Below are 129,584 nucleotides of genomic sequence, written 5' to 3' on the forward strand. Positions count from 1 at the left end.
ATTCAAGCATGTTGGAAGCATGTGTTCAAAAATATATTGATGGAGAGTTAGCTCCCCCAGTTTTTGAGATACTATGTGGTGCTTAAATTCACAAACTTCAGCATCAGAGAGTTGTGGTTTCAAATTAGAGCTTTTGTTATATGATCTTAGGATGGCATCACCGACTCAATGGACATGGGTTTGGGTGGACTCCGGGAGTTGGTGATGGACAGGGAGGCCTGGCATGCTGTGGTTCACGGGGTCACAAAGAGTCGGACACGACTGAGCAACTGAACTGAACTGAACTTAGGTAAGTCATTTACCCTCTCAAAGCCTCTGTTTCTTTATTTATAAAATGACGTTAATAAAACCTACCTGGTAGGGCTGGCATGTGAATAATGTGAGATTATTTGTATAAAGATCTTAAAACTGTTCCTAGCCACGATAAATGTTACCTATAACAATTGCTATCTCTGCTGCTTAATTTTCAGGGCACTGGTGTGTGAAGAGGGTGCTTGGGAAACAGCTGTGGCTGTTGCCACTGTGTCCACGACAGATCTTAGCTTGGTGGGAAAGACCTCTCTGTAATTAGCTCTGTGTGTATTGGAGTGGATCCAGTTTTTAAAATTTTTATTTATTTTTTAATTTATGTTTTTGGCCATTTGGCATGTGTATGTTAGTTCCCTCTCTGACCAGGGATCAAACCCTCATCCCCTGCATTGTAAGCATGGAGTCTTAACCACTGGACCACCAGGGAAGTTCTGGTATGGATCCACTTTAATAATCCCAGTAACCCAGGCCCTATCTACTTAGATCAAACACTCACAGCCTTCAATTCCAAATTGGTTCAATCATGTACTTTATCCCAAAGTACCCTTCAAGCCCCCAAGGGAGACAAAAGGCAAAGCAAAAATACACAGACTCACTAGGAACCAGATAAAGCAAAGGAAGACCAAAACCAAGTGCCATTTGATACCCAACATCTGACGATGTCTACAGCCTGCCGGGAGATGGATGAGGGAACTCTCATGTACTATGAGGGTATAAACTGGCCCAAACTTTTTGTAAAGCAGTTTGGCGATATCTAGTCAAACTGAAGATGTGCATATACCCTTGACTCAGCAATTCCACTCCCAGGTTTGTATCTACAAAAGCTCTCCCACACATGCACAAGAAAATGTTTATAAGAACATTCATGTTGTTTATAATAGCAAAGAGCTAGAAAAAAAAGACTGAAATGTCTAACAACAGGAAAATGGATAAATAAATTGTGATATGTTCATAATCATGACATGTCATAAAGCAGTGGAAATGAATAGACCAACACATGGCAGCATGAATGAACCTTATTAATGTGTCAGGTGAAAAAGAGCAAATTGCAGAGGAATGCAAGCACTTCAATACCATTTACATAAAGCCCAACTTTTGCAGAATACCACCATATATTACTTAAGAGTAAATGCATATGCCATATAGGAATACAGAAATGTAAGGCTGTAAAAAATAACAAAATCTGATTAGTGGTTACTTTGGTGGTGGGCCATGGGGGAGAGAGATGCATTAGGGAGGAGTATAGAAGGGGCTTCAATTATATTGGTAATATTTTACTTCTTACGCTGAGTGCTGGGGGCTTGTGTGTGTATGTGATAAAATTCTTCAAGCGTGAATGACTTCTTCAAGTATGAATTATTTCATACTAATTTTGTATAAATTTATATGCAGAGTATTTATAGGCAGAGTACAACATGAGAAACGCTGGGATGGATGAAGCATAAGCTGAAATCAAGATTGCCGGGAGAAATATCATAACTTCAGATATGCAGATGATACCACCCTTATGGCAGAAAGCAAAGAATTAAAGAGCCTCTTGATGAAAATGAAAGAGCAGAGTGAAAAAGTTGGCTTAAAACCCAACATTCAGAACACTAAGATCATGGCATCTGGTCCCATCACTGCACGGCAAGTAGAAGGGGAAACAGTGGAAACTGACAGACTTTATTTTTTGGGCGCCAAAATCACTGCAAGTGGTGATTGCAGCCATGAAATTGAAAGACGCTTGCTCCTTGGAAGAAAAGTTATGACCAACCTAGACAGCATATTAAAAAGCAGAGACATTACTTTGTCAACAAAGGTCCATCTAGTCAAAGCTTTGGTTTTTCCAATAGTCATGTATGGATGTGAGAGTTGGACTATGAAGAAAGCTGAGTGCTGAAGAATTGATGCTTTTGAACTGTGGTGTTGGAGAAGACTCTTGAGAGTCCCTTGGACTGCAAGGAGATCCAACCAGTCAATCCTAAAGGAAATCAGTCCTGAATATTCATTGGAAGGACTGATGCTGAAACTCCAATACTTTGGCCACCTGATGTGAAGAACTGACTTACTAGAAAGGACCCTGATGCTGGGAAGGATTGAAGGCGGGAGGAGAAGGGGACAACAGAGGATGAGATGGTTGGATGGCATCACTGACTTGATGGACATGAGTTTGAGTAAGCTCTGGGAGTTGGTGATGGACAGGGAAGCCTGGCGTGCTGCAGTCCGTGGGGTTGCAAAGAGTCGGACACGACTGAGCAACTGAACTGAACTGATCTGAATTTTGCATAAAAGATGAGACAATATAATTGGCAGTGACTTAAATTCTTCTGCTTTTTCTGAGCCCTAGTTCAGGAAAACAAAGCCCATCTTCTCCTTCAGACTAGATTGTTTTGATGAGCTGGAAAAAACTGTTTTTTCTATGTTGTTTTATAACAACTGAGAGGTGAGTATGGATACTCCTGTATATTTTCAGCTCAGAAATTGGGAGCCTGGTATGTACCCAAGGTTTGCCCCAATTCTATGACATCAATTCTCCCTCTGAGAAACAGTATGTAAAATAAAAAGTTAAAATTCCCCCATCAGCCCTTTACCTAATCCCATTTCCCAGAGGTACTCTCTACTGATAGTCCCCTTGCAGGCATTTTTTTCTATGCATATACAAATACATAGGTACACACATAAAGTTTCTTTTAATATAATAATCAAATTATATATGGATTACATGGACAGAAGTAAAAATTTTAAACTAAAAATAAACGGAATTTTATTGGGTTGGCCAAAAAGTTTGTTTGGGTTTTTCTGTAGTATCTTACAGAAAAATTTGAATGAACTTTTTTGGCCAGCCCAATACTATATGTAGGAGACGTGGGTTCCATCTTTGGGTTGGTAGGATCCCCTGGAGGAGGGCACGGCAACCCACTCCAGTATTCTTGCCTGGAGAATCCCCATGGACAGAGGAGCCTGGTGGGCTACAGTCCATGGGATCGCAAAGAGTCAGACACGACTGAGTGACTAAATACAGCACAGCAATACTATATGTATTGTTCCACACTTCCTTTTTTCATTTATCAGTGTCTCAAGTCAACACATCAGCTCATAGTGATTTGCCACCTTCTTCTACCACAATTTGTTACTGAAACTTCTATTTTTAATTCAACAAGAGATACATGATCACATTCTAGATGCAAAATTTTCAAACAGTACAGATAGAATGATAAAATCCTTCACAAAATAGAGAAAACCTTTCACAAAATTGCCATCACTAACACACACACCACAGACACACACATTCTCTTAATCTCAGGCCCCTCCCTGAAGATAAACCATTGCTATATTTGATGTATATCCTTCCAGATTCATTTACTCCCACAAAGAAATAGGTTGTTTAGTTGCTGTGTATATGGTTGACACGTAAGTGGTTCTAAACTGTACATAATGTTCCATAACTTACTCCTGATGATTTCTACATATTATAACTATCTCATTCTGTCATCCACTAGCTGATATTTATTATTTATTATGCTATTATTTGCACTGTTCTAGGTATAGAAGCAAATAAGATGGACAGCCTCTATCTTCATGGAGCTTACATTCTGATGGGACATTCAGACAATAAACATGTAAATGAGTAAGTAATATAATTTCAGGTAGTGCTAAGTAATATGATGAAAATAGAGCGGGCACTGGTAGGAAGTTCCCTACATATGAACTTTCAAGTTGCAAACGTTCAAAGATGCAAATATGCATGCCAGTCCCTGTATGCCAACTGTTGTATTATACTACTGTACTTTTCAAGGAACTGTACCAGAAGATTAAAATTTTTTATTTTTTGTGCTTGCTTTATTTCTCTGAAAAGCATTATAAACCTATTACAGTACAGTACTATATAGCCAATTGTGTTAGTTGGGTACCCAGGCTAACTTCATTGGACTTACAAACGCAATCTCGAAACAGAACTCATTTGTGTATAGGGGACTTACTGTATTTGCTTCCTCGAGTAAGAAATACACTTTATACTGCTACTTAATATCCATCATAGAAACCTACATGCACAAAACCAATACACACACACATACAGTTGAACAAATATTTCATGAAATAATATTTACCCTGATTAAGGGTGATGCACTGAAAATTTTTATACTATTTCATTCTAAGGAAAGAAGTCTATTCATTCAAGTCTATTTTATTCAAAGGAAAAACCCTGCTAATCATAATCTGCCTAATTGTCTTCATTGCCCACTAATAGTTTGTGACTTCATTTTGAAAAATATTACTATAAGGAACCAGTTCTCTGCTGAGAATTAGATTGTTTGTAATTCTCTCCTGTTTCAAACAATGCTGCATGAAGCTGCTTTACTTCATTTTGTGACTATTTCTGAGAACAAGATCCCTGACTGTATAATTACTATTTACTAAAAATTCTGATAAAATGTAGTCAACATATTGGAAAACTGAATTCTAACCCCGGATCTGTCATCACCATGATGTACACACTTTGGGTACTCTCTGGGCCTCAGTTTCCTCATCAGAAGCATGCTGATCTCAACATCCTAAAATCTGCTCTAAGTGGATGCCCCACCCCCTGACTCAGCGAGGGCAGGACTTCTCTCTGGCCCTTCTCCCCCTTTTCCGCTCACTGTTCCTTGGAAGTGGCCCAGGGAAAAGGGAAAAGGCAGGTCTGGGCAGGAGGGTGTGATGCGGGCGGGGCAGAGGGAGGGGAAGAGGGAGGCCAGCCCCCTAGTAGGAAATGAGACAGGGTAAGAATAACGCTTTATAAGCCTGCCGCCCTCTTTCTCCTCCCAAGCCCTGGCCACCTTCCAGCCTCCTCCGTCCAGCCTTCTCCCCTCCCAGACAGTCCTCATTTCTTCTTCTCCTAGGCAGCAGCCGGCCGGAGCCCCCAGTCTGCCAGAGCCAAGAGCCCAGGTGGGGTTGAGAACCTCAGCAAAGAATGTTGACAACACTGCTGCCCCTGCTGCCACTGCTCCTGCCCGGCTGGGCCCTCTGCAGCCAGGAAGCCTCAGATGGTGAGTCGATGGCATATGTCCTGTCCTGGGATGGTTCCAGGGACTCTCAGCCTGTCTGGGTACCCAGGCAAGACCAGAGGAGAGTTTATCCCCCAGGTTCTGGGCCTGCAGCCAGCTGGATCTCTCCAGTGGGCAGGCGATCCTAGGGACTGGTTTGTGTCCCCAAGCCAAGCTGAGGAAGTTACAGTTCAGCTCCTGGGAAGGGGGAGATGGAGGAGGCTAGGGGGAAACAAAACTAGACAAATGGGAAAGGGGCTGGTAGAAAGGGTGAGAGAATTAGCCATGGGTAGAGGGGAGAGGTGGGTGGGTAAAGTCTGGAGAGGGAGAGGTCTGAGGGTGATGGTGGATGGAGGTGAGTTTAGGGAAGATGGGAAAAGAGATAAGATGAGAGATGGAAGGAATGAGAGACACTGGGAGAAGTGATGGGAGTTTTTGGGAAAGACTCGGACTGAGAACTGTGAGGCAGAAGAGGAGACTAGAGACAGTGGAGGAAGACTGGTGAGAGGAAACTCAGGGGAAAGACAAGCTGTAGTTAGTAGGAAAACTTAATGGGGATCAGGCTGTCACAGTGGCTCCATTTAAGCAGAGAAGGGGAGTTTCTACCCTGTATTATAATTGCACAAGGGCCTCCTCTCTCCTCTCCTGCAGTCCCTGTAGCTTCAGTCTCCCCTACCCCCTGCCCCAGAGAGACAGCAAATAACCAGTATTCAATGAGTGCTCACTACAGTTAAGATGTGTATTGACTCATCTAACCTCCACAAAATCTTTGCAAGGTGGGTAATACTATTATCTCCATTTTACAAAGGAGACTGGTCACCTAGCAGGTAAGAACCTTGTCTGGGGGTGACCCACACAGATATACTTATTCACATCTACAGATACAGAGCACAACTTCTCAGATGCAGACATGGACAGAGACATCCCCACACACACAGATTTACAACCTGGGACTCATTCCCTCCTCAGACATTCTCTGGGCACCAATTCCATGCCAGGCCCTTGGCAGGTGTAGGAGGCAGAGATAACCAGACATGATTCCAGCACCAAGAGGGATGGAAGTCTGTGTGTTTGAAGATAGTTATGCAGAATCTGGGATTACTGAAATTGACCCACTGTGTATGGGAGGGCAAAGAGGAGAAGCATTAGGAGAACTTCTCTAAGGACAGGGCAATAGAGCTGGGCCTTAAAGCATGAATAGAAGTTTGCCAAGAGGCAGAGCAACCCTGCCATGCTATTCACATGTCAGCCGAAAGGCAGCATGACAGACTCCAAGTACTGATGTACTATCTAAGCATAGGGAAGAGACCAAAAGGGCTGGGAGGAGGGGGAGACGGCGAGGGGGTGGTGGGGGAACCAGCCTTCGGGAAGCTTTGAATGTCGGGCTAAAGACTTTAGATTGATTCTATAGACAGATAGCTTATAGGGAGACAGTGTAGTTGAGTGGATTCAGACGGCCTGCATGCTAATCTTAACTCTCCTATGCCACTTGTCTGTTTTCCATATGGATGGGGTTAATAATAGTAGCTAGTACATCAACTTAATGGGAGGAAGGCACAAATAAGATAATAGTGCATGTAAAGTATAGTGCCCAGGTCATAATAAGCATTCAATAGCTATTATTCAGAGAAGGCAATGGCAACCCACTCCAGTACTCTTGCCTGGAAAATCCCATGGGCAGAGGAGCCTGGTAGGCTGCAGTCCATGGGGTCTCAAAGCGTCAGACACGACTGAGTGACTTTCACTTTCATGCATTGGAGAAGGAAATGGCAACCCACTCCAGTGTTCTTGCCTGGAGAATCCCAGGGACGGTGGAGCCTGATGGGCTGCCGTCTATGGGGTCGCACAGAGTCGGACACGACTGAAGCGACTTAGCAGCAGCAGCTATTATTGTTGTTGCTGTTGATAGAGGAGTGTGTCCCTGGAAGATTTTAAGCAGAAGGATGTAGTGTTATTTCTGGGCCGGGTGGAGGTCAGATAAAAAGCGGAGAGACTAAAAGATGAGTGGAGGGGATAAGGAAATCACTACTCCAGTCCAGATGAGAACGACTAAGGCCTGAAGTAGGGCAGCGGCAGAAGAGGCAGAGAATAGGAGATGAAATTGGGTCTTCATGTGAAAATGTGTTAGTCCCTCAGTCATGTCCGATTCTTTGCGACCCCATGGACTGTAGCCCGCCAGGCTCCTCTGTCCATGGGAATTCCCAGGCAAGAAAACTGGAGTGGGTTGCCATTTCCTTCTCCAGGGGATCTTCTGGACCCAGGGATTGAACCCAGGTCTCCCTCATTGCAGGTGTCTGAGCCACCAGGATTTAATAACTAACTGGAAATGGCGGGGGGATGGGGAGGGGGTGGGGGGGAGGAAGGGGTGAGAGCTTGAAAGGATGTCAGAGTGGCTCTTCCACTCGTCTGGATTTTCCTGGGGCAAGTGGCTTCTGCACGTCTAGCCTCAGTTTCCTCATCTGTAAAACAAAGATAATAACCCCTGTCCTGCCCTCCTGACAGGGTTACTTGACAGCGTCAAATGGGTGGAAGGGTAGGAGGGCAGTTTATGTTTATAAAGGGCCAGGGTGGGCGGCTGACCTCTGGGTAGGGGGTTATTATCTCGAGTTACACGCTGACCCCTCCCACGCCGGCCCAGAACCAGACGCTCTGATTTCCGCCCCCAGGCCCGTGGGACCTCCACATGACCCAGGTCTCCTACTTCCGCAACCCCTCTCAAGTGTGGCACCGGGGCAACGCGACGCTGGGGGGGGTCCTGACGCACGTGCTGGAAGGCCCAGGCCGCAATGTCTCGATCCAACAGCTGCAGCCCTTGCAGGAGCCCGACAGCTGGGCACTCACGAAGATATACCTGAATCGCTACCTGGAGGAGTTCGTGGGCTTGGTGCAGGTGGTGCACCAGGAGCGGGGCGTGACCTGTGAGTGAAGCACACGGGGGGCGGGGCTGGCGAGGGCGGGCCCTCTTGAGATGGGAGGCGTGGCCTGTGGGCGGGCCATAACGAGGGGGCGGGCTTATGGAAGAACGAGTCGGGGCCGAGTACTGGGCTGGGTGCTTGAGGCTGGAGAAGAGTCGGTATCCTAGCTGACGTTCTGTCAGCTTTTTCCTGCTTGGCAAGGCTTCGGGGTAGTCCCTGTTGGGAGTCCCTGTCCCTGGTCCACCTTGCACCCTGATCTCCGTTTCCTCCTCACACCTGACACCTTTTCCACACTGTCCCCTGATCCTGAATCCCCTACCTACAGTTCCTCTGATCATTCGCTGCTTCCTGGGCTGCGAGTTGCCTCCTGAGGGCTCGGAAGCCCGTGTCTTCTTCGAAGTGGCTGTGAATGGGAGCTCCTTTGTAAATTTCCAGCCAAAAACAGCCTCATGGGTGGCGGAACCTCATGCACCATCCAGAGTGGTCACCTACACGGTTGACCAGCTAAACAAGTACAATCGAACTCGGTACGAACTGAGGGAATTTCTACAGGACACCTGTGTGCAATACATACAGAAACACATCACCACGAACAACTTGAAAGGTATGATGGGCTCAGGGAGGGACCTATGTGTTGGGTGGGTTCCAGGCAAATGGGTGGAACTGAAAGATGGATACCTCTTGAGCAACAGGAGGCCCAGGGCTGGCGATTTGGGACTGAGTACACACATCTTATGTGAATTGGTAAACTAGCCCCTCCTCTACTTCCTTTGGGGAAGAAATCCTTTGGGGTTTGACTCAAACCATGGACTCACTTGTTTGGGGGTATGTTCTTCAAGCTAACTCTTCCCACGTTCAGCAGGAAGCCAAACAGGCCGTTCCTACACTTCACTGGTCCTGGGCGTCCTGGTGGGCTGTTTCATCGTCACTGGAGTGGCTGTAGGCATCTTCCTGTGCACAGGTGGACGGCGGCGGTGTTGATTCTCTCCAGCCCTCGCTGGAAAAAGGCTAGACTGATTCAGCTCACTGCAGAACTGTGCACACTCTCCATCTGGGACATTATATTCCAGAAGATTTAGAGTGGCAGCTCATTTCTTCTCTGAGATCTGCCCACCAAGAGTTTGGGGGAAGGAAGGGGAGGAGCCTAGGTAGACATGGTACTCGGCTTGCTAAGAACCAAAGAACTCCTATATTTTGCTGAATTGGTCTGGGAAGTGAATGCTTATTTGTATTTGTAGAAAACAGATGATGGAGTTGGGGCAACGGAGGTGGTCTATGGCCCTTCTTTCAAAGACAGAATCTGAGGCATTCAAAACACACAACCAAGTAAAACAAGTCATCCGCAACCCAAATAACCAACATTCTGTGCTTTCAGGGATGTTAGATTTGGGAAGAGACACTGGTGCAATAGAGGTAGTGGTAACCAGAGAAATGATGAAAGTGTGAAATTCAAGTAATATGGGAGCAAGGAGTTATTAAGTAATCAATAATAATAACTAATAAAATTCCTTACTTATGTATACAGCATTATTATTTCCTCTACTTTGCAAAACTTTGGGGAAAGTAACTTATACACCCACCCCCCACCTTTTTTTAAGAAAGAGAAAACTTCTTTTTTAAAAAAAATACTTATTTGGCTGTGCCAGGTCTTAATTACAACATGTGGGATCTTTAGTTGCAGCACGTGGGATCTAGTTCCCTAACCAGGGAATTCCTTAACCTGTACCCTTTGCTTCTGCTTCCTCATCTCCCACTCACTATCCAACCCACTGCAGTCTGACTTGTCTATAAACTGCTCTAAGATCATCAGTGACCTCTACATGTGAAACCTTCATCTTCCATGACATTTGCAACAATTCACTTTGTGGACTAGGAATTTCTTTTTACCCTAACTTCTGAGATAGCATACTTCTCACTTTTAAAAACTGTTCTGGCCTCTTAGTCAGTCCATTTGCATGTGTCAGCTTCCTCAATTCACCTTTGAAATGGTGACTTCCTTAGAATTCCTTTTTTGGCTCCTTTTGTGCCCCCTTAAACTGTACCATTTCCGGTGACCTGTTAACTTCCATGACTTCAAATACTGTCTACATATGGTGGTTTCCGTGGGGAAACATCATGGTGTCTTTGAGAGCATGTGCTTTGTCATAAGACAGACTCAAGTTTTACCTCCTTGAGCCAGGCACTTAACTTCCTCACTTCATAAACAAAAGGTATAATAAAATATACAAAAAGGATATAATAAATAACCCTTAAGGGTATAACAATACCTACCTAATAGAGGCATTATGAGTATTAAATTATATATATATATATATATATATATATATATAAAAGATAAATGGGCTTTCTGGTGGCTCAGCAGTAAAGAAACTGCCTGCAGTGCAGAAGTGGGTTCGATTCCTGGGTCGGGAAGATCCCCTGGAGGAGGAAATGACAACCCACTCCAGTTTTCTTGCCTGGGAAATCCCATGGACAAAGGAGCCTCGCAGGTTACAGTCAATGGGGGTCACAAGAGTCAGACACAACTTAGTGACTAAACCACCACCATACCACCATATAAGACAATATATGTATACTTAATAAATTTGGCACTTGCTGCTGAGCTCCTGATCCTCCCCCATTTGCCTTGATTTTTGAAATCATCTCTACCTCAATATTTGCAGACATTTCAGAGTCAACATGTTCAAAATGATATTCCTTATCTTTCTCTTCAATCCTGTTCTCTCTCATCTGTTGTTTACTCCAGGTTAAACAGAATTACCATCAAATCATATCAATGTAGAGACCTCAGTGTTAACCTTCGTTTACTCCCCCTTCATCCCCACCTACAAAATACAGTATCTGTAGAATCCTCTCCCTCCATTCCACTCTATTGCTTTGTTCACAATGTCATAATTCATCTCTTTCTCTGGTAGGCACAACAGGTATCCCACCCAGTTCTGCCTTCAAGGAAAGATAATCAGCAGATAACCTCTAAAGACTCCCGTTCCCTTAGTGTCTGTCTCACTTCAGAGCACAGTCCTGCACAAGGTCATGCTCATCCTGGGAGTGTTCTCACCCAGTGACTGAGCAAAACCAGGGTATAAAGTATAAAGATTCAGCCATTCTGACCCACTGTATTTCTTTTTAAGTTTTATTTATTTGTTTATGGCTGTGCTGGGTCTTTGTTGCTGTGCTTGGGTTCTCTCTAATTGTGGCAGGTGGGGGCTACCCTTCATTGCAGTGTATAGACTTCTCATTGCGATGGCTTCTCTTGTTGTGAAGCACAGGCTCTAGGCACACAGGCTTCAGTAATTGCAGCACTCGGGCTCAGTAGTTGCGATTCACAGGCTCCAGAGTGCTGGCTCAGTGGTTGTGACACATGGGCTTACTTGCTCCAGGGCATGCGGAATCTTATCAGACCAGAGATCAAACCTGTTTCCTGCTTGGCAGGCAGATTCTTAACCAGTGGAACACCAGGGAAGTCACTGAAATACAGCGAAACAGCACTGTATTTCTGATGAGCTGTATTCACTCCTGAGCTCCCCACCAGGTTGGCTGGGTCTTTGTCAGACCTACATTATAGTTTGATTTCTTCTCTTTTCAATCTTATTTCCTGACCCTAGTTAATGTTTTGCACCTCAAATCCTGTCTTGGCATCTGCTTCCCTAAGTTCCAACCTATGACTGACTCTCTCTGTGTCTGTTTCCAAACTGAGAAAATTTCTCAGTCTTTTGACTAGACCATGATGATAGACTCTTACTCATTTTTGTAATGATCTAGTTAAGGATACCACAGCTGGAGTCACTGCTTTCATCACCACTGCATGGTGCCATCTTAAAGAAATTCTACCCTGTGTCTTACACTATTTGTTCAAGATTCAAAGTCCTGGTGGAAGCATTCAAATGGCCATGCCTGGATCGTGTTGCCTTTGCCATAGTTACAAGGGGGTGATGGAGAGGGAAACTTTAAGCATCTTTGGTTTCTCTTGTGGGAGATGGGACCCTATCTCTCGTTAAGATTTGCACAGAGGACAGGCTTTAGATGTTGGAAAACCAAAACAAAGCCCTAAATGTTCCTATATCTCTTATTGTATTTACTCATTTATTTATCAGTGCATTTACTCATCCAGTAAATGTTTGTCAGTAACTTCCACATACAAGGGTTTATGCTATGTACTTCAGATGATGCTAAATGATTAAGACATGATCCTTCTTGAGAAGCTCATTGTTTACTTGGCAAGATAAAACATACACAAATAAAAATAATACAACACAAGGGACTTCCATGGTGGTCCAGTGCTTAAGAATCTGCCTTGCAATGCAGGGGACTCGGGTTCGATCCCTGGTTGGGGAACTAATATCCCACATGCCATGGGGCAACTAAGCCCACAAACTGCAGCTACTGAGCCCACATGCTCCGGAGCCCATGCGCCTCGACTAGAGAAAGCCCAAGCACCACGGCAAAGACCCAGGGCCAAAAAAAAAAAAAAAAAAGTTGAGATATCCTAATATCTGGAAGAAACATATAAAGATGCTATGGTGTGATTTACATAGTGCTTTATAGTTTTTAAATTCTTTAACTTTCATTTATCATTTAATACTGCATAAGATCTCTTAAGAAAGGCAGTCTCCTCATTTTAAATTAGGAAACAGGCTTAGTTAGAAGAGTATAAAAAGTAAAGTAAGTAAACAAAGTAAGTGGCAGAGTCAGAATTCAAACCCATGCCTTCATGTTCTGGAATTTATGCTTTTTCAACTCATCCAAAATAGAGCATCAGAGGAATGTGTAGGGGGAAGGGGTGGGTTTTATGGAGGGTAAGATCTGACTGTGCACAGATAGAAAACATAGAGCAGCTTAAATAATGGCTTAGAGTTAGAAGAAAAAGAAAAAAAAAGAGTAGATGTTAGGAAGGATAACCAGCCCAGTGGGACTAGAGAATAGAAGAGTGGAAAATGAGACTCGAGAGTATGCTGGGGTTTTATTGTACTGAACCTCTAATACCTGGTGAAGGAGTATTCTCTAGGTGGTAAAAAAAAACCTGGAAAATTATCACATGTTGTTGGCTAGAAAACTGCTGAAGTTTTCTTTCCCTTTTCAGCTGCATTGTATTTATTTATTTATTTTGGACACACCCTGCAGCATGTGGGATCTTAGTTCCCTGACCAGAGACAGAACCCCTGTCCCCTTGCAGTGGGAGCATGGAGTCTTAACCACTGGACCACCAGGGAAGTCCTCGGCTGCAGATGGACTAAGGCCCATCGACCCTAAGCTTAAGGACCTGGCACGGACACTGTCCAGATCAAGACTATGCCAACCCTTCTCCCAAGTTAGGAGGCAAAAGGGAAAGGAGAAGGTGGGAAGAAACCAGCTGGAAGAGTGAAGTCTTGGAGTGTGAGTCAGATGTACTAATTCTCTGAGATGTTACATCACCCCTTTCATCAATGCTGGAGCTGCAGTAGTTCAGGCTTTCACCACCTCTAACTTGAGTTGTTAGAATTAGATCTGACTCTCTTTTAGTCCCCTCAAAAAGTTGCCATCAGAATGCTTTTTATAACATGCCAGTCTTCAGTTCAGAATTCTTTAGTTCTTCCATTGTGTATAGGATAGAATTTAAATTCCTTAGTTTGGAGTTCAGGACTCTCCATGAACCAGCACCAACCTACCTTTTCTCTAGCTTCATCGTCAGCCCCCATGTCTCAGTCTGTTCAGACTGGGTGGCTTAAACAAAAAACATTTATTTCTCACAGTTCTCAAAGCTAGGAAGTTCAAGACTGAGCTGCTGGCATATTCAGTGTCTGATGAGGGCCTACTTCTTGGTCCACAGGTGCCCATCTTCTTAGTGTTCTCATAAGGTAGAATTGGGGCGGGAGCTCTCTGGAGTCTCTTTTCTAAGGGTGCTTATCCCATTCATGAATGTTCTACCCTCATGACCTAATCACCTCCCAAATGTCCCATCTCCACATACCACCACAATGAGGATGAGGTTTCAACATCTGAATTTGGGAGGGGGAGACACAAACATTTAGTCTACAGTATCCTCCCCCTCTCTCAACCTACCTTCTATCCCCTTCAAGCCACCCTTGTTTTCCCACCATACCTTGTCCTTTCTGGTCATGCCATTCCATGCCATGTTCTTTTCTCTCCCTGGCAAACTCCTATCCAGCAATAGTAGTTGCAGGCTTCAGTACTCCATTTTTAATAATTACAGAAAATCAATAATGACACAGAAGACTTGGACAGCAATATAAAGCAACTAGACCTAATACACATCTATAGGATTCTCCATCCTACAACAGCAGAATATATATTCTTCTCAAGTTTACATGGACCATTTTCAAGGACAGATCATGTGTTAGGCCATGAAACAAGTCTCAATAATTTAAAAAGAAAATCATTAAAAGTATGTTCTTTAGGATTAAGTGGAATTAAATTAGAAATCAATAAAAAGAAAATTTGGAAAATTCACAGATTTGTATGTAAACAACACATTCCTAAATTTTAAAATGGGTCAAAAAAATTTCGTGAGGTAAACTAGAAAATAGTTTGAGGTGAGTGAAACATCTCAAAACTTATGAGATGTAGCTAGATTAGGTAGAGATGGGGGAAATGTATAGGTTTAAGTGCCTATATTAAAAAAGAAGGAATAGCTCAAATCAGTAACCTAAGCTTCCATCTAAGACGCTAGAAAAAGAGGAGCAACCTAAACCTAAATCAAGTAGAAGAATGGAATTAATAAGCTTTAGAGTAGATAAGTGAAATAGAGACTATAAAAAGTAAAACAGAAGTTGATCTTTGAAAAAATAAACAAATTTGACAAAACTTTTAGCTAGACTTATCAAGAAAAAAGAGAAGATCAAATTACAAATGTTATCACAGAAATGAAAATGATTAGTACAAACAACTGTATGGCAACAAATTAGGTAACATTGAGGAAACTGACAAATTCCTAAAAAATACGAACTGACCCAGACTAAGAAGAAATCGAAAATGTAAATAGACTTATAACAAGCAAAGATGTTGAATTAGTAATTTTTAAACTTCCCACAAAAAAATGCCAGCCCAGGCCCAAATTAGTTCACTGGTGAATTCTACCACATTTAAAGAAGAGCTAACATTAATCCTTGATAAACTCTTTCAAAAAATAGGAGAGGGAACACTTCCCAGGTCATCCTATGAAGCCAGTATTACTTTGAGACCAAAACCAGATACAGAATTATAAGACAACTACAGCTATCTAATTAATATAGACACAAAAATTCTTAACAAAGTACTAACAAATTGAATCCAACAAAATATAAAAAGGATGACATACTATGATCAAGTAAGATTTATCCCAGGGATAAATATATGGCTCAATTTATGAAAATCAGTCTGTGTAATACACCATATCAATAAAATAAAAGACAAAATCAACCCAGTCAGTAGATGAAGAAAGAGCATTTGATAAAATCCAATACCTTGCATGAAAAACACACTTAACAAATTAGAAACAGAAGGGAACTTGTTCAACCTTATAAACATTATCTACAGACAAGCCCACAGCTAACATCATACTTAACTTTTTCCCTAAAATCAGAAACAAGAATTTCTGCTCTACCTACTTTTTAAAAATACTGTATCAATACTTCAGTTTCTACAGGTAAGAATAAAATCAGGCAAGATAAAAGGCACTTAGATTGGAAGGGAAGAAATAAAAGTATATCTATTCAGAAATGACATGATTTTATATGTGGAAAATCTTAAAGAATCTACCAAAAACAACTATTTAGAGCTAATAAACAAATTTGGCAACATCTCAGAATACAAGATCAATATATAAAAACAAATTATAATTCTATGCACTAGCAATAAACCATCCAATAATTAATTTAAGAAGAAAAATCCCTTTATAATAGCATGAAAAAGAATAAAATACTTAAAAATAAATTTAACAAAAAGAACATAAGATCTTTACAACAAAAAGTAAAAATCTTTATCGAAAAAAATTAAAGAAGTTCTAGATAAATGAAAAACAGCCTGTATTCCTTGATCAGAGACTTAATATATTAAGACAGCAATAGTCTACAAACTAATCTACAGATTCAATGCAGTCTCTATTAAAATCTCAGCTGCCTTTTTTTTTTGTAGAAATTGGTAAAATTCATATGGAAGTGCAAGAGACCAAAAATAGCTCACAAAAATGTATTGAAAAAAAAGTTGAGGACTCACACTTCTTGATTTAAAAACTTACTACAAAGCTACAATGATCAACACAGTGTTTTACTGGCATAACAACAGACATATAGATCAATGGAAAAGGACTAAGACTCCAGAAATAAACCCTATATCATGGTCAATTGATTTTCTACAATTTGCTAAAGTAATTCAATGGAGAAAGAATAATTTTTTCAACAAATGGTGCTGGGACTGCTGGATATCAGCATGCAAAAGAATGAAGTCAGAATTCCAACCTTATGCTAAAAACACAAATTAACTCAAAATGGATCAAAGTACTAAATATAAGCCATGAAACCCTTAGAAGAAAATGTAAGTATAAATATCGGCCTAAGATTGGGTGCTGATTTCTTAGATATAATACAAAACGTACAAGCAACAAAGGAAGAAAATAGATAAATTGCACCTCATCAAAATAAAATACTTTGGTGCTTCACAACACACTATCAATAAAATGAAAACGTATCCCACAGAATAGAGGAACATATTTGTAAATTGTATATCTAACAAGGATCTAGTATTGAGAATATATAAAGAGCTCTTACAACACAAAAATAAAAAGATAATCCAATATAAAAACAGGCAAAAAACTTGAATAGGCATTTCTTAAAGAATATATGCCAGTGGTCAAAAGTACATGAAAAGATGTTCAACATCATTAGTCATTCAGTTCAGTTCAGTCACTCAGTCGTGTCGGACTCTTTGTGACCCCATGAACCACAGCACACCAGGCCTCCCTGTCCATCACCAACTCCCGGAGTTCACCCAAACCCATGTTGGAAATGCAAATTGAGACTATACTGAGATACCATTTCACACCATCAAGAATGGCTAAAATTTAATGACAGACAATAAACCAGTATTGGTGAGAATGTGGAGAAAGTGGAACCCTCAGACACTGCTGTTGGGAATATAAAATGGTACACCTACTTTGGAAGACATTTGGCAGTTCCCAAAGAGTTAAACATACTTTTCAGTTGACTCAGCAATTCCATTCCTGGAATGTACTCAAGAGAATTGAAAATGTCTACACAAATGCTTCTACATAAATGTTCATAGCAGTATTGTTCATAACAGTCAAAGGGTGTGGAAACAATCCAAGTATCTATCAGTTGATGAATGGATAAACAAACTGTGGTGTGTTTCTACAACGGAATATTGCATAGCCATAAACATGAATGAAGTACTGATACGTGCTACAACATGGATAAGCCTTGAAAACATTATGATAAATGAAAGAAGCAGCCAGTCACAAAGAAACACACCTTGCATGATTCCATTTACCTGAAATGTCCAGAATGGGAAATCCATAGATAGAGAAAATATATTGGTGGTGCTTAGTGTTGGGAGGAGGAGGTGTTGAGAGAAAGTGACTGCTAAAGGATACAGGGTTACTTTCTGGGGTAATGAAAATACTCTAAACTTGGACTGTGATGATAGTTGCCCAAGATAGAGAAAACACTGAATTGCATTCTTTAAATGGATGAATTTCATGGTGTGTGAGTTATATCTCAATGCAGGTGTACCTTGTTTTATTGTGTTTTCTTTATTACACCTCGCAGATGTTGCAGAGTTGTGGGTTTGTGTTTATTTATTTATTTTTTGGTATTCTTTTTTTTTTAATGGGAGTATAATTGCTTTACAATATTGTGTTGGTTTCTGCCGTACAACAACGTGTATCAGCCATAAGGATACATATATCCCTTCCCTCTTGAGCATCTCTCCCATCCCCCACCCCACCCCTCTAGGTCTTCACAGAGCACCAGACTGGGAGTTGTTTTATACAGCAACTTCCCACTACCTATCTCTTTTACATATTGCAGTTTTTTACAAACTGAAGGTTTGTGGCAACCCTGCATTGAGTAAGTCTACCAGAGGCATTTTTCCAACAGCATTTGCTTACCTCCTGTCTTTGTGTCACATTTTTGTTAATTCTCACAATATTTCAACTTTTTCATCATTATTACATCTGTTATGGTGATCTGTGATCACTGATCTTTGATGTTATTGTTGTAATTGTTTGGGGGCTCCATGAACTCTGCTTATGTAGGATGGCAAACTTATTAAATGTGTGTGTGTGTTCTGAATGCTCCACCAACTGACCGTTCCTCTGTCTCACTCCCTTTCCTTGGGCCTCTCTATTCCCTGAGACACAACAGTATTGAAATTAGGCCAATAATAATCCTACAATGGCTTCTAAGTGTTACATGAAAGGAAAAGTTGTACATCTCTCACATTAAATCAAAAGTTAGAAATTATTAAGGTTAGTGAGAAAGGCATATTGAAAGCCAAAATAGGCTGAAAGCTAGACCTCTTGTACCAAAAAGTTAACTAAGTTGTGATTACAAAGGAAAAGTTCTTAATGGAAATTAAAAACTCTACTTCAGTAGCTCATGAATGATAAGGAAGTGAAACAGCCTTATTGCTGATATGGAGAAAGGTTGGTCTGGAGAGAGGATCAAACAAGCCACAACATTCCCTATGTCAAAGTTTCATCCAGAATAAGGCCCTAACTTGCTTCCCTGGTGGCTCAGCTGGTAAAGAATCTGCCTGCAATAGGAAGACCTGGGTTCAATCCCTGGGTTGGAAAGATCCCCTGGAGAAGGGAAAGACTACCCACTCCAGTATTGTGGCCTGGAGAATTCCATGGACTGTATAGTCAATGGGGTCACAAAGAGTCGGACACCACTGAGCAAATTTCATTTTCACTTTGACTCTTCAATTCTATGACGCCTGAGAGAGGTGAGGAAGCTACAGAAGAAAAGTTTGAAGCTAGCAAATGTAGTTCCTGAGGTTGAGGAGAGAAGCCATCTCTGCAACATAAAGTGCAAGGTAAAGCAAAAACGCTGATGTAGCTGTTGTTCAGTTGCTCTTTGTGACTCCATGGACCACAGCATGCCAGGCTTCCCTGTCCTTCACCATCTCCCGGAGCTCTGTCATCCCCTTCTCCTCCTGCCTTCAATCTTTCCCAGCATCAGGGTCTTTTCCGAGTTGGCTCTTCACATCAGATGGCCAAAGTAGTGGAGCTTCAGCTTCAGCATCAGTCCTTCCAGTGAATATTCAGGGCTGATGTAGAAGTTGCAGCAAATTACCAAGTAATGAAGGTGGTCACACTAAACAAGTGGGCTTCCCCAGTGGCACTAGTGGTAAAGAATCTGCCTGTCACTGCAGAAGACACAAGAGACACTAGTTCTATCCCTGGGTCAGGAAGATCCCCTGGAGTAGGAAATGGCAACCCACTCCAATATTCCTGCCTGGAGAATTCCATAGACATAGACAAAGCAGTACACACTGAACAACAGATTTTCCATGTAAAAGAAACACCCTTTTATTGGAAGATGCCATCTAGGATTTTCATAGCTAGAGAAGAGAAGTCAATACCTGGCTTTAAAGATTCAGAAGGCAGGCTGACTCTTTTGTTAGGGGTTAATGCACCTGGTACTTTAAGTTGAAGCCAATGGTCATTTACTATCCTGAAAATCTTAGGGCCCTTAAGACTATGCTAAATCTACTTTGCCTATGCTCTATAAATGGAACAACAAAGCTTGGATGACAGCACATCTGTTTACAACAGAGCTTGATGAATATTTTAAGCCCACTGTTGAGACCCACTTCTTTGGAATAAAAATTTTAAAAAGATTCCTTTCAGAATATTACTGCTCATTAATGCAACTGGTCACCCAAGAGCTCAGCTGAAGATAGACAATGAGGTTAATGTTATTTTCATACCTGCTGACACAACATCCATTCTGTAGCCCATAGATCAAGGAGTCATTTCAACCTCAACTTTCTTTATTTAAGAAATATTTTCCATAAGCCTATAGTTGCCATAGTGGTGATTTCTCTGATGGATCTGGGCTAAGTCAATTAATAACCTTCTAGAAAGGAGTCACCATTCTAGATGCCATTAAAGACATTTAAGACAACGCTAGACTTTTCTGGCAGTCCGGTGGTTAGGAATCTGTACTTCCGGTGCAGGGGGTGGGGTTCAACCCCTGGTCTGGAAACTAAGATTCCACATGCCATTTGGCACAGTCAAAAAAAAAAAACAAAACATGTATATTAAGGGGTCAAATAGCAACATTAACAGAAATTTGGAAGAAGTTGATTCCAACCCTCACAGGTGACTTTGAAAAGTTCAAGACTTCAGCAAAGAAAGCAACTGCAGATGGTGTGGAAATAGCAAGAGAACTAGACGTAGAAATGCAGCCTGAATATGGGACTGAGTTTCTGCAGTCAAGATAGCATGGTACTGGCACAAAAACAGAAATATAGGCCTCTTTCTATCTGTAAGTCTTCTTTGGAGAAATGTCTGTTTAGGTCTTCAGCCCATTTTTTTAAAAAAATATATTTATTTATTTATTTGACTGCTCCAGGTCTTAGTTGTTAGATCTTTAGTTGTGGCATGTGGGATGTAGTTTCCTGATCATGGATTGAACCTGAGCCCCCTGCACTGGGAGCTCAAAGTCTTAGCCACTGGACCACCGAGGAAGTCCCTTCAGCCTGTTTTTTGACTGAGTTGCTTGTTATTTTTGGCATTGAGCTGCATGAGCTAATTTGTGTATTTTGGAGATTAATCCCTTGTCAGTTGCTTTGTTTGCAAATATGTTCTCCTGTTCTGAGGGTTGTCTTTTCATCTTGTTTATGGTTTCTTTTGCTATGCAAAAGCTTTTAAGTTTAATTACGTCCCATTTATTTATTTTTATTTTCATTGTTCTAGGTGGTGGGTCAAAAAAGATCTTGCTGCAATTTATGTCAGAGTGTTCTGCCTATGTTTTCCTCTGGAAGTTTTTGTAGTGTCCAGCCTTACATTTAAATCTTTAACCCATTTTGAGTTTTTGTTATGATGTTAGGAAGTATTCTAATTTCTTTCTTTACATATAGTTGTCCAGTTTTCCAGAAGTGCTTATTGAAGAGACTGTCTTTTCTCCATTATATATTATTGTCTGCTTTGTCATAGATTAAGTGATCATAGGTGTGTGGGTTTATCGCTGAGCTTTCTGTCCTGTTCCATTGAACTATATTTTTGTTTTTGTGCCAGTACTGTAGCTGTTTAGTATTGTCTGAAATTAGGGAGCCTGATTCCTCCAGCTCTGTTTTTCTTCCTCAAGATTGCTTTGGCTATTCAGGGTCTTTTGTGTTTCCATACAAATCATAAGTTTTTTTTGTTCTAATTTTCTGAAAAATGTCATTGGCAATTTGATAGGGATGGCATTGAATCTCTAGGTTGTTTTGGGTAGTATAGCCATTTTCACAATATTGATTCTTCCAATCCACCAACATAGTACTTCTCTTAATCTGTGTCATTTTTGATTTCTTTCATCAGTATCTTACAGTTTAATTTCTTTTTCTGGTCTTTTATTGCTAGTGTATCCAAATGAAATTAGTAGAAGGAAATAAATCATAAAAATCAGAGCAGAAATAAATGAAATAGAAACAAAGAAAAGTAGCAAAGATCAGTGAAACCAAAACTGGTTCTATGAGAAGATAAACAAAATAGATAAACTTTTAGCCAGATTCATCAAGAAAAAAAAAAAAGAGAGAGGACCCAAATCAATAAAATTAGAAATGAAAAAGGAGAAATTACAACTGACACCACAGAAACACAAAGGGTCATAAGAGGCTACTACAAGCAACTATATGTCAATAGAATGGATCACCTGGAAGAAATTGACAAGTTCTTAGAAAGGCATAAGCTTCTAGGACTGAACCACGAAGAAATGGAAAATATGGACAGACCAATCACAAATAATGAAATTGAGACTGTGATTAAAAACCTTCCAACAAATAAAAGTCCAGGACCAAATGGCTTCACAGGCAAATTCTATCAAACATTTAGAGAAGAACTAACACCCATCCTTCTCAAAATCTTCCAAGAAACTACAGAAGAAAACTCCCAAGCTCATTTTACAAGGTCACCATCACCCTGATACCAAAACCAGACAATGATATCACACACACACAAAAAGAGAAAATTACACACCAGTATCATTGATGAACATAGAAGCAAAAATCCTCAACAAAATAATAGCAACCAGAATCTAACAATACATTAAAAAGATCATACACCATGAGCAAGTGGGATTTATCCCAAGGATGCAAGGATTCTTCAGTATACGCGAATCAATCAATATGATACACCATGTTAACAAATTGAAGAATAAAAACCATATAGTCATCTCAATAGATGCAGAAAAAGCTTTTGACAAAATTCAACACCATTTATGATAAAAGGTCTCCAGAAAGTGGGCATAGAGGGAAACTACCTCAACATAATAAAGGCCATATATTGAAAATACACAGAAAATATAATTTTCAATGGTGAAAAACTGAAAGTATTTCCTCTAAGATCAGGAGCAAGACAAGAATGTCCACTCTTGCCACAATTATTCAACATAGTTTTGGAAGTCCTAGCACAGAAATCAGAGAAGATAAAGAAATAAAAGAAATCCAAACTGGAAAAGAAGTAAAGCAATCACTATTTGCAAGTGACATGATACTATATGTAGAAAATCCTAAAGATGCCACCAGAAATGGCAGTGCTAATCAGTGAATTTGGTAAGGTTCCAAGACACAAAATTAATGCACTGAAATCTCTTGCATTCCTACACCATATACTCTCATCAAGTCATATACTCTTGACCTGATGGGAAAACTGAAGCTGGGACAGACTAAGCAGCTTGTCTGAGGTTCCACAGTTATCTGGTATGAAAACTGACACCAGAACTTAGGACTTCTGACTTTTGATCCTGAGTTAATACTCCTTTACCATGCTGTGAGAGGTGACAGGAGTCATAAGTTGTAGAGGTAGTAGGATTACTTGCAGGGTTTTTCTGAAAGTTCTTGCTCACATTCTGAAGAAGGAGAGGTAAAGCATCAGAAAAACAGTGGGACGAGTAACTCTGACCTTCTAGGGAGATGATATGATTCTCATTTCTAGAAAGTTCTACACAGTAAAGAGTTAATAGAAGGTTTGACTTCCCTGGTGGCTCAGATGGTAAAGCATCTGTCTATAATGTGGGAGATCTGGGTTCGATCCCTGGGTCAGGAAGTTCCCTGGAGAAGGAAATGGCAACCCACTCCAGTACTCTTGCCCAGAAAATCCCATGGATGGAGGAGCCTAGTGTCCATGGGGTCGCAAAGAGTCAGACACGACTGAGTGACTTCACTTCACTTTGTTGCCTATGCTTTACATGTGAATATTTGTTCATAGCTATGTGTCCTTAGCTAAGTCATACTCTGCCAAAAGGGAACTTAAATTTCTGAGTTACTTTCCAAGTCTGATAACTAGAATTTTAAGTTCCTAAGTCCAGACAGCTGGTATTTGGGAACTGTAAGAGTTCTAGAAATCCCATTCTTCTTCCTGGAACAACCACAGAATGTTTGGCTTAGGCCTACCCATCAGTAGACAGCCTACTGAAGGCCCAATTTGAGTTTACACAGTAAGTAAACAAATCTGGAATAAATTTAAACAAGTAATGCCCTCATATATTCTCAAAGCCTCCTTCTGGGTAGTTTGGCTTACAGTCTTCTCCCTCCTTTTAATTTAATTCAATATGTATGGTTTTATGGATAAATCGAACAGAATAGAGAACCCAGAAATAAAGCCACTCACCTGTGGTCAATAACCTTTGACAAAGGAGGCAAGACTATCCAATGGGGAAAAGGCAATTTCTTCAGTAAGTGGTGTTGGCAAAGCTGGTCTGCTGCATGTAAATAAATGAAATTAGAGTATTTCCTCATGCCATACACAAAAATAAACTTAAATGGTTTGAAGACTCAAATATAAGAAAAGACACCATAAAACTTCTGTAAGGAGACATAGGCAAAACATTCTCTGACATAAATTGTAGCAATGTTTTCTTAGGTCAGTCTCCCAAGGCAACAGAAATAAAAGTAAAAATAAACAAATGGGGGCTAATCAAGCTAGCAGGCAGGTCTGGTTCAGTCTCCTGTGGGATCAGTGCTCCTTTCCCCTGAGTCTTGGTACACGCAAGATTTTATTTGTGCCCTCCAAGACTGGAGTCTCTGTTTCCCCCAGTCCTGTGGAAGTCCTGTAATCAAATCCTGCTGGCCTTCAAAGTCAGATTCCCTGGGGATTCCCAGTCTCTTTGCTGGATCCCAAGGATGGAAAGGCTGACATGGGGCTCAGAACCTTCTCAACAGTGGAAAAATGTCTTTGATATTATTGTTCTCCTGGAGGGTATGGGATTTTATTTTATTATGATTGTGCCCCTCCTACCATCCCATTGCAGCTTCTTCTTTGTCTTTGGACATGCGGTATCTTTTTTTGGTGGGTTCCAGTGTCCTCCTATCAATGGTTGTTCAGCAGCTAGTTGCAATTTTGGTGCTCTCCCAGGAGGAGATGAGCACACATCCTTCTAGTGCACCATCTTGAACAAGTGGAGATATGCAACCTTCCAGAAAAAGAATTCAGAATAATGTTAGGAAAGATGATCCAGGATCTCGGGAAAAGAATGGAGAAGATGCAAAAAACATTTACCAAAGACCTAAAAGAACTAAAGAACAAACAAACAGAGATGAACAACACACTAGAAGGAATCAATGGCAGGATAACTGAGGCATAAGAACAGATTCGGGCTTCCCTTGTGGCTCAGCTGGTAAAGAATCCACCTGCAATGTGGGAGACCTGGGTTTGATCTCTGGGTTGGGAAGATCCCCTGCAGAAGGGAACAGCTACCCACTCCAATACTCTGGCCTGGAGAATTCCGTAGACTTGGACAGTCCATGGGGTCACAAAGAGTCGGACATGACTAAGAAACTTTCACTTTCACTTCCAAGAACAGATAAGTAACCCGGAAGATAGAATGGTGGAAATCTGTGCCACAGAACAAAACATTGAAAAAAGAATGAAAAAACAAAATGAAAAAAGCATAAGAGGCCTCTGAGACAACAGAGTCCAATATATGATTGTTTGATGAATGAATAATGAGTGGATTTTGGATGGATATGATAGCATAAAGGCAAACAGGGTGAAGGAGCACCATATCTTTAGGAAATAATAACTGGTCTGATCTGGCTGCTCTGAATATAGTCTATATAAATGTCTTGGGACATAAAATGGGTCATTTAAGTACCAGATTAAGAGCTCCATGCTGGGGACATTCGATGGTGGCCCATTGGTTAAAAATCTGTGTTTCCACTGCAGGGGACTCAGGTTCGATCCCTTGTCGAATGCTGGGCAGCAAAGCCAATTTAAAAAAGAAAGAAGGAAAGAATGCCATGCTAAGAAGTTACACTTAATTCTACAGGCAGTAGTTAATTAGTTCCTCCTCTAGGGAAATCAAACAGGGTTGTTCATCCTTGTAGTCTTAGTAACTTAGTAACAGTGCCAGGAATTTAGAAGAAATACAAGAAATGGCTAGATGAATGAATAAATTGAAATTTTTTGAGAAATGAGGTTATGTCATCCAGTCTTCTACTTGCTGCTGCTGCTAAGACACTTCAGTCGTGTCCGACTCTGTGCGACCCCATAGACGGCAGCCTACCAGGCTTCCCCATCCCTGGGATTCTCCAGGCAAGAATACTGGAGTGGGTTGCCATTTCCTTCTCCAAGTCTTCTGCTTAGTTAATAGTAATACTAATCCCTTTTGTATACAGTTTTATCATTACAGAAACATTTTTATTCTGTTATCTCTTTAAAATTTTTGTTGATCTGCCAAACAAGTTTATTAGGAAAGAAGGGCAGGTATTATCCTCATTTCCTGGTAGATGTTATTATTCTCATTTCCTGATGGATGTTACTATTCCCATTTCCTGGCAGATGTTATTATTCTCACTTGCAGTGTTCATAATCCAAAACTCTACTTCCTCTGATATCCCCTCCTACAGCTGAAGGACTGGTGTATGTAAACCTACATGTGATAGCCCTCTTCTGAGCAGCTTCAGCCTCGATCCACACTCACCAGACTCAAGATTTCTGTATATTCCCTCCTCAAATAGATTCAATTCTACAGTGCAGGGATATTTTACTGATTACTTAATGGAGAGCCTGGTAAAAACGATCATCATGCCATCAGCAGACACTTAATCAAATTCTCCTGCAGATATTTCTGTCCTTTTCCCCTAGATTCCACTCCCGAGCCATCAACTCATCTCCCTTCCTTCTCTTTCCTCTCAGAAGCCCTTTCCACCAAAATAAACCAGCAACAATTCTGTGTGTGTATGTATTTCCCAGGCAGTGCTAGTAGTAAAGAACCCGCCTGCCAGTGCAAGAGACATAAGAGATGTGGGTTCTATCCCTGGGTTTGGGAAGATCCCCTGGAGGAGTGCATGGCAATTCACTCGATTATTCTTGCCTGGAGAACCCCATGGACAGAGGAGCCTGGTGGGTTACAGTCCATGGGTTTGCAAAGAGTCAGGCACAATTGAAACGACTTAGCATAGATTCCTTTCTACGAAACAGAAATCCTGTCACTTTTTTTCTTTTGTTTTTTAATTTCCTCAGGCATATCCGTTGGTCTCTCTCTCTTTCTTTCTTATTCTTTTGTGTGTGTGTGTGTGTGTGTGTGTGTGTGTGTGTGTGTGTGTGTGTGTTTTGCTGAACCTTGAAGCATGTGGATTCTTAGTTCCCCAATCAGGGATTGAACCAGGGCTCTTGGCAGTGAGACCTTGGAGTCCTAACCACTGGACTTCCAGGAATTCCCTCCCTTGGTATCTCATTCCATCCAGTAACAGGTGAAGAGGGAAGGATATTTCATCTGTGGAGCTCTAGAGAACAGATTTTAGAACTTCCCTGGTAGCTCAGAAGGTAAAGAATCTGCCTACAAAGCAGGAGACTGAGATTCAATCCCTGGGTCAGGACAATCCCCTGGAAAAGGAAATAACAATTCACTCCAGTATTCTTGACTGGAGAATTCCATGGACAGAGGAGCCTGGCAGGCTATAGTCCATAGGGTCGCCAAGAGTTGAACATGACTGAGCAACTAACACAGAGAACAGATTAATGAATAAGAGGAATAAATGTTACTTCAGTATAACTTTCTAGCAGAGCACTCCAATGACAGAACTGGCAGCCTCACAAAGTAGGGAGCTCCCTGTCACTAAAAGTATTCAAACAGGTCAGGTCTAAATTCTGATCTCCAAAATCACATGTGGCAGCCCTGCATAGTGATCCTATTCCCCCAAATCTTCTCTAAGTTAAACATCTCTGGTTCCCTCAAGGGTTTCTTACATGACGTGGCTTTTTAGTATACTGGTGTTATTTTTCTGAATTTACCACAACTTGTCAATTTATGTGAATTTATTCCAAAAAGACATAGCGTGCCTACTATGTTTTAGACACTATTTGAAGAGCTGGGACTATAATAGAGAACAAAACCAAGTCCCTGTCCTGTAGAACTTACTGTCGACTGCTAGGTAGAAAAGTAAAAGAACATAGATGTAGAGAACAAATATATGGATACTAAGTGGGGAAGGGGGGCTGGTAGGAGGAATTGGGAGATTGGGATTGACATATATACATTATTGATATTGTATACAAAATAGATAACTAATGAGAACATATTGTGTAGCACAGGGAACTCTACTAAATGCACTGTGGTGACCTAAATGAGAAGGAAGTCCGAAAGGGAAGGGATTTTTATACACGTATGGCTAATTCACTTTGCTGTACAGTAGAAACTAATACCAGAGAAGGCAATGGCACCCCACTCCAGTATTTTTGCCTGGAAAATCCCATGGACATAGGAGCCTGGCGGGCTGCAGTCCATGGGGTCGTGAAGAGTCGGGCATGACTAAGCGACTTCACTTTGACTTTTCACTTTCCTGCATTGGAGAAGGAAATGGCAACCCATTCCAGTGTTCTTTCCTGGAGAATCCCAGGGACGGGGGAGCCTGGTGGGCTGCCGTCTATGGGGTCGCAGAGTCGGACATGACTGAAGCGACTTAGCAGCAGCAGCAGAAACTAACACACCATTGTAAAGCAACTATACTCCAATAAAAATTAATTTACAAAAGAAACAGTAGAGGAGGTAAGGGGCAGTAATAAAGGGATAAGGAGTGCCGCAGTGACGAGCTGCTGTTTTGTATAGCACAGTCAGGACAGACCTCTAAAATCTGACTGTTGAGCTGAGATCTGAAGGAAGAGAACGAACCATCACATGGCTGTGGGAGCAACAATCTAATCTGAGTAGACAGAGCAACTGCCAAAGTCCTGAGGGCTAAGTTTCATTTATTTGAGCAATAAGGAAGTGTGTTTATCTGGGGAGCGGGGGATATTGCCAAGGAGAAAAGAAGAAGCAGGATCACGAAGGGCCTTGGAGGCCAATTATAACTACTTTGATTTTTTTTTTTTTAATTCTGAGTGAGATGGGATGCCATTGGAGGCTTTTGAGAAGAGGAGTAATGTGATCTGACTTTGTTTGAAGAGTGTCACTGTGGCTACCATGGTGAAGATAGAGCTCAGGGAGCAGAGACACACTCAGGGAGCCCCACGGACACATACACTCTTTGTTACGAAGCTATGCTAATAATATGGGTGAATAACGATGGTGTCGTGGACCAGGGTGTGAAGAGAGATGGTGAAAGTACTTGGATGTTGGACATACTATGAAGATAGAGGTGACAGAACTTACTGACAGATTGGATGCGACATGAGAGAAATAGAGGAATAAAAAAGTGACTCTAAGAAATGCAAGTTAAAGGCACAATATGGGGCTTCCCTGGTGGTCCAGTGGTTAAGAATCCACCTGCCAATGCAGGGGACACCAGTTCAGTCCCTGGTCCGGGAAGATCTCACAGGCAGCGGGGAAACTAACCCCGGGCACCACGACTACTGAAGCCCTCATGCCCTAGAGCCCGTGTTCCACAGCAAGAAATGCCACTGCAACGAGAAGCCTGTGCACCGCAACTAGAGAAAACCCACGCGCAGCAACGAAGACCCAGCACAGCCAAAAATTAATTAATTAATTAATTTTAATTTTTTTTATAAAAAACATCACAGAGGAGAAAACAGTTTGGGGAACTGTGGGACAATATTTAAGAAAATTGAATTCACAGACAAAGAAAATACCAGATCCAGATGGTTTCACTGGCAAATTCTACCAAACACTTGAGGAAGTGTTTAGTAGACAAAGTGGTAGAGTTCTACACAAAATACCCTCCCAGAAAATAGAAAAGAAGGGACACTGTGCAACTCATTTTATGAGGCCGGCATTATCCTGACCCCAAAATGATAAAAACAAACAAAAAAAGACATTACAGGGAAACTACAGACCAACATTCCACAAGAACATAGACCAAAAGCTCTCAACAGACTATTAGCAAATCATATCCAGAAACATATAAAAAGGATAATAATTCACTAAAAATCGGAGTTTACTCAAGGTAATTCAATGCTGATACACCATCCAAAAATAAATTAATGTAATTCACCATGGTGACTTAGTTGCTAAGTCATGTCCAACTCTTGCGACCCCATGGACTGTAGCCCACCAGGCTCCTCTGTCCATGGGATTCCCCAGGCAAGAATACTGGAGTGGTTTGTCATTTCCTTCTCCAGGGGATCTGCCTGACCCAGGGATCGAACTCAGGTCTCCCGCACTGCAGGCGGATTCTTTACCCACTATCATGCTGTTAAGTCGCTTCAGTCGTGTCCGACTCGGTGCAATCCCATAGACGGCAGCCCACCAGGCTCCCCTGTCCCTGGGATTCTCCAGGCAACATACTGGAGTGGGTTGCCATTTCCTTCTCCAATGCATGAAAGTGAAAAGTGAAAGTGAAGTCGCTCAGTCGTCTCCAACTCTTCGCGACCCCATGGACTGCAGCCTACCAGGCTCCTCCACCCATGGGATTTTCCAGGCAAGAGTACTGGATTGGGTTGCCATTGCCTTCTCCACCCACTACCATAGTGACGGACTAAAACAGAAAAAAACACATGTTAATCTCAACTGATGGGAAGCAGTAACATAATTCAACGTCTATTTATCATAAAATCTCACAACAAACTAGGAATAGAAGGTGCCGGGAGCCGGTGAGGCATTCCACTCGTGACAAAGGTCACGAGGAAGGAGGCTCGGCATACGCAAAGGCAGGATCGAGCCCCAGGAGTCCCCCTGGATATTCTTGAGCATCTTCCCCCAAAAAACCAGAGTCTGCCTACTTTATTGCTTTGTGCTGTCACCTCTGACTTTACTGGGGGCTGTCCCCCACCACCATCTCGCTCTGTCTGTCAAAGACTTAACTTACAGCTCCAATTAATAAAGTTCCTGGGCAATTAGGAGTGTTTAAATCCAAACCCCTCAGATGGCTCTCTAACTCGCCTGACAAGTTTACCCGGACTCCTACAGCTATGCATACGATTGTTTACAGTCTCCCAGCCTCGAGAGGCACGGGAAGCTTAAGATATTCAAATAGCTTAGAGCCTCTCAGAGAGTTAGAAACTGTCAGAATAAACTAGTAAAGGATTTCATTGATGAGCCAATGCTTGTTGCCAAGTTTTCACATCCCCTGAATTGTATCCTTGAATGTGTATTAATTAATAGTTGGTATGTAGAAAAAATAAGTAGTGGCCTTGGTGTTAGTAACTTTAGACCCTTAAGGTAATAAATTCTTTTCTTTGTTGTAAACCCATTACACATCCACCCTATAGGAATGCAATTTTATCTTCGGAAGATGGCGCCAAACCTTAAAATAATTACTCTTAGAGAAAATAAGTCTTTGTTGATAAGTCCTTGTCAAGAGTCATAAAATGTTAATAGGCCTTCTGGCCAGAAGATGATGTAAATCACCTAAACCATTTGTATACGATAAATTTGCAGGAAAGAAACCCTGGTTTTTGATAAGGGTCAAAAACTGCTGACTTTGCATCCCCTATTATCCTCTATGTGTAACTTAGGGTATATAAGCCCCTGTTAAAAATAAAGCTACAGGCCTTGCTCACCAACGCTTGGTCTCCCCATGTCATTCTTCCCTTTAACTTCCGGCTGAAGTCTCCATCTGGAGCGCGGATATCCTCTGCGACCATTTATTTGCCTGGGCTTCTAAGACCCACTCGAGAAGGTGTCTAAGGTGGGGCACCTTCCGCTATTCGAGAGAGCGCCTGCGGCCTCCGTGGTCAGAGCTAACCTGGTGTCACGGGTATATATTGATTTTCTGCGTAAACCAAGCTTCTCAGCCTCTTTTCTCCACTGAATTTTCCTACTGAGCTATCCTCATTCTATTACTCTTTATATCTCTAATTACCATTTGAATAGGTCGCCGACGCTGTCTCCCCTTCGAATACCCTGGATCAGCCGGCCCTGGAAAGAAGGAAACTTCCCTAACCTAAAAGAAGGACATTCAGCAAAAGTGCATCATCCTTAAAGACTGAATGACTTCTCCCTAAGACTGAGAACGCAATATTCACTCTTGCCTATTCAATATTATCCAGGAAATTCTAATGCAACAAGGCAAGGAGGAAAAAAGACATATGGATTGGGAAGGAAGAAATGAAATTGTCTCTATTAATAGCCAACATAATTGTCTATATGGAAAATTCTATTAAATCTACCAAAAAAAAAAGTTCCTAAAACTAATTAATGAATTTGGCAAAGTCACAGGATACAAAGTCATAGTATAAAAATCAGTTATATGTTGGACTTCCCTGGTGGTCCAGTGGCTGATGCTCTGAGCTCCAGATGCAGGGGCCCTAGGTTCGATCCCTGGTCAGGGAACTAGATCCCACATGCTACAACTAAGAGTGTATATGCCAAAACTGAAGATCCTGAATGCCACAACTATTAATAAGACATGGCATAGCCTAAATAAATAAAATTTAAAAAAATTAATTATATGTCTATATACTGGCAATTGGAAAACTAATTTATTTTATTTTTAAAAATATTTATTTGGCTGCACCTTGTCTTAGTTGCGGCACTCCGGATCTTCAGTCTTCGCTGGGGCATGTAGGATCTTCTTAGTTATGCTGTGTGGGATCTAGTTCCCTGACCAGGGATTGAACTCAGTCCCCCTGCATTGGAAGTGTGGGGTCTTAGCCACCGGACCGCCAGGAAAGTCCCAACAAGTTTAAGTAAATAATAATTTTCAGTTGCACCAAAATAATGAAAGTCTTAAGGATAAATACAACAAAATATATGGTGGCTCTTTGTGCTGGAAAACACATCAGTGAAGGAAATCAAAGCAATACAACACGTTCATTGATCGGAAGCCTCAATTTTGTTAAGGCGTCAATAGTTCCCCAATTGACATACAGACTCAACACAATCCCAGTCAAAATCCCAGCAGGAGTTTTTGTAAATATCAATAAGCTGATTTTAAAATTTATACGGAAAAGCAAATAAACTAGAAAGCTAAAACAATTTTGGGAAAGTAGAACAGTGGTGGAGAAATACCACTACGTTGATAAACGTAGCATAGTCTGGCAAAAGGATAGATGCATAGATCGATAGAACAGAATAGGGAGTCCAGAGACAGACACAAATCCAGTCAATTGATGTTTTTACAAAAGTGTGATGGGAAAGATTACCTTTTCAGCAAATGATGCTAGAGTAACTGGACATTCTTATGTAAACATGTGAACCTGACCTGTATTTTACACTTTCTATTTTTTAAATTTAGTTGCAATGAATCTTGGACCTAAATGAAAACCTGTGAGACTTTTAGAAGAAAGCAAGGGAGAAAAACCTTTGTCACCTGAGACAGAATTCTTAAATGCAAAATTAAAACAAAATTCATTAAAGGAAAACTTGATAAATTGGACTATAGGGCTAGAGACACCATCAGTGTGATCAGGGCTTAAGGGTGGGAGACAGTTTGGACTACAAAGGGTTAATACATGGACCCTTTTTTTAAAAAAGATATTTTTATTTTATGTATTTATTAATTGGATGCATCACAAGCTGGAATCAGGATTGCTGGGAGAAATCTCAATGACCTCAGATATTTCAGAAATCTCAACAATCTTCAGTGAAGGACAGGGAAGCCTGGTGTGCTGCCATCCATGGGATCAAAAAGAGTTGGACACGACTGAGCGACTGAACAACAAATGTGGAATTCAGGTTTTAGTTCCCCAATCAGGGATCTAACCCGGGCCCCGCTGCAGTGGAAGCTTGGCGTCTTAACCACTGGACCACCAGGGTAGTCGCAATACATGGACATTTTTAGGGAATGATGAGCCATTTTGTATTTTTACTGTAGTGGTTGGTTGCATGATGGTGCATTTGTCAAAACTCACATAACTATACACCAAAAGTCAACTGTACTGATAATAACTACAATTAAGTTGTATATATGGATACATATACATTTGTTATAAGAATGGATGGATGTATATCTTTATGAATTTTTAAAGGAGATTTTCTCTTCATGTTGCTATCAAGGCACATCTAGCAGATTCTGTATTTGTATAATTATTTTTCTTGAGACCAAGATTTGTTGTTCAGTCGCTCAGTTGTGTCCGACTCTTTGCAACCCCATGGACTGCAGAATGCCAGGCTTCCTTGTCCTTCACCACCTCCCAGAGCTTGCTCACTCATGTTCATTGAGTCAATGATGTTATCCAACCACCTCATACTCTGTAGGACTGCCTTAATCCTTGTTAACTTTCCATTTTTTCTTATTCCACAGAACCTAAAGCTTCATCATTGGAATTTATTCTTTTTTTTTTAATTTTTGTCTGAGAAGCATGTAGGATCTTAACTCCTTGACCAGTGATCATACCTATGCCCCCTGCATTGGAAGCATGGAATCTTAACCACTGGACTGCCAGGGAAGTCCCTAGAATGTATTCTTTTTGAGTTGTTGTTTAATCGCTCAGTTGTGTTCAACTCTTTGCAACCCCATGGACTGCAGCACTCCAGGCTTCCCTGTCTACTATCTCCTGGAGTTTTCGCAAATTCATGTCCATTGAGTCGATGATGACAGCCTACCATCTCATCCTCTGTCACCTGCTTCTCCTCCTGCCCTCAATCTTTCCCAGCATTGGGGTCTTTTCCAATAACTCAGATCTTCACATCAGGTGGCCAAAGTATTGGCCATCCATCCCTCCAATGAGTATTCAGCGTTGATTTCTTTTAGGATTGACTGGTTTGATCTCCTTGCTGTCCGAGAGACTCTCAAGAGTCTTCTCCAGCACCACAGTTCGAAAGCATCAATTCTTCGGTGCTTAGCCTTCTTTATGGCCCAACTCTCACATCCATACATGACTGCTGGAAAAACCATAGCTTTGACTATATGACCTTTGTCAGCAAAGTGATGTCTCTGCTTTTTGATACACTGTCTAGGTTTGTCATAGTTTTTCTTCCAAGAAGCAAGTGTCTTTGTCAAATTCCTAAAAAAAATTAGTTAATTAATTTATTTTTTTAAAACAAGAAAGTCCAAATCCTATTACTGGGGGCAATAAAATAACGCACTACTTGCCATACTGTGTTAGCCAGGGCCCCTTATCGGGTTGACTGGCTGTCGTTGTGGATGGCAATGCGCAGTCCTCTGAAGGGCTGGGACACAGGCCAGACGTGCTTTGATGAGAGGAAAGGGGAAGAATGGGCTGCAACATCATGGTGAGTGATAGGGCGCTAGAGGGCAGAGGTGGGAGGGGGCACAGGCAGTGAGCAGAGAGCAGAGATAGGAGCCTGCCAAGAGCACACTGTGTTAACTTCACAGCTTTGCCTCCGGTTGGCTCTGGACTCAGGCCAGCCTCTTCCCTGAACTTTCATTCCATCTCTTCTGACTGTCCAGTTTCCGCTCACATCTGTTCCAGAGTGTAACCAGATCCTCTTCCTCTGTCTCTGGTTATTCAACAAATATTTATCCTAACTGACTCCAATAACACTCTCTTTTTTTGCACTAAAGCCCTTTTATATCTACTTATCTCTTTTGACCTGTGGGGAGAAGAATTAGCCCTAATTTCCAAGGAAGAAAATAGAGTCTCAGAAAACTTAAATCATTTCCTCAGTCACCCTTTTCAACAACTGATGAGATGCGTTCCATTAGCTGTACTCTGCTTCCCCCTACTGGGCACATAGCATTAGGCACTAAGTTGCCAAGACAGGCATAGTTACTACAATCTGTGTTCATATTTGTTAAATTAACAATATTAAATTTGGGCTTTCCCTGTGGCTCAGATGGTAAAGAATCCACCTGCAATGCAGTAGACCTGGGTTCTATCCCTGGGTTGGGAAGACCCCCTGGAGAAGGGAAAGGCTACCCACTTCAGTATTCTGGCCTAGAGAATTCCACGGACTGTATAATCCATTGCAAAATGTCGGACACTACTGGGCGACTTTCACTTTCACTGTCTTTCTTTCAACAAGTATTTATTGAGATCCTACCATGTGTCAGAAAAAAGGCAGGCATGGTCCTTGTGCTTTCCGAGATTATGACGTAAGAGGGGAGAGACTTCCATAAATAATTATGTAGTTACAATTTGAATAAGTATTATAAAGTAAAAGGTGCTATCTGAGGGTATAGAATGGAGGTATGTAGCCTAGTCTGGAGGCTTAGGGAAATCATGCATGAAGTGTAATCCATAGGAATAGGATGTTTATTGGCTATGGAGGAGGTTGCTGCTGCTGCTAAGTCACTTCAGTCGTGTCCGACTCTGTGCGACCCCATAGACGGCAGCCCACCAGGCTCCCCATCCCTGGGATTCTCCAGGCAAGAACACTGGAGTGGGTTGCCGTTTCCTTCTCCAATGCATGAAAGTGAAAAGTGAAAGCAAAGTCGCTTAGTTGTGTCTGACTCTTAGCGACCCCATGGACTGCAGCCTACCAGGCTCCTCCGTCCATGAGATTTTCCAGGCAAGAGTACTGGAGTGGGGGTGGAGGAGGTTAAGGAGGTATCAAGGATGCCTCCCAGGCCTCTGGCATGAACTAGGCAGATGGAATACTGTGACTCAGTTGAGGAAGCTTAGCAGAAGATGATATTCTTAATGGGACAAACATGAGTTTGGCTTTCGGGGTTTTTTAGCATGAATTCTGTGGGACCTTCAGGTATAGATGTGTAATAAGCAACAGGATTTAGGAATTTGGGAACAAGATCTTAGGCTAGAATAAGAAATCTTGGATTTGTTGGGATGTGGATGGTATTGAAAATTGTGGTTAATAGAGGAACTCTCTTAGAAAAGAGCAGAAAGAGGAGGGGAAGTGGGTCTAGGGGCTGGATTATGGGTATGCAGAATATCACTCAGTGCCCACTGGAATTCCCTTAAAGTATTGCTTTCAAGGAAAAGCAACAGAGAAAGACTTGTCAGCATGAATTGCTAGGAATACAAATAAGCAAAGGCAGCAAGAAACAGAAACAAAACAGAAAGAGAAGAGGGAGTATAACTGAAGTGCAAAACTCCTGAATTGAAAAAGTAGTGGAAGAGATGGTACTAGAAAAGGAAACTTAAGATGAAGGGTAGACGTAGAAAGATAAATCAGAGTATGGCAGTGCAAAAGCCCCGGAAAGAATGCGTTTGAAGAGGGAGACTGCCAGCTGCACTGGAAGTTATGAGGAAATCAAGTGAAGATTACATAAATAAGCTTTTAAAAAAGGAAATCTGTAAGGACTTCCCTAGTGGTCTAGTGGTTAAGAATCCATCTTCCAAAGCAGGGGACACAGGTTCAATCCCTGGTCCAGGAAGATTTCACATGCCACAGGGCAGCTAAGTCTGTGTACCACAACTACTGAAGCTCAAGCACCATAGAGCTCATGCTCTGCAACAAGAGAAGCCCCTGCAGTGAGAAGCCTGCGCACCTCAAGGCAACTAGAGAGTAGTCCTCACTTCCTGCAACTAGAAAAAGCCTGCATGCAGCAACAAAGACCCAGTGCAGCCCAAAATAAATATATTAGTTAAGTATTTTTAAAAGAAATCAAGTAAAAGTTATTTACCTGACCCTTCTGGTAAAATTGAGGTCCAGTTGCAGAGGCCCAGAGACTGAGAAGACCAGGCCAGGACTTCCTAGGAAACCCTCCAGAGGCTACCATAATGTGTTGTTTTGAACCGGTGGTCTTCATACAATTTCTTTTCCACATACCACTCAAAATGATTTTGATAAATGATGTCCCCGATAATGAAAAGATATTTCCCTGATAACTGTCAACAAAATGAAAAGGCAGCCTACTGAGTGGTAGAAGATAGTTGCAAATGATATATCTGATAAGGGGTTAATAACCAAATTGTACCAAGAACTCATACAACTCAACATCAAAAAAATAAACAACCCAAGTGAAAAATGAACAGAGGACCTGAACAGATGTTTTTCTGAAGAAGACACATGGATGACCAACAGACACATGAAAAGATGTTCAACATCACTGATTATTGGGAAATACGAATCAAAACCACAACGAGATATTACCTCCCACCTATCAGAATGGCTATCATCAATGAGACAACAAATAAATGTTGATGAGAAAGTGGAGAAAAGGGAATCTTCATGAACTATCGGTGGGAATGAGATTGATCCAGCCACTACAGAAAACAGGATGGAGGTTCTTAAAAAAATTAAAGCTAGAACTACCATGTGACCTGGCAATTTCATTTCTAGGTATTTTTCTGGGAAAAACCCATAAATTAAAAAAGATATACATCCCAATGTTCATAGCAGCATTATTTACGATAGCCAAGATATGGAAGCAACCTAAATATCCATTGACAAATGAACGTTTGAAGAAGATGTGCTGTATATATACAATGGAATATTACTCAGCCGTCAAAAGAATGAAATCTTGCCATTTGTGACAACATGGATAAATAGACCTGCAGGGTATTATTCTAAGTGAGATGTCCGACAGAGAAAGACAAATACCATATGGTTTATTTACATATGGAATCTAAAAAACAAAACAAATGAAGAAACATAACAAAACAAACAGACTCATAGATACAAACAGGTGGTTGCTAGAGGGGAGGGAATATGGAGCTGAGTGAAATAGGTGAGGAAGATTAAGTACAAACTTCCAGTTACCAAATAAATGAGTCACAGGGATGAAATGCACAGCATAAGGAACATAGCAACACTGTTATAACTTTGTATGGTGACAGATAGTACTAGACTTATTGTGGTGACTGCTTTGTAATATATAGAAATATCAAATCACTACATTGTGTACTGAAACTCAGAGTGTTGTAGGTCATTACATTAATACTTAAAAGATCTTCCCAGAAACTGATACTCAGGGAAATGCTGCCCCTTTGTCACTTCCAGGATTTTGTGTTGCTCCAGGCAAAAAATGTATTTTTAATTGCCCCAGGCAATAGATGTACTACAGTAAGATTCACATTGGCCCAGGATACGCCTTTCTTATGAAGGCTAGCAGAACTACAATTCTGAAGCAAAAGCCAGCTTGAAGCCTCTAGCCCAGAACTTTCTCTGGTAGAATATATACAGAAGTGGAGGATCTGGAAATAAATTCCCTTAAAAATGATGAGTACTTGAGAACCCTATACTGCTACTGCTAAGTCACTTCAGTCGTGTCTGACTCTGTGCAACCCCATAGATGGAAGCCCACCAGGCTCCCCTGTCCCTGGGATTCTCCAGGCAATAACACTGGAGTGGGTTGCCATTTCCTTCTCCAAAGGATGAAAGTGAAAAGTGAAAGTGAAGTTGCTCAGTCTCAGTCGTGTCTGACTCATAGTGACCCCATGGACTGCAGCCTACCAGGCTCCTCTGCCCATGGGACTTTCCAGGCAAGAGTACTGGAGTGGGGTGCCATTGCCTTCTCTGTAAGAACCCCATCAGATCAGATCAGTCACTCAGTCGTGTCCGACTCTTTGCGACCCCATGAATCGCAGCATGCCAGGCCTCCCTGTCCATCACCAACTCCTGGAGTTCACTGAGACTCACGTCCATTGAGTCAGTGATGCCATCCAGCCATCTCATCCTCCATAGCCCCCTTCTCCTCCTGCCCCCAATCCCTCCCAGCATCAGAGTCTTTTCCAATGAGTCAACTCTTTGCATGAGGTAGCCAAAGTACTGGAGTTTCAGCTCTAGAATCATTCCTTCTAAAGAAATCCCAGGGCTGATCTCCTTCACAATGGACTGGTTGGATCTCCTTGCAGTCCAAGGGACTCTCAAGAGTCTTCTCCAACACCACAGTTCAAAAGCATCAATTCTTTGGTGCTCAGCCTTCTTCACAGTCCAACTCTCACATCCATACATGACCACAGGAAAAACCATAACCTTGACTAGACGGACCTTTGTTGGCAAAGTAATGTCTCTGCTTTTGAATATGCTATCTAGGTTGGTCATAACTTTCCTTCCAAGGAGTAAGTGTCTTTTAATTTCATGGCTGCAGTCACCATCTGCAGTGATTTTGGAGCCCAGAAAAATAAAGTCTGACACTGTTTCCACTGTTTTCCCATCTATTTCTCATGAAGTGGTGGGACCGGATGCCATGATCTTTGTTTTCTGAATGTTGAGCTTTAAGCCAACTTTTTCACTCTCCACTTTCACTTTCATCAAGAGGCTTAAGCCCCTATAGCATAGGGTACCGCATACCCCCATTTGAAAGCCAGTGTTCCAAAGGATTAGAGGCAATCTGAAACTACTGCTGGTTCCTGGAACTGACTGATGGGGTCAGTTGGACCTGATGAAATCAAACCCCTATTTTTAAATGCCTGAAGGGTATAAAAGGAGATGCAGAGATAGGGGTGGGTGACTTGGGGGGTCCTCCAAAGGCTTTCAGTTCCTCCAAAGGCTTCAAGCTCCTTCTTCCCCTTCAGGGGACCATCTGAAACTATCATGGCTCTTAGAATCAAAAGCCAGTCATCAGGGCCTGCTGACCTCAGTGAAATTAGAATCTAATCTGATTTAGCAACATAAAGGCAAAATATAACCGTGAAACCATATGACTGATCATTTAACACACACGCCCAACTTTTTATCCACTCCTATTCATTTATTCCTCACCTCCCATGTCCAGGCAATGTATGAAGTTCTAGGGTTACACAAACAAGCATAAGCCAAACCTTTGAGAAGCTTAGAGGGGAGATTTTTAAACAAATAATCATAATACACTGTGCTAAAAAGTTAATAAAACAGGGACTCCCATGGCTGTCCAGTAGTTAAGACTCAGCGCTTCCAATTCAGGGGGCGCAGGTTCAATCACTGGCCTGGGAGCTAAGATCCCACCTGTGGCCAAAAAGGAAAAAAAAAAAAAAAAGTTAATAAAACAATCTGGAAGGTTTGGAGGAGCAGTGAAGAAAGAGTGTCTTGGGTGAGAGAGTTCAAGGGAAAATTTCCCCTGTAATTTGAGTTACTTCTTGATAGACATGAGAGGCATCAGACGGTGGCAGAAAGATGGTAGGGGCAGAGGAAACGGCATGCCATTTTGGCAGCCAGTGTCTAAGCTGTCCCTGCGGAAGCAAAGCCAGCTTCCCGGATGTGCAATCTCTGCGGTCACACAGGGCCTCACACTTGTTTTAATGCTCTGCTGCCGTCATCTTGGAATTCATAATGTTTTTTAAATAAGGGGCCCTGAAATTTCCTCTTGCCCTGGGCCTGCACATTATGTAGCAGGTCCTGCAAGATAAAGGCAGGGAAACCTGGCGGCACACTGTAGTCCAAACAGGAGATAACGAGAGGGGATAAATTAATCTTGTTGTAACAGTCATATGGGAGCACACTGTTCCTTTCAACACCTACCTAGTGCTCCTCTGTTTAGATGTAGCAGTTTCCCCAATTGGAAAATATTTAGGTTGAGTTTGATCATGTGAGTTTTTGGTCCTGCCCAAGGATCTTTTTTTTTTTTTTTCTGCCCAGGGATCAAATCCTCGCTCTCTGCCTTGGAAGGGTGGAATCTTAACCACTGGATCTCCAGGGAAGTCCCCATATCATAATATAAATGCCCTCCTTTCAGGTAACAAAGAATGCTGCAATGAATAATTTTATACATTTGTCTGAAAACATATGCTAGGATTATCCGTCTAGGATAAATTCTCCAAATGAGAATTGATGAGTCAAAGACACATTCTCATTTTCCAGGTTGAAAAGCATCACTAATTTCTGCTCCAAAGAGAACCTACCAATTTATATTCTTTCTCAAAGTACTTTCACCATGCCCTCTTTAACACTCTGTAACATCCAGCTTTTTGGTATTTGCAGTCTCATAGGTGAGAAAGCAACAGTTCCTTGTTCCAATTGCCTTTCTCTAGTTACAAATGAAGTTGGACTTTAAAAAGAAGAGCATACGTCCATGTTTCTGCTTACGTGAAGCCCATTTCATCCTTTGCCATTTCTGAACTATGTAATGGACCCTTTTTTATTGGTTTCTAAAGAGCTGTCTTATGTTAAGAATATTAATAATAAATATTTAACCTTGTATTTATTGGTTTTTTTCTTTTTACTTTATTTCTGATGTTTCTTTGGGCCATGAAAATCAAGGACTGAAATTTCGAAACTGATCACCTAAGTGAACTGCTTTTGCTTCTACCATATCATAATATATTTATTTATTATTATTATTTTGGCTATACCACTGGTGGCATGTGAGTTTTTGGTCCTGCCCAGGGATCTAATCCTCGCCCTCTGCCTTGGAAGGGCGGAGTCTTAACCACTGGATCTCCAGGGAAGTCCCCATATCATAATATAAATGCCCTCCTTTCAGGTAATGTCCTTTAGAGACTAATACACTTAGTTTTTCAGAAGTTCAACTTAAATTTATTTATTTATCTAGATAGAAGTTAGATAGAACAGTGAGCAGGTCTGAACATTCCTAGCTTTTTTTTTTCTTTTTTTTTTTACTTTCAGTTCAGTTCAGTCGCTCAGTCGTTTCCGACTCTTTGAGACTCCATGAATTGCAGCACGCCAGGCCTCCCTGTCCATCATCAACTCCCGGAGTTCACTCAAACTCATGTCCATCGAGTCGGTGATGCCATCCAGCCATCTCATCCTCCATAGCCCCCTTCTCCTCCTGCCCCCAGGCCCTCCCAGCATCAGAGTCTTTTCCAATGAGTCAACTCTTCGCATGAGGTGGCCAAAGTATTGGAGTTTCAGCTTTAGCATCATTCCTTCCAAAGATATCCCTGGGCTGATCTCCTTCAGAATGGACTGGTTGGATCTCCTTGCAGTCCAAGGGACTCTCAAGTCTTCTCCAACACCACAGTTCAAAAGCATCAGTTCTTTGGTGCTCAGCTTTCTTCATAGTTCAACTCTCACATCCATACATGACCACTGGAAAAACCATAGCCTTGACTAGATGGACCTTTGTTGGAAAAGTAATGTCTCTGCTTTTGAATATGCTATCTAGGTTGGTCATAAATTTCCTTCCAAGGAGTAAGCGTCTTTTAATTTCATGGCTGCAATCACCATCTGCAGTGATTTTGGAGCCCCCAAAAATAAAAGTCTGACACTGTTTCCACTGTTTCCCCATCTATTTCCCATGAACTGATGGGACCAGATGCCATGATCTTAGTTTTCTGAATGTTGAGTTTTAAGCCAACTTTTTCACTCTCCTCTTTCACTTTCATCAAGAGGCTTTTTAGTTCCTCTTCACTTTCTGCCATAAGGGTGGTGTCATCTGCATATCTGAGGTTATTGATATTTCTCCCGGCAATCTTGATTCCAGCTTGTGTTTCTTCCAGCCCAGCGTTTTGCGATGTCCTCTGCATATAAGTGCTCCTAACTTTGCTTGTCTGTATCTAAGTTTGCTTTCTGCCCCCTACCTCTGCAGGAGCTACACTTCGTACCTATTTTCCTTTGAAAGAATGTGCTAGTGTTAGTTGCACAGTCATATCCGACTCTGCGGACCCATGGACTGTAGCCTGCCAGCCTCCTCTGTCCATGGAATTCTCCAGGTGAGAATACTGGAGTGGCTTGCCATGCCTTTCTCCAGGGAATCTTCCTGCCCCAGGGATCGAACCCAGGTCTCCTGTATTGCAGGCAGATTCTTTACCATCTGAGCCACCAGGGAAGCCCATTTATTTATCTACTTATTTATATTTGATGTGGACCATTTTTAAAGTCTTTATTGAATTTGTAATGATATTGATTCTGTTTTATGTTTTGGTTTTTGGCCTTGAGGCATGTGGGATCATAGCTCCCCAACCAGGGATTGAACCCACACCCTATGCATTGGAAGGTGAAATCTTAACCACTGGACCACTAGGGAAGTCACTATATGTATATATTTTTAATAGATAATATATCTACATGGTTAAAGAGTCATAGAGGTATACACTGAAAATCTTCTCTCACCATATCCTCAAGCCACATAGTTCCTCTCTAGGAAGGCAATCACTATTATCTGTGCCCTGGGTATCTTTCCATATTTTATTGTAAACAAGGGATTGCACATACACACGCACATATATCCACACACACTCTTTCTTCCCCATTATACCCAGTATTCTGCACTTTCCTTCGTTTAACATCTTATTTTGGAAATAATTTCCTAACAGTTTGTAAAGTACTTCCTCATTTTTTTAAATGACTGAGTGTATTTTATTGAATGGACATCACTTTGAGGATGTTCCTAAGGGAAAAAAATCTAAGCAGAAAATGACCCGGAGTCATTTGAGGCTGCATTCTGAGACAGAGGTAGGAGATTGAACCGGGACCTCTCTATATCTTGAACAGTCACATCCTTTCCTTCCTCCATGCCTTAATCCTCACTTTCTGCCCATTAAAACTTCACATACTCTTGTCATTGCTTATAACTTTTAAACACATGTGTGGTAATGTTCAGTGTATATTGCACATGAAACAATTAGTTTTAAACATATTACTTGGTTAGATAGGCTCATCTCAAATGCCGTTTCTTTTGGAAGCCTTTTTGATCTCTGATTTTCCCTAGTCAGAGTGACCTCACCCCCTCTGAAATCTTAGAGGATGTTGTAACTTTTTGTGGTCATTTGACACCGCTTGTGCTCAAGGGCTTCCCAGGCGACACTGGTGGTAAAGAACCCGCCTGCCAATGCAGGAGATGTAAGAGACCTGTGTTCCATCCCTGGGTCGGGAAGATCTCCTGGAGGAGGGCATGGCAACCCACTCCAATATTCTTGCCTGGAGAATCCCACGGACAGTGGAGGCTGATGGGCTACAGCCCATGGGGCTGCAAAGAATCAGACAGGACTGAGCAACTTTGCATGCACACATGCATGCTCAGGTCTTAGCTCTTTTACCTGTAGTCTCATTTACCATAGCACCTTTCGGAATAGTTGCTTAGTAATGTTTATAGAATTTTTAAGGTGATTAATGAATGTACAAAGGAACAAGGAGTTAAAGACACAAGCTTTAGTGTCAGACACTTGGGTTTTAGTCTTGCTTTTGCCATTTTCCAGGTGCATCATCAGGTAGATCAATTCTTCTCTCATCCTTTCTTTGAATCTGCCTCACAGGATAATTGTAAAGAATAAGTGACGTAATGAAGATAATTACTTTGCGCATAATTAGCCCTTATTAAATGTCAGCTGCTGTACTAGGAATTCAGAGGGAGGGGAAAAATTAGGACTTCCTGAGATGGATCATGCCCTCCAACCTCCCAGCTATACTTCCTTTCAGACTCAAAATCAGAACATCATTCTCCTCTATCCCTGTATTTTCTTTCTGTCTTTATCTTTTGGGTAAATTTGCCTAGTTTCAGGCCCAGAGCCCTCCAGTACCAAGAGCAGCCCAGTGCTGCAGACTGTGGGGACCACTCCACGGTTTTCTTCTTTAGAAGAAGCAGGCATCTCTATACTGCAGTTGAGCTAACAAGTTACTTTCTTCCTACTCAGTGTTAAAGGGGGAAACTATTCAGTGACACTTGTTAAAGCACTGTAGGGAAGACTTTATTCTCTGAGGGGGACTATCGCAATAGATATATGGTCCACTGCAATGGAATTTTGCCCTGGGGGAGGGATATTAGGCTCAACTATGAATGCAGAATGGGCAAGTGGGAATTTGTAGGCAAAGAGCAGGGAATGGAAAATTACTAGAAGATGCTGAGAAGAAACAGCAGGGGTAAGGGGATTCTGGTTAAACCAACCTAACAGGATTCCTGCTGAAGATAAGGCAGGGTGATCAGACATCACCTGAGAGATGGAGGAGGATGAGGGACCTGATTCGATATTGAGGGTGATCAGATAACGAGGGGAGAGGAGGCTTCTGGTTAAACTGACTTAGCTGGGTTCCTGCTAAAATTAGACATTTATGGGACTTCCCTGGTGGGCCCAGTGGTTAAAACTCTGAAGCTTCCAAACCAGGGGACAAGGGTTCAATCCCTGGTAGGGGAACTAAGATCCCACATGGCACATGGCATGGCCAAAAAATAAAAATAAATGAAATAACAATATTAATAATAAGTTTTTTTAAAAAAAAAAACTATTTTGAAAACAAAATTAGAGGTTTACGAGGACATGTACACAGATGGTCCCAGGAAAGGATTTAGGAGCCTGACTCAAGTTTGGCCAAGCAAAGTATCTTTATCACCAAATAGAAGGCATTCTGATATCTGCAATGAGAAGCCAAGGTGATCTAGAAAAAAAAGGAAAAGTTCTATGGGAGGAACACACAGAGCAGGGTGTCTTAAAACTTTAGGAACATTAGTGCAGTTCTCAACTTTTGTACCTTTGTTCCAACAGCCTCATAATCCATCTCCCTCTTACATCAAAGACTATTATGAGGAGAGCATCTAGCACAATGCTGGACAAAAGCAAGTAGCCAGTAAGTGCAAGTTCCCCTCTACTCTCTGCCACTCTGGCACCAAGCTTACACTTCTACAAATCCTCTTCTCCCGTCTAATTGTGGATGAAGCGTCCTGGCTCATAGCCAGCTCTCCACTTGTATACTTGTGTGTTCAAGGACGTGGCTTCAGCAATGCTCCCCCTCTCCTGCAGCATCAAATTTTCTCTGTCTACTGGAGCATTCTTTGTCAGCATCTAAACATTATTTCTCCCATATTGATAACAAACAAAAACAATTGACCCTCTTTTGACTTTACTTCCTTCTCCAGCTGCCACATGTTCTCCTTCCCTTTGTAGCAAAGCTTGAAAAAGGTATATATACACACTCAACATTTTCAGTTCCTCTTCTATTCTCTTGAACTTACTCCAAATCATATTTTCATCCCTTACATGCCCCAAAATTGCTCTTCTCAAGATCACTGACTCCTCCACATCAGTTAATACAATGACCATTTTTAAATGCGTGTTGTTTTTCATATTCTGTTCCATTATGGCTTATTGGACATAGTTCCTCATGCTATACAGTAGGTTGCTGTTTATCCATTCTATATATAAGAGTTTGCATCTGCTAATCCCCAACTCCCAGTCCACCTCTCCCCTACATCCCTCCCCCTTGATAATCACAAATCTGTTCTCTATGTCTGTGCGCCTGTTTCTGCTTTGTAAATAAGTTCGTTTGTGTCCTAATTTAGACTTCACATCGTATTTGTCTTTCTCTTTTAGACTTAACTTCACTTAGTACGATAATCTCTAGGTCCATCAGTGTTGCGGCCAAAACCATTATTTCATCCTTTTTATGGCTGAGTAGCATTCCATTCTGTGTATGTGCCACATCTTCTCTATCCATTGACTAACGGACATTTAGTTTCCTTCCATGTCCAATGACTATTTCTTAATCTGCATATGATTAGATCTGTAAACAACATGTAACACCATCGTTTATTCTCTCTTTCTTACAATCTTTTCTTCCAGAATTTCTCACTCTCCTGGGTTTCTTCTTTTTCTTCTTCCTTTTCAGTGTCTTTTGTTGATTCCTCTTCATGTTGCTATTGTTCAGTTGCTAAGTCGTGTCCAGCTCTTTGTAACCCCATGGACTGCAGCACACCAGGCTCCCCTGTCCTTCATTATCTCCTGGAGTTTGCTCAAATTCATGTTCATTGAGTTGGTAATGCTATCTAACCATCTCATCCTCTGCCACCTCCTCCTCCTTTCGCTTTCATATTTCCCAACATCAGGAAGGACTGATGTTGAGGCTGAAACTCCAGTACTTTGGCCACCTGATGCGAAGAGCTGACTCACTTGAAAAGACCCTGATGCTGGGAAAGATTGAGAGCAGGAGAAGGGAACGACAGAAGATGAGATGGTTGGATGGCATCACTGACTCAGTGGACATGAGTTTGGGTGGGCTCTGGGAGTTGGTAATGGACAGGGAGGCCCAGCGTGCTGCAGTTAATGGGGTTGCAAGGAGTCGGACGCAACTGGTAGCGACTGAACTAAACTGAAGGGTCTTTTCCAATGAGCTGGCTCCTTGCATCAGGTGATGCACATACTATTTTATCTTCTTGGTGTCTATTTATGTATCTATCTCCCAAACTGACTATGTTTCTAGAGCAAGCAATTATCACTTAATCTCCCTTATGTCCCCCACCCCAGCTAGCACCCAAATGATAGCTCAGAAATATTTGTTGAACAAAAAATTAAGAGAGGAGGTAAAGGAAAGAGAGGGTTCCAGTTTCCCTATAGGGAGCTCTAGCACTGATGAAAATAATGCCTCTTGATAAGGTTATCAATACGTAACTTTTTCCTAACATCTGCTCAATTAACTGTTTAGTTTACAAAGTGAATCCCAAGCATTTATGTGGTCCTCTGCATGAAGTGGCGAAGAAGGCAATGGCACCCCACTCCAGCACTCTTGCCTGGAAAATCCCTTGGACGGAGGAGCCTGGTGGGCTGCAATCCATGGGGTCGCTAAGAGTCAGGCACGACTGAGCAACTTCACTTTCTCTTTTGACTTTCATGCATTGGAGAAGGAAATGGCAACCCACTCCAGTGTTCTTGCCTGGAGAATCTCAGGGACGTGGGAGCCTGGTGGGCTGCCGTCTATGGGGTTGCACAGAGTCAGACACGACTGAAGCGACTTAGAGGCAGCAGCAGCTGCATGAAGTGGAGAGGTCAGGATCATTAGTTTTGCTTTACAAATGTGGAAACCAAGGCTCAAAGAGATGAAATGACTTGCCCAAAGATACACAACAAATTAGTGACAGCCAATACTGAATCCAGGTTTCTGACTAACTAAGCCCAGTGCTTTTTCCATGAAGACGGGAAAAGAAAAGTCAGCCCTCTAGTGACCGCATCTTAGAGTGTTACTCTGAAGCCTGGTAAACCTCCTCGTGGGCTGGCTTCACAAAGCTCTTTAGACCTTTCCTACTAGGGACCTACCTTAGGGTTACATTTTATAAGCATCCAGCCTCTTCCTTCTTTATCACCAATTACCTACTGCCACTCATGTCCACCACCCTTGGTAGCTGGCGCATAGACCACTGGAGCCCTACATTCTCATTTGCATTTCAATGAGCATTTGGCCTGAGGAATAAGGAAATGAATAAGACAGATCTTGTCCTTAGACTCAGTCCAGTCTGTTTCCTTTCACTCCTTGAATGTGCTATTTACTCCTTCTGAAATGCACCCTCTCCCAAATCTCCTAACTTTGAGCAGTCTGTTGCTCTTTCCTCGGTGTTTCCATAAGAGTTTGTTCTCATTTCTGTTGTAATTTATCACATAACCAAAATGACTTGCTTATGTCTATCTCCCTCCTAGACTATGAGCTGTTCAAGCAAATGCTGTGGATGCAGTCTTCCAACTCTGTGATCTCCCTGACACTGCCAACACCTCTCTCTTGCTTTGAAATCCTTCTCTCCCTTCCTTGGTGGCTCAGATGGTAAAGAACTCATCTGCAATGCAGGAGACCCGGGTTTGATCGCTGGATCGGGAAGATCCCCTGGAGAAGGGAATGGCAACCCACTCCAGCATTCTTGCCTGGAGAATTCCATGGACAGAGGAGGCTGGCAGGCTACAGTCCACGGGGTTGCAAAGAGTTGGACATGACTGAGCAACTAACACATATGTATTTCACAATCCTGATTCCTCAGTCTTTTCTCTTTTCTACTCCTATCCTTCAGATTCAGCTATCATACTAACCTGGATGTTTCCAAAATATCTATTCTCCACCCTCCTCTGAACTCATTGCTGTACCCATCTCAGGGGTCACCTCAACCGCAGCAAGCCTAAAACCAAACTCCTTGTTGATTCCCTCAAGCCTGTTCCTCCTTAGGACAAGTCTGCAAATATATCATCACCCATCTTTCTGGGTTTGCCATTACTCCAAACTCCTTTCCTTCTCTCCTTTGTTCAATATCTCTTAAATTTCTTTTTTTATGGCCCCATTCTAAAAGGAAAAAAAAAAAAAAAAAAACAGTTATGCAATCAGATTGCTTTGGCTCTGCCACTTATGAAACGTGGTTAGAGATACAAAACATTAAAGGGTTTAAACCAGTACTTGATACATGGTAGGCATTCAATAAGTGCTAATTCTGTCTGTTACCATCATTTCCTTGTATCTAGACAGTTCCAGTAATCTCCCAACTAATCTCTCTGCCTCTTCTGGTCATTATTTTGTACACTGGGAGGGGAACTAATATGCAACACCTACTAGGTGCCAAGCACTTCATCCTTACAGCAACCTTATGCAGTAATATCAGCATCATTCTATAAAAATGGAACAGAGTCAAGATCTGAACATGGATCTGACTCCAAAGCCTGACACCTCCAAATTACAGGTAACCATAAAACACCATTTTCCACACACCATCCTGCTCAAAAAAGCCTTCAATCACCACCACTCCCATTGCCCTTCAGAACATAATCCATTCCCCTAGGATTTACAGTCTTGGACTATTTCCCTACTTCCCAGCACTTTCCTATGGGAAAACCCTGTGCTTCAGAGAAACAGATCTACTGGCCCAACCATATCTTGTATACCCTTACCTTCCTGCCCAATATCCCGCCTTCTCCATTCCCCTTCCCTCGTGTAAATTTGACTTTTCCTTCAAGGCTTACCCAGAGTTGCCCCACCTGACCCCAGTAATGGCTGTCCTGACTTCACCACCCCATCAAGTCCCTTTTGATCCCTGGAGCAGCTGCATGTATGTTTTTTGACACTTTTTTTGCCGCCCAGTTAAGTTTTCTCACCAAACTATAAACCTCTACACTTCAGGGAACCGGCCTCTTTTTTTTCTCTTCTAATCCCAAGTAGCCCAGAGCCCTACATGTATATATAGAAAGTGTTCGATAAATACGGGTGGTTTTGGACGAAAGATGTCTGGTTGATGTCTCTCCCTCTGGGAGTGAGAGAATGAGCTTCACCTTATTGTCACCTAATGTCTCCAGGTCTACCCCCTGAAACGCTCCTCAGGTTTATTCTTTAGTCTCTCACCCTCCCTGCCCTCCCTTCTCCACTGCCACCTTCTCAGACCCTCTTCTCCAGGGCTATTTCTTCAGCTCATTCCCTCCAACCTAACCGTTACCCCAGGGCAGCGCCTCACTCCCCTCTGCCAGGCCCAGACCCCCGCCTGCAGTGTCACCCCTCGCCTCACCTCAGACCCTCTCTCCCAAGACTAAGCCTTTGGCTTCGGACCCCCAATCCCAGATATCCTCCCCCAGAGCCATGGCGCGGTTCTGTTTCCAGGATTATTTATTTAGCTTCTTCCCCCTCCCACAGGGCTGCCCCTCGGGCCCCCTCCTCCAGTTCCATCTCTTTGGACCCTGCCTCCGGAGCTGTTCTTTTGGCCTCTGCGACCCGCACCGAAAGCCACTCCTCGGCTCGCGTCCCGAGGCTGGTCCGGTGCCGCCGGCCCCGCGGGTCCCGCCTGGGTGCTGCCCCCGCGCCCCTGGCCGCCCCCCGCCGGGGCGGGGCGCGCGGAGGCGGGGGCGCGCTGGCGGCCGAGGCGGCGGCGGCGGCGGAGACAGGCGGGCCGGGCGCGTGTCCGCGGCGCGGTGACTCGGCGGCTCCGCAGCGGCTGCAGCGGGAGAACCCGGCCGGAGCCGCCGCCGCCGCCGCCATCGCAGCCGGGCGGCCGGGCCCCGCCGCCGGGATGCCGAAGAGCCGGGGCGGCCGCGCCGCGCCGGGGCCGCCGCCGCCGCTGGGCCTGGCCCCGCGCTGCAGCCGCTGGCGGGCCCCGGGGCGGCTGCTGCTGCTGCTGCCCGCGCTCTGCTGCCTCCCGGGCGCCGCGCGGGCGGCGGCGGCGGGGCCCGGGGACCGGGCGGCGCGGGCGGCCGAGGCGGAGGCGCCCTTCGCCGGGCAGGTGGGGCTGCCGCGCCGGGCCGGGCTGCGGGCTCGGGGCTTCCGGGCAGGGCGGGGGGCGGCACCGGGGCCGGGGGCGCGGAGGTGGCGCGCCGGGGGTCGACGCCTGGGGTCCGGGCTAGAGACCCAGGGCGGGGGCCGGTGAGGGCCGCGCAGGCCCGCGGGGCCCGGAGCCGCTTCAGCACCGCGGACAGGGGCAGCGGGCGGGGGCGGAGCGGGAGGGTCGGGATTGTTGTGGCGGCGGTGGGGTGTGTGGCCTGCATGACTATGTGTGAGGGAAACCGTACAACGCCTGGGAGTAAATAGTAAGCGCAGCCAGTCTGTTGTGGGTTGGGAGAAGCCGAGGATGTTCGAGCTGGAGACGGGAAGATTAGGGGGGGTGGGTTGGCGGGGGACCGGGGAAGGACTCGATCACTGTCTTCCTATCTGAAGGGCTGTCACGTGGAGGAAGGATAGACTTGCTCTGCGTGGCCCCACAGGACAGAACTAGGGCCCACAGGGGCGGGGGTAAGGGTTGCAAGAAGGCAGATTTCGCTCTATACCGGAATAAGTTTGTAACAATCGGAGCTGCTCAACCAGCTTGGGAGGCGATGAGCTGCTCATCACAGACATGTGCAAGCAAAAGCTCCGGGAGGGGATTGGATGGATGCATGCATAATACCTGCATGGATACAAGCATAATAATAACAATCATGCCAGCTAGCGTTTACTGAGCGCTCACTATGTGCCAGGCCTGGTGCTAAGTTTTATAAGAATTATCTCGTTTAAGCCTCCTAACTACGAGATAATTGTAATTATTTTCATTTTACAGATGAGGATATAGACTCCAAGAACTAAGTAACTTGCCCAAGGTCACACAGCTAGTGAGTGATGGAGTTGGAATTCTAACCTAGGCAGGCTGATTCTAGTCTCCACAATTTTTTCCCCCACATATTTAACTATGACATTATCCTGTGTCACACAAGTCGGGGCAGGGGCATTGGACTAGGTAATTTCTTTGGTCTCTCCCAACCTATAGCAATTCTGATAAGTGAGATTGAGACGGTAGGTTTGGGAGTGGGGTGAGGGGGCTGTTTGTTTTTTGATGAAGAATATCAGAGTAATTGCCTCACTTATCATAAGAGATGGAGTGTGTTTGTTGAAGCAGTCTATTCAGAAGAATCTGCCAGAACAAGGATTCTTAACTGGGGACCGGAGTCTGAAATCTTGTATAAAATTATGTTTGCATGTGCAAATGTGTTTTTCTTGGAGAGAATCCTTAGATTTCTTCAGATTGTCAAGAGGTATATGATTCCCCCAAATCAAAGTGTGTAGAAAGTCTTTAGTCTTGCTGATAGTTTTCTTCCAAAGGCCTTATAATTGTTGTTGACTTTGAGTGAAAACTTTCCTTAGCCTGTTTGTGTTTTCAGCTTTATTTGATATCAAAGTGATGCATTTCATGAGTTTATACCCTATAAAAAGTAGAATTCCTTTAGTCTTCCCAGTTGCACAGGGTAAGATGGAAAGACCCCACCCAGTCTGGGATTTAGGAGGCCTGGGCTTCTAATCCTACCATGGTTTCTGTGACCTTGGGCCATTTCCTTCCTGAACTTTACCATCTCTAATACAAAAAGAGAGGGGCTTCCCCAGTGGCTCAGTGGTAAAGAATCTGCCTGCAATGTAGGAGACATGGCAGGAGCCAAGGGTTTGATCCCTGGGTCGGGAAGATCCCTTGAAGAAGGAAATGGCAACCCACTCCAATATTCTTGCCTGGAAAATCCCAAGGACAGAGGAGCCTGGCAGGCTACAGTCCACGAGGCTATAAAGAGTCAGACACGACTTAGCAACTCAACAACAACAAAGAGATGGGGCTAAATGATTGCAACTTTGAAACCCGTTTATTCCTGTGATATTTCAAGCATTAAGAACAAGCTCTTTGTTTGAATATGTTAGGATCTGAAGAGAGAGTAGTGCTACTTACTCCTTATTTTTATCAGTTTTATAGAGGCTTTGATTATTCCACCTCTCTTAGCCTTTGTTTTTTCATGCTTAAGTTTCCCCCTTACAATAGACCACCTCTAGAATAGCCACATTCATTCTCTGAGTCATTTTAGTTGCCCTTTTCTAGCTATCCTTGGGCCTTAACTTTCAATAGATGTCAACCTGACCATTGTCCCCAGATATGCGACCTTCGCGTCTTATACAATAGAGAATGATTTCCTCTTTGGTTTTTAGGTCCCTTCCCACTTGTGTGCATAATTTTGTCAGCCTTCCTGACCGCAACATATTAGGACATTGCCTTTAGGAAACAATCCTCAGCAGCTCCCTGATCCCTTTCCTGGGCCAAAACTGATAGCCTGGAACACAACACCCTATCTGTGGATTATTCTTACCAGAGCACATTGTTACCTTACATTTCCCCAGGGTGACGTTTATCTGCCATTTTGCATCCCACTCAGTATATTCCTTCAGTGCATGCTCTCTCTCTCTCTCTGTCCTTTGGCAGAGCGTGCCCCTACCTGAAAGGGCTTAATACGATCTGCAGTCCTGAAATTTTCACTTTGCTCTACTTCTTCTGGATCACTTATAAAAAATTTAAATCAGACAAGTCCTGGCATGGTCTCTTGGGGCCCCCTGCATTTTTAATCTCCCTTCATTTAGAGACTTGACCAGCTCCATCTATTTATTTATATCCACCCGTTTATTTCTTGCCTTCTATTTTCCTGTTGTTTCTTTTCTTCTACTGTTTTCTGTCTCTCTCTGAGTTCTCAGGCCTTGGTTTAAAAAAAAAAATCACCCTCAATTTCACAATGACTCCATTGTGAAATTTTTTTAGATTCTATTTTTTGGATTCTGTGAATCCATTTTTTAGATTCTATTCCATTTCTAATATATCATCCAAAACTTCCTGTAAGATAATTATATCCACTGCTTCTCTGAATGATTTGCACGCTATTATCCTCTCACTGAATCCGAGTGGATCACGTGATTGAAACCTTATAGAAATATTGTTGCTTTTCAGCCAACACATAACATTGCTTAGTCCTCGCTCTATCTTTTAAAGTTTCTGTTGTCTGACTTCTCCCTACCTCCTCACTAGAAGCTGCCTTTCCCCCTGTTCATCCACACACATCTTTACTCCAGACAAGCTCATCTCTTCTTTATCCTAAGACAAGCTACCCGTGTTTCCCTGGACATTTACGCATGCTGTTTACGTCTGTACCTCCCCGCATCTGTCTGCCTCCTTTCTTAAAGTTCCAGCTTAAGCCCTGCTCTCTAGGAAACTTTCCCTGACTTCTGTAGGCATTTTCTTCTCTTTTCTCAGAGGAGCACTTTGAGGCAGCTCCAGACAGTTTGTTATTTAAAAAAAAAAATGTAAACATCATTTAGGGGGAAAAAAGTTGTGTTCTTAGGCAGGACCTTCCCCAACCAAAGCATTTTATGTTTTTATTTACTTATTTTACCCCCTCACCACCACCACCCCACTTTATGTTTTTAGATTCAGCACAGTCCCCAACTCTGGATGCTCATTGTTGGTGTTTTGTGTGTTTGTTTTTTAGTGTGGACCATTTTAAAAGTCTGTATTGAATTTGTTACAATGTTGCTTCTGTCTTATGTTTTGGTTTTTTGACAGCAAGGCATGTGGGATCTTAGTTCTCCAGTCAGGGATGGAACCTGCACCCTCTGCACTGGAAAGTGAAGTCTTAGCCACTGGACCACCAGGGAAGTCCCTCGGTGCTCATGGTTAATTACTCAGTAAGCAACCCATAATTCTGCTCTTTATCCTGTATGCCAAAGACTTACATGCATCTGAAATGGGCACTCACGGGCCTGTGGTCTCAGGATGCCTTCTAAAATCTTCTTAGGGATAAGATTCATTGCCTCCCTATCCTTCCTTCAATGAAATTAGTGTTATTCCTCTTGACAATGGTTCTAGGATGATACCCTTCTTTCACAACTCTTCAGGTAGGCTGTCATCTAGTGGAAGTGGCATACAATAGAGAGGAATTAAGAGGTGGCCATGACCTTAGAGATCACCAAGAAAGCAAACAGCAGTGCTTAACAGGTATTTCTTGAATTGCTGTAAGTTGCCCAAGGTCACTAAGCCTAAAGAAGAACTTTTCCTTGGTCTCCTGACTTCTTAGTTGAAAGCATTTTCACTATCCTCGGCTTTGATTTCATATTTCCAATCTTTTATCACCAAAAGACAAAGCCCCCCCCCCCCCCCCCCCGCCAGTTTCATTCAATCTGTTTTCTCCTTTGCTTTCTTGAGTCTTTTTCTTATATTTTGCACTTTGGGTGGTCCCACTGATTCTCTAACTGGCTTCCTGCATTTGGTTTATTTAAAACATCTCTTTCTCTTATTATTAGCTGAGTGCCCCACAAATAGATTTTTGGCCCTCCTAACTTCCAATTTAATTCTGAGGAAGGTCGCTATAGGCAGAAAGGGGTAAACCCATCACCACTGGCCACATGAGCACAGAAGGTGACTCCAGGTCCCAGGGATTAATGGAGTCCTGCTCTCTCAACTGGTTTTGAGAGTCTGCTCTGGGCAGATGGAGAAAGTTCTCAATTTGCACCTGTAGTCAAGAAAAGTTAGAGCCCTGAGTGAGTCTAGGGGTGCATATGTACGTGTGCATGCTCAGTCATGTCCAATTCTTTGTGACCGACCCCCTGGGGTGTAGTCCACCAGGCTCCTATGTCCATGGAATTTTCCAGGCAAGAATACAGCAGTGGGTTGCCATTTTCTCCTCCAGGGGATCTCCCTGACCCAGGGATTGAACTCATGTCTCCTGCATCTTCTGTATTCTCAGAATACCACCTAGCCACCTAAGTCTAGGGGTGGGAAGCGCTAACAAATTCCCAAGCCAAAAATTTATTTCAATGTGATCAATAGCTTCCAATATATCTTCATTCTTGTCTGAAAAAAATAACTTCTCAGGGATTTCCCTGGTGGTCCAGTGGCTAGGACTCCGTTCTCCCACTGCATAGGCCACGGGTTCGATCCCTGCTTGGGGAATTAAGATCCTGCATGCCACTCAGTGCAGCCAAAAATTAAACAAATAAATAGAAAGTGTAACGCTTTCCCTAAAAGCAGCTATTCAGAAAAATTTTTCACCACGAGGAAGTTCTTTCTTTTGCCTAACTTGAGTCTAATCTGCTGTATCTTTCATTCATTTTCTCTTATTATGACTGTGTTTTTTCCTGTCACTTTAACAGCCTCGTATCTTACAGTGCTTTGCACTTTCCAGATGTTTTCATGCATGTGGCCCCATTTGATCCTGGCAACAGCACCATGAGGTAGACAGGGAAGATATCATCCTCATTTTATAGAGGAGCAAATGGAGACTCAGAGAGAGATGTGACTTATCCACACGTTGTCCAGGGACCTACGTGGAGCTAATAAACAATAAAGCAAGGACCAGAAACAGGGTTTTCTGTCCCAGATCTGAGTGTTTTCCCCTCTATACTAAACTGTCCTGTTCTGCAATATTCTGGAGTAGCCTTTAGCCACTCCACTCATTGAAGGAGATAGTTTTAGAGCAAATAAAAGTAAATTATAATAGTACCATAGAGGTTAATCTTAGGAAACATCTAGCTTTATGATATGGTAGAGTTTAGACTCAAAACCAGAGGAACCAATTCTTAAGAAGACTGCAGCCGATGACACCTAGCACAGTGTCTGCCTGGCACATTCTAGATACTTGATAAATATTTTTTAATTGATTATATTATCTGTGTCCCCCACCTACTTTTTTTTTTTAATATTTGTATATGTATGGCTGCATCAGGTCATAATTGAGGCAGGTAGGCTCAGTATTTGCTGCATGCAGACCTAGTTGTGCTTTAGCACGTGAGATCCTAGTTCCCTCACCAGGGATCAAATCTGAGTTCCCTGCATTGGAAGGTGAATTCTTAACTGCTGGAGTCCCCTGGGCCAACTTCTTTTCAGAGTGGTTGGAATGGTACAGATGAACCTATTTGCAGGGTAAGAATAAAAGCGCAAACATAGAGAACGGACTTGTGTCCATGGCAGGGGAAGGAGACGGTGGGACAAGTGGAAAAGTAGCAGTGACGCATACACACCACGTGCAGAATAAGTAGCCGCTGGGAAGCAGCTGTTCAGCACAAGGGCCTCAGCTGGGTCTCTGTGATGACCTGGGAGGGTGGGAGGCTCAAGAGGGAGGGAATATGTATATACATATAGCTGATTCACTTTGTTGTACCATAAAAACTAACACAGCATTGTAAAGCAATTATACTCCAGTTAAAAAATGAATTTTTTAAAAAGTAGAAAACAAAAATTGTGGTTGGCATGCAAAAGTCAGTACCTTTTTTGAAGAAGGATGAATGTGTGCTAGAAGTTTAAACAAGGTCTGGGCAAGCACCAAAACAGGAGGAGATGTGGTTGGGGAGGTCAGGGAATGTTCTAGAAAGAAGGTTGTATCAAAGATGAAACTTTGAGGAAGGACAAGGACAAAGAATGGTGAGTGGGGGAGTCCACAGAGAGAGAAAACATGGCCAAGGCTCCACAGAAGTGTGGGGCATATTTAGGACATGGTGGAGAATTGGATGTGCTTGAGGCCTTGACTTACTGCTGTTTCCAGTAAGAATGTTTGAGAAAAGTCTGGAAAGGGAGGCTAAGAGCAGATTGTGAAATTGGCTTTTGTCCAAAGGCTGAGGGGAGTCATAAAAGGTTTCTGAGCAGAGAAGTGACCTGCTCAGCGCCTCAGAGCCGTGCTGAGTGGGTGGAGGCACCAAGGCCAAGTGGGGCTGGGTGCTGGCCCCTGCTGGGCTCTTTCAGCTTCCTTAGCACAACCCAGGTCTGTGTTCCTGTTCTGGTGTGTGGATAAAAGCTGTGCACCCCAGTTCTGGCCTTCCCCAGTGGAGTGATTCTGGAACAAATCTTTTGGTTTCACTGGACCTCAGGATTGATTTTGTTCAAGTTTTTCCCTGGTGTTTCTTCATCATTACTTCATGCTGCAGCTAAGTCACTTCAGTCATGTCCGACTCTGTGCGACCCCATAGACGGCAGCCCACCAGGCTCCCCTGTCCCTGGGATTCTCTAGGCAAGAACACTGGAGTGGGTTTCCATCTCCTTCTCCAGTGCATCAAAGTGAAAAGTGAAAGTGAAGTCGCTCAGTCGTGTCCGACTCTTCGCGACCCCATGGACTGCAGCCTACCAGGCTCCTCCGTCCATGGAATTTTCCAGGCAAGCGTACTGGAGTGGGGTGCCATTGCCTTCTCCACATTACTTCATACATTCATTTTTTTTTTAAATGTGTTTATTTATTTATCTGACTGTACTGGGTCTTAGTTGCAGCACATGGGATCTTCAGTCTTCATTTGGGGCATGCAGAATCTTTAGTTGCAACATGGTAGGATCTAGTTCCCTGACCAGGGATCAAACCCTGCATTTGGAGTGAGGAGTCTTAACCACTGGACCACCAGGGAAGTCTCATGCATTCATTTTAAAGGACAATTTGGAACTAGGCTTTGATGACCTATGGGATAACAGCAAAGTCATGTTTATAAAAGATAATATTTTCTCAAAGATCAGACACATTGTTATAAGAAACAAGGTAGAGAAAACAGAGCATGGTTATTAACAACTTTGTTAGCAATAATTTTAAAACACTTCTGTACCACAAACACTCACATGCACACCATTCTCTGTGCTCCAAAAGCAATGGACCAGAAAGAGGTATCCTTCCCTTCATCTTCCCCTCACCTGCCTCAGGAGAACCAGCAGTGAGCCTAGCACGTCCACCTCCTGGACCAATTGTCCCTGTAACTGCTTCTCTCCACCACCACTGTCTCCACTTTAAACTTCCATCCTGTCTCGTCTGGCTTCCAGAAACTTCCTACCTGATCAGCCTCTCTTGCCCACTTCTTATCCTTCTTCCCGTGGCAGCCAGAGTGACCTTTTAAAAATAAATCTACACAGGGGCCAGTTATATCTGAAGCAAATATGGCAAAGCCAAGATTTAACAAAGCCAATAGGTGATTATCCAAGGCTTTAAAAAAAGAAAAGCTATTTTTATGCCTTTCTGAATGCTTGCAATATTTAATTTAAAAAATTTTTAAACAAAAACATCTGATATGTGACTTCCACTTTCACTTTGCTAAAAACGATTTTTAAGGTAAAGGCTAAACTAATATTGCTATACAACAGCCAGTTCTCGTCATTCTTATTATGGAAAAATTTCAAACACATGTTGAAAGTATAACAAACAGTATCATGAAGCCCTTGTACCCAACACCAGGCCTCTGAGGCCCTGCATCACCAAATCCTCCCTAGCTCTCTGCTCCCTTTTATACCAGCTTCTCAGTAACCTCCCTGAGAGGTTAGGTTTCTGTGGTGGCTCAGACAGTAAAGAATCTGCCTGCAGTGCAGGAGACCTGGGTTCAATCCCTGGGTCCGGAAGATCCCCTGGAGAAGGAAAGGGCAACCCACTCCAGTATTCTTGCATGGGAAATCCCATGGACAGAGGAGCCTAGTGGGCTACAGCTCATGGGGTCACAAAGAGTCGGACACGCCTGAGTGACTAACAGTTTCAGTTTTCAGTAATCTCCAGCTATCCTGGCCTTCTTTCTCTTTTCCTAATATGCAGGCTTCTTCCCATTCAGGATTTCAATAAGATATTCTTTTCCAGGAGTGCTCATTCTTTGACCTTCACCTTGACCTCTTTCGCTCGTATACAGGTCTCAGCTGAGATGATACATCCTCCAGGAGGTCAAGATCTCCTGTCACATACTTACTTTTTTTATATATAATTTTATTTATTTAACCACACCAGGTCTTAATTGTGGCAATGAAGGATCTTTGATCTTTGCTGCTGTATGTGGGATCTTTAGTTGTGGCATGTGGGATCTAGTTCCCTGACCAGGGATTGAACCTGGGCCCCCTGCATTGGGAGCACAGAGTCTTAGCCATTGGACCACCAGGGAAGTCCCGTGTCACTGGCTTTCTTTCCCAACACCTTCTCCTTTTCCCTCATTCTACTTATCACCATTGGAATAAAGCATTTCGTCTCTGCATGTCTACCTCCCCCTCCAGTAAGCTCCATGAATAAGAGTTCAGTGGCACTGACAGGCATGGAGACCACCATTTATGAAAGACACTGTAAGCAACAGGTATACATGGGAACACAGAGGTGGTGGTGGTGGTTTAGTCACTAAGTCATGACTGACTCTTGGGACCCCAAGGACTGTAGCCTGCCAGGCTCCTCTGACCAGTGGATTTCCCAGGCAAGAATACTGGAGTAGGTTACCATTTCCTTCTCCAGGGGATCTTCCCCAAGCAGGGATCGAACCCAGGTCTCCTGCATTGCAGGCAGATTCTTTATCAACTGAGCTACCAAGGAAGCTCTGGAGCTCAGAGGAAATCCATTTAACCCTGGATAGTCCTCCCAGGTGAAGTGGCATTCAGGTTGCCTTTCTAAGGATACCTAATAGATCATCAGAGAGTGACCAGTATCCATGTAGGAAAGGCCTTCTAGGGAGAGGGAGTGAAAAAAGACAGAGAAAGGAACTTACAGGCTGTGTTCAGGCAACACAAGTAGGTCAGTAGCTTGAGGAGGGGCCCGTGGGGTGAGCAGTAGAAGGGTGGGGCGTACAAGTCAGAGGCTAGGGTGCACTGGCATCAGACTGTGAGGCTTGTGAGTGCTGGGCTGAGGAGCTCGGACTTTAAGACTGGCGGTGAGGAACCAGAGGATCTGCTCCATGCTCAATCTAATTAACCTAAAGTAATAGAACCTTATATAATTACTTAGAGGTTGTCTACTTCAGCCGTCTGCATTTCAGTTGAGAAACTAAGGCCTGACCACGGTCTTTGTCTACCCTCTTCCCTTGTCTAAACTCATCAATAAGTCAAGCCCGAGGACAGAAAACACGGTGGATTTACAGGAAGGCACTGGAAAGGACAAGGAAGACATGGGCCCTCGCTTCTCAGAGAGTGAATGAGTGCGTGGCTATACGCCTGGCCTTGGAAGGAGGCCTGCCCAGAACTGGGAAACTCAGACATCCCAGGGCTGACCCAAAACCCCAAGTGTGCCACCTCCCTGGGCAGGGCAACTCTCTGGCTTGTGGTGGCCTCCTGGGAGTGGGCCAAGGACACTACAGAGCGCCAGGGAATTCCCGCTAGTGCACTTACCACCCACTCAAGAGATGGTGGCAGCCAAGAGGCAATGCTGCGCCATTAAGGTGTTTGTCAAGAAGCTAAGTTGGGTGTTGTGGGCGATCCTGAGAGCCCTTTTTAGACTGGCTGTAAGTGGGGAAAAAAAACAACACAGCGTTTGGAGGCAAACCAGAGCTAGTGTGGAGGGTGTAGCACGGCAGCAGGAATGCTCCTGGGAGGCAGGGCCATTAGGCTGTTTGCAGCTCCTCCACCAACTTGCTCTGTGATTTTGGATAAGTCGTTTCTCCCTCAGCTGAATTTTTCTGTCTGGCAAAATAAGCATGTTAAATTAGATAATCTTTAAATTATTTATCAACGACTGCATTTTCTAGATAAACTGCATGGTTAAGCCCTCAAGTCTGAAGTTTTAAAAAATCAGTTATAACTCAGATGGGTTCTTTTCAACAGTGAGAGACTTTATTTTGGGGGACTCCAAAATCACTGCGGATGGTGACTGCAGCCATGAAATTAAAAGATGCTTGCTCCTTGGAAGAAAAGCTATGTCCAACCTAGACAGCATATTAAAAAGCAGAGACATTACTTTGCCAACAAAGGTTGGTCTAGTCAAAGATATGGTTTTTCCAGTAGTCGTGGATGGATGTGAGAGTTGAACCATAAAGAAGGCTGAGCACTGAAGTATTGATGCTTTTGAACTGTGGTGCTGGAGAAGACTCTTGAAAGTCCCCTTGGACAGGAAGGAGATCCAACCAGTCCATCCTAAAGGAAATCAGTCCTGAATATTCATTGGAGGGACTGATGCTGAAGCTGAAAGTCCAATACTTTGGCCACCTGATGCGAAGAACTGGCTCATTTGAAAAGACCCTGATGCTGGGAAAGATTGAGGGCAGGAGGAGAAGGGGACGACAGAGGATGAAATGGTTAGATGGCATCACCAACTCGATGGACATGAGTTTGAACAGGCTTTGGTAGTTGGTAATGGACAGGGAAGCCTGGCATGCTGCAGTGCCACGCAGGTCACAAAGAATCGGACACAACTGAGCAACTGAACTGAACTGAACAGATGGGTTCAGCGGCAAGGCTGGGACCTCAGTAGTGTGGACAGAGAAAGAAGCAGGATTTTGGTGGGACAGGAATTGCAGAGAATTGCCGCAGTGATGAGGCTAACCTCTGAGGAGTCACCAAAGAGACACAGTGATTCGGTCCAGCAGCAAAGACCACAGGTGATGGTCCATGTATTACTGGAGAGGGTGGGAGCAAAAATACAGACAGTAACATTGAGAGACCACCTCCTGTGTGCTGTGACCTTCCAAATGCTTTTTTGTTGTTCAGTCACTAAGTCATGTCCAACTCATTGCACCACAACAGGCTTCCCTGTCCTTCAAGAAAGCTAAGATCTTGAGAAAAAGATTCAGGTCCTGGCAATCTCAGTTTAGGACCCGAGTGCCAGGCAGGGAAACTGAGACCAAAACCCACTCGTAAGGACTGAGCTAACACAGCAATGAAAAGGAAAGGAAGATCTTAGGGCACGCTTGATGCCAGTCTACAGCGACACAGTACAGTCTCAGTGTTGGGGTTGTAGCTGCTGATGGACTGTTTGCAGATGTCAGGGCTGGCTGGGGAGATAGGCAGGTAAAGGACCCAGGGATGTGAGCAGAGTTGAGGCACAGAAGGCAAGGGCTGGCTCTTGAGCCAACTTTAGTAGAAGACTTTCCGAAATGGCAACATGCTTCCTGTCTTAGTAGATCAGAGGCGATACTGAACATAACATGCTCATTCTTCACGGCACAAAGTCATCACTCCCAGCCGTCCTTACTGCAGTGGTTCTCAAACTTTAGTAGGCAACAGAGTCACCTTAGGTGCTCCCTTTTTAAAAAAAAAAAAATTATTTTTGGTTGCGCTGAGTCTGCTGTGTATAGCCTTTCTCTAGCTGCCGTGAGCAGGCTGCTCATTGCAGTAGCTTCTCTTGTGGAGCACAAGCTCTAGGGCGCGGGCTCAGTAGTGGTAGCGCACAGGCCTGGTCTCTCTATGGCACGTGGGATCTTCCCAGACCAGGGATCGAACCCGTGCCCCCTGCGTTGGCAGGCGGATTTTAACCATTGGACTACCAGCAAAGTCCCAGTTCAGTTCAGTTCAGTCGCTAGTCGTGTCCAACTCTTTGCAACCCCATGAATCGAAGCACGCCAAGCCTCCCTGTCCATCACCAACTCCCGGAGTTCACCCAGACTCACGTCCATCGAGTCAGTGATGCCATCCAGCCATCTCATCCTCTGTCGTCCCCTTCTCCTCCTGCCCCCAATCCCTCCCAGCATCAGAGCCTTTTCCAATGAGTCAACTCTTCGCATGAGGTAACCAAAGTACTGGAGTTTCAGCTTCAGCATCATTCCTTCCAAAGAAATTCCAGGGCTGATCTCCTTCAGAATGGACTAGTTGGATCTCCTTGCAGTCCAAGGGACTCTCAAGAGTCTTCTCCAACACCACAGTTCAAAAGCATCAATTCTTCGGCACTCAGCCTTCTTCACAGTCCAACTCTCACATCCATACATGACCACAGGAAAAATCATAGCCTTGACTAGACAGACCTTTGTTGACAAAGTAATGTCTCTGCTTTTGAATATGCTATCTAGGTTGGTCATAACTTTCCTTCCAAGGAGTAAGCATCTTTTAATTTCATGGCTGCAGTCTCCATCTGCAGTGATTTTGGAGCCCAAAAAAATAAAGTCTGACACTGTTTCCACTGTTTCCCCATCTATTTCCCATGAAGTGATGCCATGATCTTCGTTTTCTGAATGTTGAGCTTTAAGCCAACTTTTTCTTTTCTTTTTTTTTTTTAAGCCAACTTTTTCACTCTCCACTTTCACCTTCATCAAGAGGCTTTTTAGTTCCTCTTCACTTTCTGCCATAAGGGTGGTGTCATCTGCATATCTGAGGTTATTGATATTTCTCCTGGCAATCTTGATTCCAGCTTGTGTTTCTTCCAGTCCAGCGTTTCTCATGATGTACTCTGCATATAAGTTAAATAAGCAGAGTGACAATATACAGCCTTGACGTACTCCTTTTCCTATTGGAACCAGTCTGTTGTTCCATGTCCAGTTCTAACTGTTGCTTCCTGACCTGCGTACAGATTTCTCAAGAGGCAGGTCAGGTGGTCTGGTATTCCCATCTCTTTCAGAATTTTCCACAGTTGATTGTGATCCACACAGTCAAAGGCTTTGGCATAGTCAATAAAGTAGAAATAGATGTTTTTCTGGAACTCTCTTGCTTTTTCGATGATCCAGCCGATGTTGGCAATTTGATCTCTAGTTCCTCTGCCTTTTCTAAAACCAGCTTGAACATCTGGAAGTTCACGGTTCACGTATTGCTGAAGCCTGGCTTGGAGAATTTTGAGCATTACTTTACTAGTGTGTGAGATGAGTGCAATTGTGCGGTAGTTTGAGCATTCTTTGGCATTGCCTTTCTTTGGGATTGGAATGAAAACTGACCTTTTTGAGTCCTGTGGCCACTGCTGAGTTTTCCAAATTTGCTGGCATATTGAGTGCAGCACTTTCACAGCATCATCTTTCAGGATTTGAAATAGCTCAACTGGAATTCCATCACCTCCACTAGCTTTGTTCGTAGTGATGCTTTCTAAGGCCCACTTGACTTCACATTCCAGGATGTCTGGCTCTAGATGAGTGATCACACCATCGTGATTATCTGGGTCATGAAGATCTTTTTTGTACAGTTCTTCTGTGTATTCTTGCCACCTCTTCTTAATATCTTCTGCTTCTGTTAGGTCCATACCATTTCTGTCCTTTATCGAGCCCATCTTTGCATGAAATGTCCCCTTGGTATCTCTAATGTTCTTGAAGAGATCTCTAGTCTTTCCCATTCTGTTGTTTTCCTCTATTTCTTTGCAAGCGAAGTCCCAGTGCTCATATTTTAAAAATGCAGGTTCCCAGTTCCCAGCTTCAGAGGGTCTGATTTTGTAAGCCTAAGTTTGCACTTGGTAACATGTATTTTTAACAAGCTCCTTGGATGATGCGATGCTGACAGACCATGATGTGCAAGGACTGTCCAGTGAGGGAACACAGCCTCAGTGTTTGGGGCTGCAGCGGCGGAGTGAGGGGTTTGGAATTGTCACCTATCAGGAAAATAACAGCCATTATTACTGCTATCTTTTACTGAGCACTTCATACCACCTATTAGTTATTTAATCTTCACAACCACCCCATGGGGCACATGCTAAGAACATGGAGCTTGACGTGAGCAGTAAAGAGGCTGAATAATTTGCCAAAGGTCATGTAACAAGTAAATCAGAGAATTAGGATTTGACCCCAGTGTCTTGTATCTTCAGAACGTATGCCCTTAACCATAACCCTAAACGTCCTCTCCACCTGCCTCGCTCCTCACCACTCACCACACCCCACCAGGAGCCTGTTCATGTCCACCTCCTCACACAAGGAAAGCAGCTCTCCTTCTGAGCCCCATTCTAGGAGGCTATTGACCAAATGCCTACTGCTTTCCTTAAAATGAAGAATTTAGGGTTGAGAGAAGCAGTACAGAATATTCCAGAATATTCTATATAAGAATCCCTTTATAATAGTTCTTAACATGGACAGTTTTGCCCACCATTGAGGGAACTCTTAGGCCAATGGGGACATTTCTGGTTGTCACAGCTTGGGGGGGGGGACTGCTGCTGGCATCTTGTTTTAAAAACTAGGGCTGCTGCTCAGTGTCCTACAATGTACAGGACAGACCCCAACAACAGAATTATCTGGCCCCAAATATCAATACTTCTGGAGTGGAGAAAATCTTCTATAGCAAATTCTGACCAGCGATCGTTCATCCTCACCCTGAGTGCTTCAAGTTGTTTTCATCAAATACATAGGTGTCTCTGCTGGCCCTGTGCTAGCTGTGAGGATACCACAGTGAAGAAGACAGATTATGGCCCCTGCCCTCGGGCACTGTGTAGTCTGGGAGAGGAGACAAGCAATTGCACTGCAATACCATGTGATAAGAATTGTGATGAGGAAGACACTTGTTCCTTGGAAGAAAAGCTATGACAAACCTAGACAGCATATTAAAAAGCAGAGACATTACTTTGCTGACAAAGGTCCATATAGTCAAATGTATGGTTTTTCCAGTAGTCATGTATGGATATGAGAGTTGGACCTTAAAGAAGGCTGAGCACCAAAGAACTGATGCTTTTGAACTGTGGTGCTTGAGAAGACTCTTGAGAGTCCCTTGGACTGCGAGGAGATCCAACCAGTCAATCTGAAAGGAAATCAATCCTGAATATTCATTGGAAGGATGGATGGTGAAGCTGAAGCTTCAATACTTTGGCCACCTGATGCGAAGAGCTGACTTATTGGAAAAGACCCTGATGCTGGGAAAGAGTGAAGGCAAGAGGAGAAGGGTTGACAGAGGATGAGATGGTTGGATGGCATCACTGACTCAATGGACATGAGTTTGAGCAAGGTCTGGGAGATGGTAAAGGACAGGGAAGCCTGGCGTGCTGCAGTCCATGGGGTTGCAAAGAATCAGAAACAGCTGAGTGACTGAACAACGATGACGACGACAAGTGGACTTCTAGTGGCCCAGTGGTTAAGAATCTGCCTGCCAATGCAGGAGACATGAGTTTGATCCCCAGTCCAGGAAGATCCCATGCCTTGGGGAGCTAAGCCCATGCGCCATATCTACTGAGCCAGCACCCTAGAGCCTGTGCTCAACTACAGGGGAAGCCACATCAGTGAGAAGCCTGCACGCCACCGCGAGAGAGTAGCCCCTGCTGGCTGCAGCTAGAGAAAGCCCGTGCACAGCAACAAAGACCCAGCGCAGCCAATACATAAATAACTGAAAAAATTAAAGAAAAAAAAAGAATTGTGATAAGAAGGATGAACGCTGACCAGGGATGTAGGTGGAACTCCTGAGTTGAGAGTTCAAGGAAGGCTTCCCCAGAGAAGGAAGAGTGTGATCTAGATAGAAGGAACTATGTATGTCAGAATCTGGAAGTGTTAGAACACAGAGTGCTAGGTGGGGAGTGGTAAAGAGGCTGCAGAGGTAGTCAGGAGCCATATCATGATGCCTCGATTAAAAAAAAAACACTTTATTGAGGTAAAATTGACATACAAAAAGTGGCACATATTTAATGCATACAACTAAATGAGTTTAGAGATAAGTATACACCTGTGACACCATCACTACAATCTATGCCATCAACAAATCCATGACTTCCGGAAGGTTCTTCCTGCCCTCTTTATTTCTATCATCAGCATTAGCATCATCGTCATCTTCTGCTAAGAACTTAAGGAGCTGCCCTTTTAGCAAATGTTCTAAGTGTATAATACTGTATTGTTAACTATAGGCACTATGCTGAACAGTATGTCTCCAGGATCTAGTCATCTTGTGTAACTGACACTTTGCCCCGTTTGACTTACACCTCCCATCTCCCCCTCCCGTGAAAGCTCTTGATGGGAAGACTTTGAAGCTGCCTCAGGATATTTGCACTTTCTGATCCCTCTTCCTGGAATTCCTTCGCCTCCTGCAGGTCCCTTGCTCTCACATGACTTCCATAGAGACGTTCCCTGACTAGTCTCTATAAACTAGCTGTCCCATACTCGCCATATCCTCACCCTGCTTTATTTTTCATAGCACTGACTGTGACATGGCTCGTCCGTGAGACTGTAGCTAGAAAGTAAAGAGAGTGGTGTTTTTGTCTGATGTTCTATCCCAGAGCCCAGACCACATGCCTGGGACATGGAGGTCCTCAGTAAGTAGGTCCTCAGTAAAGACTTACTGAATGAACAGATAGATGGAAACAAAGTTGATGTTTAGGAGGCAGAGCCAATAGTTCTTTGGTAAAAGACAATGTGGGCCAAGGAGAGGGAGGAAACCTGGGTCATAAGAAGCTTCTGGTTTGATGCCATAGCCTGGCATAGGAATCTAGCCAAAGGGTATTGAGCATACTCTGATCTGAGATCAGGCATTGCTCTGTAGGAGCGTGAGGTCCAGAAAGTCCTGAAAGGGGAACGGGACACTTGACTAGTGACCTGATAGCATGAAATGCCTGGTTTCAGGTAAAACTTGAGTTTGAATCCTGCCACTTATTAGCTTTGTGGCTCTGGATAGTTATTTAACCTCTCTGAACCTCAGTTTCTTCATCTGCAGACTGGGGATCATAATTCCTACCTTGTGGGGTTGTTGCAGTCTGGAGTGCCTGGTACAGTGCCAGGTATATAATAAATGTTCTAATAATAGTAACTGTTGTCATTTTGGGGCTTCCCTGGTGGCTCAGTGGTAAAGAATCTGCCTGCCATGTAGGAGACTCAAGTTCGATCCCTGACTCTGGAAGATCCCCTGGAGAAGGAAATGGCAACCCACTCCAGTATTCTTGCCTGGGAAATCTCATGGACAAAGGAGCCTGGTGGGCTACAGTCCATGGCGGGGGTGGGGGTGGGGTCACAAAAGAGTCAGACACAACTTAGCGACTAAAACAACGTTATTGTGGTTACTATAATTATAGTACGATTTATAATTCCATAAGATGTTATAGAAAAACCCAAATGAACTTTTTGGCCAACGCAATAGAACATCTCTATTAAAAAGTAGTTTATTTTTGTGAGTCTGGATCTATGTCCTGTGATCTGTGCTGATCTTAGCTTGGCCCTCTGTGCCAACGAGAATAAATCTCCTTCATCCACAGCCATTTGGCTTTTTAAAGACAGTCCTATCCCCTGCAGCCCTCCCTTCTCCAGCCTAAACATCCCTCATCTTTCCTCCTGGGCTACAGTTCCTATGAATGTCTGCCTCACTTTCCTGACCACTCTTCCTCAGTCATGCTCTAGCTTGTCCCTGTCTATCTGCATCTACAGGGCTTCCCCATGGCTCAACAGTAAAGAATCCACCTGCCAATGCAGAAGACACAGGAGACCCTGGTTTGATCCCTGGGTCGGGAAGATCCCCTAGAGGAGGGCATGGCAACCCACTCCAGTATTCTTGCCTGGAGAATCCCATGGACAGAGGAGCCTGGCGGGCTACAGTCCATCGGGTTGAAAAGAGTCGGACACAAAAGCAACTTAGCATGCGCTCACTGCATCTGCAACTTCTAGAACTGGACTTGGACCTGCATCGTCACCCTAGATTATGACCTCAGCTGCCCCAACTCTTTGATCAGGAGCTTTGATTGTTTCTCATTCCAGTCCATGCTTCCAATTTTGATACCTTCCTGCCTGTCCCTTCTTTGTAGACTTTGCCTCTGACCTTTTTGATATTACCTTCTCACCCTCTGTGTTCCTGACCAAACACCGGATCTTAATCATCCCCCTGCTCCGTGCCTGTACAGTCTGGTTTGCCCAACCAGGTGTGAGGCTCCTGAACACCCCCAGGAGACACCCTGTCTTGGCCCATCCATCTCTCTCCTCCCCCATGGCCATCTCTGTTTGCCAAGAGCAAACGGCAGCACGCCAGTTGATCTGCTTCTGGCCACCTCCTTTGACACTTCTAATCTCACCACCGCCTCTGCTGTCTGCCGCTCCCTTCCCACTCCAGGCCACTTTTTTTTCTCCTTGTTATTCTCCACTCTCTCCTTTGCCTGCCACTACCGCTCGACGTCTCAGCTTCCGCTTCTCAGCTTAGGCTTCGCCCGAACCAAAATCCCGCCTTCTGGCCTGCGGACCAATCACGCGGTGTTGCTTGTGATCACTGCATCTCTCTCCGGCTCAGCCCAGCTATTTTGGTCTCCGATCGCACTCTGAGATCTTTCTCACTTTCCTGTGGGTTGACACCTCTTTCAGCACTTAAAGGGTGACAGACGTCGTCTTAGAGTTAGTTAACTGAGCTGTAAAGTTTAGAATTCTGACGTGGCTGGTGGTGGATTAATGGGTCCAGGTGTAAAAAGATGAAAGTTAGGTCATTCTGTTTAGCATTGAATGGGGCTTCTTTCCTTTAGCGAATTTTATCTTGTTTTGATTGGGACCATGGAGCCTGTTGCCTCTTCAAGCAAAGTCAAACCACAAAAGATGGAATTTCAGCAAATAGTTTTTTCAGCAACGAATCGATGCCATGGATTGTGCTTAGTGCTTTCGTGTGTATTACTCATTAAACCTCCCTAGATGAAATCCCTTCGTGGGTACACAGACAGTACCTCCTAGACCAACTGTTAATTCATTCCTTAATTCACTCACTCTGATTATTTATTATGTCAGGCACAGTGCTAAGTACTGTAGCAGATATAAAAATAAATATGACAGTCTCTGCTCCTTGGGAACCAATCTAGTGAGGAAAACATCAACCAACGGTGTGATACACTGTGGAAGTTGTGTTTAGAGCAGCAGAGAATTAAGCACTGCAGGGGGGAAGGGGGTTGCCCACTAGCTCTGCCAGGGAGAGCCTAGGAAGGTTTTCCAAAGAAGGTGACATTTCAGCTGGACTTTGAAGGATGAGTTTGCTAGCATACCTAAAGAGAATGGGCTCTGTTGGCAGCAGGAATAGCCTGGAAGTGTGAATGGGCAGAGAGTGTTCTGGATCAGGGATGACTGCAGTGTAGAAGACTTGCTTCAACGTCAGGAACTTCTGCTCAGAGAAGTCAGAGGATTGTCTGAGTCACAGCAGGTAAATAGTAGAGACAGGGTTAAACAGCGGAAGTTGTCTGGTCCCTAATGCGTAGTCTTTAGCCTCCCACCTTGTAATATACACACTCCCACCCGCTCACACACACACACACCAGGTCCAATCTCAATGACCCTGACTTAGAGCTGTCATTTGGCCAGACCTTTCTGCTCCCATGTCTGCTCTTAGGGGTCTGCCCCTGAGCCTGAAGATTGTCCCCAGTGAACCTGGGAAGGAAGCAGAACCCAGAGAAGGCAGATCCATTCCAGTGTTTGTCCATAACCTAGACATTGGCCAACGTCTGAGTACTTAGATCCTAACTCCCGACACTGCCGAGCTAGACCCTGTGACCTTCATAATAGCTCCTGCTTGGCTTCAAGATGCTCCTTGCTTGAATTCCCTGGTGGTTCAGATGGTAAAGAATCTGCCTGCAATGCGGGAGACCCAGGTTCAATCCCTGAGTCTGGAAGATCCCCTGGAGAAGGGAATGGCTACTCATTCCAGTATTCTTGCCTGGAGAATCCCTTGGATAGAGGAGCCTGGAGGGCTATAGTCCATAGCGTCACAAAGAGTCAGATACTACTGAGAGACTAACACTTTGCTTGAATATCCAAAAAAGGAGCTTGGTAAACCTGGTTGCCCTTTACCAACTAGGAGCTCCTTTCAATCCCCCCAAATTTTAGAAGAGAGTTTATGCCAAAAATTCTCTGTTCCCTGTCTCCTACAATATCATAGTAATGAGGACAGGAGGGGAGAAAATTGTCAAATTCCATACTAGCTTGAAGGCAGGTGCTCAGAAAAATACTCTGTTGACCAGTTTGTTGGAAGCTTCTGTCCAAAGTTCCCCGCCGGGACTTCCCCGGTGATCCAGAGTGATTAAGAATCGTCCCTCCAATGCATGGGACACAGGTTCAATCCCGATCAGAGAACTAAGATCCCACATGTTTCGAGGCAACTAAGTCTGCATGTGGCAAACCACAGAGCCCAGATTTTCCAAGGAGGATCTTGAGTGTCGCAACTAAGACCCAACACAGCCAAAAATAAATAATTTTTTTTAAAAAAACCTTCCCCTTAGTGTTTTTTTTTTAATAGTTCTTTAGCTATTTCCCAGACACTGTAATTCATCCTAATTGGATTTTAAGAGAATTAACTAATGGAGTCCACAAATAAGGAGGAATTGGATTTTAGACTGGTACCACACCTCTTTTGGGAAGGGTTTGAGGCAGTTTACAGAGTGAAACAATCTTTTTAAGTAAGATTTTTAAGGATGAAACACAACTTAGTGGTCAGAAAAATGAAAAAATAACAGCAACTTGCAAGCATCACCGTGTTCCACACTTATGTGATAAATTTGACCAAAAGATTCCCAGCAGAAAGGCCAAAGAGGAGAACCACTGGGTTACCCAATACGCATTTGCTGAAACCAGAAAGCACACAGAATCTCCTGTAGAGACGCCGTTTTCCTCAAGGTAAAGCTTGATGGAGAGGGACTGTGTTTGGTCTCAGTAAAGCCGAGTGACAGGGCGAAGAGAACGACTCCAGTCAGCTGTCAGTTCTCTGCACGCAGTGCTCCCGGTGCTGTGTGAGAGGTGGTCAGCCCCACAGCTCACCGAGAGCAGGTGGACACGCTGCCCCCCCATAGCACCCTCACGGTGGCTCTTGGTCCAGGGGGAGGGCAGGATAACCAGACTTCAAAAGGCAGAGAAGGAGTCAAAGACCGTGTTTTCCACCTTGATTTTACGAAAGGTAACAGAGACACCATCCAAGGGGATAATAAACGAGTCACTTTTGAGTGATTATGTCAGGTACGTTCGATCACTTCGGCTTAACAGCAATCTTGTAGAGGAGGGTCACTGTTTACATTTTACAGATAAGGAAAGTGTTCGTTGCTCAGTCGTGTCCAACTCTTTGTGACCCCATGGACTGTAGCCCGCCAGGCTCCTCCAGGAATTTTCCAGGAAAAAAGACTGGATTGGGTAGCCATGCCCTTCTCCAGGGGATCTTTCTGACTCAGGGATCAAACCCAGGTCTCCTGCATTGCAGGCAGATTCTTTACCATCTGAGTCATCAGGGAAGCCCACAAATAAGGAAACTGATGCTCGATTTGCCCAAAGGCACACAGCTGGCAAGTGATGAACTGGGATTCAACCTCAGAACTTTGTGCCTCTTTCCCATGATAGCGCCCTGTTTATCCAATCCAACAATTCTTCAATGAAGTTTCTGTGAAGAACATAATGCGGCCTTCTGGCTGGAAAGGGCTGAGTAACATGGTACAGGGATTTAATACTTTGATGACATAACTGACCTGGGAATAGAAGTTGGAGCTTGATGAATGAACAGGTAACTTGTCAGTTGCCCTGTCGTGTCCATTTCCAGATGGTTTTTTTTTTGGCTAATCCGAGACCATGGTCAAGTCACAAGTGATTCTCTGTGATTTGTCCACTTTGTAAAAAGATAATTAATAGTGTATCATCTCTCTCCACTTCCCTCCTTTCCAATCCTCTCCACTCATCACCATACTCCTCTTCCCCAAGTTCCCACCATTTTAAATACTGCTCAGAATGTGCCATGCTCTCCAGCACCTCCAGGTAATTGCACATATCCTTCAAGCCCTAGCTCAGGACTTCCCTGGTGGTCCAGTGGTTAAGAATTCACCTGTCAATGTAGGGGACATAGGTTCAATCCCTGGTCCGGGAAGATTCCACATGCCTTGGAGTGACTAAGTTCATGTGTCACAACTCCTGAAGCCCACATGCTCTAGAGCCCATGCTCTGCAACAAGAGAAGCAACCGCAATAAGCCCTCACACCGCAACCAGAGAGTGGCTCCCGCTTGCTGTAGCCAGAGAAAGCCCATGTGCAGCAACAAAGTCCCAGCACAGCCAGAAAGTGATTAATTTTAAAAAGATTGAGATACCACCACCACCTGGAAGCCTCCCCCGAGTTCCCCTTGCTCCCCATCCCCACCCTTCCATGTGAATAACATGCCCCCTACTTTGTTCTTCTATGGAACTCTACACATCTGATTTTTAGTGCTGTATTTTCATGATGGGTTTATTTGTTGGTCGGTGAGCTCCTTATTCGTCTTTGCATTCCAGGAGCCATGCACAGTGCCTACTAGGTAGTCCATGCCCGGTAATGTTCATTAAATGGACACAATGATCAACTACTGTGTCAGGGGATCCCTGGGCACCAGATATGGAGATGAGTAAAACATGGACCCTTCCCTGGAGGAGTTCAGAGTCTCATAAATACAGTAATGATTGGAGCCCAATATTACAAGAGGGCTTCCCTGCTGGCTCAGTTGGTAAAGAATCCGCCTGCAATGCAGGAGATCCCGGTTCGATTCCTGGGTTGGAAGGATCCCCTGGAGAAGGGATAGGCTACCCACTCCAGTATTCTTGGGCTTCCCTGTGGTTCAGCTGGTAAAGAATCTGCCTGCAATGTAGGAGACCTGGGTTTGATCCCTAGGTTGGGAAGATCCCCTGGAGAAGGGAATGGCTACCCACTCCAGTATTCTGGCCTGGAGAACTCCATGGGGAGTCGCACAGAGTCAGACACAACTGAAGTGACTTAGCAGCAGCAATATTCCAAGAACTACACTGTCTATAACAGGGGATTTAGGGAATACAGAAGAGGGGGAAAGTACCGGGCTAGGGAGTGAGGTAAGTCTTCCAGAGGGAAGACTAAGGTCTTCCTTAGGGAGACTTCCTAAGGGAAGACTAAGCCTAATTTATAGGCTTAACCTTAAAATAATGAAAGATTTTTGCCAAACTAAGAAGTATGCCAGGCATACAGGGGGAAAACATACAAAGGCATGACAGAGATTCAGCACTGGGGGAAGCACAAGAAGTATTGAAACCCTGTGCCAAAATTTAGAATGAAAAACAGGTTGTAGATCTCTGATGAAAGAGTAAAGCTGTCGCTCTCTTGGGGATGTTTTAAGACTTTATTATTCTGACTATTTTGTTCTTAATCAGTCAGATGGATTTCATCACAAGGCAGTGAAGATGTGACAGCCTCCTTGGTGAAATAAATAATAACTTATTTATAGTTTCTGGTCTGCCTCCTTCCCAAAATGATTTGATTTGACTTGTCATAACAGACACAGCCACAATAAGATGTTCATATAGAAACAAAGAAACAAAATTATGAGGACTTCCCTGGTGGTCCAGTGGCTAAGACTCAGCGCTCCCAGTGCAGTGGGGAATGCAGGGGGCCCAGGTTCAATTCCTGATGGAAGAACAGACCCACATGTTGCAACTTAGAGTTCACATGCTGCAACTAAAAAAAAAAAAAGATTCCATATGGCCACAATGAAGATGGAAGATCCCACGTGCCACAACTAAGAACTGGTGCAGCCAAATAAATAAATAATATTTTTTAAAAAGAAACAAAACTGTAGATGGGAAGAGCATTAATACAGCTTCTTAAGGTCTTTTCTCTTCATTTGCTCACTTGGTGTTCAAGATAATCTTCTGAGGATGGGCGGCAGTTTCCATGTGACTTAGAGACGAGCGTGTACGTGCACTCTCTACAGGACATGCTTGTGGGCTCCATAGATGCACGGATGTTTTCTTCATTTTCCAATTAATGCCACAGATATTTCCCGGTCCTCTAATTTCTAGCTGGTCAGTGAAAATACTCATCTTTACTTTTCCAACCTTCAGATTCATTGTCTGAACTTCTTCATCCAAGCTACTTTCAGATTCTCTTGCCCTTTTAAAGTTTATCTCCTTTTTTTTTTTAATGACTCCATGCATAACCCTTAGATAAGCACAGAAAAAAGAAGTCCCCCATGATATTATAACAAAGGCTAATCACATTCATTCCTTTTTTATTAAAATTTTTTTTTACATTATTTCAGGCTTTCAAAAAAGTTTTCAAGAATGGGACAAAGAATTCCTAAACACCTTTCACCCAGATTCCCCATCTCTTAACATCCTACCACATTTTTTTTCCCCTCTCTCCCCTCTCTCTTTCTCTAATTTTTTCCCTGAATCTGTTAAAGAAAATGTTGCAGACTTCATGCATTGCATCCTTATGTAAGCTGAAACACTTCAGTGTATATTTCCTAAAAGCAAAGAATTCTCTTACGAAGCTATATTATTTTTTATGTGTGCCCTTCTAGACTTTTTTCTATGCTCATATTTATGTAGTTATATATAAATTAATACCCTGGTTTATTTTGTTTCTATTTATTAATAATAGCTTACTTCTTTGGAGGGATTAGCAATGAAGACTGTAGATAATTTCATTATCTACAGATAATCTATTATCTACAGATAATTCTACAAAAGGTTCCTAAGGCAGACTCTGTCTCTAGATACAGCGGGTGTCTGGGGAGCTCAGTGTTCATCAAGTCACTCTGCTTCAGAGAATGGACTGCTCTGGTCCTCTTGCATGTCTAGTCAGTGGAAACCACTGAGTACATGGTAAAGAGACGGGGTGCTGGAAAGGCTAGAAGGCATTTTAATCTTTATTCCATAGCCAACAGAAATTCAACGGAAGCTTGATAGCAGAAGAGTAAGCCAACAAGAGCTGTGTTTTTTGGAGCTTCATTTGACAGCATCTGCAGGAGGGAGTGAAGGAGACAGAAATCAGAACATGAGTCCTTTAGTCCCTTGGGTAAAATGGTCCCTAGTTTCAAGGGCAGATGAGCCTTCCCCGAATGATGCATTCTTTTCTTTTGGCGTGTCTTTCAGAACTGGTTAAAGTCCTATGGCTATCTGCTGCCCTATGACTCACGGTCATCTGCGTTGCACTCAGGGAAGGCCTTACAGTCAGCAGTCGCCACGATGCAGCAGTTTTACGGGATCCCCGTCACCGGCGTGTTGGATCAGACAACAATTGAGTAAGATTTGCACAGGACATTGTGCCTTTGAACTTCTCAGAGTTACGTTTGGGTTCACATTTGTCATGGCCTCATCTGTATACCCTACCCATTCTACCTTCCTATCTCCCACTCCTGAGTGTCAGCTGGAAGGGCATACCCCAAGGTGCCCTCTCTTACGTGAGCTGGGGATGTGTTCTGCCGTAAACTTGCTGTGTGACCTTGGACAAGACTCTTGACCCTTCTGGGCCTCAGTTTCCCTATCAGCACAGTAAAGGGTTTGGTTATAGGTGGCCTTAAATCTCCTCTGATTCTAATAACTTGTGGGTCTGTGAGTCACCCTTCTGGCATCCCTGAGATGTACACATCTCACTAGATACAGGAAATTCTAGAATAATGATGGCAAGTCTTGTTCCACTTTTCCCATTTATTAAACATTTGCTGAATGTCTGCATGTGCTGGGCAGTGGGCTTGGTCCTTTGATCCCTGTGCTCCAGAGGCTCCCCATTTAGTGAAAAACACCATCAGCTAGCGCTGCTAGTCTAGAACTCAGAAGGAAACACTGAATCTCAGGGAGATACTTAAGAGATAATGACAAGTAGGCCAAACCACACAGATGGTTTTATACTCAAGGAGAAGATAAAGAGGAGGGAGAGAAGAGTGACGAGGGTGGAACCCCCAGGGGAAGGAGCCACCTGAGAAGTGGAGGAAGCCCGGCAGGGATACCATGGCCATTGTGGGGGGCAGGGGGGGATGGTCAGCAGGGTCAGCTGTCGAGGTGGTCAAACAGGAGGCTGAAAGGTGTCTGCTGAGTTTAGTAACAAAGAGGGCGTTGAAACCTCCGTGGAATGATGGCAGCAAAGTCAGATTGCGATACGGAGGAGAGGTGAGGAGTGGCGATGGCAAACATAGGGGCAACTGTCAAGAAGCTGAGCAGTGGGAGTTTCCTGTTGATCCAGTGGTTAGGACTCCAGGCTTTCACTGCCGTGGCCTGGGTTCAATCCCTGGTTGGGAAACTGAGATCCCATAAGCCTGCCCGCCCCCTCAAAAAAAATGCTGACAGTGAAGGAAAGGAGGAATAGATGTGGCTAGAGAGGGATGAATTTTTATTTAAGATGGGAGAGAGTTGAGTTTTTTTTGTCTCCAAGGAATAGCCATGAAAGTTATTAAAGCTATTTAAGAAAAGCCGTTACTGACATGTTTACATTGCTGTGTTTAAAATGGATAACTAACGAGGACTTACTATATAGCAGAGGGAAATCTGCTCAGTGTAAGTGTGGCAGCCTGGACGGGAGGGGAGTTTGAGGGGGAGAATGGATATGTGTATATGTATGGCTGAGTCCCTTCGCTGTTCATCTGAAACTGTCAAAACATTGCTAATCGGCTGTACCCCGATACAAAATAAAAAGATTTTTTAAAAAAGACATAAAAAGGAAAAGCCATACTGCCAGGAAGGCACGGCCAAGAGCTTGGAAAGAGTTTCCTCGCGGGGGTGGGGGTGGGGGTGGGGGGTTGGGGGAGGGCGGTGGGGGGTACCCGAACTCAGGTGGAAGGAGAGAGCAGGGCTTAGGGAGGATGCAGGCAAGTAGGCGGCTGGCAGAGAACAGGAAATGCAGCCAGTGGTGGATCCAGGATCAATCCACCCCTTGGGTGAGTCACTCCTTGAGGTAATCATCTCTCTAGGTCTCAGCTTGCTCATTTACTGAAGGGGTTGGGGGAGGGAGGGGGGGGATGGAGGGGAAATGTTGGATTTTGACTCTCCGATTCTAGATACCATTATTCTAAGCCTCAAGCTTTCAAATAAAATTTGGTGAGTCTGGGGTTTTATGATCCCATAGTCCCGTAAGAACATTTCCTGTGCCTCAGATCCTCTGATTGTGAGGTTGTAAACCCCTGAGACAATACACTTGATGGCTCCTGTGATGCTGTGAGTGAGTGGACGCCGTGGGCCTGCGGCCTGGGGAGCCCGGCCCTTTCCAAGCCGAGGTTATTTTGAGGGCTTTGCTCAGGCCTCATGGCAGCGCCTCCTGTGGCTGCAGCACTGGTGGCTCTGCTGAGGCACCACCTGGCCCTGGGTTTCACTCTGTTCCAGAAGCCCCAGGCCCGCTGGACCGGATTCAGGGAGTGGCAGGTGGCAGCAAGAGGAGGAGGCGGAGGGAGGGGGCTGGCGTTTCCCACTTGCCGCTCTGCTCTGCACCCCTCTTTGTAGGAAGGAGGGTGGGGTTGGGGGGCTCTGTTTTGGAGGCACAGGAAGGGAGAAGGTAATTAATCCCAGACCTGAGTAGGGAGCATGTTTGTGGGGAGAACTTGGAGACCTTCGTTTCAGCTCCAGCTTTGTGAGCTCGGGTGTCGTTGCCTCTCTCTGAGCTGAGAGAGGTCTAGCTCCACCTTGCTGTAGCAAAGGTGCCTCCTGGGTCTCTTCCCAGGGACTCTCAGTGAAAGGAAGCTAGATCAGCCCCTCAGAGGATTATTTTTGAGTGTCTGCCTTGGGAAGTGTCACACATTATTCACTCCTTCATTCGTTCAACAAACATAGCTCCTCTAACCCAACCTAGTGCTAAGCAGAGGGAAAAAGAAAAGAAAAACCCCAACTTTTGTTTGTTCAGGTACATTAGTTGAAAGTTCATTTATTCATTCAACAGAGTCCCAGTCCTGCCTCACCCTAACCCTAACCCAGTAACTTGAATTTTGCAAGTTACTGGTGTTCTCTGTGTATCTTTTGCCTTGTCTGTAAAATTGGGGTCAGTCATTTCTGATTACTTCACAGAGTTGCTTTGAGAACCAAATTTGTTTTTTTATTTTATTTTAATATTTATTTATTTGGTTGTGAGGGTCTTGGTTGCAACACGAAGGATCTTTAGTTGGGGTATGGGGAAATTCTTAGTTGCACCATGTGGGATCTAGTTCCCTAACCAGGGAACAAAACCAGGCCACCTGCATTGGGAGCCCAGAGACTTAGCCACTGGACCACCAGGGAGTCCCTCAAATTAATTTTTTTAAAAAGGAGAATGAACACTGAAAATTATACACATTTATATCAATGCCTGTTATCGTCACTATTTAGTCTTTTATTATTAATTTCTGAGTGTGGACATTCTAGGTGAGGTAGATACAAAATGAGTGGGACCTGGTTAAGTCCCTCAAGGGGCTTTTAATATTTGGTTAAAATATTCTGTCTCCTTTCCTCTCTATTGCCAAAGGCAACTGCTTTCAACCGCTAGAAATGAGGAAATGAGGTCAGACAGTTTCCCCGCAGCGATCTCAATCTCTAGTTCAGAGAGCTGGTCATTAGGGCGACAAAGGGACATGAGATGCAGGGTGACCCTCCCAATCAGCCATGATCTTTTAAATCTCCTACCCGGGCCCCTAGTTCACATCTCCAAAGAGGTCCCAGGCTCACTGTTCCCTAAGGCAACTTAACTGATAACAGTCATCAGGATTTACTTAGCTCCTAGCACAAGGCTAGCTTCTAAGGACAGGATGATGAATATGACTCATTCCTGTCCTCAGAAAATTTACTATTTATTCGAGGCAATAAACTAATAGATTCCAAATCACAGTACAATGTAGTTAAGTGCTGTGGATAACTACACTCTAAGTTCTACAGTTGTTCAGCCACTTTTTGAACATCTGGAGTAATATAAAATTTACTGTTTTCCAAGCTGTGCCTTTTTGCCATGGGCTAGTTCTCATTCATTCATTCAACCATCACCCTTGAACACCTCCTAAATCAGGCACTGTGATGGCACTGGGAATACAGGCAAGGTTCCCGCCCTCATGGACCTTAGAATCAGGTAAGAGAGACAGAGGATAAACAACAAGCTAATATAAGATGTCATTTCAGGCAGTGATAAAGGCCATGAAGCAAAATCAAGCTGGGTAAACAGTTAGAGGTGGGATAGTGGGGGGAGGCTATTATTTTAGATAAGGTGGCAGGGAAGCCCTCTTGGAAGGGGTGACATTTGAGTGGAGACCTTCATAAAGTAAGGGAACAAACCGTGTGAAGAAGAGCATGGCAAGCAGAGGACACAGCAAATGCAAACACCCTGAATTGGAATGACCTTAGGATGCTCAAGGCACAGCAGGGAGGCCGCTGGAGCTGGAGCAGAGTGGACGTGAGGAAGGGGATAAGGTGCCTGGTAGAGGGGTGATCGCAGATCATGTGGGGGCTGTGGGCCAAGGCGAGGAGTTTGTTTTGATTGCTTTTAAATATGTAATTACTTGACTGCTCTGAGTCTTAGCTGCGGCACTCGGGATCTTTAATCTCCATTGCGGCATGCAGGACCTTTACTTGCTACGTGTGAACTTTGTAGTATGTGCGATCTAGTTCCCAGACCAGGGACCAAACCTGGGAGCGTGGAGTCTTAACCACTGGACCCCCTGGGAAGTCCCAAGGTGAGGAATTTTTATTTTATTCCAGGTGATTGGTAGTTTTAAAGCAGAGAGTGATGTGATCTGATTTCACACACAGAGCATGTCCACAGGCACTCCCTCCTTGAAGGCTCCGCACAAGCTAAGACCAGGGAGAACTGTAATTCTCGCATTGCCAATGAGGAGGCTGAGGCTCACATTGATTCAGTCACTGGCCTGGACTCGTGCGATTAGTGGCAGAGTTGGAACTAGCAAGCCCATGTCTTCTGACTCCGAGTCTGTCACGCAGCAGTGCTTCTTCGTATTCAGTTAGGAATGAATGAACAGACGAACAATCGATGGTGTTCCTGTTGGGGACCCCATCAGAGCCAGGGGCCCAGAGTTTAGGTTGTGTGCACGTTGCCATTCAGCTTGGGACCAGGGATGCTGCAGTGCCTTCCTAGAGTGTCCAGTGGCCACAGCGTCTATGTGGATGTGTGTCCTCTCTCTGCCCAGGTGGATGAAGAAACCCCGGTGTGGTGTCCCAGATCACCCACACTTGAGCCGAAGGCGGAGACACAAGCGCTACGCCCTGACGGGACAGAAATGGAGGCAGAAACACATCACCTACAGGTGCCTCGCCGCCCCCTCCTCCCTGGCATCGGCTCCACCCTCTCTCAGTCATTTCCTGGCCTGAGTTTCTGAAGTTCACACTGTCGGAGGGTCTGTGATCAGGGCCTGGCTCTAAGAGCCTATGACTTTGTCTTTCTTGTAGCATCCAGTGATTGCTGGGTCTCCAACTTCAGGTTTGTTTGGTCCTTTAGGGGCTGATGAATTATGTTCTGTTTAGATTCCTAGCATTTTCAGTTACGGAAAGTGGGATATGACTTGTCTGATAACTTTCACCTGGGCTAAAGAACCGTGGCTGAACTCATCCTCCCTACCACCGCTTGCCAAACCCCACTCCCTCTCATCTGGATCCCTTCCCGACTTGGCCTGATTGATGGACTTCAGCTGAGATTCCCAGCATAGAGTTCCAGTTGTTTCTTAAGGACTGTAAAGAGCTGGGGGCTGAACTGCAACAGCGTTATCCCTTTTGGGGAAACCACGGGCAAAGCAGGAGCAGGCTCCAGGTCAGACCAGTGACCACAGGCAGGGATGCTGGAGCCCATCACAGGCGATGCAGACATCTGGATTCAGATGGGGTGGATCCAGGGCCAGGCATAGTACAGGCTTGGCTGCGCCCTGGTTGCCACCTCTCAAGTTTCTGATTCCATCTCAGGTGGATCCCCTGGGTTCAGGAGTAGGATCTAAGACAGAGATCTTCAGAGTTGAGCTAAGGGTTCTCCTGGGGCTTCTCTAGTGGCTCAAACAGTAAAGAATCTGCCGGCACTTCAGGAGACCCAGGTTTGATCCCTGGGTCAGGAGGATCCCCTGAAGAAGGGAATGGCTACCCACTCCAGTACCCTTTCCTGGAGAATTCCATGGACAGAGGAGCCTGGTGGGCTACAGTCCATAGCATCACAAAGAGTCAGACAGGACTGAGTGACTAACACTTACTAACTTACAAGGGCTCTCCTGTTCACAAGCTGTAGAGGCCAGAACAGAATTTTTCAGAAATCTGACAAGAGAAGGAAACTTAAGAAGAATCTGGGTTAGAAACCGGATGGACTCTTAGAGTCCTCCAGAAGAGGTAGAGTGGATGAAGAGAAAGAACTGGCTCCTAACTGAGCTCTGACCTTACCTTATATCCTGCAACCTCTCTGGGCTTCAGTTTCCTTATCTGTAGAATGAGTGAATAGTCCTTGCCCCAGGTGTTCATGGGACAGAGCAACCAGAAGTGGTGATGCTCCATCAGGGAGAACCATGCAATATGGATACAGTAACCCCACATAACTGATTCAATCAGATGCCACCCTATACTAGCTTCTGGGTAGACACATAGTAGTAGTTGGGGGCCAAAGACTTAAAAAACGTTTTCAACTGCAGTATAATTGCTTTACAATGTTGTGTTAGTTTCTGCTGTACAGCAACGTGAATCAGCTATAGGTATACATATCTGGGCTTCCCAGGTGGCTCATTGGGTAAAGAATCGCCTGCAATGCAGGAGACATAAACAGAAACAGTTTCAATCCCCGGGTCGGGAAGACCCCCTGGAAGAAGGCATGGCAACCCACTCCAGTATTCTTGCTTGGAGAATCCCATGGACAGAGGAGCCTGGCAGGCTACAGACCATAGGGTCACAAAGAGTTGGATACAGCTGAAACAACTTGAGCACACACACATATATCCCCTCCCTCTTCAGCCTCCCTCATCACACCCCTCTAGGTCAACACAGAGCTCCGAACTGAGCTGCCTGTGCTATATAGCAGGTTCCCACTAGCTATGGTAGTGTATGTACATCAGTGCTATTCTCTCAGTTTGTCCCACCCTCTCCTTCCCCCACCCCCTTTCAAAGAAAGGGATGTTCCACTAAACTCTCTACAGTGTAAGAGTTTTTATAACATTTATAAATGTACATATTTTATGTATTGGGAGAAAAACTTAAAAATTAGGAAATGCCATGCACCAACTTGATTTTTTCCTACAAATTCAACATAGTCTTTTTCAGAGATCAAATACAAAAACACCGAGTAAAAGGCAGGGCGAGGACCCAGAGCCTTGTCTACCCAGCCTCTTCCTCAATCCCTGGGCTACCTCAGCAGAATTCTAGGCCCACACAGCTTCTCATGTTCCTTTTAGCTCTGCTAGTCTCTAATTTCCTGTCTGTTCCTCCCTGTGGTTTCTCCCCTCTCTCACCAGCATTCACAACTACACCCCAAAGGTGGGTGAGCTAGACACTCGGAAAGCTATTCGCCAGGCTTTCGATGTGTGGCAGAAGGTGACCCCGCTGACCTTTGAAGAGGTGCCATACCACGAGATCAAAAGTGACCGGAAGGAGGCGGACATCATGATCTTCTTTGCCTCTGGTTTCCATGGCGACAGCTCCCCATTTGATGGAGAAGGGGGATTCCTGGCTCATGCCTATTTCCCTGGTCCAGGGATTGGTGGAGACACTCACTTTGACTCAGACGAGCCGTGGACGTTAGGAAATGCCAACCATGATGGTAAGGTCATGAGGGGACCGGGGATTGCTTGGCTGTCAGGAAAAGAAGCCCTGAGGAGGAGCTTGGAGGATTCCATAGTTGAGTTACCTGGTTTCCAGAGATTCTTGTCAAACAGCTGAGAACCTAAGAGGGTGGGAACTGCGGTCAACACTCGATCCACTGGAGCAGGGAGATGAGTCAGATCACTTGGTTCGTGGTCTAACTGAATGGAGTCGGGAGGAAGTGTAGGCCATGACTAAGAAGATAAAGGAATGGATCAGAGACTGGAGGAAAAGGTTAAATGGGGATTAAAGCTGAAAGTGGTAGGCTCTGGCCTGACTGATGAAGACTTCAAAGGCCACGCTGTGGGAAGACATGACTGAGTCACCCTTACGTCGACCTCACAGGTGAATAACAGGCCCTGTAATTACTCTAGCATCTTCTGTGTAGGAGTAATAACAAGACTCCTCAGGTTGCAAGAGTTCCTCGTCAGTATTCACTTGTAAGTCTCTTGCTTAGTAAGTAGGCAAGTGTACATCATTATGCCCATTTTAAAGATGAGTTTGAGGCTCATATGGCATAGCTAGTAGGCGGCATTGCAGGGACTCAACTAAAGCTCAACCACCTGGCCACGTGACCTGGGTGAGTCGTTCACCCTCAGTCTCCTCATTTATCAAATGAGAGTCTGGATTAGGTGACCTCTTCTGACTCTAATAGAACATGACGCATGTGTTTGAACATTTAAAAAAGACACTGCCAAGGAGACTTCCCTGGCAGTCTAGTGGTTAACAGGGGCACAGGTTCGATCTCTGGTCGGGGAACCAGGATCCCACATGCCACACAGCGTGGCCAATTAAATAAATAAATACAAATTTTTTAAATGTAAATAATAAAAATATAAAAAAGACACAGTCTCTGCCCTCTGGAAGTCCAGAGTGGAGTGGGAAAGACAGATGTGTACAGAAGTCACCCTGTCACAAGGCGGACTATACTGAAGGACGTAGCAGAAGTACCAAGAAAATCAGTAGGAATCTAGAGGGAACAGGGACAGAGGATTTGATTTGATTCTATTTTAGATTATAATAGGTTAGAATCAGGATGTTACTATTCTAAGGTCTATGTCAAATATTTTCCACATACTATATAATATGTATATGTTATTATTATTATCCCCATTTTACAGATAGATAAACTGAGGTGTAGAGAAACAGTAAGTAACCTACTAAGGTCCCTACTAAGGGCCCACAGTTGCTGAATGGGGAAATAAGGCTTCAAACCGGGTGTGTCGACTCCAGCTTAGCCACCATGCTGTTTCCATGGCTCTCCCACTGTAGGGCATACCAGAATCACCTAGAAACTTTTTTTTATGAATTCTGATTCCAGGCTGCAGGCCCCTGACCTCTTGCCATTCTGATTCTCTGGTTCTGGGGTCAGGAATTTGCACGTGAGAATTTGCATATGGTCTCATAAATTCCCCAAGGGCTTCTGAGGTAGGCATTCAAGGAGCACCATCTTAATCTGCAGTTTCCCTAACTTGCCTGATCATAAGAATCAACTGGGGGTTCTTATTATAAATGTGGATTCCCAGGCCCTTTCCCTGGAGATTCTGATTCTTAAATTTGGGAATCCTTAGTGATTTCTTTGTCCTTGGTGATGCTTCAGGCTGAGAGCAGCCTTTAAATGCCCATTTCCTCAGAGGCTGTGTCTGCTGCAGACCACCTCCTTGAAAGCTTTTCATATCGTTGCATAGATCAGGGACCCGGACTTGGCCTGCGTGTCAGAGGGTGATCCACAGGGTGGCCTGGCCAGCGCTATGAAGCCGCTCGTTCTTCCCTGGCCCCTCCCCTCTTGTTCAGTCCTCTTCCCATCCAGCTCCATCCCCTCTGTCCAGGCATTCCTTCCCTTGTGTCCTCAATGTGTTTCCCGGCTTTCCAAACACCTATTCTTTATCTCCTTCTTATTCTTGGATCAGTGTCAACCAGTCAGCGGTCTGCGCTCGCTGATAAAGTGTGAAGAGAGGAGAACTAACAGTTTTGCCTGCCCATTATGTGCCAGGCACTGCTAGCTGATAACGGTCAGAGCCCTGAGAGAGATAAATGAATGATTAAAGACACTCTTCCTCGGCCCTGCCCTTCCCAGCTCTGGGTGGACACTTCTACAATGCTCCTTGCTGGTGGAGACCTTGGGCCAGTCCCCAAATCCAGAGAACTTCCGGGGGTGCGTGTGGGAGGAGTGGATGGGCACCATCCTGACACCCTCTTGTCCGTCCCACCCCACTGTCACCCACAGCCAACAATTCGGACAGAAATTCCAAGACAGCTCATGTCTTCTTTGGATGGGAGTCAAGACTTTGCTCTGGAAAACCAGGCATGAATTATACAGAGGCAGTTCATAACCCCGGTAATAGACTGCTAGAAACCAGAATGCAGCCATTGCCTAAGGACAGCCTTTGGAAGGAGACGAAAGGAACCAGGATTGATTGAGCACCTGCGTGTTATCTCGTTTAATTTCTGCATAAACTCAATGAGGGCACTGAGGGCAGCTTCCTGGGAATTTTTTGTTTGGTGGCTTTCTTCTCTATTCTAAATTTCTGTTAGGAAAAATTTCACGCTCACAAAGTAGGAAGAATGATAACAGGAGCCCCCAGGCACCAATCAGCCTAATCCGGCAGTTATCAACATTACATCAGTACTGATTCATCTACCTTCCCCCTACCTTGATTTTTTTTAATATATATTTTAAAGAAAATTTTAAATACAGTGTCATTGTATCTGTAAATACTCTAGTACTGGACTGGCCAAAAATTTCACTTGGATTTTTCTGTAAGATGTTATGGAAAAACCCATTTGAACTTTTTAGTCAACCCAATACATACCCCTAACAGATTTTTTTTCCTTCTTGCTAAAAGACATTTCTTTCTACAGTAGGTCCTCGTTGATTACCTGTTTTAAATATAACACCATGTACATGTCAATCCCAAACTTCCGGTCTATCCCTCTTCCCACTCTACCCCACTGGCAACCATAAGTTCATTCTCTAAGTTCTAAAAGTAAAAAAAAAAAAAGTGAAAGTGTTAATCACTCCGTCGTGTCCAACTCTGTGACCCCATGGACTGTAGCCCGCCAGGCTCCTCCGTCCATGGCATTTCCCAGGCAACAATACTGGAGTGGGTTGCCATTCGCTTCTCCAGGGGATCTTCCCCACCCAGGGATAGAACCTGGGTCTCCTGCATTGCAAGTGGATTCTTTACCATCTGAGCCACCAGGGAACCCCCTGAGTTCTAAGAGACTATTTTTAACACGACCACAAAATTATGATCAAACCCAACAACATTAATAATAATGTCTTAAAATCCAATACCAAAAATAAAATTTAAAAAAATCCAATACCCAAAAATAAAATTAAAAAAAATCCAATACCCAATCTGTTCATTTTCTTGAATCACCTAAAAATGGCTTTTACAGTTGTTTACTTGCATCAGGATCCAAACAGCATCCACACATCATTCATGGTTGACACGTCTCTTAAGACACTTTCTATTACCAGTCACCTCGATTTTCTCGTCCCTGTACCTGTTGAAGAAACTGGGTCATTTGTCCTGAGTATAGGCGTTAGACTCAACTAGATTCGGGTTCACTTTTTTTATATATAATTGTTTCTTTTTTATTGGAGTATAGTTGATTTACACTGTTGTGTTAGTTTCAAGTTTTCAGCGATGTGAACCAGTTATACGTATATTCACTCTGTTTTAGATTCTTGTCCCATATAGGCCATTACAGAGAATTGAGTAGAGTTCCCTGTGCTATATGGTCCTCATTAGTTATCTATTTTATATATAGTAGTGTGTACATGTCAATCCCAATCTCCCCACTCTTACCCCTTGGTAACTGTAAGTTTATTTTCTACATCTGTATCTCTATTTCTGTTTTGCAGATAAATTCATTTGTACCTATATTTTGAAGATTCTACATATAAGCAATATCATGATACTTGTCTTTCTCTGACTTAGGTGCACTCTTACCATATCTCTCTTCCCTGTCTATCCTGAATATCAATAATTAGATGTTTAAAAAACAAAACAAAACAAAACAAAAACCCTGCCTGCCAATACAACAGAGGTGGTTTCGATTCCTGAGTTGGGAAGATCCCCTGAAGGAGGGCAGGGCAAGCCACTCCAGTATTCTTGCCTGGAGAATCCCATGGACAGAGGAGCCTGGCGGGCTATAGTCCATGGGGTCACACAGATTCAGACACGAAGTGTCTTAGCAGGTACACACAATAATCAGATCAACAGGCCTGGCTGGATTGACTCTTCCGGAGAGAATGCTCCCCAGGTGGCACTGGTCCTCCCTGTTGCATCACATTTGGGAAGCACGTGTGATGCAGGCTGTCCCACTCCAAGTGACATGAAGGCTGAATGGTTGGTACAGGTGTGTCAGCCTGACCCAACCATTATAAAATTCACCCAGGGGACTTTATTTTTAAAAGGTTGCCTAAGCCCTAACTGCTCAGTTGTGTCTGACTCTTTGCCATCCCATGGAATTCTCCAGGCCAGAATACTGGAGTGGGTAGCCTTTCCCTTCTCCAGGGGATCTTCCCAACCCAGGGATTGAACCAGGGTCTCCCGCATTGCAGGCGGATTCTTTACCAGCTGAGCTTGCTCCTTGGAAGAAAAATTATGACCAACCTAGACAGCATATTTAAAAGCAGAGACATTACTTTGCCAACAAAGGTCGGTCTAGTCAAAGCTATGGTTTTTCCAGTAGTCATGGATGGATGTGAGAGTTGGACTATAAAGAAAGCTCAGCGTTGAAGAATTGATGCTTTTGAACTGTGGTGTTAGAAAAGACTCTTGAGAGTCCCTTGAACAGCAAGCAAATCCAACCAGTCCATCCTAAAGGAAATCAGTCCTGAATATTCATTGGAAGGACTGATGCTGAAGCTGAAACTCCAATACTTTGGCCACCTGATGCAAAGAACTCATTGGAAAAGACCCTTATGCTGGGAATGATTGAAGGAGGGAGGAGAAGGGGACAACAGAGGATGAGATGGTTGGATGGCATCACGGACTCAATGGACATGAGCTTGAATAAGCTCCAGGAGTTGGTGATGGACAGGGAAGCCTGGCGTGCTGCAGTGCATGGGGTCGCAAAGAGTCGGACACAACTGAGAGACTGAACTGAACTGAACTGAAGCCCTAACCACAAACTTCTTAATCAGAATCTCCTTCACCTGTGCATTTAGAAGGTGCTCCTGGAGAACCACTCCTGAAATGTGTGCTGCTGCTGCTAAGTCGCTTCAGTCGTGTCCGACTCTGTGCGACCCCATAGACTGCAGCCCACCAGGCTTCCCCGTCCCTGGGATTCTCCAGGCAAGAACACTGGAGTGGGTTGCCATTTCCTTCTCCAATGCATGAAAGTGAAGTCACTCAGTCGTGTCCGAGACCCCATGGACTGCAGCCTACCAGGCTCCTCTGTCCGTGGGATTTTCCAGGCAAGAGTACTGGATTGGGGTGCCATTGCCTTCTCCACCTGAAATGTGTAGATGATTCTAATTCCCCACCTCTTCAGAGTCTGTGTGAAAGGCAATCTGGCCCACCACACCTTTAAGCTAAGTTCGGGGAGTCTCCCAGGCACCCCATGTCTTCATCTCTTTCCAATGGATCAAGCAGTGAAGTCAGCAGAGGAGACTGGGAGGGAGCCCAGCCCTGGGGAAGGTGACAAGACCGGAAGAGTCACAGGGCCAGCCCTTCACAGTTACTGTAGAGACCGCTCCTCACCCCGGGAACTAGACTGGCAGGGCGGTAAGGAAAGGATCGTTCTGAGTGGTTAAGTTCACACAGGCAGTGGCAGAAGACTAGAGCAGAAAGCCAACAAACCAAAAATTCCCAGGAGGGGAACTTCCCTGGTGGTCAAGTGGCTAAGAGTCCACGCTCCCAATGCAGGTTCGATCCCTGGCTGGGGAACTAGATCCCACATGCCACAACTAAGCAACTAAGATCTGGCATAGCCAAACAAAATAAGCATATTTTTTAAAAAATTCCCAGGAGGCTGAACTTACGCCCTCACTGAGTTTCTGTGGAAATTAAATGAGATAACACACAGGTGCTCAATCAATCTTGGTCCCTTTTGTCTCCTTCCAAAGGTTGTCCTCGTGCAGTGGCTGCATTCCTGTTTCTAGCAGTCTATTGCTGGGGTTATGAGCTGCATCTGGAAAGTTTATGCTTGGTTTTCCAGAGCAAAGTTCTGACTCTTGTCCAAAGAAAACATGAGCTGTCTCACAACCAGGACTCTGAATTTGTAACAGTCGCCCCAGTTGGTTCTGCTGCAGGTCATCCAAAGACTGCATCTGGAAAAATACCGATCATTCAGCATGCGTCGGTCCTAGCCGCTGTCACCTTACCTTGCCAAGAACAGAGCTTTCCCTCAAGGAGCTCACAGTCCTGGGGCAGAAGAGAATGCACTCCTGGCTGTGATGGAGGGTGGAAAGAGGTCAGGGCCATCAAGATGGTACAGGTAAACTGCTGGGAGAGTGTAGAGAAGGAAGCACTTGCTGCCAGTTGGGGAAATCAAGGAAGGTTTCCTGGAGGATGTGGCTGAACACTGAAGGAGTATGGTTGTTCCAGGTGGAGGGGACAGCACTGGCAGAAGAATAGAGGCGAAAGGAAATGCTGTCCCATTCTGGAGTTCTTGCCATGTGGCGATGGTGGTAAAGAACCCATCTGCCAATACAAGAGACGTAAGAGATGCGGGGTTCCATCTATGGGTCGGGAAGATCCCCTGGAGGAGGGCATGGCAGGCAACCCACTCCAGTATTCTTGCCTGGAAAATCCCACGGACAGAGGAGCCTGGCAGGCTATGGTCCATAGGGTCCCAAAGAGTAGGATACGACTGAAGCAACTTAGCACATACCATTTTGGGGGGTGCAGGAGTCAGTGAGATGGGACTGACCAAAGATGGAGGTGCTAAGAAAAGGGAAGGAAGCTGAGATCAGGTATACTGGAATGGCCGAGTAGACTGCTGGGTGCTTGCTAGGAGGCCCAAAGGACCTGAGCACCCAGCTCAAGGGAACTCTCCCTGTTGAAGAGACATCGCAGCTCAACGTGACCCTGATAATTAACCTCGATAGTTCCGTGCCTGGAGGTGGTGTGAGCATTTGTGTATACCTTGCCACTTTAATCTTCACCCCATTTTTATGATGAAGGTACCATTAGTCCCCTTGTTCTACAGATGAAGAGATTTAAAATGTCACACTGCTAGGACAGGGCAGAGCCAGGATTCCTGGCAGTCTGCCCCCCAGGGACGCCACTTCTGACCACGCCACTTCTCTGCCCCTTGCCCTCTTGGATGGTGAAGCCCCTAGCCGCCTCCTGCTCATTAAGCACTGGGGTCTTCTCCATCCCTCTGCTTTTCCCCTCACAAGCTCCAGGAGTTCTCCTGCCCCTCTTCTCTCTCCTTCCATCTCCCCAAGTGTCCCCCGACACTGAACAGGTCTCTCGGGTTTCTGTGGAGTAGTATGCCAGCTCCCCAGCTCTCCCCTGCCATTTTGGTCCCTGGAGCAAATCCACAGGCCCCTTTCCTTCAAGACTTCCTCCTTTTCTCTGCCGAGACCCGGCACAGAGGCTCATAAGGTAATAGACACAGGACCAAGGGTTAGAGGCTGGCCAGGTGCTCAGGCTCTGCTCCCTGGTTGCTAGCTGAGGACACCCTCCCACCCCCACCCACCGAGGAAGAGCCCGGTCAAGAGACCGAGGCCCGAACAGCTTGTCCCAGGTCGTGGAACAGGCCAGGAGCAGAGCCAGGACTGGACCCCAGGAAGCAGAGCTGCCTCCCGCTGGCGCTAGCAGCCGCCTTTGTTTGGGATGGAGCTCAGAGATGAGCTCACCCTTCCCTGCTGCCAGAGGGGCCAGGACCTGAGGAAGCAACTGGGGGCGGCCTGGCCTCCTCATGCCAGCTTGCCCTGCCCCAGCAGAAGGCCAGCCCCAGGCTCTTGGCCAACCTTGCCCTGATCTCACCCATCCCCCTTCGCTGAAGGCACTGGTGGCATCAGCAGCGCGGCAGGCAGGCACGTGTGCCCCAGAGGGCTCTTCTTTCTCCCCAAGACCTTACCCAGGAAGGCCAGTCGCAATCCCTGGCCTCCTCTGGCCCTCAGGGGGCCCTCAGCCAGTGGGTGTAGGGCAAGTTGACCACTGACACTGGGGCCGGAGTGGGTGCAAGGAGTCCTGAGCACCTCCTGGGCTCCTAGCAGCCTCCCCTGCACTTCAAGGTGGCAGGAACGGGCTGTGACATGCCTTGAAAGTGAAAGGGTTAGTCGCTCAGCAGTGTCCACCCCTTTGCGACCCCAGGCACTGTAGCCCACCAGGCTCCTCTGTCCATGGGATCTCCCAGGCAAGAATACTGGAGTGGGTTGCCATTCCCTCCTCCAGGGGAATCTTCCAAAGCCAGGGATCGAACCCACGTCTCCCACATTGCAGGCAGATTCTTTACCATCTGTTAGGGCTGGGCAATAGAGGCAGGGCTCAAGGGACATTCAACTGCCAGAGGTCGAGGCCAGCAGGAGTCTGTAACTGGACATATATGAGTCAGAACTGTTGATATGCCAGCCTGCTCAACTTCCTGCCCCTTGGATTTCTTTCCCAAAGCCAGGGCAACTTCATCCTCGCAAAATCAGGCCCTGCCCAGTCCCAGGCTTGATCAAGACACTCAGGGGAGTTGACTTTAAGAGGATCTGGTTTCTGGAACCCCAATGGCTTCATGCTTCATTTCTGGTCAATGGGCTTGTTCCGGGGACCAAGCTTCTGCCTTTTGAATGGTAACAACTGTTGTCACGTGTCTTTTCCTATCCAGTCCTCTGACAGCCCTTCCGGGTAGATATGATCTCCCCATTGTACAGATGAGGACACTGAGATTCAGGAGGTAGACCTTCTGGGCAAGTTCACAAAGCTGGGGGTGGGGCGGCAGGTAGAGCTGGAAATGAACAAGTCCTGTCCTGTTCTGGGGCCCAGCTCATGACCACTCTGCTGTGTTGCTGCCTCAGCTTCACACTGGGGATCCCACATCCCACTTTCAGCACATGGACCTTGTTGTTTGCACAGGCATCTGAGTCCCTGTGTTGATCTTGACCTCAGGACTGAGAGCGGCTGTGTGACCCAAGCCCCGCCTACCCCCGGGTCTCTGAAGATGACGGCCAGCCTGCCGCCCCAAGGACTCCCCTCTGCCCGTCCGCTCCCTCCTCCTGGCACAGGCCCTTTCTTACTTTCAGACAGACCCCTCTGATCTCCCCGCCTCTGGTCTAATCACCGTGATTACATCATGCCGCCACCCCCACTCCTGCTCAAACCCCCCGCGGACCAAGAAGCCAATCCGAATTCCTGCGCGGGCATCACAAGCCCTGCCCGCCAGCCGGCTGACCTCATCTCCCTCTGGCCCTCCCCTCCTGCTTTGTTCCAGGGCCAAATAGAATGAAACTGCTTGTCCCTGGACCTTGTTTACAGGCGTTCCCTCTGCCAGGAAGGCCGCCCCCACCCCTCTTCCTCTCCTTCCCACTGAATCCATTCTCCGGACTAACTTCTTATCTTTATAGGCTTACCTGAAGCTTCACCTCTGTGAAGCTCTCCCTTGAACATCTTCCTTCCAAGTGTCAGTAACTTCTCCCTCCTCCCCAGAATCCTCACCTGACCCCTGGAAACAGCTATTGAAGCACCTGGAACACTAATTTCACTTATTTTCTTTTCTCTGCCCCTACCCCTGCCACTGTATGGAAAGTTCTGGAAGGCAGGGACATGTCTTGATTTCTCTATATGGCCCAGTGTCTGGCACAGGGCCTGAGACAAAGTTTATGCTGGGTGTTGCTGAAGTAATGGGTTGACTGCCTCTGACACCTAAGTGGGCACCCTGGGCACCTCCCCATCTCGCCCTCTGCAGGGAATGACCTCTTCCTGGTGGCTGTGCATGAGCTGGGCCACGCGCTGGGCCTCGAGCACTCCAACGACCCCAGTGCCATCATGGCGCCCTTCTACCAGTACATGGAGACGCACAACTTCAAGCTGCCTCAGGACGATCTCCAGGGCATCCAGAAGATCTACGGTGTGTGGAGGGGAGAGGGGCCACCCTTCTCCCCTCGAGGCTGGGCTGTCACTGCCTGGGCGGAGGGGGAGGCTGGGGAGCACTGCGGTCTCTGACCACTGTCTGACCGTTAGAGACCTGTGGTGTCTTTGCTTAACCAGAGAGGGCAGGGCTCCCCACCTCCCTCCCTGAACACTTGGGACACCTAGGGGAGGGTCCGAGCTGCCACTTGGAGGGACAAAAGTGACGAGCGGGCCACCCATTCCCCCTCCTCCACTTACCTTCCCTCCACGCACCTCCCCTTACCTTCTGCAGTTCCCTTTCAAGGGGTCCCACCTCAAGCCAAGAGATTCACACGTACACTCAAGAAATGGTGGTGCAACAGGATGAGTATTATCACCAGAGCTTTTTGCTTAAACAAGAAAAAAAGAAACTAGGCTGATACCTGGATGAGATTTGAGGGGCCTGCTACCATGCCCCCCTCCATGCTCTGTTCACACTGGTGCAGGAAGTTCTTGTTCTTGTCCAGGCAGTTGAGACAGGAAGACCCGTTTATGAGAGCAGATGCATGTCCGTATAGTACGACCCCCACAGATCCCAGGATGTGAGGTGTGGAAGGAGGGCTCCGTCTGGGGCCCTGAGGACCTCACAGAGGAGGTGGCCTCACCCAAAGCCTGGAGGATGGGTAGGATCTCCATAGGTGAAGCCGTGGAGGACTGGACAGGTGGTGGGGACTGCAAGGTGTTTTGAAAATAAAATGGACTGTATTTGCTGAGAGTAGACATGGGGGTAAGGGGATGGATTATGCCAAGGTTTCTGGGTTTTATAATCACAGAGCAATGGGACTGACTCCTATCACTCAGAGATCTGGGCTGGGATATTGATTTGGGATCTTTGGTGTTCAATATGGTAGCCACTAGCCACATGTGGCTATTTAAATTCATATTAATTAGAATTAAATAAAATTAAAATTTCAGTTCCTCTGCCACGCTAATAGTCAGTCATTTCAAGTGCTCAACAGCCTCACGTGGCTAGAGGCTGCTATACAAGACAGTGTAGATACAGAACATTTATGTCATCACAGAACGTCCCATGGGACGGCTCTAACATCAAGGGTCTTTACAGCCGTGAACCTAGAAGAGATCACAGAGGGCAGTGATTCTCAACTTGGCCTCCCATTGGAATCATCTTGGGACTTGAATTTTAAAAAATACTGTTACTCAGGCTTCGCCCCCAGAGATTGGATATTAACTGGTCTGGGGTGCCTTCTGAACATCAGGGTTTTCAAAGTTTTCCAGGTAATCCTAATCCTTGCAGCCCAAGTTGAGAAGCACCTAGGGACCGAAACAGAGAGACGAGAAGAGGGCCCACGGCTGTGCTGACCCGTAGAGCAGAGTGGACGAGGAAAGGCTGCCAGCAAAGGAGGCAAAGCTGGGACAGTCCACGGAGGCAGAAGGAAAACCAAGAGAGTGCAGGGTTCTGGAAGAGAAGAGTGTTGTAAGGAAAGCGTTTCTGTGATCTTGCTGGTCTGGCCTCAGACCAGCAACTTTGGCCTCACCTGAGAGCTTGAAGAAATGCAGAATGGCAGGACCCCCCACCCAGATACTCTTGAATCCCAACCTGCATTTTTATCAAGACTCCTGGATGATTCATATGGATATCAAAGTTTGAGTCAAGTAACTGTCGGATTTGGCAACATGGAGGTCATGGGTGATCTTGACAGGAGTTTCCATGGGTCATGGAGCAGAGGCCGTACTGGAGCAGGGGGAAGAAAGAGGAGAGCAGGTGGGGAGGGAAGGGGACACTGAGGGACACCTGCTCTCTCGTAAGAGCAGAGAAGAAAGAGAAGATCTCAGCTTTGGGGGTGGGAAGATGAGCGTTCCCATTTAATGGCCGTTTTCATCTATTTTCTGAAAGATTGGGGCAGTAAACAGAGGGGAGGGGGGACAGGATAGGAGGCGGAAGTGTGACAGGCTTGTCTCACACTGCCTGGCGACACGGAGGCAACAGCAGTGGGGCACAGGGAACAGCTGCCCCCACCCTAAGGCGCAGCCCCTCTCTCCAGGACCCCCGGCTGAGCCCCTGGAGCCCACCAGGCCCCTCCCCACGCTGCCGGTGCGCAGGATCCACTCACCGTCAGAGAGGAAGCACGAGCGCCAGCCCAGGCCCCCGCGGCCACCCCTCGGGGACCGGCCAGCCACACCGGGCGCCAAACCCAACATCTGTGACGGCAACTTCAACACGGTGGCCCTCTTCCGGGGCGAGATGTTTGTGTTTAAGGTAGGACCTCAGTGCTCCCCTCCCACCCCTTCCCCCATGGGTGGGAGAGAGCGGCTGCTCTGGGATTAGGCCTTCTGGGGGGGCCCAGATGGATGGGAGCAAGTCCCGCAGCCAGGACACTGAGTCTCTTTCTGGCGCTGCTGGGTCAGTGGACTGTTTTCAAGAGGGAAGGGGGAAGATGGGTGAGTCTGCCCCTTCCCAGGGGTCAACGCTGGGGAAAAAGTGTTGGAGTCTGGCCTCTGTTCTGTGACTGAGCAAGTCACGTCCATTGTCTGGATCTCGGTTTCTCCCCCTGAGAGCTGGGGGAGTCACTTGCTCTAACGAACAGTGTGTGCAGATCCCACGAGTCGTGCCTGTGACGACAGCAGCTTGGAGTAGGGGCTGGTGCAACCATGGCTGAGTCTGTCTCTGGTCCTGGCAGGGCCGAGAGGATGGTTCTGAGGTGCCCCTGACAGAAAGCTGGCCAGGTCACGTCCCTTGTCCTGCTCGGGTCTCTCTAGCCATGGGCTGACAGGGTGGTGGCCTGCTCCTGTGTTGCAGTTGGGTTGTCAGGGAAGCCAACTCTGGGACAGTGTTTGGGATGCAGGATTTTTTTTTTAAAGATTATTTTGATGTGGACCATTTAAAAGTCTTTGTTGGATTTGTTACAATATTGCTTCTGTTATGTTTTGGCCTTTTGGCCCCAAGGCACATGGGCTCCTATTTCCCCAGCCAGGGATCGAACCTGTGCCCTCTACATTGCAAGGCGAAGTCTTAACCATTTCTGCTAGGGTAGTCCTGTGATGCAGGATTTTGACTAAGACGCACCTTTGGGACCCACATCTGTGGGAAGGAGGAGAGGGACGCCTGGCAGGGCAAGAGGAGAAGACATTAATGAGTAGCAACTAGGCCCACTAAAGGGACTTCCCTGGTGGCTCAGATGGTAAAGAATCTGCCTGCAATGCAGTACACTCGAGTTTGATCCCTGGGTCGGGACAATCCCCCTGGAGAAGGAAATGGCAACCCACTTCAGTATTCTTGCCTGGAGAATCCCATGGACAGAGGAGCCTGGTGGGCTTTAGTCCATGGGATCGCAGAGACTACTGAGAAACAAACAATACTAATAGGCCCACCGCAGACCTGGCCACCCCCGCAGAGAGCTCTGGGACTAGAACGGCCCATCAGAGTCGTCCCACTTGGGCCCCAAATGGCTGGAACTTTATTCAGTCCCTGGACAAAGGAGGCCATGACCTTGGGGGAGTTGTCTGGAGCTGAGGCCATCCCCAGGGAGGCTAACAGGTGAAAACTGCCTGCTGACCACACTCCCAGCCCCCAGGACGAGAACCCCTCCACTGACGGGGGTCTGGGCAGTGTGTCTCCAGCACACTGGGGGATTGTGGAGGGCTGCCCCACCCCACGCCCCTTGTGGATTCTCCCCAGCAAGCTTTGAGCTCTGACCAAGAATCAGGCAACAGAGGTCCACCCCAGTCCTGCTCTGACTGTGAGGCTCAAAGGAAGTTACTAGGCCTTCCTTAAGACTCTATCTCAGATCCACTTAACAGGAGTTGTGAAAGTCAAAATAAGGTTTAAAAAGCTGGGTGTGAAAGTGCTTTGTAAAACACCTAAAAAAAGCAAATCTTCTCTAGCTTTTGAACCATCTTTTATGTATCATGTTCGTTTTTCTGTACCCTTGGATCCTCGAGCTGAATGAGTCCTAAGCAAGTCTGGGTTTTATCATTCCCATTGACACATAAGAAAACTGAGGCCCTGGGAAGTTACAGGCCTCGCCCAGAGTACCTACCAACCAGGACTGCAGTGGGACAAGGCACCAGTGTGCGGAGGAGGGCTTTTTTCCACACTTGGCCTGTTGAGCTACCATTTAATCAACACCAGCTATGTGCCCTGTACTGTTCTAAGCGCTTCACCTATAATCTCTCATCTTTCCCTTCATTATTACCTGGCTCATGAATGGCAAAGAATCTGCCTGCAACACGGGAGACCTGAGTTTGACCCCTGGGTTGGGAAGATCCCCTGGAGGAGGGCATGGCAACCCACTCCAGTATTTTTGCCTAGAGAATCCCATGGACAGAGGAGCCTGGTGGGCTACAGTCCACGGGGTCGCAAAGAGTCGGACACAACTGATGGACTAAGCACAGCACAGTGCAGGTGAGGCTCTTCAAGTACTGAGCCCCAGGTCATGCACCTGTAAGAGGATGAATTCACAGCCAGGGCTTGGGGGAATTTCCACAGCTTGCTTCCCATGGTCCTTGCCCTGCTTGCCAGCTGGAGCCAGCCATGAGGCGGGCACTCTGCCCGGCATCAATGAGCGCCCCCTGCTACCCAGCCTCGGGAAGGGCCCCTCTGGTGTCAGTAACTCTCCTCTGCCCTCCTGTGGTCAACCCAGGCACTGCACCATCCTTTCCAGCTCCTCCACGCTGCCTCCTTTTTCCCCCTAGGCCTGTCCGTCAGGTCTGTCTTGCCACCCCCTGGGCAACAAGAGCCATTGGATGCCTTATTGAAGAGAGGTGATGAGCATCCTGGCTTCAGCATTGGGCTCCGAAATTTAGATGCAGTAAATGGACAGACTTCATGGAGGCTTGCAAGGGGGGCGACCAGGGGAAGTTGTTGGGTTGTTGGGGCCCGAGTCCCAGGGCTGAGATCACTGGATTCAAAGGCTATGCCTCTTTCTTTCCTCATCGTAACCCCCAGGATCGCTGGTTCTGGCGCCTGCGCAATAACCGGGTGCAGGAGGGCTACCCCATGCAGATCGAGCAGTTCTGGAAGGGCCTGCCTGCCCGCATAGACGCAGCCTATGAAAGGGCGGATGGAAGATTTGTCTTCTTCAAAGGTAACATGGTCTGTGCAGAGGGGTGGGACAGTTCCCTTCCCTTTTCGGGACGCCCTTTCTCTACCTTTGAAGAGGCAAGACAGGTCTGAGGGGGTGCGGGGGGTGAGGGTGGATCTCCTGCAAGAGCCTTTCTAGCCCTAACACTGACATCGGACAGGACGGACCCCTGTCAGGGAGTGACCGTTGAGGGTTTCTATGTGCCAGAGTTGGTGGGGTGACAAGCCTCACCCACACAGGGTAGAGGATGGTGGACAACTGAAGGGCATCCATGCTCCACAGAAGACCACCGCATGAGCTCTATAACAGCCTGGAGGGAGGGGGGCGCACAGGCTGGAGAGGTAAGGGAATGCGGGAGGGGAGCTAGTTGTCCGGCTCACCCAGCTTGTGCTGGGTTGTTTCACTTCGGTTATCTTGACTTGGCCAGGCCTCAGAAGGATAAGATACAGATAGTGAGAAGTGAGGGAAGCATTCCAAGGGAAAGGAAGAGCATGGCCAAAGGAGTAGTTCAAGTCCTTTAGAAAACCCACAGGATGGCCATGGAGTGCCCCGTGAGAGCCATGCCTGGAAAGGTAGTTTAGGGGAGAGTCCTGAGAGCCCTGGTTGCCCACCCAGACTGTGGTCTCGATCCATTAGGTCAGTGCTGGCATTCACTCTTCGTCTGAGCAGCAGAGAGCCAGAGGGCAGGTGGCAGTCAGGGCAGAGGTGAGAGGCCATTTCTGGAGTTGAGGATGTTGCTGGAGTTGAGGAGGGCGATGTCTCTAAGGCTTGTGCCGGGAGGAGCAGTGAGGTCAGGAGATGGAAAAGTCCTTGCAAGAGGCTGAGTGCTGAGAGGAGGAAGAAAGAGGACCAAGGATGCCACCTTCTTGGGGACGCTGCAGGGCAGAGAGGTAGTGAGGGAGCCCTCACAGTGGAGATGAGGAACTCTGGAAGCAGACCTGGAAATTCCCAGAGGTCGGTGGGCAATCAGGGTCTCGGGCCTGGGGCCAGGTCCACTGGGAGAGCGGCCATGGGCCACAGCCTCAGAGCTGGGTGTCACTGGTGGAAGTACTTGTGTGTGTGTAAAGCCAGGAGAGACTGAGGTCACCCAGAAAGGAGCAAGGAGCGAGTCACATGAAACGAAAAGAGGGTGGGGCACAGAGGCGGGGCAGCGTGAGGCAAGCTGCCCAGGACCTGACACTAGATTCCGGCTTCTTGCCCTCTAAGCTCTGCCTGGGCCGAGGGGCCCCAGCCTCCCCCGCCACGGGGATCAAGCTGGCCTAGGGCTGTTTCCCCTTGACACTGGCTTCATGAATGACTTTGGTCCCAATAGATGATGGGCAAGTGGATCTAACCACAATCTCCGGCATTGAATGACTGAGGAAAGCTAATCCTGGGCTCCTCTTGGCCACAGGTGACAAGTACTGGGTGTTTAAGGAGGTGACGGTGGAGCCTGGGTACCCCCACAGCCTGGGAGAGCTGGGCAGCTGTCTGCCCCGAGAAGGCATTGACACAGCTCTGCGCTGGGAACCTGTGGGCAAGACCTACTTTTTCAAAGGCGAGCGGTACTGGCGCTACAGCGAGGAGCGGCGGGCCACGGACCCTGGCTACCCCAAGCCCATCACCGTGTGGAAGGGCATCCCCCAGGCTCCCCAAGGGGCATTCATCAGCAAGGAAGGATGTACGTAAGAGCCCGGCCCGGTTTGGGGGGATCTGGTTTAGTGTAGGTCTCATTGGGGCCCGCCCGTGGGAGGCGTACTCTTATGGTATCCAGGTTTGAGAAATACCACCTGGTGACAAAGACAACTGCCTCATATCGACCCACAGTCACAGTCACTTAATCTTAACAGCTGCCAAGTCAGTTTCTCATCTGTGGGCATCATTCACAACTGAGAGGCTTTCATAGACTGACTTCATTCCCTCAGGCAGCATTTCTCAAGCAGAGGTCCTCAGGAGTACTCTAGGAGTGCTTTGAGTTATCAGATCTGAAATGATGGATGTGGTGATCCAAAGGGCTTTTTCACAGGGCTTGAAGATAACAGAGAGAAGCTTTTTTTTTTTTTTTAACGTATGAGATATTTTCTAAGCTTCTCCTGGGTGGCAGGCTGACTCAGAGCCTTTCTCCCCACTAGACTAGAAGCTTATCAAGAAGAAGGACTGAGGGAATGCCATGGTAGTCCAGTGGCTAGGGCTCTGTACTTCAATGCTGAGGGCCTGGGTTCAATCCCTGGTTGGGGTACTCAGACCCCCACAAGCTGTACAGCACAACCAAAAAGAAAAGGGGCTGGGACTTGCTAGGTGCCGAGCACGTATCCATGAATGTTTGTTGAATTCATCTCCATCGATCTGGTCAAAAGCAGACTCTGGAGCCAACCTGGCTGGTTTCATATCCCACCCCCACTACTCAATATGAGTTTGGGCATAGCACTTAAGTCTCTTCATCTATAAAATGGGGATAATAATGGTCCCTACTTCACAAAGCTTTGTGAGGATGAACATAAATTACGTAGAGCAGTTGGCCTGTGCCACGTAAGTTTCAGCTGTTATCATTATCGTCATCCTATTTAGGATGTTTTAGTTTTTATGGAATGACAGGCATTCATTCACTCCACAGTAACTACTGAGAGCCAGGTTGTGTGGGAGGGCTGGAGATGGAGCTTGGAATGAGATGTGCATCGCATCTCTGGCTCCCAGCCTAGAGGCAAATAGACAAGTAAGGTGGCAACAAAGGCAGTAGGGGAAGGCACTTGGGAGAGAGCATCTGAGCAGAGGGCCCTGTGAGAGGGGGTTGTCAGGAAGGGCTCTCCAAGGAGACGTCTCTGGTAAGAAAGCCAGGGGCTAACAGGGGAGCTGCTATTTGGTGGCTCTCCTCTGTCACTGATGCTTTATACACGTGGCCTTACTCTTTGGGGGAGCCTCAGAGACAGGTGACATCAGGAACCTTAGCCAATGAAAGTCCCAGCCAGGGTGAGGAGCCGGCCAATGGGAGAACGTAAGTTGCTCTCCATCAGGACTGGCTTGGGCAATACGGCTGCTGCAGGGAACCTTGTGGTGGCTGCCAAGCCCTGCTGCCTCTTTGCCTTCCATCCCGTCCCCCAGCAGGGTCCCAGCGACCCTGCAATCTGTGTTGTGAAGTCATGTGTGCCAAGCCCCCAAAAAGGCATGGTAATTACCAAGAGGTGGTGTCCACTGTCGACAAGAGAATTCTGGCTCCTTGTCTCCCTTGGCTCAGGCAGGAGTGGGTGCAGCCCTGGAGCTAGCTGTGGAGGCAGCGCTGTACAAGCTCTGAGTAGGGGGTTGCATCTGACCCATGTTGGGGTGGGGGCAAGAGGGGGTATTGGCATAGTACAACAGGGCTGAGAAGGGTCCTTGTCTAGGAAACACTAAATGAACTCACCAGTTCTACCTAAAGCCCCTCAGTGGCTTCCCAGCACCTCTGAGATGACAGGGTGGGCTGGTCTGGGTCTGGGTGCCTCTGCAGCTGGGCAGGTCATACTCCCTGACCAGCCACACCCTCTGCGGGGTGTGCCGGGCACTCCAGGTATTCCAGCACGCTGTCCCCACCGCCGCATGCGCCCACCCCCACCTTCAGAGCTGCTCGTGGGCTCCTCTCGAGTGGAAGGCGCCCCCTCCTCCACACTGCCACAGCCTCTTGCCTCTTCCTGCTGGCCCAGAGCAGGTGCAGGGAGTGTCTGGGATGGTGATGCTGGGCCGTGTTTCTGCAGATTACACGTACTTCTATAAGGGCCGGGACTACTGGAAGTTTGACAACCAGAAGCTGAGCGTGGAGCCAGGCTACCCACGCAACATCCTGCGGGACTGGATGGGCTGCAACCAGAAGGAGGCGGAGCGGCGCAAGGAGCGGAGGCTACCCCAGGACGACGTGGACATCATGGTGACCATCAACGACGTGCCAGGCTCTGTCAACGCGGTGGCCGTGGTTATACCCTGCATCCTGTCCCTCTGCATCCTGGTGCTGGTCTACACCATCTTCCAGTTCAAGAACAAGGCGGGCCCTCAGCCTGTCACCTACTATAAGCGGCCGGTCCAGGAGTGGGTGTGAGCAGCCCAGAGCCCTCTTTGTCTACTCAGTCTGGCCGGCCAGGCCCTTCCTCACCAGGGTCTGAGGGGCAGCTCTGGCCACTGCCCACCGGGGCCAGCAGGGCCCTAGGCCAGGGGTCATGTAGCTGAAGTGGTGGTGCATTGGCCTGGGCTGAGCATGGGGCAGGGAGTGATGGTGGCTGTGCCCCAGGGTGGGTGCCTGGTGCCCAGCTGCCAGCCTTCTGTCCTGGGTAACTGCTCCCTACTCCAGGGAACAGGCCAGGCCCTGTCAGGAGGCAGGGCCCATGCCAGGAGGCGGCCCTGTGGTCACTGCGCCCCGTGGTGTCCATGAGGCACCACGGTGCTGAACCTGGCTGGACCCAGCACCTTCTGTGGGAAGCCAGCACAGCTCTTGGCCCCATCTGGGAGATGCCACCAGTCCTGGCCCCCTTTGCCAACACCTGCTGGTCAGATGTCCCCCCACCCCACTCCCACTGTCCTCCACGGCTACAGGACCCCTGCTGCCGACACGGTGGGCAGCAAGCCTGGGTTTCCCCTGCTGCCATAGCAGACCCCTCAGGAAACCTGCTCCACACGTCAGGGTCTCCTCTGAGACCCGGAATTTAGGGTCACATGCTGCAGGCAGGGCTGTGGCCCAGCTGGGTCTGACAAGGACCCAGCTGTCACGTCGTGAATATTTCAGTGTCCTGTCACTATTGTTTAAAGTCCCATTTTGCAAAGGCTGCTTGAGGCTTTAGGTGAATTAGCGGTGACTGTCTTGGCAAGGCCAGCCCTCCCCCCAGCGATAAGGACCAAGGTGCTGTTAAGGCCACTCCAGTGCCCCAACACCCCAGGAGCCGGGCCCTGATAATGAGGCTACAGGGTGGGAGCAGGAGCTGACCCCTCTGGAGGCTGATTTAAGTTTGTAGCTGTCCTCTACTCTTCCGTTTCTCTCACCATCCCCCAAGTCCCTGCCCTGCTCCACCCTGTCGCCTGTGGCCTGAGAGCTCAGCCTGATTCAGTGAGACAGAAATGACTCCAGGCCAACACTCTCATGACCCTGGGGGAAGGGGCCCAGGGCAGTCTTCTGAAATGCTCAGAGCCCGCACCCCTAGGTGCCCTGAGACCAACTCAATTTCTCAGCCCAGAAGCAGTGTTTATACCATGAGCTTGGCCCCTGCTAACCCAGCTCTCTGGGCCCACCACCCTGCACTGCTCTTTGGAAAAGGGCACCCATAACTGGTAACAGGCCCAAGCCTAGGGGCCCGCCCTTCACTGTCTCTGGCAGGAATTCTTAGGGCTCGGTTTGCCTCACATCAACCCAGGAAGAGGCAGACCTGCTTGTTGCTAAGGAGCCAGAGGCAGTACCAATGGGCTCAATGATGTCCATGGGCTCTCTGCCAAATCCAAGAGGAGATGTCAGTCTTTGGGGGTGCTGGCAGGGCCTCTGAGCCTGCACGGGCCTTGCCCCCTACCCTGTGGCCTCTGAGCTTTGGGTCTGCTTAACCTGTAGCAGACAGGGCCTCTGGGAGCCATCTTGAGCGAAATCTCTTTTGTCCCAGAGACACCTATATGGGTCCACTGTGTTCTGTCATCATCCTTGTTTTTTTTTTTCCTCATTTTGGTCAAGGGCGGGCTCCCTGGGGCGGGTGGGGAACAACTGCGGAGATATTAGTGATTCATAGGTTTGTACAGTGTTTTATACTTTGCAAAGCACTTTATTAGCTCACCCGTCCACTCACATGTAACTCATGTAGTCCTTGGGAGGCCAAGGACAACTCTCACTGTGCCCTCAAACAAAGCACAGAGAGGCTGTTACTTGCCCAGGCCATTTAGTGGGCTTGCTGGGCATTGGGTCCCCACCTGTGGACCCCTCCAGGGTCCAAGATGAGATCAGAAGTGTCTCTTTTATCCATCTTTCCTCGGCCTCCCTTCCCCCTTCCCTGGTCCCTCTCCACTCCTCAGGTTGGTGCTCTCACTTCGCGAAAGCTCTAGGCCCCCCAGGCTCCCCACTGGCTCCTGGTACTACTGAGGTCAGCTGAGAAAGAGCAGGAGATGGAGGCAGGCAGCCCAGGCTGCAGATGTGAGGGACGCAGGGCCAGGCCCAGAGAGGGCTCAGCCTGGAGGCTTCCAGTCATGGATTCTCCTGCTTTGGGGTCATCTGTTTGTCCATCATCCCAGGACAGGGCAGACAGACAGAGGGGCAAAGCACTGGGGACCCCAGAGCCCAGCTTCCCCTCAGTCTGGGGAACATCACAGCATTTCAGTGTCAGTCACATTTTAAACTGATCAGCCTTTGTATAATGTTTTTTAAATCATTTCTAAATAAAACAAAAATACACAGTGTGTCATTTCCCTGGACTGTCGGAACAGGGATCAGGTTCTGAGTGGCCTAAAGAAGCTTCTGGGAGACAAGATGCTTTGGGGTGTCTGGGAGCTACCCAATGCATCTCACCTGCCAGCCCCCAAAATCAGATGCCCTCTCTCTCGAAAGGCTGGCCCTGGAGGCCCTCTGTGACTGGGGTCCCAGCGATAGAACCGGATAATGCCAGGGTGGCCACCCAGGATGGCGCCTCTCCCAGGAGAGGTACGGATGGGCAGGTTCACTGTGGCAAGGTCTTTTCTGAAGTCAAGACACAAGGTGTTATGACCAGGACAAAAGCAAGAGCCCAGTTCTTGGTGATAGGGAAAAATGAGGTGAGGTGAGGTCAGTAACCTTGGGGTCTTCTTACCAAGAGTCCTGACCTGGTTCTGGAAGCCTGTGACGAGAAGGCTGCCCCAGGACCCAGACGGCCGGAGAAACTGTGGGGTGGGTAAAATACTAAAGTCTGAGCTAGTCTGGGTGCAGGCTAAGAAGCGAACAAATCCAGGGTAGCGGGAGGGGCCGGAGGAAAGACGGCGCCCTGAGAGGCTGCAGAGGAGGCTTCCTTCCAGTCCCCCTCGAGCTCCCCGACTCTCCGTGCGCCTCCAGGGTGGGCGAAGGTGGGGAGAGACAAGGGCCCGACCAGGAGAAGCGGACCGGACGACAGGAGGCGGCGGGCGCTAACTGCGCAGGGCGGAGAGTCAGTACCAGGAGGTGCAGGCGATGAGGAAGCGCACGTCGTCCAGCGGCCCCCAGGGGCTGGGCTCTGGCCGGGGCCGATCAGGGCCCTCCGGCGCCTCAGGCTGGGGTTGGGGCTGCGGCTGGGCCTGCGGCTGGGGCTGCGGCTGGGGCTGCGGCGGCTCCGTGGAGCCCTGGCCACCGCTCAGCTGCGCGCCCATGTTCTGCAGGAGGACAGGCCTGTCAGGTGCGGGGCCGGCTGCACACCACCCCTGCCCCGCCCCGCCCCGATGGGGCCCGCCCCTCACCTCGCAACGCCGGAGTCCCGGGTCGGAACAGTCCCAGCGCGGGTCTCCGCTCCCCGCTCGCCAGCGCAGATGCGTCTGGAGGCACTGGCGTCCTGACGTCACGGCGCACGAACCACGCCCCCTAGGCGCCTGGGAAGGTTTCAGGACGCAGGGGCGGGGCCCAACATACCCGACCCCACCCACAAGCAACCAGCCAAACCTGCCCACAAGTCCCGGGGCCCCGCCCCGCGAGCAACTCGGAGACGATGGGATCCGCCCCCAACTACCCTCACCTCTCCAAGCCTGGCTCCTCACGCACCCAAGGCCCTAAGGTAAAGGGCAGGAGATGAGTCTGAGACTGTCCAGGGCACCTAGCAGCCAGGCCAACAACCTCTATCCACCACTGCGGGTCAAGGAGGACAAGGCTGCCCTGTGGCCAGGTGCCCCAGAGCCCTTCAGGATCCTCACACTGGCGTAGGGGAGAGCTGAAACAGACTCATTCTTTGAAGCCAAAACGATAAGGCTGAAGTCGTGTGGAAAACGGTAGTATAATGGAGTGTTTCTTTCTCTTGCCCTGGGATGAAGCTAATGATGGGCGGCATGTAAAACTAAGGGGTGTGTGCATCCTACTCCACCTTCCCCCTGGAACAATGATGAGGGGCTGAGTACAGGTTGAAATACCCAAATAACACATTCAGAATGGCCAGAGGAAGCTGCCCTTTAATGGGGTGGCACAGACAACAGAGCTCTCAGCCAGAAGCCATAGGACCTGCCAGCCAGCATGATGTGGCACATTTTTGCAGTAACTATAGATTCAGGAGATGGGCACAGATGAAGAAAGGCTGGGCATACAGCCACGAGTCCAGGTGAGTTCTCTGCCACCGCCCTGCCAGCATTCAGGACAGACTGGGTGGAACACTGAGAGGGAGCCAAAGTCGAGCCAGGACCAGTATGGAAGCTGACTCAGGTGAGGCTGGAGAGAGAGAAAGGAGTGTCGTCAGTAGGTGTCAGAGCACAGCTCACCCTCCATGCTCAAGGTGCTTGCCTCCACCCTCACCCCAGGACCTCTGTTCCAGCTCTGCCCTGAAGAGCCCCTTCCAGATTCCACCACTCCCACAAGTAACAATCCAGTCTAGAACTCTCAATGCTTAAAAAGGAAAAGTAACTCCTTCTCCATTCAAGCGGGTGAACTCAAAATAACTTATTCAAATTGCTGATCATAATCAGAGCCTCACAGGTCAAGTCCAAAAAGACAAAATTAGACAAGGGAAGGGGGGTGCTCAGAGAGGGAAAAGAGACACGACTAGGTCACAAATCCTCTAGTGGCAGGACTGGGGCCGGAACATTCTTCCTGGAGGTGATAATCATTTGCATGATTGTAAAAGTGAAGTACATCTTTTTTTTTTTTTTTTTGGGGGGGGGGGTGGGCTGCCCCTCACAGCTTATAGGATCCTGGTTCCCTGACCAGGGACTGAACCCAGGCCTTCAGCAGTAAAAGTAGTGAGTCCTAACCACTGGGCTTCCAGGGAATTGCCTGAAGTTCACATTTCTAATCCCTTATCTGACACCGTCCTTGTGAGGTCTCATGGGCACCTCAAACTCAACAGGTTCAAAGCCAAAGGAGGCTAATGAGTTTTGTCTCTTCTGTATCAATACCCATTTTTAAAAAATAGTAACTACAATGCTGACCAGTGCTGCTGCCTGTAAGCAGTTCTGCCTGGCAGTTTCTGAAGTTTTTCCATTAAATACAACATTGCTGTAGTTTTTTTTTAGTAGGTAACAATTATCAGGTTGAAGCTGAAAATCCAAAACTTTGGCCACCTGATGCGAAGAACTGACTCATTGGAAAAGACCCTGATGCTGGGAAAGATTGAAGAGGAGGAGAAGGGGCAACAGAGGATGAGCTGGTTGGATGGCATCACCGACTCAATGGACATGAGTTTGACCAGGCTCCAGGAGTTGGTGATGGACAGGGAAGCCTGGCATGCCGCAGTCCATGGGGTCTCGAAGAGTCAGACACAACTAAGCAACTGAACTGAGCTGACTTGAATTATCAGGTTACAGAAATTTCTTTCTGTTCTCAGTTGCTAAGTTTCTCTGTTTTGTTCTTTAATTAAATGGTTAATTGTGGAAGTATTGTTTTATGAGGGTCAATGTTCCAAAAGGGGAGGGAGGGTATATTTTATTCATCACCACATCATTATTGTCTGATACATAGTAGGTATTAAAAAATAAAAGTTGTTAAACAAATGACAAAACCACTGGTACCGTTTTCCTGTTCAGACCTTTTCAACTGCTCTCCGGTGCTGAGAGCAGTTTGTCAGTGTGGTCTCCAAACTGCCCTTCTCAGAATCACTCAGGAAAAATTACTGAAATAACTACACGTGGCTGGGTCCTCCAAACTGAGGGAATCAGGATTTGAAGGATGATGTCAAGAATCTACATTAATAAGCATCCCAACACAGAACAGATGTCAAAACACCTACTATAGTCAAAACTTCTTGACATGGGCATTCAGAGTCCTCAACCCTGGGGATAAAACCTTTTCCCTTCACACCCTCCACACTTTCCCACCCTATCTCTGTGTATTCAATTATCTACTCATTCCCTGAAGCCCAGGCTGATGGATTTGTCTTCCCCAAAACCTTCCTGGACTCCAGTTAAGTGTCTCATGGGAGCCTCCAGAGCCACAAAAGACGGGGGAAGGGGTACTAAACATCCAGCACCTGATGCTCTTCCAAAGGAGGAGATTCTAGAGCCTAACACTCCAAAATCTCCAGAGTTAGGGCTCAAGAACCCACTTTTGATTTAAACCCACCAAAGTACAGATGACGGTGATTCTGATGCACTCGCCACAAAGCAGCCTTCCCTTCTTCCCTCAATAAAAAGATCTTTCCTGTCTCAGGCTACTGGCTGGGTACACAACACACAGGCAGATTAAAAACTATAAAAGAAGGTGGTCAGTGATAAAGCAAGACAGCCTAGAGAAGGGATACACTGAGTCAACGTCCTCAAAGCTGGGGATGGGCAGATACTCAGGCAATGCTTGTGGACTGAACCTGTGCCTACTCAGCACTATGTGGATGTAGCCTCACAGAGGAGAAACTACCGGTATGAACAGTGTGGCTCCCATTATAGCTGGCACCTCCCTCCCCTCCCCTCAACAGAAGAAAGGCCCAGATACCTGTCAATGAGGGAATCCCGCATGCTGGTAGCAATGGTGCTAGGCTGGGCTTCGTTCAGCTTGAAGACACTCTCCACCACTGACAGCTCTGTGCTGGTGGTGTCCAGGCCACAGAAGGCACACCAGTCGTTCACCACCATCCCAGCAGCAATCACCTCGCTGCCTCGGTTCACAGTGCCCGCCTGCCAAAGGATGGCTCAGTGTGGATCATGGCACCAACAGCCAAGTCATGAGGACTCTCCCCAGTCCCTGGTCTCTGACCCGCAGCCACAACCCCAAACTGCGACAGGTAATAACCCAGATTCCCAAATACTGGGCAAAGGGATCTGCTGCAGCAGAAAACAGAGGTCAGAGAACATGACTGCTTACCACAAGGGGGACCTGAAGGAGAGAAGACAGCTCATCCTGGTCTTCAATTGAAGTCTTGGGATGTACCAGCCCTCCCTGGTTGCTGAAGACACAGTAGCTTCCTACCAGCACCTGGTCAGCCACTGTCTGTCTGAAGACTTCCACCTTTAGCACATCAGCCAGGATCTCTTCTGTTTCCTGTTAGCCAAAGGTACTGTGCTCAGCACCCAGAACAAACAGATCAAAGTACCCAGGGCCTCCACACCCAGACCCACCCAGGGTGTGACTCGCTAAGCTTATTCCTCTGCTATGCAGCTGCATATGGAAGCTTCACCCAGAAAAAGGAGGGAATACAGCTTGGAGCAGAGTCAAGGCCAGCTACAAAGCCATGCATGCCCTGAAGAGCCAGAGGCTGGTCTCCACATCACCTTCTTTCCCTCTAACCCACAAACAAGTGTTCAACTGTCAATCTTCTCTCCAGCAAGTCTGAATGAGTCAATCTCCCTGATTAATACAGGGAGGATTAATACACTCCCTAGCTTCTTTTCCCTAGCTGGTCACATCACAAAAGGCCTCTGTTCACTCTTCCAACCAGTGCCTGAACTGCAGGAGCCCAGGTGTAAAGAGAAACCACAAGAGATACCCCAAACTCCTGCCTGATAGGCAAGAACAGTGGCTAACCACTGACTAGGCTAATATCCTGTGACTCTTGGGCTAAACTGGGCTGCCTCACCCTGTCCAGGTCTGGGTGGACTAAGGCCACGTAGTCGTTGCAGGTGGTGACATTGCCCAGGGCTGAGAGCCGTTCCTCCACCCGCCGGATCTGCACGCTGTCTGGGAGGCAGTTGCGAATGTGCTGTAGCTCCTGGTCAGTGGTGTTGTTGGGCACCAGGAGACCATGCCTGTTCCCTGGAGAGACCCAAATTAGGGCAGGTTGTGTAAGGATGAACTGTAAATTCACAAGACCTGCTGAGCGCTGGGGCCTAAAGATACAACCCAGTCCGGGTAGCTTCCCCAGGAAAGCTTTAGATCCAGACCCCAGTCCTCCAAACCACTGAGCCACACAGCACCCAGGCAACCAGGAGTCCCACTGGGCAGGCCAGAGATGGCCTAGGAGTCTGTCCCAAACATCCTGCCCAATTCACCATCATCCACCAGGGATGACCAGGACCAAAAGGAAGGGCTCTTGGACATCAGTTGTATATTTCGCTACTTAAAAACTGAGGTAACACTTCATACATACCAGATGGCTAAATTCTTAAAAAGAACATCAACACCAAGGGTTGGCAAAGATACATGGAGCAACCAATAGGAGTGTAAATTGGGCAGCAACTTCAGATACTTATGTGACATCATCTATTACACTGGATACCCAGCCATTCCTCTCCCAGATATTATATATTCAACAGAAATACATACATTTGTTCACTAAGAAACATAACAGCACTACTCATAATAGATCAAACTGAAAACTACCCCAAATACCCACTGTCAAAAGAATGAATGAATACACGGTGGTACATTTACACAAAACTGAGTACACAGCAACATGAATGAACTATAATTATATTGTGACAACAATGACTAAACCTCTGCCTAACTCTGCAAGGACACAACTATGAACTTCTGAACTATGAGTTTCTCCCATCCTTTAAAAAAAAAAAACAAAAACACCAATGATCAGGCTAAGTTCTCTCTTATTACATAAGAACTAGCTTCAAGTCCAAAGATCACCAAGTCCAGAGATAAGAGTGTTCTGCCTGAATAAGAAACAGAGTCCAAGATCATCAGGCTTACAATAAAAAATAAAGGAAAAACTCCTATTTGAGCAGAACTACAAACAAGGGGTGGCAGTAAAGGAAAACTGAGCCAGTTCAAAGGATGGACCAAATGCCAGACAACAGTGCTGATGGATATAGGGGTACCTGGTAAATAGAACTTAAGCTTTAAATAGGTAACTGCACAGGATGCCCCAGAATCTTAGCTTGTCATTTTTTAGAGGTAGAAATGGACCCTCAGAAGGAGGACGCAATCTACCAGAGTCAGTGGCCAGCGAGGGAGAGATGACAATCCAGTCTTGCCTCACACTAGGTGTGGAACCGGGTGAGTCACCTGGGTTCTTTGATTTTCAGCTTCCTCATCAGCCAAATTAGGCCAGTAATTCCTACCTCCAAGGGTCTTCAGTGAAGATGGACTGAAACAACTGTAAAAGTGAAAGCCCTTAACGTTTTGATTACAATGATCCAGAAACCTTTGCCAGAGGTTGTCCCTGATCTGTTGACACTTAGACCGGGTCCGGCACAGAATTGAGAGATTCTGTAGTCGCTGGAGATGATGGATGAAAGCCTAGAAATCCCTGGGTCCTCCGGGTCCCTTCTAGTGGGAAGATTAAAGGCGCTGGGAGGCTCCACTCCCTCCCTCGGCGACTTTCAGCCGGCTTACCCACACACATGCGCCCGATGATGCGGCAGCCGGCGATGGACGCGTGCACTACGGGGATGGTACCAGCAAGCTCGCCCTCGAACACACTGTGGGGACACGGACTCAATGAACACGGGGCTAAGGGGCCCGAACCCTCCTCACTCTGCCAGAGCCCGACTCCAAGGACCTCTACCCGCCACCCACCCACACACTGCCCGCGGGCCCGGGGCTCCCATGGCACCTGTAGAAGTTCTCCGACCCTCCGATGGCCACCAGGCAGTAGGAGTTGGTAAGTTTGGCAAAGCAGCCGATCTCGCAGTTGTTCTCGAACGACGCACGGACCGCCATGAGGCCTAGGGGTTGTGGGACTGGAGTTCAGGGCCTGTGGATGCTCTCCCGGGACCGGGTGCCTCGGCCTCGACGCCGGTCCCGAGTCACCGTCCCCCAGCCTCTGCGCGTCAGCCCCACTGCAACCCCGCCCCACTCGGCCCTCAGCCCTCAGGTCCCGCCCACCGCGCCCATCCAGACGCTCTGGTCCCGAATCCTCCGGTCCCCATCCCTCAGGACTCAGGGCGCCCCGAGCTGACCCTTCCGGTGTCCAGCCACAACCGCTCACCAGGTAAACGCAACCTCCACACGAGGCAACAACCCTCCTCTCCCCTCTGTAGGTTTCCGTTTCCGCCTCCACCCTAGGGGATTTCCGACAGAGCGAGGCGCACGCCTCCACGCATGCGGCTACTCTAGCTCCCAACCCCTGCGCGGACTCTATGGTTGTAAGTGATCCGGTCCAGACCCGCTCCTGGCCCCGCCTCCAGAAAGCTTCTCATTCACTCTTTTATTCATTCATTCAGTCGGGAGCTTTGTAGGAGGAACAACAGACAGAGACTTGTGCTGGTTGGATGTGGAGATATCAGAATGGAGGAGCCAGGATGTCTCGCAAAAGATGGGTTGATGCTGGAGATATATGTATTGAAGTTAAGCCTAGGGAGGAAGAGAAGGTGTGGGGGAGGTGAGGGACAGAGTAAGGTACGGGACAGATTTCCAGGCCGAATCTGGAGCCCAGGGGAGACTGAAGGGCTGAGATGTGGGGCCGAAGGCTGGGGTGGATGAGGTCATTCATGGAGAAAGTGTCCATTAGGGAGAAGTGAGACGTGCCAGAGGCTGGAGGAGGAGGCACAGCCAGAGAAGTAAAGGAAATCATCATACTGAAGAAGGTATTGGAGAGAGGACGGTGGATGAAGCAGAGTGTCGGGGGGCGGGGACGGGGGGGCCGTCCAGAGTGGGCAAGGGTCTGGGGGCTGATGGCTTCCACTTGTGCCCTTTGCACAGGCTTGATCACACTCAGCAGGCCAATTTCTGCCGCCATCCCACCCCACCCACAGATGGTGGCAGTCAAGATACACGCTCTGGTGGACGGATGAACTTGGCCCACACTTTGAACAAAAGCCCCAGGGTCTCTCAGGATGTCACTCTCAGTGAGAGCAGAGAGAAGCTTGGAACCCCTTTCTTACCCTGCCCCTGCCACCCCCACCCTCCTACAGCCATAATCCACTTTCCTCCAGGGAAAGGCCCGAAGGGTGCATTTCCCCTGCCCCTCACCTGCATAGTCGTAACTCGGCCTTCTCAGAATACACCAGGCAGCCTCTGGGTCGGAGCTTGTCTGCTTTTATTGATTTGTATCACAAATACACTCCCAGGCAGGCCGCAACTCAGGAGAGGGACCCACATCTGACAGCCTATACTTCTGGTGACACTAAGCAAGATGATTGTGTGTATGTGTGTGTGTGTTAGAGTCTTGAGTATCCGTATCCTGTCCATCCTCTGCAGTTCATCTCAGACCCACTCCCTCAGCCCTCTCCCTGGTCTCTCTTCACCTGGTTCCCTCTCCCAGGAATTCCTCTAAATCTCACTTCCATCTATCCAAGTCCTTCCCACCCTTCAAGTTTTGGCTCAAAGACTGCCTCCTCTAAGAAACTTTTCTCACCACTCCATCATCACCGCCGCTCTCTGGCCTTCATTCTCTACCACCTTCTGTCACTGGTTAGCCTTTCATTAGAAACACCAATGATTTATGCACTGAATCCTTGTTTTCCAGGGACTGGGAGCCCTGTTGGATGTCCAGCACAGGACTGGATACACAGCTTTAGGTAGAAAAAGTTGTTGGATGGTACATGCCTGCCCATGACTGTGTATGTGTGTGTGTGCTTAAGTGCATATTTATAGTCTGTGGATCCTGAGGGGTCTACAGTGTGCACTGAATGTGTCTTGGATTCATTTAGCCAAGTGTCATTTATTGAGTAACTGTAACTAGAATCCTGAGTGTTCTGGTTTATCACATGGACCGTGTCTGTGGGTGTGAACCTTGTCAGTGTGCAGTGTACATTCTGCAGGTATTTGGGGCACCTCTATGATATATGGATTTTGTGTGTATGAGAACATGGGAACTATTGATATTGTGTATCCCATCTGTGCAAAAAACACAATCTTAAGAAATAAAGATTTGAGCCCCGTTAGTTACTTGAACCTGATTCCAAGCAAGTCATCAAACTCGCTAGGTCTCAGCTTCCATATTTATATTATAGGAAAGATGATACCTACGGTCCTAGAATTGTATACCTACCAGAATCTATCCTGTAGGGTATTGTGAGTGAGGATGAATGATGAGAAGTAGCCGGTATGGAGGGCCCAGCACAGTGACAAGTGGCAAGTGCCGGTAACTGTCAATTCCATTTTCCCATGTGTGCGCATGTGCGTATATGAACAAGAATCCCGAGCCCCGGGAATGTCTAACCTGGGCTTCTAGATCCCTCTCCCCATACAGTTCCTACCCGAGCTTCCTCCCCAGAGTCTGGGACCTGAACAAATCTGGTCACAGTAGGTGGAAGACAGACATGTCCCTTTCTGGGAGCACAACTAGGTCTCAAAGCGGCTTCGGAGCAACTTGAACTTGGACTTGTTGTACTTAGTGATGAGGTCCAGTTTGCTATGGCCCAGGGTCCGCCGTTTCTCATCCTCAGACAGGCCATTGCTGTTGCCGTTGCGCTGGCCACCCGCAGGGCCCCCGGAGAGGCTGGGCTCAGGTCCCTGCCTGGCGCCCTGCAACTGATGATACTTGGTGATGAGGTCCAGCTGGCTGTGGCCCAGCGTCCGCCGCTTCTCCTCCCCCAAGTCCACTCCAGCTTTTTGAGCAGGGCTCGGCCTAGGGAGTTCACTGGGCTCAGGCCCCTCACCCCGGAGTGGACCAAACTTTGTGATGAGATCCAGCTGGCTGTGGCCCAGGGTCTGCCGTCGTTCATCTGGACGCTGCTTGCCAGCCCTGGCCGGAGAGTTGGCTTCAAGGGGCACTCTGGAGCCCCCAGGCTGGGGGAACTGCACCAGGAGGTCCAATTGGCCATGGCTGTGGTTTGCGGACAGCCTCTTATCCTCTGGGGTCCAACTGCCAACCTTGGGTGAGCCTGACTCAGGGGCTCCCCTGGCACCCTGGGCCTGGGGCAGGAAATCCAGTTGGTTGTATCTCTGATTTGGAGCCAACCTCCTGTCCTCTGAGGCCTGCTCACCAGGCCAAAGAGAGCCTGAGTTGCGGGCCACCCCCAAATCAGGGCCTCCTGCTTCTCGTGCTCTGGAGAAGGGAACAAGGAGATCCAGCTGGCCATGGCTCTGACTCAGAGATGCCTTGTTCTCCTCCAGTGTCTCCAGGGCTGTGCTGGGTACCCAGCGGCCCCGTGAGCGCCTAGGCTCCTGGCTTCCTGGGACCCCATTCTCTGGTAATCGGGGCAGAGCTGAGACACTCCAGGGAAAGGGGAGGAGAGGGCGAGAGCAAGCAAGCAGGGGTGACCCCCCTCCCAGGGTCACGGGGCTGGTGCTATTGTGGTTGAGGGCAGGGGAAGACTGGCACCAGGGGGACGCCCCCAGCTTGCTCAGATTGGCCCTGTAGGGCCCTAGCAGCGGGCCGTGGTTAGGGTCTGACAGCTGGCGTTGCAGGGAGGGCTGGCCATCGGCCTCACAGCGGGTAGGGCCGGGGGATGAGGACCCCACACCCATGTCAGTGCGGTCACCACCTCCTGGCAGAGCGAGGTACGAGTGGCCCATGCGAGGTGAGCGTTTGATGCTGCTGAGGCTGGTGCTGGAGGGTGATGAGGATGTGGTGCTGGGAACTCCTGGCCCAAAAGCCAAGGCCACTGGGGGAGGGCACGGTGCCCTGGGGGACGGGGGATCTTCACCTCCGCAGAATCCCTCCACCGGCCGGGACTCGGCATAAAGACAGCGAAACTCCCGGTCAAAGTCTTCCACAATGCGGCCCCTCAGCTGCAGCACCATGCTCGTGTGGGCCTGGCTGCAAAGCCAGGTGAAGCTGGGGGCAGAGAGTCAGGGTCAGGAGGCAAAGTGCAGGCCCTTGGGACCAGGCAAGAGTCACAACCAGGGGAGGAAGACAAAACCACCACCACCACCGCGACCGCCACCACCGCGAGGGCCCAAGTGAAGGGCAGAGCTCTGACTCCAGAATCTCTGCTGCTCGGCTTAGTGGACTTGGACACACGGTTTCCCGTCACAGCCTCAACTTCCCCATCTGTAAAATGGACCGAGGGCTAGGTTCCCTGAAGTCCCTCCAGTTCCAAGGTGCAAGAGTTATTGGTTGGCCAGAAAGTTCATTCAGCTTTTTCCATAGGATGGTACAGGAAAGCCTGAATGAAACTTTTTGGCCAACACCAATATTTTCTAGGCTTCCCTGGTGGCTCAGCAGTAAAGAATCCGCCTGCCAAGACAGGAGACACAGGTTCAATCCCTGGGTCAGGAAGATTCCCCCGGAAAAGGAAATGGCAACCCACTCCAGTATTCTTGCCTGGAGAAGCCTGTGGACAGAGCAGCCTGGTGGGCTACAGTCCACGGGGTCGCAAAGAGTCGGACACAACTTAGCAACTAAACAACAACAACATTTTCTGTGCTGGAGCATTACAGTGATCCTTCCACAGAGTGAGTTTCTCCAGGGCCCAGCCCGGGGCTCTCTTGCTCCCCACACTGGCCGCTGGGCCTGCACCATGCCTGACATTAGGCGGCTGCTCAGTCCATGTTGGAAAGGACGATGAAAGAAGGGCAAGTCAAAGCTGCCAGCTCCCAGGCAGCCTCAGCAGCCCATGGCCCAGCCCCAGGTGCACCCCCCATCCCACTCACTCACCTGTAGCTGCCCGCCACCACCTGCTCACAGTCGATGATGACAAACTTCTCTAGGGCCTGCCCCGTGAAGCGGCGGCCTGCCTTGCTGCAATATGTGTCCCCACATGTGCTCCGTACACGCATGTTCTGAGCCAAGGAGGGAAGGGGGTTGGGGGTGACCTTGAGAGATCGGGGCTCAAGCCATGTCTAACTCCCATGGAGTCTCTGACCGGAAAGAGCTAAGAGAAGCCGGCCCCCCTCCCATTGACTCCCAGTGCTCATGGACCAGCCCACCCCATGCCCCGGCTCCTGCTCCATCCCTCGCTGACCGGCAGGTGCCCTCCGTTGAGGTCCATCTTGTAGCACATCTCCAGGAAGTGCCTCAGGTGCTGCTGGGCCAGGAGCAGGTAGACGGGGATGCCGCGCCGGCCCGAGGCCTCCATGAGGTCACACAGAAGCTCCATGTCGGTGAATATGTCCATCACAACAGCCACCACCTGGGGAGGGAGGGGGAACTCAGCCCTGCCCGGGGGCAGGGGCTAGATCCCAGGAAACAGGCACTGGACTGAAAAGCAGGAGACCAGAGCCTGTGAGACCATCTGAACTGGGAGGGCTCTTAGTGGTGACCCAGCCTGGGGGGTTTTGACTTAGAAAGAGGGAGGTTTCACTGTCTTGAAGCCCAGAAGGCTGTTTGAAAGGTTTGTGGGGGGTTTTTTTTTAATGATTTTTATTGGATGTTTGAAAGTTTTTGTTTGCATTTATCTAAGCACAATTTCTTTATCTGTTGTCAGATTCTCAGAGGTCCGTGGATCAGCTGCACTAGTCTGAAGGTCTCCTCTACATAAGTGAGGAATGATGCCCAGAGAGGGAAAGAGTCAGAAGCAGAAACCAGCCCCCAGTTCCCAGGCCAGCACCTCACACTACCCGCCCCCTAGCTCCAGCTGTCACTCTGTGACTCTGAGGCTCCCTTGTCATGGATCAGAGCTACAGGCAGTGACCAGGGTCTTTGGTCCCCTTTGCCAGACCCATCTGTTCCTCTGTGAAGCTGCAGAGGTTGCTGTGACTTTTTCTACCCATACCAACTGGGACCAAGTTTTCTGCTCACTGTCCGCTGTGAGAACCTCCCCTCCCAGTTCTCCAGGTTGAGAGGCAGCAGGTGCAGAGCTAAGCACTCCAGTTCTGGAGCCAGACAGAACTGGGTTCAAACCTGCACTCTGCCACTTCCTAGTGACACAGCCTTGGGTGAGTTCCTTCACCTCTGGGTGCCTTGACTTCCTCATCTGTTAAATGGAGATAAAGATAGCTACCTCTCTGAGTTATGGAGAATCAAATGTGAAAAGCCTCAACACGCAACTGAAGCTCAATAAACGATCCTTTCCTGCTGCTTCCTTAATAAACAAGGACCTTGGGCCACAGGGAGAGGAAGCACTTCCTAAGGTCACCGAGAGTCAGTGACAGCCCAGAGTGGAAGCCTGGCTTCCACTGGCCCAGAGGCAGAGGGTTAAATGCGAGGAACCAAAGCATTGAGGGATGCCCTGGTCCATGGCACAGGTCTGGCCAGGAATAGTGATGGGGGTCAGGGGGGAGGACAAGCAAGAAAGATCAAAGGGGCAGAAGTGATGACAGCAGCCACTCACTAATAACCCCATTCCCGCTGCCAATCAGGCCCTGCCCTCCCCTGCCTGGGGCGTAGGGAGACTTGTCAGGGAGGCTCTGGAGGTCCCAGTAGGTCTCAGCATCCTGGCTCCCAGCATCTGCAGTGGGCTCCCTGCAGGCTGCTCCCCTGGCCAGGGCACTGGGGCTAACCTGCCTCAAACCCTGCCTGGGGTCATCTGATTCTGGGCTCCAGGAGTGAGGCTGTGCTAGTCTGTGGCTACAGCCCTCCCGCACTAGCACCCCTACCTGCCCTCCCCCGTTTCCCTTTCTCCTGAGCCCCTGCTCCCCATCCCTGAGCCCAGCAGCCTCCTCTCCTCCTTCCTTTGGGTGCAGAGCTAAAAGCCCAGCCTTCAAGGCCAAGTGGAGGCCCAGGCTCCAGTGCCCCTTCCCCTGATTCAGGCCAGGGGAGACACGGTACACAAAGGGCAGGGCGTGGTTGGGGCATACGTCAGGGCTGTGCCTCAGTCTTGGGGCCTGAGTCTAGAACTCTTTCCTCTACCTGAGCCCTGGCTCCATTTCACCAATGGACTGGACCTCCCTGAGTGAGTACCATCCCCTCCCTGGCCTCAGTTTGCTCCTCTGTAAGTCAAGGGGGTGGCTCAGATGCTCACCGAGGTTGGGGCTCTTTGTCTTAGGATCATAGATCTTTCTGAAAATCTGATGGAAGCCATGGACCCTCTCCCCCAGAAGAGAGAGGATTCCTCTCTGCAATGAGCACCCCTTTGTACCTGTTTTCTGGGTGTTTGTGGTATCTCTGAGGCCCATCCCCTGTTCTAAGCTTATCCATAATGTCCCCGAGTGCCAAGGGATTGTGCTGTGCTGTGCTTCATTGCTCAGTCATGTCTGACTCTTTTGCGACCCCATGGACTGTACCCCATCAGGCCCCTCTGCCCATGGGATTTCCCAGGCAAGAATATTGGAGTGGGTTGCCTTTCCCTCCTCCAGGGGATCCTCCCAAATCAGGGATTGAACCCAGGTCTCCCACATTGCAGGCAGATTCTTTACCATCTGAGCCACCAGGGAAGCCCACCAAGGGATTACCAAGGTAAATAAAACCTCTAGGAGCTTGTGATCTGATAGGGCACAGAGGTTCTTGTCCCAGTGCTGCCCCAAGCTGCTGGGTGGCCTTGCGTGCTGGTCCCTTTCTCTCCCTGGGCCTCAGTTTCCATATCTGTGAAATGGGTGTCTGAAGAGATGGGGCCCTTACCGTGCGGGCCTGGCTGAAGAGGAAACGCAGAAGGTCCTTGATGCTCTTGGCTTTGTCCCGCTGGAAGTGGACCACAGCCTGCGTAGGGCTGAAGCCCGTGGCATGTGGCACCTCGGGCCAACCCAAGTCCAGGTCCGGAGGGTCTATGTCGGAGGCCAGGGGGAAGTATGTGCCCGAGGTGACTTCGGAGTGCAGGCTGAGGCGGTCAGGCCCCAAGGCCTCGGGTCCCTGGGCCTCGCCGAGCTCCGGGCCCCCGCGTGCATGGCTGGTCATGTACTCCATATCCAGGGCACTCAGGAAGGGCAGCTCCCGCTCCTCGGAGATGACCCGCAAGTAGGCATCCTCGCCCCGCTCCAGGAGGGCGTCGGCTGCCAGCCGGGCTGCCTCGCTGTGCTGCAGCACCAGTGGGGAGCTCTCCCGCCACCACGGTCGCTTCAGCTCGTCCACCCGGCTCCTCAGGGGCCCCGCCATGCTTTGGGCACCAGGCCCCCAGGCCCCAGGCCTCCGAACACGCCTGCCCACCGGCTCCTCTCACCCTCCAGCGGGCTCCATGGTCTGCACCCTGGGCTGGCCACGGCAGGAAGAAGATCCCAGCAGGCCTGCCTGCTGCCCCGCCTGCCCTGTGTGGCAGGGCCCCGGGCCTGTTGTCACCCTATGTCAGAGCCATGCTCCACCCCTTTGCCCCCGGCCTCAGGAACCTGTCAGGTCAGCCTCACCTGTCTGCCTGCTGTTGGGACTCGCCTGCCCAGAGAAAGGCAGGCCCTCAGCACACTCTCCTTCCCCACCCACCTCAGCCCCACCCCAGCATCACCTGCTCCTTCCCCGCCAGGCTCCTAGCAGTTTCCTCCAAACCCTGACCTTCCAGAGTCCCGGTGAAAAATGCTGTCCCACTCCGGAAACATTCTGTTCAGATGGCTGTTTCCAACAAGCTTAACTCCGAGAAAGCTCTTGACCTGGTGGGGCCAGACCCTAACTCTAACCCTAACCCTCCTCAGGGGCTGGATATTAAATGATTATGGGCTTCTCTGGTGGCTCAGTGAATAAGAATCTGCCTGCCCATGCAGGGGACATGGGTTTGATCCCTGGCCCGGAAGATTCCACATGCCATGGAGCAACTAAGCCTGTGAGCCATTAACTACTGAGCCTGCGCTCTAGAGCCCGCAAGCAGTAACTACCGAGCCTGTGGGTTGCACCTACTGAAGCCCGTGTGCTTAGAGCCATTGCTCCACAGCAGGAGCACAATGAGAAGCTGGAGCACCACAATTAGAGTAGCCCCTGCTTGCCGCAACTAGAGAAGGCCCATGCAAAGCAACGAAGACCCAGCACAGTCAAAAATAAATAAAATTGAAAAATTTTTAATCGTTATGAGAAAGTTGTTTGAGAGGCTCAGGGCACATGTTGCATGGTTCGGAGGCAAACAGGTCTGGAGGCAAGTTTCTGTTTTCTGCCACCATCAAGGACCGAAGTCCCAGAGCCCTCAGAGCAGGGTGAGAGGCCTTGTGCTGGAGAAAAGGAGTCAGCAGATGGCAGCTCACTGGGGAGGCAGGTCGGGCAGGAGTGGTCGCAGCAGTGCACAGTGCCAGCCTGAGGCACCACCTTTCTGTGGAGGGACAAGGTCCAGTGAGGATGGCCAGGACAGCAGGAGACTCAGGCCGTGTCTCATGACCCTCTTTAGTGCTGGCTGCACTTGCTTCAACTGGTCTGTGGTCATGCCCAGACCAGACAGAGGTTCCTCTGTGTCCATAGGACACGGGTTTGATCCTTAGTTGCAGGACTAAGATCCCGTGTGCCATGCTGTGCAGCCAAAAAAATAAAAGGAGGCCCTCCCCTGGAGGTGGGAGGCTGAGTGATGGGTGGGGGGTGAGTAAGCAGAGCCAGACCGTGGGAAGGTAATAAGCTGTAGGGGTAGCCAGGGTGGCAGGGCCTTCATTAGGGCCTTATCTCTGTTAGATCTGTTGAGGGGGGAGCAGGGGCCTTATCTGGGTCAGAGAAGCACTATTGGGAGGGGAGCAGGCATGTTTCGGTGGTGTTGAGTTTCTGTGGTTTATCCCTTGGTGGTGTACATATCGACCTGATGATACATATTTTTGGCTCTTTTTAAAAATCATTTTAATTAACATAAAGTTTACCATCTTAAATGTTTTTTTAAATTTACTTTTTAAGATTTATTTGACTGCACTGGGGTCTTAGTTGTGGCATGTGGGATCTAGTTCCCTGACCAGGGATCAAACCCAGGGCCTCTGCATTGGGAGCTGGAGTCTTAGCCACTGAACTCCCAGAGAAAGTCCCTCATCTAACTATTTTTAAGTATGTAGTTCAGTGGTTCACCCACACAGGTATGCAACTATCACCACCATCCATTGCCAGAACTTTTTCCATCTTCCACAACTGAAATTCTGTCCCTATAAAAGGCTTAGTGCCTTCCTCTCTCTCTCCCAGCTCCTGATAGCCATCACTCTACTTTCTTTTTTTCTTGTTTTTAATTTTTTAGGCTGCACCAGATCTTAGTTGTGGCATGTGGGATCTAGTTCCCTGACCAGGGATTGAACCCAGGCCCCGTGTATTGGGAATACAGCATCTTAGCCACTGGACCAGTAGGGAAGTTCCCCTACCACTCTACTTTCTAACTCTATGAATTTGACTACTCTAGGTATCTCATGCGGAGAAGGCAATGGCACCCCACTCCAGTACTCTTGCCTGGAAACTCCCATGGACGGAGGAGCCTGGTGGGCTGCTGTCTATGGGGTCGCACAGAGTCGGACACGACTGAGTGATTTCACTTTCACTTTTCACTTTCATGCATTGGAGAAGGAAATGGCAACCCACTCCAGTGTTCTTGCCTGGAGAATCCCAGGGACGGGGGAGCCTTGGTGGGCTGCCTTCTATGGGGTCGCACAGAGTCGGACACGACTGAAGTGACTTAGCAGCAGCAGCAGGTATCTCATGTAAGTGGAATCATACAGTCTTCGTCTTTTTATGACTGGCATATTTCACCTAGCATAATATCCTCAAGGTTCACTAATGTTCGACCATGTGTGACAGAACTTCCTTCTTTTTAAAGGCCGAATAATATTCCACTGCGTACACATACCATATTGTTTATCCACTTACCCACTGGTAGACACTTGAATTGTTTCTGCCTTTTGGCTACTGTGAATAATGCTGCTTGAACATGGGTGTAAAAATTTGGCTCTATATTTTTATATATATATTTCCCTCCATGCCCACGTTTGTATTAGATTCCACTTCTGTAAGTAAAAAAACCACCGAATATTGGCAATTTCACATTTCATACGGCTCAACATATACAAACATGCCTCAGAGATATTATGAGTTTGGACCATTTATTACAGACCACTGTAATGCAGGAAATATCTCAATAAAGTGAATCACACAAATTTTTTGGCTTCCCAGTTCATACAGAAGTTATGTTCATACTACATTGTAGTCTATTGTGTGCAATAGCAGTATGTCTAAAAAAATACATATCTTAATTTTAAAATACTTTATTGCTGGGACTTCCCTGGGGGCCCAGTGGTTAAGACTCAGGGATCCCACTGCAGGGGGTGAAGTTTCCATCCCTGGGTGGGGAACTAAGGTCCCACTTGCTGCATGACAGGGACAAAAAGAAAAGTTTAAAAATATACTTTATTGCCAAAAAATGCTAACCATCATCTGAGAACTCAGGGTTGCCACAAAGATTCAGTTGGTAAAAAATGCAATATCTGCAAAGCACAATACAGCGAAGTGCAATAAAGTGAGGTGTGCCTGTACACTGTACCTACGCACAGCTGTACCTGTGCATGCCATCTATCTGTGATGTTTGTGCGTCTGCTTGGCTGCCTTAGCTGCACATCAGTGTGTTTACCTACATGCGCATCTGTGTGTGTTCTCGTGTGTGTGTGTGTGTGGGTGCACATCTGGGTGTATGAGCATCTGGCAGTGGGGGTGCTCTTTGACCCTAACATTAGACCATGGGCCTAAGTGTCTGCAAAGGGAACTCAGCTGAGAAGGGCCAGGATAGGAAGACTGAGCTGAAAAGGGCTCCAAGGGATCCCTGATACCCTGATAATATTGGATTGGCCAAAATGTTCATTTGGATTTTTCCATTACATCTTATGGAAAACCCCTAATGAACTTATTGGCCAAGCCATAAAAGCATATAAATCAAACCAGATTCCCCAGGGCTGCAGAACCACTCACCCTCTCGAGTGGGTAAAGGGCAGTGGGAGGGTAGACAGGTAGATCCTAGCCTTGGGGCTGAGCCTGGGGTGGGGACCCAGGGTGATGAGAGCCATGTGGATAGCTAAGCCCAGACCTGGCCACAGTGTGTCGGGAACAGGCTCCTTAATAACTATTATTAAGAGGAAGAAAAAGATCTTCCTGTCCAGGAGGTGTGTCAGGCGTCTGCCTGGCATCATTCTACCATCCTGGGGGCTATTTAGCCTTGTCTGTTCTCTCTTACAAGCTGAGTGGCGCCTGGGCAGGTGAATGTCCTGTTTGGGTGGTGGGAGCAGAGGCTGGGCTGCAGCCCTTCAGTTGCAAACAGCTCTGATGCCAACATGGCCACACACCTTTACTGGGGCACCTCTGGGTCAGAGAGGACAAGATTCCTGGAAGGAGCAGCCGGGGCTGGGAGGGGAGCCAGAGTATGCCCAAATCTCTCTTTTTTAAAAAAAATAATTAATTAGGCTGCGTTGGGTCTTAGTTGCATCATGTGGACTCTGTTGCAGCACAGAGGCTTCTCTAGTCGCAGCACGCGGAGTCTCTAGTTGAGGTGCGTGGACTCAGTAATTGCAGGGCGAGGCCTTAGTTGCTCTATGGCATTTGGGATCTTAGTTTCCCCACCAGGGATCAAACCCATGTTCCCTGTATTGGAAGGCAGATTCTTTACTACTGGACCACAAGGGAAGTCCCCCAAATCTCTTGAATCAAGGCAAAGCTAAGAGCTAGACACAGGGACGAGTTGTGAAGATTCCCAGAGACTGGCTTGTGCTGGAAATTAGATGGGAAAGATTTCAAGATGTGTGGAGTGGTGGGCTGAGCATGCCAGGCTGGAGGACTAGAGGGGCAGGGGCAGGCTTGTTGAAGGAACTGGGTGCAGTGGTGGGGGGATGGGGGGAAGAGTGGCCCAAAGCACCAGAGTCCCAGCAACAAGCCAGATGCTGTGGTTTAGCTGCTCTGGAGCACCACGAAGGTCTCTGGAGGCCACACTGGCTCTGGCACTTAATGGGTGAGCTGAGCACTGAGTCACGGAGGCTTGATCTGTAGGATCGGGCCAACACCGTCTCCTTCACCAGGTTGTCGAGAGGAATAAGTGGACTCCCTGTGTCAGGGGCCTGACTGGGAGGAGGATGAGGAGCTCGGGACATGCTGGTTTAGAGTCTTTGCAGCCATGAAGGGACAGAGGCTCTGGGAAGGCCTGACAACAAACAAATCAACATCAGAGGAGCTCCTCCTGGAGCCTCTCCAGACCAAAGGCCAGTCCTGACGGTGAATGTGACCCTGGGCCGTGTCAGTGGAGTGTGGTTCTGAGATTTGGCCTGATCCCAGCTCACGGGAGGCAAGGTCCTCTCTCCACTCTGCGTACGCACATGCATGCCAGGCAAGCGCCATCACAAGGAATAAGGATTCAGGTATTCTGTTTTGGAAAGGTGGTTGTGTCTGGGTCTAGACTGTGGATGCTGTGATGATGGGGTCTCAGCCTTTCCCCCACATCTTTCCCTCCACCCCCTCTACCCATCCATCCACGTATTCCATCCCAGTCCCCATTCATGTTTCCTTCAGGAAATGTTTCCCACTGCCCTCTCCTGGAGGCGAAGTGTGAGAGGACCACTCCTGAATCCTCGCCGGCTCCACCCTCCACAGAGAAGGGGAATGATTTGTCCACGTGGTGGCTGAGGGACGGAGCTGGGCTCAGATATTTCTGGGTTTCTCTGTCTCTCTTGGTTCCACAAAAGTAGCATATTCTCTACTGATCTACATGGTAAAATTCCAGAGGAGGTTCTGTCCCCACAAGGGAGAGAGGTCTACTCTCTTTGGGGGGCGGGGGCAGGGGTGTGCATGTTTAAGTTTGGGGAAGATATTAGAAAGTTCATTTGGCCAGAGAGCAAAAGCTATGTTCTCCAATCAGCTTTATCAGAAGTACCGGTAGGGGTCTCCCTGGCGGCTCAGTGGTAAAGAATACACCTGCCAATGCAGGAGACGCAGATTCGATCCCCGATGGAGGAAGATCCCACATGTCACAGAGGAACTAAGCCCATGCGCCACAACTATTGAGCCTGTGCTCTGCAGCCCGTGCTCTGCAACGAGAAGCCACCGCAAGGAGAAGCCCACACACCTCAACAAAGAGAAGCCCCCACTCGCCGGAACTAGAGAAAAGCCTGTGTAGCAACGAAGACCCAGCACAGCCAAAAATAAATAAATATAAAAAAGGAAATACTGGTAAAGACACCATTTTGTCTTTGAATGAAAGACAAATCATTCTCCTTCTCTGCGGAGGGTGGAGCCGGGGAGGATTCCGCAGTGGTTCTCTCACACTTCGCCTCCAGGAGAGGGGAGTTGGGAATTCTCTCCCTTGAAGGAAACATGAATGAGGACAGGTGGGATGGGGTATGTGGACAGAGAGGTAGAGGGGGTGGAGGAAAGGATATGGGGAAAGGCTGAGACCCCATCATCACAGCATCCACAGTCTAGACCCAGACACAACCACCTTTCCAAAACAGAACGCCTCCAAATAAGAGACACCTCCACCTCTTATTTCTCAAAAAAGAAATATTATCTATTGATCTCTTAAGTCTTCAACTGTTTTTGGTTTTTTGCCAAACCCCACGTCTTGTAGGATCTTAGTTCTTAGATCAGAGATTGAAAGCAGAGAGTCCTAACCACTGGACGGCCAGGGGTTCCCTGCCACCTTGCCCCAACATCATTGGTCCAGCCACCCCTTCCTCCCCAGCCCAGCCCATCCCCTCACCCTCTGCCCATCCAGTCTACCCAACATGTATTTAATGCCTACTTTAGGCCAGCACTGTGGTCCCAAAGATGAGTAAGGCATGGTCTGTGCCCTGAAGGAACTCAGTTTGGCAAGGAAGGCAGACTCATAGGTAATTATAAGCCACAGAGTAAGCCGAGGCATGAACCCATTGCTTGGGGTTTATAGCTCATGAGCCACTCTGGAAACTGAGACAAACCACGTCCTATCCTCCATCCCCAATTAGAGTACAGCCCTGTGGCTGGTTCTTTCTCAGATGGTGACTGGGAAGTGGAGGAGCTGTTTCTGGCTGCAGGGTGAGAAAAAAAGAGGGAGGAAGCAAGCCCGCACAGGTTGGGGTTCTGGTTCTTGACTGTGAAACCCTGAGTGAGCCTCTCCAGGCCCCGGCCTCCCATCTATAGAGCAAGAGGAGGCCGGGCTGGAGGTCTCCAAATCCCTTCTAGTGCTCACATTGTGTTCTATCACTTTTTGACATTACAGGTCAGCGCTTGAAGATTCTCTTCCTGGAAATTCCCCAGCCAGGATCTCTTTTCTCCCCTCAATAGAGGTACAGAGGCCCTTGACCTGGGCAGGCTTGAGCTTGGGCTTAGCAGCGTGGCTCAAGGGAAGTCCCTTGGAAGCCACAGAAAACCTGTGAGGGGTGGTTAACACCCAGGTGGGGTGAGGGAGTAGACTAGGGCTCATTTCACACACTAGCAAGGTAATGCTCAAAAATCCTTCAAACTAGGCTTCAATAGTACATGAACCGAGAACTTCCAGATGTACAAGCTGGATTTAGAAGAGGCAGAGGAATCAAACTGTCGACCTCCATTTGATCACAGAAAAAGCCAGGGGGTTAAAAAAGTATCTACATCTACTTCTGCTTCATTGACTACTCTAAAGCCTTTGACTGTGTGGATCACAACTGTGGAAAATTCTTAAAGAGATGGGAATACCAGACCACCTTACCTGCCTCCTGAGAAACCTGTATTCAGGAGAAGAAGCAACAGTTAGAACCAGACATGGAACCACTGACTGGTTCAAAATTGGGAAAGGAGTTATGTCCAGGCTGTACATTGTCACCCTGCTTATGTAACTTCTATGCAGAGTACATCATGCGAAATGCCGGGCTGGATGTCTCACAAGCGGGAAACAAGACTGCCTGAAGAAACATCAACAGCCTCAGATATGTAGATGATACCACTCAAATGGCAGAAAGTAAAGAGGAACTAAAGAGCCTCTTGGTGAAGGTAAAAGAGAACAGTGAAAAAGCTAGCTTAAAACTCAAAATTCAAAAAATGAAGATCATGGCATCCAGATCATGGCAAAGAGATGGGGCAAAGTGGAATCAGTGACAGGTTTTATTTCCTTGGGCTCCAAAATCACCGTGGATGGTGACTGCAGCCATGAAATTACAAGTGGGCAAGGCACGATGGGATGCAGTGGGAGAAGGCTGAAGCAGGCGGAACCAGAGCAGCGAGCAGAGGGCTGCTCCCAAGGGAAGAGCTCAAACACTTTGGGACTGTCCACAGACCTGCCTGCTCCCCTCCCTTCCCCACCCCAGCCCCAAGGGCTGATCAACTCTAAGTTCCCTGGGCATCAGGAGCTCCTTTCCCTCTTGGCCCTCAACACAGACATCACTTGCCCCCCATGCGTCTTCCAATCTCTGGTCTCAGGAAAGGGTTCCCTCCTCCTCTCCAAAGCCAGGCCCTTATTCTCAAGATCAGGCTTCCACTTTCAGGGGGATCTAACAATAATTCCTCACAC

The 129,584-nt window shown here is 47.0% G+C and overlaps 5 protein-coding genes and 1 non-coding gene across 8 annotated transcripts; 2 read left to right on the plus strand and 4 right to left on the minus strand.

The window, feature by feature from the left end:
- The first annotated feature begins 5,060 nt into the window (after positions 1–5,060).
- PROCR (protein C receptor) lies at positions 5,061–9,750 on the plus strand. Of its 2 annotated transcripts, none has more exons than XM_070801561.1 (4): positions 5,061–5,318; positions 7,982–8,233; positions 8,556–8,834; positions 9,090–9,750. In XM_070801561.1, exons 1-4 carry the CDS (start codon positions 5,243–5,245, stop codon positions 9,209–9,211), a joined length of 729 nt encoding a protein of 242 aa, XP_070657662.1. In that variant the 5' UTR covers positions 5,061–5,242; the 3' UTR covers positions 9,212–9,750. The 2 variants fall into 2 exon arrangements, with proteins under 2 accessions (XP_070657662.1, XP_019827870.1); XM_019972311.2 differs by having other exon boundaries at positions 5,064–5,318; positions 9,093–9,750.
- Positions 9,751–51,184: 41,434 nt separating this feature from the next.
- Positions 51,185–105,904, plus strand: MMP24 (matrix metallopeptidase 24). The gene is made up of 9 exons (XM_070801562.1): positions 51,185–51,394; positions 76,802–76,950; positions 81,796–81,912; positions 84,082–84,386; positions 94,289–94,450; positions 96,495–96,709; positions 99,398–99,536; positions 100,927–101,193; positions 103,238–105,904. Exons 1-9 carry the CDS (start codon positions 51,185–51,187, stop codon positions 103,573–103,575), a joined length of 1,902 nt encoding a protein of 633 aa, XP_070657663.1. The 3' UTR covers positions 103,576–105,904.
- Positions 60,252–60,324, minus strand: TRNAG-CCC (transfer RNA glycine (anticodon CCC)). The gene has a single exon. It is a non-coding gene; the product is annotated as a tRNA-Gly (tRNA).
- On the minus strand, positions 105,251–107,024 carry MMP24OS (MMP24 opposite strand). The gene is made up of 2 exons (XM_070801563.1): positions 106,902–107,024; positions 105,251–106,817 (listed from the first exon to the last, which is right to left on the minus strand). Exon 2 carries the CDS (start codon positions 106,812–106,814, stop codon positions 106,617–106,619), a length of 198 nt encoding a protein of 65 aa, XP_070657664.1. The 5' UTR covers positions 106,815–106,817; positions 106,902–107,024; the 3' UTR covers positions 105,251–106,616.
- Positions 107,025–107,582: 558 nt separating this feature from the next.
- EIF6 (eukaryotic translation initiation factor 6) lies at positions 107,583–113,599 on the minus strand. 2 transcript variants are annotated; one of them, XM_019972312.2, is made up of 7 exons: positions 113,450–113,599; positions 113,075–113,186; positions 112,855–112,940; positions 111,146–111,321; positions 110,434–110,610; positions 110,065–110,246; positions 107,583–107,853 (listed from the first exon to the last, which is right to left on the minus strand). In XM_019972312.2, the coding sequence occupies exons 2-7, from the start codon at positions 113,179–113,181 to the stop codon at positions 107,844–107,846; spliced, it is 738 nt and encodes a 245-aa protein (XP_019827871.1). In that variant the 5' UTR covers positions 113,182–113,186; positions 113,450–113,599; the 3' UTR covers positions 107,583–107,843. The 2 variants fall into 2 exon arrangements, with proteins under 2 accessions (XP_019827871.1, XP_019827872.1); XM_019972313.2 differs by having other exon boundaries at positions 113,421–113,512.
- Positions 113,600–114,482: 883 nt separating this feature from the next.
- Positions 114,483–121,532, minus strand: FAM83C (family with sequence similarity 83 member C). Its single transcript, XM_019972719.2, has 4 exons — positions 120,848–121,532; positions 118,314–118,481; positions 118,007–118,131; positions 114,483–117,184 (listed from the first exon to the last, which is right to left on the minus strand). Exons 1-4 carry the CDS (start codon positions 121,316–121,318, stop codon positions 115,747–115,749), a joined length of 2,202 nt encoding a protein of 733 aa, XP_019828278.2. The 5' UTR covers positions 121,319–121,532; the 3' UTR covers positions 114,483–115,746.
- Between the last annotated feature and the right edge of the window lie 8,052 nt (positions 121,533–129,584).

The sequence above is a fragment of the Bos indicus genome, chromosome 13, assembly GCF_029378745.1.
Source record: "Bos indicus isolate NIAB-ARS_2022 breed Sahiwal x Tharparkar chromosome 13, NIAB-ARS_B.indTharparkar_mat_pri_1.0, whole genome shotgun sequence".
Taxonomy (NCBI): Eukaryota; Metazoa; Chordata; class Mammalia; order Artiodactyla; family Bovidae; genus Bos; species Bos indicus.

Bases quoted from the DNA above. Each gene is read 5' to 3' on its own strand.
- EIF6 (XM_019972312.2), bottom strand. From the start codon at position 113,181: ATGGCGGTCCGTGCGTCGTTCGAGAACAACTGCGAGATCGGCTGCTTT. The intron at 112,941-113,074 runs GTGCCATGGGAG...GTGTCCCCACAG, and splicing joins GGGTCGGAGAACTTCTACAG to TGTGTTCGAGGGCGAGCTTG. The intron at 110,611-111,145 runs GTGAGGCAGCCC...TTTGGCTAACAG, and splicing joins TCCACCCAGACCTGGACAGG to GAAACAGAAGAGATCCTGGC.
- MMP24 (XM_070801562.1), top strand. From the start codon at position 51,185: ATGCCGAAGAGCCGGGGCGGCCGCGCCGCGCCGGGGCCGCCGCCGCCG. The intron at 99,537-100,926 runs GTAACATGGTCT...TCTTGGCCACAG, and splicing joins AAGATTTGTCTTCTTCAAAG to GTGACAAGTACTGGGTGTTT. The intron at 101,194-103,237 runs GTACGTAAGAGC...GTGTTTCTGCAG, and splicing joins ATTCATCAGCAAGGAAGGAT to ATTACACGTACTTCTATAAG.
- FAM83C (XM_019972719.2), bottom strand. From the start codon at position 121,318: ATGGCGGGGCCCCTGAGGAGCCGGGTGGACGAGCTGAAGCGACCGTGG. The intron at 118,482-120,847 runs GTAAGGGCCCCA...CTCCCTCCCCAG, and splicing joins TCTTCAGCCAGGCCCGCACG to GTGGTGGCTGTTGTGATGGA. The intron at 117,185-118,006 runs GTGAGTGAGTGG...CTCTGCCCCCAG, and splicing joins GTGGTGGCGGGCAGCTACAG to CTTCACCTGGCTTTGCAGCC.
- PROCR (XM_070801561.1), top strand. From the start codon at position 5,243: ATGTTGACAACACTGCTGCCCCTGCTGCCACTGCTCCTGCCCGGCTGG. The intron at 5,319-7,981 runs GTGAGTCGATGG...TTCCGCCCCCAG, and splicing joins CAGCCAGGAAGCCTCAGATG to GCCCGTGGGACCTCCACATG. The intron at 8,835-9,089 runs GTATGATGGGCT...TCCCACGTTCAG, and splicing joins CACCACGAACAACTTGAAAG to CAGGAAGCCAAACAGGCCGT.
- MMP24OS (XM_070801563.1), bottom strand. From the start codon at position 106,814: ATGGGCGCGCAGCTGAGCGGTGGCCAGGGCTCCACGGAGCCGCCGCAG.